The sequence below is a fragment of the Sciurus carolinensis genome, chromosome 9, assembly GCF_902686445.1.
Source record: "Sciurus carolinensis chromosome 9, mSciCar1.2, whole genome shotgun sequence".
NCBI classification, from domain to species: domain Eukaryota; kingdom Metazoa; phylum Chordata; class Mammalia; order Rodentia; family Sciuridae; genus Sciurus; species Sciurus carolinensis.
The window spans coordinates 86,201,276-86,345,454 of record NC_062221.1 but is presented as its reverse complement, the minus strand read 5'-3'; the positions used below and the strand labels follow the sequence as shown (position 1 = coordinate 86,345,454).

The 144,179-nt window shown below is 38.6% G+C and overlaps 1 pseudogene; it reads left to right on the top strand.

Annotated features, from left to right (window-relative positions):
- The first annotated feature begins 29,897 nt into the window (after nucleotides 1-29,897).
- LOC124993682 (serine/threonine-protein kinase PAK 2-like) lies at nucleotides 29,898-134,925 on the top strand (annotated as a pseudogene).
- The last annotated feature ends 9,254 nt before the right edge of the window (nucleotides 134,926-144,179 follow it).

The following is a 144,179-nucleotide window of genomic DNA, read 5'->3' as shown; positions in this document are numbered from 1 at the left end:
AAGAGATAATGGAACAGAGAGAATCCTGATATCCTGATTCCCTCAAGATAAGAGGAAGAAGCAGAGGCAGCAGGAAGTTGGGTAGAACATGGGGCAAGAAGAAGATGCCGCTTGATTTTGGTCTTATGCAGTATGAGGGCATTTGAGATCAGAATTGGAGCAGGAGTCTGAGGAGCCAGTGAGAGAGGCTCTTCTGGGTGCTTCAGTGCTGTTGGATTTTACTCATGCCTGATAGGGTTCCTTGTGTGGAGAGGAAGGAATTCAAATTTAATGCTCAGTTCTCAAAAAATTATTAATTATCATTCCTTTAAGTATTTTTCTATACCTTCCAGCTAACCAATATTTTTTATACTTTATAAACATCTAATCAAAAATTATGACTCTAAAATTAACAGTTTTATAAATTTTTAAAATATTCTTCTATTAATTTGTTTATATTTCTTTAGTATGGATTGAACCCACATGTGCTATGCTCTGAAGCTACGTCTCCAATTCTTATAATATTTTATTTTGAGGTAGGGTCTCACTAATTTCTGAAGGCTTTGCTAAATTGTTAAGGCTGTCCTTGAACTTTTGATCCTTCTACCTCAGCCTCCCAAGTTACTGAGAGTAAAGGCGTGTGCCACAGCATCTGAAAGTATAGTAGTTTCTTCTTTTTTTTCAATTTTTATTTATGAATTTCATTTCATTGTACACAAATGGAGTAGAAATTTTCATTTCTCTGGTTATACATGATGAAGAGTCACACAATTCTTGTACTCATACATGATGTAGGGTAATGATGTTTGTCTCATTCCACCACCTTTCCCTTCCACACCCTCTCCTCTCCTCTCATTTCCCTCTACACAATCCAATGTTCCTCCATTCTTCCCTTAAACTGCCCTGTCTCTGCTATACATCATCATCCACTTATCAGAGAAAACTTGTGACCTTTGTTTTTGTTTGATTGGCTTATTTAAAGCACTCTTTTATTTGGGGGACTGCCAGGCTAACCTGCAGCCTGCATTTTATTTTTAATTTAATTTTTCAGACTGCATTGTGACTCATTGTACACAATTGGGGTACAACTTTTCATTTCTATGGTTGTACACTATTTAGATTCACAGCATTCCTGTACATCATACCAAGACATAGGGTTATAATGTCTATCTCATTCTACTATCTCTCCATCCCCCATCCCTTCCTGCCCCACTGTCCTCTTCACAATCCAAAGTTCCTCCACACTTCTCTTGACTCCCTGCCATTCCCCCCACATTATGAATCATCATCCACCTACCAGAGAAAACATTTGGCATTTGAATTTTTGGGCTTGACTTGTATCACTTAGCATGTTATTCCCCAACTCCATTCACCAGCTAATTCCAAAATTTTATTCTTCTTTATAGCTAAATAATATTCCGCTATGTATATATACCACAGTCTATTTATCCATTCATCAATTGAAGGAAATTTGGGTTGGTTGCACAATCTAGATATTGTGAATTGAGCAGCTGTGAATATGGATGTGGGTGCATCTTGGTAACCAATGCTCCTGAGCTTGGGGTGAGACTCATCATGGTCTGAGAGGATGAGGGGACAAGGCTGATGAATAAAGACAGAGGAAGGAGAAAGTGGAATAAGGGACAGAAAAGCCAGTCAGTGTCCAGGGGAGGACTTTTCCTTTGAGTGTGACCTTTATTCCTTTTTGTATTGAAGACCTTCAGTGCAGATTTCCCTGGGCCATGTGATTTTTGAGTAGGAAAATATAATTGGTCATCCCTGCTACCACTTCCCTCCCTGATAGTGAAATTCAATGAAGGGACATTTTAGAACAATTTGAGGGTTAAGAAAGTGAAGTGGGAGGAGGTAGAGACACCATCTTTCACTCAGTTTAGCAGCACAGGAAGATTTTATAAGGCAGGGGAACAGGTGTGGTCAGTGGAGACACAGAAGCATGTGGCAGAGGGAGGTAAAAGGTGATGTGAGAGCCCCAAGGAGGCAGGAGAGGTGTGCTCTGTTAGCACTCATGTGGGGAGAGCTGCTCACAAGTGGGTTGAGGGAGATCACACTTCCTAGGAATATTGGAAGGCAGGAGGCCCTGGGTCTCTCTTGGTCTTCCCTGTCTTTGGAGTCTTGCCACAGGCCTGTGTTGAGGTCCAGGCTTAACTGACCAACTTTAGGGAGATGGTCTTGCCCATTCCTGCTGGTTCTGAGCTCCTCATCCCATCCCCATCTCCCTCTAGCGTGACAATGCGTTTGACCAATGCTGGACCAGAAACTGGTATACCACCCTTTGGGCAGCACTCGGACCCAAGTGAGTTGGTAAAACAGGGGCTTAAGTGAGGACCCTGGGGCTGGTGGGGGGAGGTGAGGCTGAGTCTTCTTCCCTGATCCCTTACCCAGCTCCCAGGCCCTGACACTCATTGATTGTTTCCTTTGGGGTTTCTCCAAGGAATCTGGGATCTCTGGGAATTTCACCATTCCTCGCTTTTGTAGGTTCTTGCCCCAAGAAATGGGGTAGAGGAAACTGCAGTCTGGATGAGGCTCCTGCATGAGAGCCCTGGGCTCTGTGCTTTCCAAGCTGAGAGATGAGGAAGGTCAGTCAAGGAGGGTATTGATTCCTTGCATTTGACCTGTCACTCCCCAGATACATGTCCAAAGCCAGGTTTTTCCAGAGAGAGGAGGAAACTTAGTGGGATCCAGTGGAGGCCCTCTGGTCAGCAATCAACACCATGCACCAACACACAACCTTCTTGGACCCAAGTCTTCATCACAGGGCACCCCAGGGAGTGGTGAGGCTGCAACCTTACAGGAGGTGAGGAAATCCAGAATACAAAGCAGCAATTTAAGATGATTGAGCATAATGACATATACCTATAGTCCCAGCAGGTCAGGAGACTGAGGCAGGAGGATCATAATTTGCATCCAGCCTAGGAAGTTTAGCAAGATCCTGCCTCAAAATTAAATGGGCTGGGAATGTAGCTCAGTGGACTAATGTCCCTGGGTTGAATCCCCAGTACTGCCAAAAAATAAAAAAAAGATAAACTCTAGGCTTGGTGTCACATGCATTTTTTTCCAACTACTCTGTAGACTGTGGCATAAGCATCACTTCAGTCCATGAGTTTGAGACAAGCCTGCATTAAATAGTGACACCTTATGTCTCGAAAAACAGAACTAGAAAAAAACAAACAAACAACAACAAAAAGTACAACAACTTGTGAATCCAGGCAGCATGGCTCACACCTGTAATCCCAGAGACTCAAGAGGCTGAGGTAGGAGGATCAAATTTGAGGCAGGAATTGGGATCTTACCAAGACTCTTGTCTCCAATTTTGTAAAAATACGGGGGGCACTGGAGATTCAGTTCAGGAGTAAAAGCCCCTGTATTCAATCCCAAGGAAAGGGGATGGAGAAGGAAACCAAGGAATTTGACTCCATAATATTAAAATTTTGGGACTTGAGGTATAATTTGTTATAGTGGTTAGAATGTGCTTAGCAAGCTAGAGGACTTGGGTTCAATCCCCAGCACCAAAACAAGAATAAAAACAACAACAAAAAAATTTTAAATTATTTATGTATATATACTAAGCAACAAATGAAAATGTTAGTTTAGTGTGTATACCTTTTGACCCAGAAATGTAACGTTTAGCAAGTGTGTCCTAGGGAAACAATAGCATAGATTAAGGGCTTTGTCCCTTTATTTAGATAGCAAAAGGGAGCTAAAAATCAACTTATAGGTGATTGGTAGAAAAATGCTTAAAGTATGGCATGACCGTTTAATGGACTGCTAGATCATTTTGAATGGATTTAGGTGGAAACCTGTAATGTACGGCTGGGCACAGTGGAGCAGACTGTGAATAGCTATTTGAGAATGGCATAGCATAGAAGTTTACAGCTGGTTCTCTAGTCACATAAACTCCCTAAGAAACTTAGTTCTAGTCTGTGCTGGTTAGGTGTCCTGAGGGTACTGACTTTATCTCTCTAAGCTTCATTTGTAGAGAAGAGATACTATCTTTTGTTGCTGTTGAACCCAGGGCCTCCACGTGCGAGGCAAGTCAATTTCATTGTAGGATTATAATACATAGAAACATTGATTTGGGGCTGGGTATATAGTTCATTGTGGAGCACTTTTCTAGGATATGTGAAAACCTGTGATCGAAACATGGCATTTCAAAAAGAATAAAAAAGCAAAGCAAAACCCCATGCATTTAGTTGGGCATGGTGGAACACACCTGTAATCCCAGCAAGTCAGGAGACTGAGTTAGGAGAATTGCAAGTTTTCAGGCAAGCTCAGCAATTTAGTTTAGATCCTTAAATCCAAAGGGACTGGGGAGTTAGGTCAATGGTAAGATGCCCCTGGATTCAAACCCCCTAACTCAAAGAACAAATAAATATATAAAGTGTTTTTGAATCATATGATTGAGTATGATCTTGGAATCTGTCTGATTTTGCTCCAAAATTTGTTTTTAAAGTATACTACCAAAGCTCTTTCCTCTATTTGTTGAGATCAAATGAACATCTTGAATTTTCAATATTACTAAGCTCTAGAAATTGTTCTGAAAATTTAGAAAGAATTAGTGGAATTTAGAATAATAAGTTTTTAAAATTTGTGATGAATTTCATTTTAACAACTAAATTAAGTTCAAAATGGATTGAATAAGAATAATAATTGAAATTACATTAATATTTTGAACATGGTAATAGATGTCATATATTGAATAATTAAGAATGAATGAATAATACCTATATAGAGAGGCAAGTATCACAATCCAGACGAATTGATTAATTAATTAATTCATTTATTTGATTATTTATGTTACTGGGGCCTGAACCCAGAGGCACCTTACCACTGTGATGCTTCCTCAGACAGTTTACAGGCATGTGCCACCATGCCCAGCCAGGTATATTGCAAATAAATAAAGCAAATTGCAGAGAAATAGAGAAACTTCATCATTAAAACTATAGAAAAGATCATGTAAAGGATGCACATGGAGCACAGGATGAACACCAGATACAGGTTACCATGGGTGGAGGAAGAATGCCATAGGAAAGGGCGTACCCTGATCCTTGGGATTATTTGAAGTTCTGTTTCTTCAGCAGGGCTCTGTATTCCTTAGTGTATGTTATTCCTTATCTTTTTTCCCAATATTTTTGTAGGTTTAATATATCTCAAGTAAAAGTTTTGGCCACAAGAATTTCCTACCCTTTTCCTTTCCTGGTTTTGTTTTTAAGAATCTAAATTCTGGGGATCCCTCTCTTGTGGAAGCCCTACTTCCTCTCTGTTGAAAGAAAGAAATAAACTGTCATTTTACTCTTCAAACAAAGACTCTACATCTTAAGTGTTATTTGATCCTATTTGAGTTGTGAGAAGGGTAAGGTCTTTAGATATTATAAATGACAGTGATTTATAAACGTTAACTCTGAGTGGTCTTTTCCCCCAAGGCTTTCTGTTGAGTTTTTGCTTCTATTGATGGGTCTCTGGGAAAGAAGGTACCAACATTTTTGTATTTCCAGATATTATATCAACTTTCTGTTTAGGAGAAAAACTAGATAAACCTAACCATGAACAATAGAAATATATTTTTAAAGTTGTATATGTTGTAGGAATTCATCTATATAATTTTATTGTCATTCTAACCTTAGGGTGAACAAAAAAGGAATTGTGTCATGAACGAGCAAATATTAAAAAAAATTTTCCCATGATGCCGTAAAAGGAGGATGAGTTCCTGGCACTGCACTGATCCTAGAGTGGTAAATCCACTTCAAATCAATCTGACAAATTTAGGGTGTGTGTGGTGTAAAATTAGTGTGTATGGAAAAATACTTCTTTTTTGTCAGTTGTGGTCTCACTACATATAACATGTGTTATTATAAATTATTACCTTCGTTGGTGTTGGTTACTTTCAAAGAAAATGATCAAAACCATTGTTTTTATTCAATTCTATTTGCATTATAGTTTTCCATCAAATGGATGAAATTAAAGAAGGAGCCAAGGAAGGAACCGATACTTAATGAAATCTGGGTAATGAAGAAATTGAGGCATCCAAATATAGTACATTAAATAGACAGGTAAATATGTTTGAGGTTCTTTTAAACACTGGGATAACAATGTGGAAATTTGTAATCTCATGGTTTTATGGAGGCTGGCTGATTCAAAGTGTCAATATTGAGAAGTAAACTTAAGGGAGAAAGAGGAGAGGTGAAAATAGCATATTCCAAGTGAGATGGTGCTTTTGTGACAAGGAAATTACTTGATAAGTGAGAGAAGGTAGCTAAATGAAGGACATTCCTGATGGTGTGAATATTCATTTCAAATGATCAGAAGCAGAAACATTAAGGAATGGTCAACTGAGATTCATGTCTTAACCAGAGAGGTGACTAGCACACAATTCTGAAACATTTAGGTCAGTTTTATTTCAAATGTTGTTCTTCATGGGCAAATTGTATATGTCTATCAAAAGATTCTGTAGGCTGAGTGCAGTGATGCATACCTGTAATCCCAGTGACTGGGAAGGCTGAGGCAAAAGGATCATGAATTCAAAGCCAGCTTAAACAAGAAAGCAAGGTGCTAAGCAAATCAGGGAGACCCTGTCTCTAAATGAAATTCAAAGTGGAGCTGGAGATGTTTCTCAGTGTTCCAGTTCCCCCGAGTTCAATCTCTGGTATGTGCCCTGCTCAAACAAAACTCATGTAGCTTAGAAATTGATATTTACAAACAATAAAAGACAGAATAGAAAATAAGCATATTATTCCATATTTTTAAAACGTGTTCATATTTATGAACAAAAATTGGCCAGTAAATAATGATACTACTGGTTGTATTAAAAGGTATTATGTTATTTTCTTCCACATATAAATTTGTTTAGGATGGAGAAATAATAATATGTTTTGAGATTTTAGCTCTAATTATGGGGACTGAATTCATAGATATAGACTTTTCAGGTACATTTTTCTTGTTTTAAAATAATATTTTATGTCATCATAGAATGCTGGTTAAGACAAGCCATAGGATTCGGAATCCATAGAACTTGAATTCAAATGCTGATTCTTTCACTTATGTGACCTTAGATGAGCTACTTAACTTTGAAGACTTTATCCCTGTATCTGCAAAAGAAGACGAATAATTATGTGATAGGGTAATTGTGGTTGGGAAACTCTTATGTATACTCCTTAACAATTTTTATGGGCAAACTATGACATAAAAATCATAATGAATATCACAATGACCCCTGAATACTTGTTTGTGCTGTTACATAATAACTTCCTAGTTTTCTTGTTTGGTCTCCAACTAACACTTCTCTAGTGTTCTTCTTATGGTGTTTACTGTTTGAACTCTTGAACATGGAGTGTCACATGTTTAGAAAAGTAAACATTTGAATATGTTTTTCATGGTCTAATTTTAGTTACCTGTTAGGAGATGATTTGTTTGTAGTCATGGAGTACCTTTCTGGTGAGCCACTTACTGATGTCGTCACAGAAACATGTATGGAGGAAGCACAGATTACTGCTGTGTGCAGAGATACATTTTCTTTATTTTGGATAAGGTAGGGTGATGTGTGGGTAGCAAGAGATGAATAAAGGAAAGTTTTGTGCACAGGCCATTTTTATTGTACACATTCTCTGCAAGGTAACTGATCTTGTGTTTTTCAAATGAGAGTTTGAGTGCTTTATGTGTAGGATACCTTGGACATGTGGAATAGACCCTTATTTATTTTTTTGTGGTACTGGGAATTGAAAGCAGACGCTCTCTATCACTGAGCTACATCCCCAGCCCTTTTTATCTTTTTCTATTTGAGACAGACTCTGAAGTTGCCTAGGCTGGTCTAGAACTTGTAATCCTCCTACTTTACCTGTATTGGAGCTGGGTTTACAAGCATGCCTGTTTAAGGCCTTTGAAGAACTAAATTCACAGGCCAGTCTCATTGTAGACACCCCAATAGTTTACCATCCAGACAGGGCAAATTGAGAATAAATGGGGTGCTATTAAAATATGCCACACAGTCAGGTGAGGTGGTACATGCCTGTAATCCCAGTGACTCAGGAGGCTGAGGCAGTAGGATCACAAGTTCAAGACCTGACTCAGAAACTTAGCAAGACCCTAAACAACTTAGTGAGATTCTATCTCAAAATAAATATTAAAAATTTTTGTTGCTGTAGGTTTGTGATAAAATCTCTCCGAGGTACACTCCTAGTATCCCTTCCTTCACCCCACCTTCACTCCCCCTTCAAAATTGGAAACTAGAACTATCATAAACAATACAAGACACATTTATTAATTTGATATCACTGTGTCTGCTTCTGGCTCTATTGAGCTCACTGAAGGTGAAGAAATTGGTTGTTTCCTCATATTTTTTAATGAATATCTCCATGTACTGTTTGCTTATGTTAGAATTTTCGAATTGTCCAAGTCTTAGTCAGTGTTTCATCTGTCTGTCTGTCTAACTTTTTTCTATATAGAAGACTCAAGTTAATGGTTTGCTTATTGTCATGAAACGTGATACGACTTGTCTTATGTCACAGGGATCACTGTCATAAATGACAAAAGTAGAAAATTTATGAGAGACTATTCTATAATACATATTGAATTATAAAATTTGTGTAATACCTAGTGAATTATTTTTATTAAGCCAACATTCTTCGAAAATATAATTCTGAGTTGTGTTCCAACTCATGATTAAAGGACGAAATAAAAACTCTTTCTTAGTTCTGAATAGTATGTCCCTTAACAAAATACATTTGATCCCTTAAAACATAATCAAAATTTTACAAGAATTTTTCTGTTTTTTCTTAATTTGTATTCCTCATTTTTTTTCATAGTTGATATAAAATCAGTTTTAGGAATTGTTCTAATGGCATTTACTTGTGTCTTCTTTGATATGCCAAAATATTTACATTGTGACAAGTTTATTTCTACTTCTTTGACCAGCAGTTTTCTGTAAATCTGATTAAATGCCTGGTTAAAATTAATATGATGATATCATTTATATCTTTTTTCTTTGTATTACAGCATAATATTTTGAATGAGATTTTCAGTAGTTAGAAATAATGTGCACTTTGTTGTTCTACTCTGATGGTAATAAGAATAAAAATACAGCTACCTTATCCCAAATATATCATTTATCCTTTAGTTTATATTCAGAAAAGGTAGGGTAAAGAACAACGTAAAATTTCATCTTATTTTCATATTTAAGGAAGGGAAAAATTTATTCTTACATTTTTAATAAAAATGTTTAGTTGTAAATGGACACAGTAATATCATTCCATCTATTTATCTTTAATTGTGGTGTTTTATTGTTTGTTTTTTGTTTTGTTAGCTTCATTTATTGGCATCAGACCTAGGGTCTCAAACATGCTAGGCAAGTGCTCTACCACTGAGCTCTACCCCTAGCATATTTTTTCATTAGTAGTGTCAGTTTGTGAATATAGGTTGACATAAAATCTGAACACAACGAGACCAATCTCGTGAATACGTGCTTCTCTCAGGAGTTCACGTTAGTTAAACTTTTTAGTCTCTCAGGTTTCATGAGGAAATTAGTAACTGCAAGTATATTCTCTAGTGTTGAAGTAATTTCTAAAGAATTTAATCTCATTTATCATTAACTGTGTAATATTAGATATCTAAACCTGAAAAGGCCTAGAAGTTATATGGACTCATCCATCATTTTATAAGAGACCACTGAAGACTGAGTTTTAAAAATCCTTGGCACAGTCTGGGAATGTAACTCAGTGGTAGAATATTTGCCTACCATACACAATGCCCTGGGTTTGAGACTCAGCACTGAAAACAGTAGAAAGAAAGAAAGATTGAAAGAAAGAAAGAAAGAAAGAGAATCAGTGATGATATTATTGAGCTGGGCAACTGGCAGATATGTGCAGACTTAGCTGCTCAGGACACACAAGGATCATTTGAGGCCATTCTGGCCAACACAGAAAGGTCTCATCTAAAAAAACAAACAAACAAAAAAAATCACTGGGATAAAAAGACTAAGAAAGGGATTATCTTAAAATTTCTCTAGATTGTTCAGCATCTGAACTGCAGCCTCTGAACATCAAGGTCGAGAAAAGAGGAAAGCAAGGCCACTACTCTGAGAAAGGTGCATAACTTATAGTGTTCAAGTCCATTCTCAAACAGAGTAGACTTTGAACAAGTAAATACTCAAGCAGTTGAGGTGAAGAACTTCACCCATCGTCCCATCTCTGTTGTGACCCCCACATAATTACTAAATAAAGAAATATAAACCAAAACCAGAGAACATCACCTTACACCTTATGTCAGATAATAATCAGTTCTGCTGAGAATGTGGAAAAATTGGAATTCTGGACCAGGCTCAATGGTGCACACCTCTAATCCCAGGGACTTGGGAGGCTGAGGTAGGAAGATTGCAAGTTTGAAGTGAAAGAAAGAAGGCTGTGGATGTAGATTAGAGGTAAACACTCCTGAGTTCAATTCCTAGTACTACAAAAATAAAAATGAAAAATAGAAGATTGGAACCCTATTTATTGCTGGTGGGAATTTAAAATATTGCACTGCTTTAGAAACAATGACAGTTCCTTAGAAAGTTATTATTCAGTTAACACATGACCTAGCTATTTCACTACTAGGTATATATCCAAGTGAATGAAAAGCATATGTCCATGGAGTTGGAGAGGTATCTCAATGGTACAGTGCCCAGTGTGCACAAGGCCCTGGGTTCAATCCATAACACTGCCAAAAGGAAAAAGGCAGCTATAGCACATGTGCACACAAAACTTGCATCAAGTGTCCATAGCAGTATTATGTAGAAGAGCAAAAAGTGGCAACCACCCAATTTGCTGTCACTGATAAACAGTGGACTATTATTTGGCTGTAAAAGGGATGGAGGTACTGATGAGTGTATAATATTGACCCTTGAATATATTAGGCTAAGCAAAAAAAGACCAGAAAGAGGGGAAATGGGATTTGGATATTTTTTCCTGAATGCTTTTTGTCCCATTGCCAAAGATTCCAGTTCAAGTAAGCAGTTATAATACTTTTCAGGTGATTAATTAAGAATACTTTTTAGAACAGTTTTCCAAAGCCTCTAATGTCATACATTCATTAGCCAATATTAAATGTTGTACTTGACTTGTGCTAGGCAGTGTTGAAGTTGCTGTATAGAGAACCAACAAAAATTTCTGCTGTTGAAGGACATACATTCTGTTGGAAGAGGAGAAATTGTAAGAAAAATACAAATAATTCTTTAGGAATGGACAATTGTTTACCTTTGATATTTTAAAATTTGTTCTAATGAGTTATACATGAGGGTAGAAAGCATGCTCAATTCAAAATTGTTTAAAAATAGAAGCCAACTGAGATGCCCTTACACAGAGGACTGGGTAAAGCAATGGATGCTTTAAATGCTCTTCCTGGTAAGGAGAGAGAGAGTGAGAGAGAGAAAGTCAGTCAGGGGTTTATTTTTAAAAGGGTGCTTCTGGAGGGCTTCACTGAGGTGACATGTGGACACGGGATGTAAGAGAGTGATGCTTATTTACCTAGAGAAGAGTATTTCCTGGTGCATTCAAAGATCTTTAAGTATTTCAGCAGAGTCACAGTGCATTTAGCAAAAAATGTGCAAGAAGTTCATCAGGGAAATGTGGCACTGTGTAGTGCTTTGTGAGGATTCTGACTTTTTATCTGAGATGGGAATTCTGACTTTAAATCTAATATGGGAAAGTTCCATTGGGAAAGTTCCATACCATTGGAAAGTTCTTAGAAGAGGCATGAAATGGTCTCACTTCAATTTTAAGAGGCATACACTGGTCATTTGTTGAGAAGAAATTCTCAAGGAAGGCTAAGGCAGAAGCAGGAAGACCAATTAGGCAGCTGTTGTAATAAAAGTCAGACAAGAAATGACAGTGATGTAGACCTGGATGGTATAAAGGAGATGATAAAAAAAATCATTAGATTCTGGATGTATTTTGAAAGGAGAGTCTTTATAAAAGAAGCATTGTGGATAGTTCCAGGAGATTATCCTAAGCAAGGTGAAGGATGAAATTGAAGTTTGCCTTAGTTGATACAGGAAGGACTGCAGGAGGAGTGGAGGGGTTGGGAGGTTAGTTGTGAGGTCAGTGGACAACATGTTAATGTATTTAGACATGTTAAGGTTAGGACACCTAGTGAGATGGTCAAGTGGATATGTTGATGAGAGTGTGGGGTATGCAGGTCTGTGATCCAGGTTAGAGGTATAGACTTGAGGCTCCTGAGCTACAGATATTTTCTAAAGTTGTAAGACAAGATGAGGACACAAGGTCAAGTGGGTATAGACAGACAAAAAGATAGCTGGCCCCCTGACACAGGTTCATATCTAAGAGTCGAAGCAGACCAGCAAGGAGACTAAGAAGGAATAACTGGAAAATAAAACAAATAAAACTAGATAAAGACATGCCCTGAAATCCACAGGCAAAAATGAGGGAGAGATCAACTTGAGAGAAACTACAGTTATTTCAATTAAGATGAAGACTGAGCCTTGATTAATTTAGATGTAAACATGATGAATGAGGATGTCTGCTTCCTATCAAAATAAAGTAACATGGACCAGATTTACCTTTCTTGCCTGAACATCCCATAGAAATCAGATTATATGAATCAGTGGTTTTCTAGACACTGTGTCAGACAATGAATGAAGGATAGCGATGTTTGAAAGTGAGTAACAACTGAAGTGAACCCTGCAACTGCCCCCGTTTCCAGGCCATGTAGAGATTCTGATTATTTCTAAATGGGTATAGAATTCAAAGTTCAAAATATACAATGTAATTACCTATTATCAGAACAGAAAAGGCATCATTACAAACAGAAAGTACCTGAGAAATTAAAGAGATCATATGCTGCTGCAATTTACATCTTCCATTGTGGAATGAAGATCAAATCAGAAACCGGGAAGAAAAGAATTAGTAAATGAGTTGAAGACCAAACTAAGGAAATTTCCTAAAATATGGTTCAGAAAGACAAAATTATTCAGAATACTAAATATGGTACTAATTATCATACAAAAGATTATATAACATGGTAGACAAATGTTATTAAAAGTACCAAATTCAAGGAGGAAAAGATCATAAAATAGAATAATCAGAGCTTCCAGTACGAATTAGGCAAAAGGATCATAAAATTAAAGTACATTATCTTCAAGCTGAACTGATAAAATAATTCATAACTTAGCAAATGAAGTTGAAAGTAAATTATAAATAAGAAAAAAAGTCTTAAAAACAGATAGGGAGTACTCTCCAAAAAATATCATTAATGGAAACCTGACAGCAGTGGATGAATATTTTTAAGTTATAACGCAATAGTGCCAGAAATATAGGATTACTGCTTTCTAATAGTCTTGACAAATAAGTATAATAAAGAATAAGGTGGACTGCAGGAGTGTTTATGTTAGAGTGTGTGCATAGATCAATACTCAGCACCTCAATGAAAATCAAAGAAACCAAAAAGACATGGACAAAATCAAGCCATTTCAGAAAAACATGTTAAAGAAGGTGGCACCAAAAATTTGTCATGAAGGAATACCACCTCTGGATCTGATTCTCCCTTGGGAGAAGTCTGTGTCTGTCCTATCCTTTAAATCAAACTGTGTTCCCAGAAAAGAAATTCATTATGAGACTTCAGAGAATGTACTGTAGATACAAATAAAATGAAATTTCAAAGGGAAATTCACATATAAGAAGAAGATGTATCTGTAGAACAGGTAAATATTTAAAGATTAGTTAGCTAAAAATAGTAATATTTTATTTGGATATAAAAATGATAAAACAAAAATACTCTGTAACTAAGCATCGAAGATGATAACATCATTATTGGAGATGAACTTTCCTTAAATCTTTGGAGGAGTAGTATGGAAGTAACAAATGCATTATAATTTAAGGGGATAAACACAAACAGATTAGATGAAATACAGAATATTTGAAATTCTAATAGGAGAACTGGAGAAGAAGAAGACAGTTTTGTTATTGTGATTTTTACAAATTTGTTTATGTTTTGGGTCAAACTTGTGTCATTTGAAAACAATGTCACCTAGTCTATGATTTGTCTTTATCTCTATATTATCTTTCTCTGCTCTCTTTCTCTATGAGGTGGCTGGATAGTAATTCTTGAAGTCAGGTAATATCAGTCCTCCAAATTTGTTCTTCTCAATGTTGCATTGTTTATTATGAGTCTTTTGTGTTTTCATATGGACTTTAGAATCACTTTGTCAGTATCCACAATATAACTTACTAAGAATTTATTTGGGATTGCATTGAGTCTGTAAGTTAAATTGAGAATAACTGAGATCTTGAAAAGATTGAGTCTTCCTCTCCATGAAGATGGAACATCTCCCCAGTTATTTAGTTCTTGTTTGATTTTGTTTATCAGATTTTGTTATTCTATTTTAGATCTTATATAGACTTTGTTAGGTTTATATCTAAGTATTTCATTTTGAGTGTGCTAATATAAATGGAATTGTGTTTTAATTCTTATGTGGAGTTCAGGGTGAGAAAACTTGTGAGCATAAGTGCTGTGGAATGATGGAAATAATGGGTGAATTAGTCGTAAAACTAGTTTGCTTTGAAATCTTGGCATCTTTGAGAAGACAACAGGATCAAAGTAAAGGCAAAGGTTTTAGTTTTGGTATAATAATAAGATGAAAAATGCCATGATTTTGGTGACTGTTGTTTTGAACTATTCATTGTAATAGTCTAACTTTTCATCTAAAATGCCCATAAAAGCATGGTTGGATTTTTCATTTATGTTTCATTTTTATTACACTAATGTAAATTACTTGTGTTATTATGCTCTCACTCTCTAGTTCTTATGCTGTATACTGCTAATTAGGTGAATTTGTGAACTTAAGGAGTAGATCGACTCCATCAAATGCACTTGAGGCATTGAGAACAGAAACTGACCATTTGATTTGTCAGTAGGAAAGCCACATCTGACCCTTGTCAAAGCATTTTTGAAAGAGTGGGTGGTGGAGTCAGGAAGTGAAACTGAAGAAGCATTAAATAGTAGTTTGTGCAAGGAAAAGATACATAAAAGCCTCTTAGCTGTGAAGACCCCAGTAAAATAGAAACCTGTAGCAGGGGGACCATGAGGGATTCCATGATGTGATTTTATTTATTTATTTTGGTACTAGGGATTAAACCCAGGGGCACTTAAACACTGAACTATATGTTTTCTCTTTAGGGACATTTCATTATGAGCTTCTGATGGTCAGCGAACCTGTCTGTCATCAAATGGTTCTTCCAAATCTTTTGGCAGCACCACAAGCAGAATTAATATATGGCAAAGAACCTGGAGAATTCAGACTTAGAGATGTGACTGATCTCTCCTGCCACTATGAACTTCCAAATGTGATAACCCAGGGGGAAATAGAGACCTACTTGTGGTATATTTCTCTGCTCTGTGGGCCCAAGGAATCTCTGGAGGGTAAGGAGGGGATCTATGGTTGTTAGGTGCTTAACACCAATTTCCTGGAGGAGTTTACAGAAGGGATGAATTGAAAATGCCTCACTTTTGCAGTCAGGGAGTACTCAGGGAGAACAAAAACAACAATGGGGAGATACCATATGGCCTTTAAAGACTTACTGTTTGATGAAAGGGAACCCAAGCATTTCTTCATGAACCACTCCATGTAAAATGTCCCTGTCTCAATGACTTCTTTGGAGTGGGGAGGGTACTGCTCAGGAGAAATGAGTTTCGGAGAATGCAGTTTGGTACTTTAGGAGGTGTTGGAACACTGGGGTTTTGCACAGAGACTTATCATAGACCAGACACCTCAGGATACCACATAAGGTCAGTCAGGGCAGGATTCATGGGACAAAACTTTGTGGTTCACTGGGGAATGGCCCTAGCCAGAATCTTAAAGTTGTTTCAACCCATTATCCACCTCCAGACATCCAAAGGTAGACCAAGACTAAGGGCACCATGTTCTCATTGCTGACATGCTCCAAGCCTCTGGGACAGTAAGACATGGCTTTGGCAGAACCAACTTACCTGAACTGCAGGACTGGAGATTAGGAATCACCTAGGTCATGAATCTGCTCAGCCAAGTCTTATAGAATTATAACCTGCTCTAACTGCATTTTTTAGTTTATGGGTGCCCATGATTGCTTCCACAAAGAACAAAAGCGAATCTCAGTAACTAGTGGGGTGTGGAGGATCTAATCCTGGTGATCATCCCTATAAAGCCTCTTCTGAAATCAGTCTTAGAAATCAGGATCGGGTCCCCTTCTCCCAAATGTTAAAGATTAAACTCCCAAGAAGAGTTCCCTCCAAACTTCTGAGGGAAGAGCAAAACGTATTATGTAAAAATAGAACAAAGAGCTTGAGAGACAGTATGTGTGAGAGAGTTCTCCAGAGAGGAGGGGTTCCAAGCTGATATCCAAGGTGTGGGGGTGTCCTGCACCTTTTATAGATTTCTGGTTTCCTCTTTTCTCATGTCCCTATTCTCCTTTCCTGCCTCTATGGGTAAAAAGGTAGGGATAACTCTCCCTAGTTTCCATATTTGCCCATAAAGACAGGAAGAGAGCTAACCAGTGTGTACTCATTAAAAATGCTTTACTGGATTTCCAATTCTCCCAGCACCATTTGTTGAAGAGGCTATCTTTTCTCCATTGCATATTTTTGGCCCCTTTGTCTAATATGAGAAAATTGTATTTATTTGGGTTTGTGTCTGTGTCCTCTGTTCTGTACCATTGATCTACCTTTCTATTTTGGTACCAATACCATGCCGTTTTTGTTACTATTGCTTTGTAGTAGAGTTGAAGATCTGGTATTGCGATACCCCCTGCTTCACTCTTTCTGCTAAGGATTGCTTTAGCTATTCTGGGTTTCTTATTCTTCCAGATGAATTTCATAATTGCTTGCTCTATTTCTGTAAGGTTACGTCATTGGGATTTTAATTGGAATTGCATTGAATCTTTATAGTGCTTTTGGTAGTATGGCCATTTGACAATATTAATTCTTCCTATCCAAGAACATGGGAGATCTTTCCATCTTCTAAGGTTTTCTTTAATTTCTTTCTTTAGTGTTCTGTAGTTCTCATTGTAGAGGTCTTTCACCTCTTTTGTGAGATTGATTCCCAATTATTTTATTTTTTTCGAGGCTATTGTGAATGGGGTAGTTTTCCTAATTATGCAACAGAATGAAAATAAACCCATATCTCTCAACATGCACGAAACTAAACTCAAAATGGATTTCTTTGGTCTGTCTAATTGCTCTGACTAGAGTTTCAAGGACGATATTGAAAATAAGTGGTGAAAGAGGGCATCCCTGCCTTGTTCCATATCTCTCACCATGCACGAAACTAAACTCAAAATGGATGAAGGATCTAGGAATCAGACCAGAGAGCTTGCATCTTATAGAAGAAAAAGTAGGTCCAGAGCTTCAACATGTTGGCTTAGGACCAGACTTCCTCAACAGGACTCCCATAGCACAAGAAATAAAAGCAAGAATTAATAACTGGGATAGATTCAAACTAAAAAGCTTTCTCTCAGCAAAGGAAACTATCAGCAATGTGAAGAAAGAGCTTACAGAGTGGGAGAAAATCTTTGCCAATCATACTTCAGATAGAGCACTAATCTCCAGAATCTATAAAGAACTCAAAAAACTCTACACCAAGAATGCAAATAATCCAATCGACAAATGGGCTAAGGAAATGAATAGACACTTCACAGAAGAAGATCTACAAGCAATCAATAAACATATGGAAAAATGTTCAACATCTCTAGTAATAAGAGAAATGCAAATCAAAACCACCCTAAGATTCCATCTCACCCCAATTAGAATGGCGATTATCAAGAATACCAGCAAGAACAGGTGTTGGCGAGGATGTGGGGAGAAAGGTACACTCATACATTGCTGGTGGGCTGCAAATTAGTGCAGCCACTCTGGAAAGCAGTGTGGAGACTCCTTAGAAAACTTGGAATGGAACCACCATTTGACCCAGCTATCCCACTCCTTGGCCTGTACCCAAAGGACTTAAAATCAGCATACTACAGAGATACAGCCACATCAATGTTCATAGCTGCTCAGTTCACAATAGCCAGATTGTGGAACCAACCTAGATGCCCTTCAATTGATGAATGGATAAAGAAACTGTGGTATATATATACAATGGAATATTACTCAGCCATAAAGAATGATAAAATTATGGCATTTGCAGGCAAATGGAAGAAATTGGAGAATATCATGCTAAGTGAGATAAGCCAATTTCAAAAAACCAAAGGATGAATGATATCGCTGATAAGTGGATGATGATACATAATGGGGCGTGGGAGGGGTTAGTGTTAGGGTTAGAGTTAGGGTTAGGGACGGGGGCAAGAATGGAAGAAGGAAGGACTGTATAGAGGGAAAAGAGGGATGGAGGGGTGGGGGGAAAGGAAAAAATAACAGAATGAATCAAACAACATTACCCTAGGTAAATTTATGATTACACAAATGGTATGCCTTTACGGCAGGTACAAACAGAGAAACAACATAAACAACATACATCCATTTGTTTACAATAAAAAAAAATGCTTTACTGGGAGGAGCAATTCCTGGGTTCAGGAAACCTTGGCAAGTGGTTGGAGGAGGGGGAAGTGCTCTGGAGATATTAGCATTTTATTTCCTTTTGGATCCACTGCATCTTCCTGACTCAATCATTCATTTTGTACAGTTCTGGCCTTTTGCCCCAATCTCAATGGCACCAGCCCTGATCTACTTTAATCTGTTTAATTTTATTGGTCAGGCTTGGTGGCACATGTCTGTAGTCCTTGACGGTTGGGTGTCTGTGACAGGAGGATCGCAAGTTCAAAGCCAGGTTCTGCAACATAGTGCAACCTGCCTCAAAATACAAAGTATTGGGGATGTAGCTCAGTGCCCCTGGTTTCAATCTCCACTCCAAGAAAAAAGGCAGAGTTGGGGGCTGGATATGTGGACACTGGACATCTATGCAGATGCTCCATCTCAACAGATGCGTATCAGTCAGTCAGTGGTAGCAGTTCTATAGTGAAATTGGTGTCACCTGGACCACAGGCCTCTGTAATCTCTGTGAGAGAATGTCACAAGTATTTGGTCATTTTCAGCTCATATTGGGAAGGGAAAATGGTTTCTGCCCCTCATGAAGACTTATAGTGGGAGGAATCCACCAAACAGAGGGTTTCAGGTGCTCTGACAACACAATGACACCTCACAGTGTAATAAAAACCCAGTTATTTTTTCATAGTATGAAGCTCAAGGGGAGGCAGTTGACAATAAGACAGGGGCTCAGGTTGTGTCTGGCTAGCATGACTTGTTGCCTACAAGGTCCCAGGTGGCATCCCAGCCAGCAGTCTAGCTTCAAGACAGAAAGAAGGGGGACAGAGCTCCACTAACTGCATCATCTTCCCTTTTATTGAAAAGATGCAAGCTTTTGTAGAAGTCGTCAGTAGACATTTGCAAAGGACTCATCAACCAGAATTGTGTCAGAAAGCCTACCCTGGAAATGAGGGAAACTGGGAAGAGATTTACTTGGAGAGGAAGGAGAAGGCTACCTCATTCCCTCAATTGGAACTGTGTTACAACAAAAAGGAAGAAGTGGAGACAGGATAAGCAAGAAGCACAGTCTGCTTTCATTAGCTCTAGGTCTAAATGGGTGTTAATGATCACCCACGTTCTGCCCACCATATTTTATGGTCTCTGTATTAGCCTGCTTTCTCTTCCTCTAAAAAAAAAAAAAAAAATACCCAAAATAGATACTTTATCAAGAGATGAATTAAATTTAGGTCAGTGTCCAGGATTTGTGATTAACCTTTTGTGAGGATCATCACAACATTGTGAATGGCATTATGGTGGGAGGAAATGCATGAGTAGAGACTGCACGGACAGAAAACTGGGGAGGGACCTGTATTGAACTTTTCAGACAACTAACTCTCACGGGAACAAATGAGGCCCAGGTGAAGTGCACTAGTTCCCTCTGTGGCCTCATCACCAGTGACTGAATTACCTCACACTAGGCCCCACCTCTTGCAGGTCCTAACACGTCAGTCAACATTTCCACACTGAGGACCAAGCCTCCAGTCTTTTGGGGGACAAACCACATCCACATCATCACAAGCTCCAAAAAGGCAACATATAAGAGCAGGATGTCCCAGTATTCAACATGTGTATATTTCAGGATGTGGGAAGGTTGCTCTCAGAAGTCACTGGAAGCATCTAGAGCCCACATTCCAGAGCCTCTGTGATGTTACACTTGTCATATTTATGGCTCTCAGAGTTACAACCCAGAATAGAGGTCTGTGGCTCTCATTTGTTGGAGACAAGGCAGGCATCACCTTGCCACACTGAAATGTTTTAATGCCTCACCCCAAACAGGAAGGAGATCTTCCTGGCTTTTTCAAACTCTATGGATGCCCATGAAGATCTCTGGAGTAATCATATTAAGTGGCAATTATTTGCTCTACCCGTGAGTCTCCAATGCATGCTATCAAATTTCCCTCAAAGAGATGGAGGGAAAAATTGACATTGATTGTGCAGAGGCAGGATCAGTAGGAAAAAGAAGTATATATAGAGTTGGGAGCTCAGAGATCTAGAGTGTCTGAAACATTAAGGAAACTGTGGGTGTCTGCTATTGCTGGTGACATTTGGTAGATAGTCTGGATATTTAGATGTGTCCTAGAGGTGAGTCCTCTCACAGGTGAGGCAGGCCTTAAGGGGAACTCTGTGTTGCCCCAGACTAGAACTGAGTCTGGCTTTGGTTTCAGAGGCAGATGGCTGGCCCAGAAGTGAGACTGGGTGTTTCCACTGGCAAGGGACCTGCTCTTCATGGCGTCAATTTACACCCTGGTTACCCTGAATTTTTCTGACTCAGAAATCCTTCATCATGGTAAGTCCTCAGAACCCTGGGAGAAAGAGATGGCACTTCATGGGCTGATGTCGGCAGGGCTCATTCTACAGTGGTCACCACACCTGTGGCCTCAGGATCCCTTCTCTCCATGTCATCATCAATTAGGCCCTGGCACTTCATTTCCCAAGCCTCTGAGGTGTGAGAAACAGAATCCTGGAGGTTTTCCAGTTGCTTTAGAAGGGAGGACGGGGCAGGCTGATAAGAGGGTCCAGCAGGCTCTTCCAAACCACACAGTTCACTCATCCTTCCCATTTGACACTCCAGTGCAAGCACTGAGCACTTGTCCAGACGATGGACTACATATAGAGCTCTTCTGACTTGACAGTACCTTCTCTTTGACTGCCCGCGCATCGGAGTGGTCACCTTGTTCACAGACAGACCAGAATTCCACTGCTACCTCCTACCTGCTTCTTGTTTGCAATTTATGCTATGGGGCTTCCCAGAGCAGCAGAGGGATGGAGGGGATTCCTTCTACTTCCCAAAACTCTTCCCATGACAGGTTCCTTGGAGCAGGATCCCTTGAACCCCTATGTCACATGACTGAATGGCAGGGCCCATGATATGACATGGTGCAAACACTTTGGCTTCCACCACCCACCTCGTGCCTTCCACTGCTCTTCCTGTAATATCTGTGTGGAAGTGAGTCCTCTTCCCTCTCCAATCTCCATCACTCTTGGTCCTTTACATATGTGATGACCTTTGTATCTGCACCTGTCCTGAGAACCTGGCCTTACTTGCACAGATGCTGACATGCAAACGGCACCATATGTGTGCTGGACCTCGTGGAGTCAGGGGCAGGAGAGCAGTGATTGTCTCATCCCCTGTCTTGCTTCTACGACACACCTAGACCTTTAGACTGGTGCTGCCCTGATCTGGGCCTCTTTGCCTGTCCACATCTGGGTGTCCAGGTATGAGGATTTCCTGGGTTCTGAGTGCTCTTCTGTCCTGTGCACACACTGGATGGGTTTACAAGTGCAGAACGCAGCTGCGTAGAGGTGTTCTTTTCATTTTATCCAGTATCTGAGAAAATAGTCCCAGAGTTATTCTATATCCTGCTCAAAGTGATACCAAGCAGGTCTTGACTCTGAGGTCTTGCTGATGACAGGTGACCTGAGGAAACATGAAGTCTTAACTGTGCTTTAACTATGTAAATGCCATTTTTTTCCCTAGAGGTGGGAGCCCTTGTGTTGGGACAAGGACAGGCAGGCTACAGGGCAGGGTTGGGGGACGTCTCAGGATTTGGGGGTGATGGAGTCCAGACCAGATGGACCCTGAGTCCTGCTTCGTCTCCTCTAGGAGTTTAACCAGCACTGCAGGTGGCTGAACAACTGCTTGGGTCACAGGAACATCAGGAGTTTCCTGCTCTTCCTCCTCTCTTTGAGTCTGTACTTGGGAACCTCGCTGGTGGTTTGTGTTGCTTTCCTGGGTGGTTTTCCATAGGAGACTCACACCTTTCCCCCTGGATACGGCCATGGTGTATCCACACACTCCCAAGTGCTCACACTGGAAGAGCAGGGGTGGTGGGAGGGTGGGAGAGGGTAACCGAGGGCAGGCTAACGGAGTGGGGCTTGAGCAGTCACTTGGTAGGACATGTGAAGGACATCAAGAAGGTCAGAGAGGTCCGGATGAGAGTCAGGGTAGGATGGACTGTAAACAAAAGAATGGAGCAGAGCCACAGAGAGGGATAAAAAAGCTTGAAAAGGAACAGGCATCAGGACAGCGCAAGGGAGAGAGGTCACCTTGGGTGTACTGGACTAACAATCCAGAACAGGGAGGAAATGGGTAGGCAGGGCTAGTTGGAGCAGGACCAGAGAGGAAGGGATTGAGTCAAAAGGCTGGGCCAGGGCGGAACTGTCCAGTGCCTTGGCTCCTTAAACCTAGCACAGCTTTGTAGTGACTGTACCCGCCTTTGGCCTCCTGTTGCAGCTCATCCTGCAGCTGGTCATCTAGGTCCTGGCAGTGAACACTGCCAGGCGCCCCTATGAAGGCCAGGTAAGTGGAAGCAAATGCTTTGTGCTGTGAGGAGGCATCTTTCTCCCCTGCCACTAGGCACTTTCTGTGCTTTCTCCACTGCCCTTGGCTCTGATGGTGCTCATGAGTCCTTCCAGACCCACCTCTTAAGATGCAGCTCAGATCTTCCTCCCCCTGGAGCTCTGAGGTCATTCTCCTTCCTGGGTGCATTGCATGGAGAGTCTACTGTATGTTAGGCTGCATGTTATTTGAGGGACTGATATAGAGGTATGTCCATCTTTCACCTGTGTTGATAAGCAACCTGAAATCAGAAATCGCTGGCAAACACCCAGGAACTTGCTGAGATTGGTGTTGCAGACTGGAAGAAATTGAGAGTTTGAGGGGGACTGAATGGTAGAGTTAGACATGACACTCCATGTGTTCTAGGTGTGATTCTGGAGAGAAAGAATCCAGGAGGGTTTTTTTTCACAGATGCACAGTTTGTAAAAATGCACACACACCTGAAAGTAGGATGTTAAGAGAATGATGAGGAAAGGTCTGTAATTCAAGCACTGGGTGGTATGGGCAATGAGGTGAACCCATGGGCATCAAGATTAGAAAGCCCCAGAAATTCAAGCATGGAATTTACTTGGGAAGAAGTGGAAACTTGGGAGCTATGGTAGAACTGTTTTAGGAATTCTTTTATTGAGGAATAATGTACAAACAGTAAGATTCACCTGAGTTAGTCTAATGTTAGGGAATTTGACAAATGGACACTGTCGTAGATTCTCCACCATGATCAAGGTTAGACCACTTTCTCTACCCCAGAAGAGCCTTTCATCATTTGTTGTCAGTTTCTCTCCCTAAGTCCTTGTGGTTTTTCTCTTTCCAGAATTATGTAGGAATGAGAACAGTCTGTGTATATGTATGTATGAAAACAGTGAATGTTACCAAAAAGTGGCTGCTTCTGTAACTGCCATTCCTTCTTTTGGTCATCTACATGTGTTTTGTCTCATCTAAAATCCAAGCAACCCCACCCTTAACGTCCTAGGTGTCCACTCCACCTGTGGTACCCTCTATGCCTTATTCCCTGAAGGAGCTGATCTGCTCACCAGCTCCATCCTTCATTCCCTGGCCCACAGCAGCACAGACTCTGCCCTGGCTGTCATGATGGGGCTCTCATCATTGGGCAAAGCCAGCAGACATCCTTTAGACTGCTCTTTCTGCACAGGACACAGCCTCTGCAACCAGAAGTAGCTGAAATAGCCCTCTTGTATGTCTTAGAACTTAAAGCTCAGGGCTTCTTCTCTGCATGAACCTGGGTGCTGTGGGCTGGGTTGCCTGCATGGTTTCCATGATCCCCTCTCTCTGCACTTCCCTGGTCACTCCACATGGTGCTCAGGTCCTCGTGTTGCAGATGCACTCACCACACTGAAAGTAGGCTGGCCCTGCTGTTTGCAGTGTGCTTCAACCCCCAGTGCAGTGACTGGGCTTTATTTATTTGCTACTGGTATGGAACCCAGGGGCACTTTACCACTGAGCTACATCCCCAGGCCCTTCAGCTTCTTATTTTGAAACAGGGTCTCACCAAGTTGCTGAGGCTGGTCTTCAACTTGTGATCCTCCTGCCTCAGTGTCCCGACTTGCTGGGATTACAGGTGGGTGCTGCCATGACCCATTGACTGAGGCGATTTTGATGCCCTGAACTATTTCTGGCTGGGGTGTATCTGAGTGGTCAGGCACGTGCTTCGAATGTGCCAGGCCTAAGGTTCTTCAATCCCCAGCATTCAAAGAAAATATATCTGAATAAATGAGTGAACCAAAAAACAAAAGAATCATCATTTCTGATAGAAGATAAGCGATAAAGGAACAGAGAGAATCCTGATGCCCTGATTCCCCCAACATAAGAGGAAGAAGCAGAGGCAGCAGGAAGTTGGGTAGAACATGGGGCAAGAAGAAGATGCCACTTGATTTTGGTCCTATGCAGTATGAGGGCATTTGAGGCACAGAATTAGAGCAGGAGTCCGAGGAGAGGAGCCAGTGAGAGAGGCTGGTCTGGGTGCTTCAGTGCTGTTGAATTCTACTCATGCCTGATAGGGTTCCTTGTGTGGAGAGGAAGGAATTCACATTTAGTGCTCAGTTCTCAAAAAGTTATTAATTATCATTCCTTTAAGCATTTTTATACCTTCTGTCCATCCAATATTTTATATATTTTATATACATCTAATCAAAAATTATGTCTATAAAAGTAACAATTTTGTAAATTTTTAAAAATATTCTGCTATTAACTTATTAGTTTATTTTTTTCTTTAGTAGGTATTGAACCCAGGGGTGCTTTACACTGAAGCTACATCCGCATTCCTTATGATATTTGGTTTTGAAGTAGGGACTTACTCAATTATTGAAGGCCTTGCTAAATTGTTAAGGCTGTCCTTGAACTTCTGATCCTCCCACCTCAGCCTCCCAAGTCACTTAGATTAAAGGTATGTGCCATCGCAACTGGAAGTATACTAGTTTCTTCTTTTTTTTAATTTTTTTTTTTTGTATTTTGATTCATTGTACACAAAGGTAGTACAAATTTTCATTTCTCTGGTTGTACATGATGTAGAGTCACACCATTCTTGTACTCATACATGGATATAGGGTAATGATGTTTGTCTCATTCCACCACCTTTCCCTTCCACACCTCTCCCTCCCCTCATTTCCCACTTCACAATCCAATGCGTCCCCATTCTTCCCTTAAACTGCCCTGACCCTGCTATGTATCATAATCCACTTAACGGAGAATACATGTGACTTTTGGTTTTTTGGGATTGGCTTATTTAAAGCACACTTCTTTATTATGGGGGTTGGTGGGCTAGAATTCAGCCTGCATTTTTTTTTAATTTTTGTTTTTACAGAGTGCATTGTTATTCATTGTATTCATTTGGGGTACAACTTTTAATTTCTGTGGTTGTACACAATGTAGACTCACACCATTCCTGTAATCATACAAAGACAGACATAGGGTTATAATGTCTATCTCAGTCTACTCTCTTTCCTTCCCCCACCCCTCCTGCCCCATTTTCCTCTTCACCATCCAAATTTCCTCCATACTTCTCTTGCCCCACAACACTCCACCCCTCATTATGTATCATCATCCACCTATTGAAGAAAACATTCAACCTTTGGGTTTGGGACTTGGCTATACACTTAGCATGATATTCTCCAACCCCATCCATTTACCATCAAAGGTCATAATTTTATTTTTCTTTATGGCTAAGTAATATTCCACTGTGTATATATACTACAGTTTCTTTATTCATTTATCAATTAAACGACACCTGTGTTGGTAGCACAATCTACCTAATGTGAATTGAGCAGCTATGAACATTGTTCTGGTTGCATCTTGATAGCTAAAGATATTGAGGTTGTGTCAAGACTCATCCCAGTCTGAGAAAAGGAGAGAATAAGGCTAAAGAATAAAAACAGAGAAAAGAGAAAGTGGAATGAGAGAGAGGAGAAGCAAGTCAGTGTCCAGGGGAGGACTTGACTTTGAGTGTGAGCTTTACTGTTTTGTGTATTGAAGGCCTTCAATGCAGATTTCCCTGGTCCATGTGATTTTCGAGTAGGAAAATATAATCGGGCATCCCTGCTGTCACTTCCCTCCATGATAGTGAAATTCAATGAAGGGACATTTTAGAAAAAATAGGTAAGAAAGTGAAGTGGGAGCAGGTGGAGACACCATCTTTGGATCTGTTTAGCAGCATAAGGAAGATTTTATAAGGTATCTGGAAGGACGAGGCAGGAGGACAGATGTGGTCAGTGGAGACACAGAAGAATGTGGCAGAGGGAGGTAAAAGGTGATGAGAGAGCCCCAAGGAGGCAGGAGAGGTGTGCTCTGTTAGCACTCATCTGGGGAGAGCTGCTCACAAGTGGGTCCTAGGAATGCTGGAAGGCAGGAGATTCTGGGTCTCTCTTGGGCTCCCCTGTCCTTGGAGTCTTGCCTCAGTCCTGTGTTGAGGCCCCGGCTGAACTGACCAACTTAGGGAGGGTCCCTGGGAGATGGCCTTGCCTAATCCTGCTGGTTCTGAGCTCCTCATGCCATCCCCATCTCCCTCTAGCACGACGACCTGTTTGACCAGGGCTGGGCCAGGAACTGGTATACCACCTCTGTGCACCACTCTGACCCATGTGAGTTGGTGAACCAGGGGCTTATGTGGGAACCCTGGGGCTGGTCAGGAGGGTTGAAGCTGGGCTTCTTCCCTGGTCCCTACCCCAGCTCCCAGACCCTGACACACATTAATCCTTTCCTTTGGGGTTTTCTCCATGGAAATCTGGGGGTCTTTGGGAATTTCACTGTTTCTTGCTTTTGTAGGTTCTTGCCCCAAGATGTGGGGCACAGGAAACTGCAGACTGGATGAAGCTCCTGCAAGAGCGTCCTGGGCTGTCTGCTTTCCAAGCTGAGGTACAACAAAAAGTAGACAACTCTAGAAGCCAGGCAGCATGGCTCACACCTGTAATCACAGAGACTCCAGAGGTTGAGGTAGGAGGATCACAAAGTTGAGACAGGCATTGGGATCCAGCAAGACCATTGTCTCCTACATTGTCAAGAATGGGCCTGGCACTGGTGATGCAGCTCAGTGGTAAAGCCCCATGGATTCAATCCCGAGGACAGGGGAAGGGGAAGGAAACCAAGCAATTTGACTCCATGATATTAAAATTTGGGGTCATGAGGTATAATTTGTTGTAGTGGTTAGCATGTACTTAGCAAGCTGGAGGCCCTGGGTTCAACACCCAGCACCAAAATAAGAATAAAAACACAAAATTAAAAGAACTCTTTATGTATATGTACCAAACAACAAATGAAAATGTTAGTTTTATGTGTATACCATTTAAGTGAGAAATGTAAATTTTAGCAAGTGTGTCCTAGGGAAACATAGACTAGCACAGATTTAGGGACTTTGTCCCATTATTTAGATAGCAAAAAGAAGCTAAAATTCAACTTAAGGGTGATTAGTAGGAAATTGCTTAAAATATGGCATGACCATTTAATGGACTAGTAGATCATTTTGAGTGGATTTAGGGGTAAAACTGTAATGTTTCACTAGGCACAGCAGAGCAGAGTGTGAATAGCTATTTCTTATTTTGGAGGTGGCATAGTATAGAAGTTAACAGCAGGTTAACTGAATATGTTTTATGACTACAGGTTTCTATTTTGAAACCTATTCAGTTAACCTTGACTGATGTGCACAGCCCTTGGTTCTATCCCTAGCACCAAATAATAATAATAATAATAATAATAATAATAATACCCACTTGAATATTATGCCTTTTATTTTGCCTTAAGGCAGAAAGAAAAATTATTTTCTTATACTAATATTTGCTTCAGTTAACATGTAGTGAGCTGGGCATGGTGGCACATGAGTATAATCACAGCCATTTAGAAGACTGAGGCAGAGGTCTTCAGGTTTAAGGTCAGTCTGGGTCATTTAGTGAGACCCTCTCTCAAAATAAAATATGAACATGGTTGGGGAGACAGTTCAGGGGGAGCATGCCCCTGGATTCAACCTGCAGTACTACCCAAAAACAGTGAAGGCTAATTAACATTCATCTTGTTTGTCATGGCAGTGGGAACATATTTATTATGTATTGATAGGGAAGTCAGTCCCTTTGGGAGCCCTTCTTTCCTATAAGCTAAATCTAACAGCAGATGACCATGGAGATAGTTTGAAACCTCATCAAAGGAGGTTTGTACATATTTGTCCAAACCTATAGATTTTTAAAATAGAAACGTTTAGTCATAAAATATATTCCAAGAAAAAACACTTTTTCCTTCTCCCTTTGATTTCATTAAGTATTGGTGGCCTGAATCAAGCTTTATAAATAATTTCAACAGAACCAAGAAGCGGGTAAAAATAGTGTCTGATTAGAAGGCTACAGTAAGTATACTTATAAAGAACAATATGACCTAGAGACCTCATGGAAAAAAAACATTATAAATGATTTGTCCAAAGCATTTACATGTTCTACATTGATTTGTTCTTGATTCCTTAGTACTGTGAAATATAAAACTGCTTTGACTGTGGTATCCTATAGATGTTTATATGAAATAGTCCTTATCTTAGGAGGGCTGCTGCTTTGAAAATATCAACTAGGATAGGAGTTGTGACTATTCATTTGTGAACTTATTTATCACATCCCGTATCTTTGGTCCTTAGTATCTTGACTTGAACCTTAGTAGCTAAGTTGAGATTAAGTACCTACATAAGATTATTTGAGTTTCCTTCATATGTCCTATCTTCTTTTCTCATTAGTAAGTGCAAATTTAATGTGATTCTGATGTTTGGACTTAATGGTATAAGCATTTAAGTTCTGATTTTAAATCCCACCTCCTAATTACCATTTCTTGGTGATAGGTTTGAACATTCAAAAATAAATATATGATTAGCTATTATTAGAGTCATCTATAGAGTAGTAAGTGGTTTCCTAAATATATTAAAAGAAGATACAGTGGAATAGCCAGAAAAGCCCTTTAGGATCAGTCATTTGGATATCATTCATTTCTTATGACTAATTGTAAGGAGTTTCATAACTTAGCACTAGTGTGTAACACATGCAGGGGAGTAGAAAAGTAGAGTGAAGAGTTTTCCAGGAGTCACCAAGTTCCTGTATATTTTGGTACTGGGAAGGAACCCAGGGGTGCTTCGCCACTGAGCTATCCCCCAGCCCTTTGTCTTTTTTGTTTTGAGACAGGGTCTCACTGGGTTTCCAAGAGTGGTGTCAAGCTTGTGATTCTTTGGCTTCAGCTGGTGAACAATTGGGATAATAGGCATGTGCCACCTACCCTGGTGGAATTGTCATTAAGAAATCCCTGAAGTCTCAGGCTGACTAGAAGAACTGTTTGCTTGGAAATGTCATGATATTTGAGAAAATGAGTAGTTAGGTGTCCTAACTTCATGGAGAGTATGTGTCTTCTTGTTTCTGATATCGTTTGCTTTTGCAAAGTTTGTTCAGTGTTTTCTTTGAACCAAATTGTTATTGAAACTTGATATGTTTGGAAACCACTGTTTTCAAATCAGTAGAGTTTACTAAAAAGGAATTATGATAGCAAAATTAATTTTTTAGAAATGTTTGACTGTGCTTTCAATGTTATTTTGTTCAAAATAGGAACTATTGTGACCATAGGTGACCCTATGAGAAAATATACAGGATTTGAAAGAATTGGAGAAGGGTAAGTGTTTATAATCATATTCCTAATATTCACTACTTATGGGTATTCAGCATTATCTCTCTTTTCCCCTGAGATTGAGCACTCACTGTAATCTGTGAGTGGTACCCTGGAGGGTTTGTGTAAATATATAAAGCAATTATTAAAAATCCCTACTCATTAGCAATGACTGTTCATCACTTTTTCTTCTTCAACCTTTTTTTAATCATAGATGGTAAGGGATTCTGAGATGGAAAAATTGCCCATAACATATTTAAAAGTCAATTTCATTGTAGGATTATAATCTATAAAAACATTGATTTGTGGCTGGGTATATTGTTGAGTGTGGAGCACTTGCCTAGGATATGTGAGGTCCTATGTTCCCTCCCTGACTTTTCACAAAGAAAAACAAAGCAAAGCAGAACCCCTTGCAGTTAGCTGGGCATGGCAGAACACACCTGTAGTCCCAGCAAGTCAGGAGCTGAGTTAGGAGAATTGCAAGTTTTCAGGCAGCCTCAGCAATTTAGTTTAGATCCTTAAATCAAAAGGGACTGGGGAGTTAGGTCAGTGGGAAGGTGCCAAGGGTTTCAATCCACACTACGAAAAAAAAAAAAAACAAAAAACAAATATATAAAATGTTTTTGAATCATATTATTGAGTATGATCTTTGAGTCTGTCTGATTTTGCTCCATAATTTGATTTCAAAGTTCACTAACTTATCTCTTTCCTCTATTCCTTGAAATCAAATGAGTATCTTGATTTCCTAATGTTAATAATCTCTAGAAAATGTTCTGTGGATTTAGAAAGAATTAGTGGATTTTAGAATGAGAATTTCTGAAACTTCCTAATGAGTTTCATTTTGACAAATTCAGTTCAGCACAGACTGAATAATAATAATAAATTGAAACTTACCTGAATATTTTGAACATGGTAATAGATGTTATATATTGAATAATTTAGACTGAATGAATAATACCTACACAGAGAGACGGGTATTACAAACCCAGGTGAATTCCTTTATTTCTTTATGAATTCATTGTTTATTTATTTCATTATTTAAGTTACAGGAGACTGAACCCTGAGGCACTTGACCACTGAGCTATGTCCTCAGATCTCCTACAGTCTTATGCCACCATCCCCAGCCAGGCATATAGCCTATTCACAAAGAAAATTTCAGAAAAAAATACTAGAAACTGAAACTTCATAGTTCAAAGTAGAGAACGGTGCATGTGAACGATGCACATGAAACACAGGATGAACGCCAGATACAGGTTACCCTTGGGTGGAGGAAGAATGTCATAGGAAAGGGCGTACCTGGAATTCTCGGGCTTATTTGCAGTTCTGTTTCTTCAGCAAATCTCTGTATTCATGAGCGTATGTTACTCTTTCTTTTATCTTTTTTCCCTATAATTTTTTAGGTCTGAAATATTTCAAGTAAAGGTTTTGGTCACAAGGATTGCCTCCTGTTTTTCTTTCCTGGTTTTCTTTTGAAGATTCTAAATGCTGGGGATCCCTCTCTTGTGGAAGCCCCACTTCCTCTCTGTCTAAAGAAAGAAAGAAACTGTCATTTTACTCTTCAAACAAAGACTCTACATCTGAAGTGTTATTTGATCCTTTTTCAGTTGTGAGAAGTGTAAAGTCTCTGGATAGTATAAATGGTAGTGATTTATAAACATTAACTCTGATTGTGTCTTTCTCCCCTAGGCTATCTGGTACAGTTTTCACTGCTGTGGATGTGTCTATGGGAAAGAAGGTAGCAACTTTTGTATACTTCCAGTTATTAGATTAGCTTTCTGTTTAGGAGAAAAACTAGATAAAGCTAACCAAGAGCAATAGAAATGTGTTTTTAAACTTGGATATGATGTAGGAATTCATTTAAATAATTTTATAGCCATTCTCACCATAGGGGGAACAAAGAAGGAATTATGTCATGAACAAGCAAGTATTAAAAAATATTTTCCAAGGTTGCAGTAAAAGGAGGCTGGCAGTGGATTGAACCTAGATTGGTTAATCCACTGCAGATCAATCTGAAAATATTTAGGGTGTGTGTAGTGTAAAAATAGTCAGTGTGTATGTAAAAGTACTCCTTTTTTTTGTCAGTTATGGTATCACTACATATAACGTGTTACTATTAATTATTAACTAGTTGATGTTTGTTACCTTTTAAAAGAATGAGGGAAACCATTGTTTTTATTCAATTCTATTTCCATTATAGTTTGCCATAAAGTGGATACAATTAAATAAGGAGCTAAGAAAGGATCTGGTCCTTAATGAATTATTCATAATGAAGAACCTGAGACATCGAAATACAGTACAATACATAGACAGGTAAATATGTGTGAGGTTCTTTTAAGCACTGGGATAAAAATGTGGAAATTCATAATCTCTTAGATTGATGGAGGCTGGTTACTTCACAATGTCAATATTGGAGAAGTAAACTTAAGGGAGAAAGAGGAGAGGTGAAAATAGATTTTTGCAAGTGAGATGTTGCTTTTGTGATGAGGACATTACTTGGTAAGTGAGAAGGCAGCTAATTGCAGGACATTGCTGATGGTGTGAATATTCATTTCAAATGATCAGAAGCAGAAACATTAAGGAATTGTCAACTGGGATTTATGTCTTAACCCAGAGAGGTGACTAGCATACAATTCTGAACCTTTTAGGAGAGTTTTTATTTCAATGCTGTTTTTCATGAAAAAATTGTATATGTGTATCAAATTTCATGTCGGCTGTGTGCAGTGGCTCATGCCTGTAATCCCAGGGGCTGGGAAACCTCAGGCAAGAGGATCATGAATTCAAAGCCAGCCTTGGCAAAAAAGCAAGGTGCTAAGCAAGTCAGGGAGATCTTGTCTCTTAATAAAATTCAAAATAGAGCTGGGGATGTTTCTCAGTGTTCAAATGCCCCCTAGTCAGTCCCCAGTATGTGCCCCTCCTCAAACCAAAAATTCATGTAATTTAGAAATTGATCTTTACAACGAACAAAACACAGAATGGAAAACTAAGTATGTTATTCAATTCTTTAAAAAACTCTTCATATTTCTGAATGAATGTTGAGTAGTAAAAAATGATACTAGTGGTTTTATTAGGGTGTTACAGGAGATTTTCTTCCACATATAAATTTGTTTAGGATGGAGAAATGATAAACTATTATGATACTTTAGCCCTAATTCTGGGATCTGCATTCATAGAAATAACCTTTCAAGTATATTTTTCTTCCTTTCAAATATTTCAAGTCAGCATAGAATGGTGGTTAAGATAAGCCATAGGATTTGGAATCCATAGAACTTGACTTCAGATGCTGATTCTGTCACTTATTATGTGACCTCATATGAGCTAACTAACATCTCCAGCCTCTGTCAGCATATCTGCAAAAGAAGATCAATAATTCCCATGTGATAGGGTTATTTTGGATGGGAAAGTCTTATTTCTACACGTTGACAATTATTATGGGAAAACTGTGACATAAAAATCATAATGAATATCCGAATGACCCCTGAGTACTTGTTTGTGCTGTTACATAGTAACTTTCCAGTTTTCTTCTTAGGTCTCCAACTATCAGTTCTCCAGTGTTCTTCTTATGGTGCTTAACATTTGAACTGTTGAACATAGAGTGCCACATATTTAGAAAACTTAAAATGTGAATATGTTTTTCATGGTCTATTTGTAGTTACCTGTTAGTAGATGATTTGTTTGTAGTCATGGAGTACCTTTCTGGTGGGCCACTTACTGATGTCGATCACAGAAACATGTATGTATGAAGCACAGATTGCTGCTGTGTGCAGAGAGGTACATTTGCTCTATTTTGGATAAAGTAGGGTGATGTGTGAGCAATAGATGAATGGAGGAAAGGTTTTCTGAACAGTCAATTTTATCATACACATTTTCTGCAAGGAATTCCATATTGTTTTCTCTCATATGCCATTTCCAGCATTTCATGTGTAGGATAACTTGGGAATGAAGAATAGGCCTTTTTTTGTGAGTGTGTTAATGGGAATTGAAACCAGGTGCTCTCTGCCACTGAGCTACATTCCCAGTCCTTTTTATCTTCATCTTTTTTTTTATTCTAAGGCAATCTCCAACTTTGCCTAGGCTGAACTGGAATTTTTAATCCTCCTACCCCCCTGTGAGTTGGGACTGTGATTACAAGCATGCCTGGTTAAGGCCTTTGAATAATTAAATTCACAGGTTAATCTCATTGTAGACACCACAATAGTTTACCATCCAGACAGGGAAAATGGAGAATCAATGGGGTGCTGTTAAAAACATGCCCATCAGCCAGGTGTGGTGGTACATGCTTATAATCCCAGTGACTCAGGAGTTTGAGGAAGGAGGATCACCATGTCAAGGCCAGCCTCAACAACTTATCAAGGGCCTAAGCAACTTAGTAAGACCCTATCTCCAAAGAAAAAATAAAAAGGGCTGGAGGTGTAGTCAGTGGTAAAATCTCTCTTAGATATATCCCCATTACCCTCTCCTCACCCCCCATCCTCTCCCCCTCCCCAAATGGAAACTAGAACTAAAATGGACAATCTAAGACATATGTTTAACTTTAATATGATTCTATCTGATTCTGGCTTCATTGAGCTCACTGAAGTTGAAAAAATTGGTTGTTTATATTTTTTAATGAATTCTTGATGTATTGTTTGCTTATGTTAGTAGAATTTTCCTAATTGCTCAAGTCTTAACTAACAACAAGTGTTTCATCTGTGTGTCTTTAACTTTTCTACAAAGAAGACTTTATATGGTCTGCTTATTGTCATGGAACCTGACAGGACTTTTCCTGAAGTCACAGGGATCATTGTCATGAATGACAAAATTAGAAAAATTTATGAGAGACAGTTCTATAATACATAGTGAATTATAAAATTTGTGTAATATGTAGTGAATTATTTTCATTAAGGCAACATTCTGAAAAAATATAATTATGAGATGTGTTCCACAAAATGGTTAAAGAAGAAATCAGGACTCTTTCATAGTTCTGCATATTATATCCCTTAACAAATGTTGTTTGACACCCTAAAAACTAATCAAAATTTTACAAGAATTTATCTATTTACTCTTTATTTGTTTTTCAAATTTTTCATAGTTGATATGAAATCAGTTTTAGGAATTGTTCTAATGACATTTACTTATGTCTTCTTTGAAGTTCCAAAATATTTAAATGCTGACGAGATTATTTCTGCTTCTTTGTACCAGTGATTTTCTGTGACTTTATTCTTTTCAAGAATCTTAGTAAAGACCTGGTAAAAATGATATGATGATACCATTTATATGTTCTTTTTTCCTTGTATTACAGTAGAATATTTTGAATGAGATTTTTAGGAGTTAGAAATAATGAGCAGAGTTTATTTTTCTACTCTGATATTAATAAGAATAAAAATACAGCTAACTTTTCCCAAATTTATCATTTATCCTTTTAGTTTACATTCAGAGACCATAGGGGACAGAAAAATTTAAAAACTCATCTTATATTTGTATTTACGGAAGGGAAGAATTTTTCTTACTTTTTTTTATTTTTACAGAGTGCATATTGATTGATTGTACACAAATGGGGTACATCATTTCGTTTCTATGTTTGTGCATGATGTAGATTCATACTATTTGTGTAATCATAGATGTACATAGGGTAATGACTTCTGTCTCATTGCACCATTTTACATACCCACTCCCTCTCATTTCCCACTGCATAACGTTCCTCCATTTTTCTCTACCTTGCAACCCCTCACCCCCAATATATATCATCTTCCACTTATCATGGAAGACATTTGGCTTTTGGTTTTTTGGGATTGGCTTATTTCACTTAGCATGATATTTTCCAATTCCATCTATTTATCTGCAAATGCCATAATATTATTGGTCTTTATGGATGAATAATATTCCACTGTGTATATATACCACAGGTTCTTCATCCATTCATCTGTTGAAGGGCATCTAGGTTGGTTCCACAATGTACCTCTTATGAACTGAACTGCTAAAAGCATTGATGTGGCTGGGTTACTGTAGTATGCTAATGATAAGTCCTTTGGGTACAAACCGAGGATTTGGATAAATCAGTTCAAAGGTGGGTCCATCCCAAGTTTCCTGAGGATTCTCCACACTACTTTCCAGAGTGGCTGCACCAATTTGCAACTCCACCAGCATTATAAAAGTTTGCCTTTTTCCCCATATCCACACCAACATCTAATATTGTTTGTGTTCTTGATAATAACCATTGTAATTGGAGTAAGATGAAATCTTAGAGTTGTTTCAATTTGCATTTCTCTAATTACTAGGGATGTTGAACACTTTTTCATGTTTATTAATTGCTTCTATATCTTCTTCCGTAAATGTCTGTCCAGTTCCTTGGCCCATTTATTGATTGGGTTCTTTGTATTTTTGGCGTAATGTTTTGTAAGTTCTTTATAAGTTTTGGAGATTAGTGGTGTATCTGAAGTTCATGTGGAAATGATTTTCTCCCACTCAGTAGGCTCTCTTTTCATGTCATTGATTGAATCCCTTGCTGAGAAAAAGCTTTTTAGTTTGAGTCCATTCTATTTATTGATTCTTGCTTTGATTTCTTGTGCTTTGGGAGTCTTGTTAACGAAGTCTGATCCTAAGGCAACATGATGAATATTCAGATTGTTTTCTATTTGGTGCATGGTCTCTGGTCTAATTGCTAAGTCCTCGATCCATTTTGAGTTGAGTTTTGTGCAGGGTGAGAAATAGAGTTTTAATTTAGTTTTACTGCATATGGATTTCCATTTTTCCCAGCACCATTTGTTGAACAGGCTATCTTTTCTCCATTGAATGTTTTTGACTCCTTTGTCTAGTATGAAGTAACTGTATTCATGTGGGTTTGTCTCTGTGTCTTCTCTTCCATACCGTTGGTCTGCCTGTCTATTTTGGTGCCAATAAAATGCCATTTATTTTTATTGCTCTGTAGTGTAGTTTAAGTTCTGGTATTGTGATACCTCCTGCTTCATTGTTCCTGCTCAGGATTGTTTTGGCTATTCGAGATTTCTTATTCTTCCAGATGAAGTTCATGATTGCTTTCTATTTCTATGAGGAATTTCATTGTGATTTTAATTGGAATTTTATTGAATCTCCATAGCGCCTTTGGTAGAATGGCCACTTTGATCGAGATTAAGTCTGCCTATCCAGGAACATGGGAGATATTTAATCTTCTAAGGTTTTCTTCAAATTCTTCCTTTAGTGTTCTACAGTTTTCATTGTAGAGCTCTTTCACCTCTTTTTTTAGATTGATTGACAAGCATTTTTTTCTGAAGCTATTGTGATACATCTTTGTCTGGTTTTGGTATTAGAGTGACACTAGCTTCATAGAATGAGTTTGGAAGGGTTCCCTCTATTGTATTCTCTGCAATACTTTGAGGAGTACTCGTATTAGTTCTTCTTTAAAGGTCTTGTAGAATTCGGCTGAGAATCCATCTGCTGCTAGCCTTTACTTGGTTGGTAGAATTTGATGACTTCTTCTAATTCAGTGCTTGCAATTGATGTGTTTAAATTGTGTACGTCTTCATGACTCAGTTTGGGAGGATCGTAAATCTCTAAAAATTTGTCAGTGTCTTTGATATTTTTTATTTTACATTATAATATTTCAAATGAGATTCTTATTAGTTAGAAATAATGTGCAGACTTTGTTGTTCTACCCTAATGGTAATAAGAATAAAATACAACTAACTATTTCCAAATGTACCATCATCCTTTTAGTTCATATTCAGAAACCACTGGGAAAAGAAAATTTTAAAATTTCATCGTCTTTTTGTTGTTAAGGAAGGGAAGAATTTATTCTTACTTTCTTTCAAAAAATGTTTTCTGTTGTAAGTGGAGACAAGGACATCATTCCATGTATTTACTTTTAATTGTGGTGGTTTTCTGTGTGACTGTTTCTTTTGTTCGTTTCAGGTCTGGGGATCAGGCCTAGAATCTCACATATGCTAGGCAAGTTCTTTACTAATGAGCACTACCACTAACATACTATTTCATTAGTGATGCCAGATTGTGCATATAGGTTAACATAAAATCTACCAGAGAAGAAATGAAGAGGACATTGGTTCATCACCTTGACAATTCCCTGAATGCAACCAGACCACCCTCATTAATACCTGCTTCTCTCAGGGGCTCATATGTTTAGACTTCTGAGTACCTTAGGGTTCAAGTGCAAATAACTGCAAGTTTATTCTCAACTGTTGAAGTATTTTCTAAAGAATTTATGCTTATTTATCAAGTACTGTGTGCTGTTAGGCATTTAAACCTGAAAAGCCTAGAGGTTGTATGGACTCATCCATCATTTTATAAGAGAGTACTGAAGACTAAGTTTAAAAATCCATGGCACAGACTGGGGCTGTAACTCAGTTGTAGACCATTTGTGTAGCATACACATTGCCCTGGATTTGATCCCCACCTTGGAATTGGCAGATGTCTGCAGTCTCAGCCATTCTGGCCAACACAGAAAGGCCTCACCTAAAACAAACAAACAAAAAAGTCACTAGGAAAAAAAGTCCTGATGAGAGATTATCTAATAAGGTCTCCAGATGAGATCAGAGTATGGCAGGGATATTGCTACTAATTAAGATATTATATTTTCAGCACTTTGCATTTGAGAGGAGATTTTTCTTTATAAATGTTCAGTGTTGCAGGGGTTTAGGTGAGGGCTAGAGGTAGTGCTCAAGCCATAAGTACTACTGTAACTACTCTGGGAACTAGGTATTGGGACTTTTCAGGAATGTTCATTGATATGCGTTTTCTTTTGTTCAGTGCTTACAGGCATTGGAGTTTTTACATGCTAATCATGTGATTCACAGAGACATCAAAAGTGACAATGTCCTTTTGGGAATGGATGGATCAGTGAAAATTAGTGAGTAACAAGTGAAGAAAAGCATTTACTTTTTTGCACTTTCCTCTCTTTTTAATGTAAAATCTTTTCTGTTAACATTTTTCAAAATTAATATAAGGAAGGGAAAGAATCAAGTGGTAAAGGCCATGGACTGGGAACTAGACTGGGTTTAAACAGCAGATTTGCTACTCTTTGCTGAATAATGGTGGGCAAGTTAATCTCTTTGTGTCTCTTTTCCCATTTATTTACTTAGGAGGATAATAGTACCAACTTCAGAATATTAAGGAGTTTAAAGATGAAAATGTCAAAAAACAATGCCTGAGACTCTCATAGCATTGATGCTATTTTGAAGAGACTAATTTGAATTTGTTCCTGCCATCTGTTGGACTAGTTTTTCTGATTGTACTCTTCATCAATATCTGAGATTTGTACAGTATAGCCTCAACAAGGAGAAGGCTATATGACCATGATGTCAGAGATGACAAGGAACATATCCCACTTTTCAAAGTTTTTTCTCCTTGAGACACAGTAGAGTCATGAAAATCATCCTGAACTTCTTCGCTGTGTTCATAATCTCTGAATTCCTGCCCTGCCCTCTGTAGGTCTCAAGTACAACTATGAAACTACAACCTCTAATGGTTATTCCATCAGGTCCTCAAAATATAAGATTGTATCTTTGAATTATCTTAGTGGGAAAGTTGGAAGTAGATAATCACACCCATTATTGGATAATTTTTTGTGATGACTTGGACTTTACTATGTAAATGAACTTAGGTGAATTAACTAAAACTATATATGCCTTGTTTTCCCGTAATTGACAATGAGAATAATTGCAATAGTAAGCAGGGCCTGGAATTGTTGCTCAGTGGTAGAGAGCTTGCCTGGCATGGGTGAGGCGTGGGTTCAATCCTCACCCCTGCATATAAAAAAAATAGACAAAATAAAACATCCTTTGACAACTAAAGATATTTAAAAAAATAGAGAGCATAACTTGAGCTGGGCACAGTGTGGCATGCCTATAATCCCAGTGATTTTGGAGCCTGAAGCAGGAGGATCACAAGTTCAAAGCCAGCCTCAGCAACTTAGTGAAGCCCTAAGCAACTTAGTGAGACCCTATCTGAAAATATATACAGTGGTCAAGCAATCGTGGGTTCCATCCCTGGAAAAACGCCCCCCACAAAAAAAAATAAAAAAACTGTATGTGAGGCTGAGGTTAAAGATCATGGTAAAGCACTTACCTATTATGCAAAAGACCCTGGAATTAATTTACCTCTAACACACACACACACACACACACACACACACACACACACACACAGACCCACCCATACACACACACACAGAAATGAATAAATTCAAAAGAAATCACCCATGTTTGGCTTGCCGGCACACCCCTATAATTTCCGCAACACTGGAGGATGAGGCAGGGGATTGAAAGTTCAAAGCCAGCTTCAGCAACATAGCAAGGTCCTAAATCAGCTTACTCAGACCCTTTCTATAAATAAAATAATTTTAAAAGTCTGGAGATGTGGTTCAATGTGTAAGTGTCAATTCAAAGAAAATGTAAATTTCCCACAACCTGTAGGAAAAAAATTACCTATTTCTCTTATTTATTTATTTATTTTTTTTGCGGTGCTGGGGATAACTTATTTCTTATAGTTATTATGAGGATTAGATATTTTTACAAGGTACTTGGAATGGTACTGGGGTTTTATAAACATGCATTTCATTATAATCATTATTTTTCCTAACATTAGTCTTCTCATATTCACCCTTATAAACTACTGCATTTATGCAACACAATTAGTAAAAGTATATTCTTTGCAACATGGTACAGAAAAACTAAAAATATGTTAAATGTCAAACAATAAAAGAATGGTACTTTGGTATATTTATACACTCTAATATCATTTTTAAATGAGGCACATAAATGTACTAATATGGAAGAATCTCTGAAAAAAATACCTTACAAAATATCCTAGTTAGGTAAAAGCAATCAAGCAGTTCATAGCTATTATTCATTCCTATGTAAATACAAAAGAGGCTGAAGGTTATGGACCTGATGTCAGTAGTTCATAAGTGATTGAATGGCTTTAACAGTAGAAGGGAAGACCGTAAATACACATCCTGACTCTGCACAAAATCAATCTCAAGTACTAATGTAGGTTTTCTATTCCTCAGTTATACTTGAGATAGTTGGAGTAGATTAATGGTGGTAAGTACCTTGACAGTGCACCTGCATTTAAATATGTTTTTTCTCTTCTAAGCTCTCTGCTAAATTGTATGCTTAATCATACTAGTTTCTCTTTATTTTCTTCTAAAGATGTTTCAATGTCTTGAACTTTGGCTGTTCACTGCATTTTGGTTTGGTGTCCACCTTTGGTGATTTTTCCCTGCTTTTTGGATCTCTTTTAGTCTTAATATAACATTTTGAATAAAATATATTCTTCAGGATAAAAACCCTCCTAATAATTTGCTCTTTATTGTAGGAAGGAAAAGCAAAATTGGAAGTATGTAACATCATCAATATATATTAATCCTAGTATGGATTAGTTTATTATTAAATTCTTTTAAAAAAAAAAAAAAAAAAAGCACCTAATAGTCAAAATGTAATTATGTCATCTGTGGTGAGCTCTCTTATAAAACCATTCCTAGAACTATTAACTCTAGATATTTCATTTTTGTATCTTAGCCGACTTTGGGTTCTGTGCTCACATCACCCTGAGCGGAATAAACACACTTCTGTGCTTGGAACACCTTGCTGGATGGCACCAGAAGTGGTTAGAGGGAAAAGTTATGGCCCTAAAGTGGATATCTGGTCTCTGGGTATCATGGCTATTGAGATGGTCCAAGGAGAGCCTCCATACTTCCGGGAAGGTCCCTCAAGGGTAAGATCAATTTAATGCCAACTTTTCCTTAAGATGTTGATTGAACTTCCTTCTGTTGTTCATTGATCAAGAATTTATAATCAAAACTTAAGAAAACCTAATCTGCCCATATTTTGAATCTACACACCAAATTACTTTTTATTTATAAAGCTGAATGTATAGGCTAAAGAGTGTAGATTTTTATTAGTAAGCAGTACGGTTTCTTGGTAGGAGTAAATGGAAGAATAGTCTCAACTTTGCACATAGTTGTTGTACCCTAGTTGGATACCTTTGTTTTAAAATAAGTTGGTTAGTTGTCAATGGATCTTTCATTTTATTTATTTTATGTTGCTGGGTATGGAACCCAGGACCTGGCACATGCCAGGCAAGCATGTCCCACTTCTCCACACCTCCAGCCATAGATGCTTTTACTACAAAGTTAGAGGTACCTTTCCTACACATCTTTGTGCCCTAGATATGGAAATCATGTTATCAACTTCCATCTTCAGCCTCTGAAAATTAATGTCCAGAACAGAGGAAAGCATGATGACACCTCTAAGAAAGGTATATAACTGACACATTTCATGTCCATTCTCAAACAGAGTAGACTTTAAACAAATATAAATACTCTAGCTGTTGAGGTGAAGAACTTTGCCCATCATCCCACCTGTGTTGTGACCCCACATCATTAATTATTAAGGAAATATAAACCAAAACCAGAGAACACCACTTTACACCTCATGTCAGACAACAATCAGTGCTGGTGAGAATGTGGGACAATGGGAATTGTTGGCCAGGTTCAGTGGTGCACACCTGTAATCCCAGGGACTCAGGAGGCTGAGGTAGGAGGATTGAAAGTTTTAAGGCAGCCTGGGGATCCTCACTAAACTCCTTCTCAAAATAAAAAAAAAAAAAAAAGGCAGGCTATGGATGTACTTTTTAGAAGAACACTTCTAAGAACAACTCCTAGTACTACAAAAATAAAATTAAAAAAGACAAGATTGGAACTCTCATATACTGCTGGTGGGAATATAAATAAGTGCTTTAGAAACAATTTGACAGTCCTTATGAATGTTAATATTCAGTTACCTCATGACCTAGCAATTTCACTAGCAGGGTATATATTTAAGAGAATGTAAAGCATATGTCCATGGAGTGGGAGAAGTAGCTCAGTGGTTCAGTGCCCAGCATGCACATTGCCCTGTGTTCCATCCACAACACCTTGAAAAGGAAAAAGGTAGCAATAGCATATATGCACACAAAACTTGCACAAACTGTTCATAGCAGTATTATAGAGAAGAGCAAAAAGTGTCAACCACCCCATTAGCAGTCATTTGATGAACTGTGGAATATTATTTGGCCATAACAGGGAAGGAGGTTGTGATGAGTGTGTAACATTGACCCTTGAAAGTATTAGGCTCAGCAAAACAAAGGCCAGACAACAGAGGAAATGGGATTTGGATATTCTTTCCTGAATGCTTTTTACCCCACTGCCAAAGATTCCAGTTCATGTAAGCACCTATAATACTTTTCAGGTGATTTCAAAACAAGTTTCAAAAACCTCTAGTTTCATATAATCATTAAGTCAATATTAAATTTTGTACCTGCCTTGTGCTAGGCAGTATTTAATTTGCTGTCTAGAGAACCAACAAAAATTCCTGCTGTTGTAGTACCTATATTCTATTGGAAGGAGAGAAACAATAAGGTAAATTAGCATAATTCATTAAGAATCAACTCTTTCTTTTACCTTTGATTTTTAGTTTGTTCTGATGAGTTTTACATGAGGGTAGAATGCATGCTCGATACACATTAGTTAAACTCAGGAATCAACAGAGATGCCCTTACACAGATGAATGGATAAAGCAATGGACTCTTTAAGAGCTCTGCCAAGTAAATGGGGAGAGAGAGAGAGTCAGGCATGGGTTTCCTTGTAAAAGCATGCATTTGTAGTGCTTCACTGAGGAGAAATGTGGACACAGGATGTAAGAACATGATGCTTATTTACCTAGAGAAGATCATGCCAAGGAGAAGATGGAACAATTACAAAACCCCTGAACCAGGAATGTTCTAGGTGCATTCGAAGATCTTTAAGGATTTCAGCATAGTTACAGTGCACTGAGCAAACAATACACATAAGGTGGTCAGGGAAATGAGGCATTGTGTAGTGCTTTGTGAGCATTCTGAATTTTATCTCAGATGGAAATTCTGGCTTTTACTCTATATATGGAGAAACCATTGGAGTGTTCTGAGTAGAGGCATGAAATGGTCTCACTTAAATTTTAAGAGGCACACATAGTTACTTTGTTAAGGAGAATTTCTCAAGGAAGTCAAAGGGAGAAGCAGGAAGACCAGTTAGGCAACTGTTGTAATAAGTCAGGTCAGAAATAACAGTAATATAGATCAGAATGGAATCATGGAGATGATACAAAAAAATCATCAGATTCTGCATGTATTTTGACAGGAGAGTCTATGTAAAAGAAGAGTTGTGATTTTTTCCAAGAGTTTAGAGTAAGCAAGGTGAAGGGTGAAATGGAAGTTTCCTTAGTTGAGATGGAAAAGAGTGCAGAAGAGAGGAGATGTTTGGCGGTTGTTTGTGAGGTTAGTGGACAATATTTTGATGTATTTAGACATGTTAAGATTAGGACACCTACTGAGATGGTCAAGTGGATATGTTGATAGGGTGTGGGTTATGCAGGTGTGGGATCCAGGTGATTGATAGAAACTTGAGGCTCCTTAGCTACAGATATTTCCTAAAGCTGCAAGGCAGGATGAGGACACAAGCCCAAGTGGGTATAGACAGACAAAAAGAGAGCTGGCACCCTGACACAGGTCATATCTAAGGGTTGATGAATTAAACCTACAAGGAGTCTAAGAAGGAATGGTAGGAAATATAAGTAAAACTAGATAAATATATACCTTGAAATCCACAGACATAAAGTGAGGGAGAGATCTGCTTGGCAGACAGTACAGTTACTCCCATTAAGATGAAGACTGAACCTTGATCAATTTAGATGTAATTTTGGTGAAAACTTGATGAACAGGGACTTCATCTTATCGAAATCATGTAACAGGGACCAGATAAACACCCCTACCTGATCTTCTCCTAGAAACTACATTATATGAATCAGTGGTTTTCTAGAAACTGCAGAATACAATGAATGAAGGACAGTGATGTCTGAAAGTGAGTAGCAACTGAAGTCAATGCTACAACTGCCCTAAGTTTCCAGGCCTAGTTTCCAAATGGGGCATTGATGGAAAACCTGTGATAGGAGGAAAGCTGAAGCATCCCAAGCCCTGTGGATGGCCCCCCTTAAGCACTCAGCAAAGAATGGTGTGAAGAACCAATTGGTGAGAAGAACTCTGATGTATAATTATCTGATCAGGTAGGAAAGGACTGGGCTGAGGTACTGTTCAGTGGTAGAGTACGTGCCTAGCATGCACAAAACCCTCCGTTCAACCTCCATCACTAGAAACAAACCCCAGGACTGGGTGAGATGGTGCCCACGCTCGTCCCAGCCTGTTAGAAGTCTGAGGGATCATGTAGCTCAAGTCTGGGTAACATAGTTAGATCCCAAGCTCAGAGAAACTAGATGGGAAAGAGAAGCTCCTGCCACATGTGCAGACCCTGGGTTAGTACATGTTTCCATCAGCCACCATGGAAAACATAGCCTTTCACATATACTGAGTAGTAGACTCACAAGAGCCTTGTCTCCATGATGGGAGATTAATCACTCTTAAATTAAAAACTGTTTCAGTTTTACCTCACAAATATCAGAAATAAGACCCTAATAGCTTATATGTTAATCCCAGAACACACCTCAGTAATATTTATATGGCCACAACTACAGGCATGGTTATACTCAGGCCTCAGAAGAGGCTAGTCTTCAGCATCTTCTGCTGTCTCCAAGAGAAGTCTTGTTGTACCCCTGTGAAACAAGTTAAATCCCACATGTCATCAACTATCAGTAGATCCAGAATCTGACACAGATGTGCTGGTCATGTATGAGTTGGACTGTGCATTCCCAGGCTCAATGTGGAAAAGCACCTTGGCCTGCAGGTAGGGCAGTGGTCCAGGCATTGGTGAGAAAGGAATCCTACATGAGAAGGGTGAGTATTGTGCATCAGGTGCTCTCAAGATACCAGGAATCTAAGAAGATCCACGTATATCAGAGCCTGTCCAGAAGATGAAGGGCCATGACCCAAAACAAAGCAGATTCTCATGAAACACACCCACAAGATGAAGGCAGACAAGACATGTGAGAATCTTGCCTGACCTGGCTGAGGCACAGGCATGTGAAACAGGGAAAAACAAAAGATATGTTAAGATCACCTCGAGGGGAAGAAATGAAGAGGAGATCATCAAGACTGTTCAAAGATGAAGAGAGCCAGAAAAACACTCTACCTCCTGTATGGCCTCCATGGTTATATAGGTCAGTCATTCAAAGAAAAGAAGCTTTGATCAGCCTGGAAAATATAAGAGAATATATATAGGAATCCCGAAGTGGCCAGGACTAACAAGCACCCAGATATCCAAAGTTTTGAGAGACAAAGGGGTAGGAAAACCAAGTTCATCTTGAGGAGCAATATTCAGCTGAAACAACCCAGAAGTGACACAGAAAAAAAAAATTAGCACACAAGGTCAGTAAAATAGTTTTTATAATTATGGTCCAAGTAATAAAGAGCCAGATATTTGGAAGATGTATTTTTAAAAGACCCAAATGTAAGTTAGTTTTGTGTTGTGATTTGGATATGAAGTGTCCCTGAAGAGCTCCTGTGTTAATGCAGGACTATTTGTAAGTGAAATGAGAGCATTGGGAGAGTCATCACCAGTCAGTCTCTCCTAGTTTGAATGCACTGGGTGGTACCAGTAGGAGTGTGGCTGGATGAGATGGGACCCTGGAGGCTGCCCTCCAAGGGCTCATTTTCCCTGTTCTCTGTTTTCCCGTTCTCCCACTCTGTGCTTTCTGGCCACCTTGAGCAGAACAGCAGTCCTCCTTCAAGCCCTCTCTCATGATGTTCTGTTTCACATTGAGCCCACAGCAATGGAATCCGCGTACTATGGACTAAGCCTCTGACACTGTGAGCCAAATACCTGTTCCTCTAAGCTTTGTCATCAGGCATTTTGTCCCTTTGACACAAAACTGACTAGCACATTATGGAAACTATAATATTTGTGGTTGGATTAGTGATAGATTATCTTAGCAATAGAAATGAGTCACATTGAAATAGAAAGATAGAGGGAAAATAAATTTAAATGCAATACAACCAGTGAGCTGGGAGACAGTTTCAAGTATTTTAGTAAATGTGGAATGAAGTTCTGAAAGAAAAAAATCAACCCCGAAATCTACCTTTCAAAAGCTAAACAACAGATTTCTCAAATATATGAAAGTTGAATGCACTTCTAACTATATGGATAAATATATGAATTTTGTTATGTGATATCTTTAAAAGTTAAAATTAGATTCATGAAAATAATAAAGGTGAAGACAGGAGATATGCATTTGTAAAATGACAATGAATCTTCAGGGCCAACTGAAGAACCCTAGAGGTTTTGTCCTGTGTCACAGGATGTATCACTTGATGATAGAAGGGAAGAGTATGGGCATTGAAAGATGCATATATTAAATGGCAAATTTGAGAGCTGTGACTAAAAGCTACGGATTAATAAAAAACAAAAAAGGGGGAAATCCTGGGCTGGAAATTTCACAGTAGTGTAGATTTACATAGTGTGCAAGGACATAAATTCAACCAGTAGCCCCCCCCAAATAAATCATTAAATGAAAAAGCCATGCTACAATGTGTACAAATATCAAAACATCACATTGTACCCTATAAATATATATGATTATTAGTACTCAATTAAAAATACACTTTACATTTTAAAAAGAGGCCAGATCAAGGGAGATATATCTTATGGGGTAACTGAAAGTATAGCTTAACCAAGCAGATGCAATTTGATCATCAATACACAGTTGTAAGGAATTATACCTCGAAATTTAAAATAAATATTTCAATTCATGCTGATAAAAATAATTGAATAAATCCATTTGGGAAATGAGACAGAACAATCACCCATGATGAGGAATTCTAACATTTCTGTGGATACTCCACCCTGCTGGAAGTAGAGGATAACTCAGGTATGGACTGAATAGAGTGACTTCTAGTGAACAGAGTATGGAAATGGAAGAGATGCTTCCCAGTGGAAATACTTATCAAGACATTGGTCAGGTGAAAAGGTCAACCTGAGCAGTCATAAATCATGTTGCTAGTATGTCCCCTTCATATGATGCAATGAAAAGAGTAGTGTTGACAGTCATGGTGGCCAAGCTAGTGAAGACAAGAGGGTCACAATTTGGAGGCGAGACTCCACAATGTAGTGATACCCTGTCTCAAAGTTTAAAATGAAAAGGACAGGGGCTGTAACTCAGTGGGAGAGCACTCCTGGGATCAATCGCCAGTACTACAAGAGAAGAAAAGGAAAGTAAAGAAAGTGGCACTGTTAATCCTGCGACCTTCCTCTCAAAAGCCCATAATTGTGAGATAACCATACCAAAGTCAGACGCATTGTATTGGAGGGGTATCCTACAAAGGATTATGTAGTACCTGACTGGGGCTCCTCAAAACTCTCTACAGTCACCAAAATCAAGGGAAGTCTGAGAAATCCCAACAGTCAAGAGGCAGCTAAGGAGACATGACAACTGAGTGCATGTGTCTTAGGACAGGAATGGAGAGTAGGAGAGTGAGTGGAGTAGGGAGATGTAGTGTGACTGCTGAAGGCACCAGAGCCCATATGAGGTTAGTGGATGTCAATGGTAAGTGATGCCACCCATTGGAGATAAGTGGTGCTTATCCACTACATTGAGCTGATGGATACAGGAAAGAAGTCCACACTTGTAAGCACATCTTAGCCAGATAAATGCTGTCAAGTGAGTGGGAGAGGGTCATGGAAGGGACATGTGAAAGGAACGATGAACTCTGAAAGTCCTATGGGATTTTAGGTCCCAGTGGAGTCAGAGGATTGCTGACCTTGGAGTACTGGGAGTACAAAAGATAGGAGGTAGAGGCAAAAACACAGTAAGGGTGGTGGTTGCTGGCATCTGTCCAGGTAGAGGGAAGGACATAGTGTATAAGGTGAGAAAGGCAAGCCCTGAGAGCATGAGAGCAGAGGACAATGAACTGCAGCAGGCATCTGTGCAGCTATTGATGTAGCCACCAATCAGGACAGGAGTAATGTGAGAGGTAACAATGCAAAGAGCTGTGATCCCAAAGGAGTGAGGAGGGAATGATCTGGGGTTTAATAAGCATTGAAAACAAGGAAAGGTAGATTTGTCTTCAAAAGACTGCATATTAGAGAAAAAGAACAGTGAAGACTTCAGAGAGCAATGAGAAGCCAAAATGACACTTGCTTTATCTCTAGACCTAGAGTTGGGTGAGAAGAAATGTTGCCCCTGAAAGCACAGCTAGTGAAAGTAAGGAGCATCTTCAGAGTCATATGGGCATTAGGGTGGAAATACTGGGGGAGAACTGGGAGTCCTGGGATGCTTATGATCATTAACATAAATAAAAGTAAGAGTAAAGTGTGTCAGATGTCAAGGTGCATAGGAGATTGGGGGCAGGAGAGGGGACCTCTTGGTGGTTGGGGTGATAATAGTGAGCTTGAGTATTTTATGGACTCCCAACCTTATCCCTTCTGGTGGAGGTAGGGGTTTCCAACAGTCTTGAGATCTTAATCTGAAATTAATTTCTGTCTGAGGCTTGATGTCTTAGAATAAAATTAATGCAGGATAAAATCTAGGTGACCTTGGGTTTCACAGTGTCTTTAGGTTTTAAGGACCATCCATGAAGGAATATATTGGTCTTCTTCAAATTTCAATCTTGTTAGGCTGAGGTTGTAGCACAGTAGTAGAGTGTTTGAGTAGCATTCATGAATCCCCAGTGCTCAATCCTCAGCACCACAGAAAAATAACAAAATGAATTTATATATAGAAGTATATATACACATATATATTATTTGTGAGAAGTCTACTGTACAGAAATGCAGGATATCAAGAATAAGAAAATGAGTGTCTAATATGGTAACAGCATAGGATTTTAAATCAGGTAGGTATTTGGAAAATACATTTTCAGGGCTCTCTAGTTGTGTCTTCAATAATTAAGGAAGTCAGTGAGATTTATTAAAGTGTTCCTCCTGTCTCACATGGCAACTCAGCGATGGTCTGTGTTGTCTGCTTCATTTCCAAACTTAAATTTTTACTATAAAAGAGTCAATTAATTAGAAATTATTTCATATGTAGAAATTTAAGGATAATAATAAAAACTTAAAGAATACAAAGATTTTCTGAAGAGGGGTTGTTTCAATTATGAAAACACCTATATTTTAAGTCACTGTTCAATCTAGCCACTTTAGTATCTGTTACTAGGAATGATGAAGCTGGCATATAGCTTATTTAGCAAGAGAGTTTCAGCAAATCCAACTGTTTTGAAATATTACTTTTAAATAGATTGGGAATGTTTAATAGGATTGTACACATTTATAGAAAGATTGACCTCCCTGTTGTTTTTATTTTTATGTACCATAGGTGGTGTTTTTATACTTGTTGCTGATTTTGTTTTCTTAAGCAAGATGCATTGCATTCATTGTTCAACACAGAAAAGATGATCTTGCCCCGCCTGGTGGGACACACCTGTAATCTCAGCTTCTGGAGAGGCAGAGGCAGGAAGATCTCAAGTTAGAGACCAGCCTGGGCAACGTAGAGATACCCTATCTCAATGTAAATTAAAGAGAGGGCTGGGGTACAGCTCAGTGTTAGAGCACTTACTTGCCTATAGCATGCCTGGTTGAATTCTTTGAGAACCCACTAAAATTAGAGAGTGCAAGCGAGAGAGCAAAGGAAGTGAAGGAGAGTGGTCACAAATTCCAAAAGGGTAGCAATAATCACTACCTAACTTTAGTAATTAGTGATTCTCTTTGAAGAATTAAGGTGGGCTGTTGATGTTCACTGATAGATTGCTTGCCCAGTATGCAGAGACCCTGGATTTGATGCTAGCAACACACACACACACACACACACACACACACACACACACACAATAAATAAAAATAAAAAAACAAAAGAATTCCATAATTTGATAGAATACATTATAACTTTGTTGAGCTACATTAAGACTTTCAGGACTACATGATGCAATGGTTGCACACCTGTAATCATGGTGACTCAGGAGGCCAAAGAAGGAAGATCACAAGTTGGAATCAGCCTCAATAATTTGGTGAGACACATCTCAAAAATAAATAAAAAAATGGGATATAGCTCACTGATAAAGCAACCCTGCCATCGTCCCCACATTCCCGACTCCCCCTTCCATTACCCCAAAAAGAAGGTCACAGATGATGTTCTATTTTTAGACCTTTAGAACCCATAAGAAGAAACGGAATACCAGAACTCCCAATAGTAGGAATAATTTCCACAGTATTTCACCATTTCTTAACTGTATGTTTACAAGAGGATGTGGAGAAAAGAGGATCAGCCACAGCATTGTTACAGGTAAATTTGGAAGGGATGTCACTTTGGAAAATGTTGAATTTTTTTGAATAACCAACAGAAAGTTTTCATAGTGTTAATAACACTTCGTTATTCATTGATAACTACGAATAATGCAGCTCCTACATTAATATTGTGGGCTGGGGTTGTGGCTAGGTGGTAGAGCGCTTGCTAGCATATGTGAGGCCCTTGGTTTGACTCTCAGCACCACATAAAAGTAAAATAAGGTATTGTGTCCACCTATAACATATATATATATATATATGTATGTAAAAGTTTAATATACTTGTACTGTTTTATATTATGATATTATATTCATTGAATTTTGGTATGAGTGTATTTATGAGCTATTTTACTGTTGATGTTTGGAAATTAGGAAAATTAAGCAACTGTCTGTTCAACTATGGAAGTTATGTACTGATTAGGAGTGGTTTGGGCACTTATTAACATATGTATTTTTTAAGAAATTTGTATTCATAAGTAGACGTCAGGGCTTAGTTGAAAGGAAATGTTTTGTTTCTCTATTGATAACCTTCCTGCTCTTCTCTCTCCCCTTCTCCTGATAGCACCCCTTTCTGAAACTGGCCAAACCATTATCTACATTGACAACACTGATCCTGGTAGCTAAGAAAGAAAAGAGGAGTCACCATTAACATCACTGTCTTGGTTCATGTTCTTTTTTCCATTTTCTAACATGAAAATGTTTCTTAACTTTAATAAAGTGATTCTTGTTGTAAAAGACGTGTGACATGAAAATTGCCATTTCAACATGTTAAGTTGACATCCCAGTGACATTAATTACTCAAAATATTGTACAACCTTCTCTTCCAGAACAGTTTTGTCACTCCAAGCAGAAGCTCTGCCACCATAAAGGAATAACTCCCATTCCTCCTCCTCCAGTCCCTGGCTGCCACTAATTATTATTCCTCTTTTATTTGTTCTAATTAGTTATACATGACAATAGAATGCACTTTGACACATTATATGTAAATGGAGTATAACTTCTCATGTTTCTGGTTCTACATGATGTACATCATATCCATCATGTAGTCCCACATGCACATAGGGTGGTAATGTCTGAACCATTCAACTATCCTTCCTATCCCCATAAGACTGCCCCTCCTTTCAATCCCTTGGCCTAAACTAAAGAAACTCTATACTTTGCTAGCCACCCCTGTTATTGTGAATTCACATCCACATTTCAGAGAAGAGTTTTCACTTTTTGTTTAGTGGATTGACTTATTTCTCTTGGCATGATATTCTCCAGCTCCATCCAATTACTGGTAAACTCATTATTTCATTCCTCTTTAAGACTCAGTAATATTCTATTGTGTATATATACCACATTTCTTTATGCATTCATCTGTTGAAGAGCACTGAGGTTAATTCCATATTGTAGTTTTTATGAGTTGAGAAGCTATAAGCATTGATATGGCTGCATCACACTACTTTGCTGATTTTAAGTACTTTGGGTGTAGACTAAGGAGTGGGATAATTGGCGAAATGGTGTTTCCATTCCAAGTTTTTGAAGGACTCTCCGTACTGCTTTCCATAATGGTTGCAGCAATTTGCAGTCCCACCAGCAATGTATGATTGTCCCTTTGCCCTACATCCTCACCAACATTTATTCTTGCTTGTATTCTTGACAATTACCTGTCTGAATGGATGAGATGAATTCTTAGAGTAATTTTGATTTGCAATTTTCTAATGCCTAGAGATTTGGAATCATCTTTTCATATATTTGTTGATGGATTGTTTTTCTTTTGTGTGAAATATCTGTTCAGTTCCTTAGCCCATTTATTGATTGGCTTATTTGGTTTATTGGTGTTAAGTTTTTTGAGTTATTTATATGTTCCAGAGATTAATACTCTGTGGTGCAGATGGCAAAGATTTCCTTACTTTCTGTAGGCTCTCTCTTCACATTATTGATTGTTTCCTTTGCTGAGTAGAAGCTTTTTAGTTAGAATCCATGCTGCTGGTTGATTCTTGATTTTACTTCTGCTTTTTGAGTCTTGTGAAGGAAGTCCAATCCTAAGCCAAGATGGTGAAGATTTGGACCTACTTTTTCTTTTACTTGAAGGACCTCTATTCTAATTCATATATCATTGATCCACATTGAGTTGAGTTTGTGCATGGTGAGAGAGGGGATAATTTTCATTTCATTACATATAAATTTTCAATTTCCCCAGCACCATTTATTGAATTGGGTATGTTTTCTCCACTGAATAGTTTTTGAACTTTTGTCTTGTATGAATCAAGTGTATTTATGCACATATGACTCTGTGTCTTTTATTTTGTACCTTTGGTTTTCATGTCTGTTTTATTGTCAACACTATGCTGTTTTTGTTAGTACAGCTCTGTAATATAATTAAAGGTCTGGTATTGTGATGCCTCCTGCTTCACATTTCTTGCTAAGAATTGCTTTGTTTATTCTGGATTTCTTAATTTTTCCACTGAATTTTACAACAGATTTAGATCTCAAAGACTCTGATATTTAAATTACCAGACTAAGCATGTAATGATTAGTAGTAAATGGCTATAGAATTCAAAGTTCAAAATACACAATGTAATTACATATTATTGGCACTGAACAGGCATAATTACAAATTGAAGCCAGAAAGTACCTGGGAAATTCAAGATAACATATTGTGCTGCAATTTAAATCCTCTTGTGTGGAATGAAGATCAAATCAGAAAGACAAGGAAAGAATTAGGAAATGAATTGAAGACCAAACAAATGAAACTTCCTACAATGTGTTTCAAAAAGTCAATATTATTCAGAGAATTAAATATGGTACTGAGGATAATATAGAAACATATCAAACATGGTATAGTGATGCTATTAAAAGTAACAAATTCAAACATGAGAAGGCCATAGAATAAAACAAGCAAAAATTTTCAGTATTAATAGGCAAGAAGATTATAAAATTAAAGGATATCTTCCAGTTGAACTGATAAAAGTCATACCTCAGCAAATCAAGTTGAAACTATATGAGAAGAAAGACTCTTAAAAGCAGCTACAGATAAAAAGCAGCATATTTCAAACACAGCAACAGGAGTAATCCCAAAAGACTATCAATAATGAAAACCAGAAGGCAGTAGACTAATATTTTTAAGTTAAAAAGCATGAGTGCCAGAAATATGAGATTCTTGTTTTTTTTTTTTTATTTTATTGACCTCTAAGTATAATAAAGATTAAGTTGGACTGCAGAAGTGTTAGGTGTATGCCTAGTTCAACACCCAGCACCTCAAGAGAAAAACAAAGAAATCAAAAGAATGAGGAGAAAAAAATAAGCCATTTCAGAAAAACATGTTAAAGCCTGTGTCACAAAAATATGTCATTAAGTGATACCAGCTCTGGACTCACTTCCCTCAGGTGAAGTCTTTGGTTTGAAGATCCGTCCAGTAGTGAGAGAGGGAAGTTCAATCCACCAGGTATTATTGTTTCTCATCTATTTGATTCTTGCATCTGAGAAAGTTTTGTTTGATGTACACAGAGGACCCCTTATGCAGTATGGAATGACTTTTTGTCCCTTTTATTGGGTCTTCTTTTTCATCCAATCTGTCAGTCTATATCTTTTGATTAAGGAGTGGAGGTAATTAACATTCAAGGCTATTGTTGAGATATAAGTTGTATTTCTGCTCATTTCAGTTTATTTCTGGTTTTTAATTTGAATAAGTTTCTCCTTCCTTCATAATTCTTTGTTGTACATTTTTCCTTTGCTCCTTTTCATTTGTTTTTTCCATTTCATCCTCATGGAATATTTTGTTGACAATGTTCTATAGTGCAGAAATTCTACATGTGAATTCTTTTAACTTTTGTTTAATCATGGAAGATTTTTATTTCATTTTCATGTCTGAAGTTTAATTTTGCCAGATACAAAGTCGTTGCTCATCATGTTTTCTTTTTTGTTTTCACATCTTGTGTTGTATTATTACAGTACTACTATCTTTGAATGTCTAGGTTGAGAAATGACCTGAGTTTTCAATGGGTTTCCTTCTATACATAATGCAATTTTTATCTCTCATGGTCTTTAAGATTCTCTCCTCATACTGTTAGTCATTCTCCTTATAATGTGCCTTGATGTGGGGCTGCTGTAGTTTTGTACATTTGGTGTCCTGCAAGACTCCTGTGTTTGATTTTCCATTTCATTCTTTAGGTTTCAGCAATTTTTTGAGATGATTTCATTGAAAAGTTTGTGCATCCTTTGGATTAACTTCTATGTCCTCATCTATCCTGTTAAATCCTAAGTTGGATCTTTTCACCTTATCTGATATTTCTTGGGAGTTCTGTTCATGGTCTCTCAACATCTTCTCTCCATGTTCAACTTGATTTTCAGGATGAAAACTTTTGTTTTCATTGCCTAAGAATCTGTCTTCCTAGTACTCTAGTCTGTTTGTCATGCTTTCCAATAAATTTTTAATTTGGTTTATTGATTGCATCATTCCAAGGATTACTGCTTGAATATTTTTCAGAATCACTATCTCTTTATTGAAGTGATCTTTCATTTCCTATCTCTTCTGTCTAATGTCACTCCTTAAGTTTTCCTTTGCCTGGCTGATCAGTTTTACTATGTACATTCTTATCTCCTTCTCTGATATAGCTTCCACTGTGGAATTAGTGGTTCTATTACTGGAGCATCTTGGTTTATTTAGGATAATTTGTTCCTTATTTTTCCTGGTGTGTGGGTGTCAATCAATCCTTCAGCACGGATCTGAGGCATTAGAGCTTCTACCTTGAGACACATGTTCCTCACCTTGAATGGAGAGACAAATAATAGCCTCAAACAATGCAAACAATATCCAACCTCAAACTAAATTATCTCCTGAGGAGGTGTTTACAGTTTTGTCACAGTAAACAAAAATGCTACAGTTATTTCCTACAATAAAAATGTAAGTATGCTAGGTGGTTTATATTTTTGAAGGGTGGAAAGGGGAGATCAGAAGTAGTATAAGATGTGATGATTAAGATTAAGGAGAAGATAGAAGTGAAAATTAAAGAAGAGTAGAAGAGGGAGCAAGAGTTTAGCTGTAAGCAAGAGAAAAAAGAGAGATCGAGAAAAACATAATTAAAATAAAAAATATATACAATGAAAGAGAAATATGCTAATCAGACATCCTAGTCATCAATAAAGTGATCTATAAAAAAATAGATATTTTCAATATTGGTGGAAATGTGAAGAGGAAAGAAAAGATGTGAAAATAAATCTCTATGAAAAGTTGGGGAATTTTTTCTATTGGAGATCAAAAGATCCTGAGCTTCCCTTCTCAACACCATGTAGTGTGATGTTTGCTTCCCTCAGACTGTGTTTGCTAGTGTTAAGAGAGTTAATCCTGCAGTTGGAACTCCTGTAGGTGGGATTTAGTCCAAGGTTGGCTCCAGTCAGTTTGCTGAAAGCCAATTGTTCTGGAATATCAGCATATTGACAGCAATTGCTGGGCCATGCTGGAAGGCTAAACCCCAGGGACCTTCTTGTTTTCCACACATGTAAGGTAGAAGCAAATAATCAGTTCACTACATTTCTTGCAGAACCTGATTCCTTTTCTCAGGTTCTTTCTCCTGTGTAAAACTTTCTCGAGGCTTAATTGTTTCTTAATCACTTATGCCCACTCTCTGTCATGCAGCAGGGGTTTGCCAGGCTACTATATTGAACCTGACTTGGGTCTCTCAGAAACTGGCTTCCTCAGAGGTCGGTGCCATCACTGGTTGGTCATAGTCACAGAGCGAGCTGACAGGCGAGTCAGGCTGCTTGTATAGCTGAGGTAGCAAGCAGGCACCCAACCCGCCTGCCTTGCAGAGCGGGCCAGCAGGTAGCCAACCCTCCCAACCACCAGGCCAAATAGAGATGCCACCACTGAACAACCCCGCCCAACCACCACACCGAGGTTTGTCACCATCACGAAGTTAGCCAAAGGCTTCTTTATAGGCTGGTGCAGGCATTTTGAATTACTCCTGAGGGCATGGCCATCATCATTGGAAGGGCAATTCTCTTCCTGAGACACCTACAGGAGGCTAGAAGACCTTTGACAAGACCAGGAGCCAAGAAGAGGAGGTATTGAGAGACTCGGGACCAACTCAGAGCCACCAGGAAATATACCCCACGTGAAGGCCACCACCTGTAGAAGGCCAGCTTCCTAGTGGAGCACTGCAGTATCAAGATCCTCCCAGAATGCAGGCTACTGAAGGCAAAGTGATCAGTCATTGGAAATCTACAGAGACAATATTAGTCAATAGAGGAAATCTGCAATATCCCAGAGTTTCATTGCTAGAGGGGTAGACACCAGAAAGATATGGGAAAACAAGGGAAGAAAATGTTCCAAACAAACCTAATTGGTATAGCAATAATATCCAATGACAGCATGGCACTAGAAATGTCAGAAAGGAGGTTCAGCATGTACATAATCAAAACCGTCAGGGAAGCAAACAAGGAGATGAAAGAGCAAATGCAGGCATTGAAGGATTAGATGAAAGGACAAATGCAGGCATTGAATGATCGCTCCAATCGACAGTTAAAACAGCAAACACAGGAAGCAAAAATTCATTTTAATGATTTAGAGATGTTGAAAAAAAAAAAACAAACAGAAATCCTTGAAATGAAGGAAACAATAAAACAAATTAAAAACTCCATCGAAAGCATATCCAATAGGATAGAACACCTGGAAGAAAGAACCTCAGATATTGAAGAAAAAATATTTAATCTTGAAAACTAAGTTGACCGAACAGAGAAGACGGTAAGAAACCATGGACAGAATCTACAAGAACTATGGAATATCAGGACAAGACCAAATTTAAGATCTGTCAGTATTTAGGAAGGCACAGAGAAACAAACCAAAGGAATAAACAATTTATTTAATGAAATATTATCAGAAAATTTCCCAAATCTGAAGAACTCAATGGAAAATCAAATACAAGAGGCTTATAGGACTCCAAATAGACAACATTACAATAGACCCACACCAAGTCATATTATAATGAAAGTACCTAACATACAAAATAAAGACAGAGTTTTAAAGGCTGTGAGAGAAAATAATCAAATTACATTCAGCAGGAAACCAATATGGATATCAGAAGATTTTTCAATCCAGACCCTAAAAGCTACAAGGGCCTGGAACAACATTTTTCAAGCTATGAAAGAAAATGGATGCCAACCAAGAATCTTATAACCAGCAAAACGTGCCTACAGATTTGATGATGAAATAAAATCCTTCCATGATAAACAAAAACTAAAATAATTTACAAATAGAAATCTGGAGCTACAGAACATTCTCAGCAAAATATTCCATGAGGAAGAGATGAAAAACAATGATGTAAATCAATACAGGGAGGATCCAAGATGGCGGCCTAGAGGGAGACTGCACCCCCAGTTGCTCCAGAACCCAGGAGTTAAGAAGGGGAGGCATTGAGAGACTCGGACTGAAATAGAGCCACAGGTGAGTCTGCCCACTGGGTAAAGCTCGGCCCGGGTGGCAGGCCCAGAAAGAGGTGGCTTATCGGAGCCGGGCAGGGCAGCTAGAGTCATCCACAGACAGCCCTGCGCACTCCGGCGGTGGGCCCCGCCCACACAGCCAGCTTCTCCAGGTTCTCGGAACGGAACTGACCCGCTAGTGAGAGCCTTTCTGACCAGAACAAGCTCCGAGTCCTGGAGCCACTGCAGCGCAGTGTACTCCGACAACGAACCAGCGGAGAGCCTCGATCTGCAAGCAGCCTCTGGGATCAGAGCAGGGCAGCCAGAGACCTCTTCAGGCAGCTCTGCCCACTCTGGCTACAGGCTCTCTTCACGGGGCGATCCAAGATGGCGGCCTAGAGGGAGACTGCACCCCCAGTCGCTCCAGAACCCAGGAGTTAAGAAGGGGAGGCATTGAGAGACTCGGACTGAAATAGAGCCACGGGTGAGTCTGCCCACTGGGTAAAGCTCGGCCCGGGTGGCAGACCCAGATAGAGGTGGCTTATTGGAGCCGGGCAGGGCAGCTAGAGTCTTCCCAAGGTAGCCTTCCACACTCCGGCAGTGGGCTCCTCCCACACGGCCAGCTGCACGGTGCAGGCCCACAGTGAGAGCATTTCCGCACAGAGCCAGTTCCAAACTGTGGAACCAGTAGGGGGCTAGGGGCAAGTTTTCTTCGGATGAGCTGCTTTATCAGATTCCTCCAAGACATCAGGCTACTGAAGGCTGGGAGGTGATACACTGGAAATCTACCGGGACACTATAAGCCAATAGCGGAAAACTGCAATATCTTAGGGTCCCACTGACAACTGACCAATATGAGAAAACAAGGGAAGAAAATGTCCCAAACAAACCTAGATACTACATCAATAAAACCCAATGACAACACAGCAGAAGAAATGTCAGAAAGGGAGTTCAGAATGTACGTAATTAAAACGATCAGGGAAGCTAATGAGGAGATGAAAGAGCAAATGCAGGCATTGAAGGAGGAGATGAAAGAGCAAATGCAGGCATTAAATGATCGCACCAATCAACAGTTAAAAGACCAAATACGGGAAGCAAGAGATCATTTCAATAAAGAGTTAGAGATACTGAAAAAAAACCAAACTGAAATCCTTGAAATGAAGGAAACAATAAACCAAGTTAAAAACTCCATAGAAAGCATAACCAATAGGATAGAACACCTGGAAGACAGAACCTCAGACATTGAAGACAAAATATTTAACCTTGAAAACAAAGTTGAACAAACAGAGAAGATGGTAAGAAATCATGAACAGAATCTCCAAGAACTATGGGATATCATGAAAAGGCCAAATTTGAGAATTATTGGGATTGAGGAAGGCTTAGAGAAACAAACCAAAGGAATGAACAATCTATTCAATGAAATAATAACAGAAAATTTCCCAAATCTGAAGAATGAAATGGAAAATCAAGTCCAAGAGGCTTATAGAACTCCAAACATACAAAATTACAACAGACCCACACCAAGGCACATTATTATGAAAATACCTAACATACAAAATAAAGACAGAATTTTAAAGGCCGCGAGAGAAAAGAATCAAATTACATTCAGAGGGAAACCAATAAGAATATCAGCAGATTTTTCAATCCAGACCCTAAAAGCTAGAAGGGCCTGGAACAACATATACCAAGCCCTGAAAGAAAATGGATGCCAACCAAGAATCTTATACCCAGCAAAACTTACCTTCAAATTTGACGATGAAATAAGATCCTTCCATGATAAACAAAAGCTGAAGGAATTTACAAAAAGAAAGCCAGCATTACAGAACATTCTCAGCAAAATATTCCATGAGGAAGAGATGAAAAACAACGATGCAAATCAGCAACAGGAGGCGCTAGCCTAAAGGAATAGCCAAATAAAGGAGAAACCAAATCATGTCAAAAACAAATATGAGTCAATTGACTGGGAATACAAATCATATCACAATAATAACCCTGAATGTTAATGGCCTGAATTCATCAATCAAAAGACACAGACTGGCAGATTGCATTAAAAAGAAAAATCCAACAATATGCTGCCTGCAAGAGACTCATCCCATAGAAAGAGACACCCATAGACTAAAGGTGAAAGGATGGGGAAAAACATACCATGCACACGGACACAGCAAAAAAGCTGGAGTATCCATCCTCATCTCAGATAATGTGGACTTCAAACCAAAACTAGTCAGAAGGGATAAAGAAGGACATTACATGCTGCTTAAGGGAAGCATAAATCAGCAAGACATAACAATCATAAATATCTATGCCCCGAACATTGGCTCATCCACGTACGTCAAACAAATCCTTCTCAATTCCAGAAATCAAATAGACCACAACACAATAATACTAGGCGATTTTAACACACCTCTCTCACCACTGGAGAGATCGTCCAAACAAAAATTGAATAAAGAAACTATAGATCTCAACAACACAATCAGCAATTTAGACTTAACGGACATATATAGAATATACCATCCAACAAAGAATGAATACACTTTCTTCTCAGCAGCACATGGATCCTTCTCTAAAATAGACCATATTTTATGCCACAAAGCTACTGTTAGTAAATACAAGAAGATAGAGATACTACCTTGTACTCTATCAGATCATAATGGATTGAAATTAGAAATAAATGACAGAATAAAAAACAGAAACTTCTCCAATACCTGGAGACTAAATAATACACTATTATATGATGAATGGATAACAGAAGACATCAGGAGGGAAATAAAAAAATTCTTAGAAGTAAACGAGAACAAAGACACATCATATCAAAATCTCTGGGACACTATGAAAGCAGTACTTAGAGGAAGATTTATTTCATGGGGTGCATTCAAAAAAAGAAGTAGAAATCAACAAATAAACGACTTAACACTACAGATCAAAGCACTAGAAAAAGAAGAGCAGACCAATACCAAAAGTAGTAGAAGACAGGAAATAGTTAAAATCAGAGTCGAAATCAACAAAATCGAAACAAAAGAAACAATCGGAAAAATTAACAAAATAAATAGTTGGTTCTTTGAAAAAATAAATAAAATAGATAAACCCTTAGCCACACTAACAAAGAGAAAGAGGGAGAAAACTCAAATTACTAAAATTCGGAATGAACAAGGAAACATCACAACAGACACGAGTGAAATACAAAACATAATTAGAAGCTATTTCGAAAATCTATACTCCAACAAAACAGAAAACCTCGAAGACATCAACAAATTTCTAGAGACATATGAACTACCTAAACTGAACGAGGAGGACATACACAACTTAAATAAACCAATTTCAAGCAATGAAATAGAAGAGGTCATCAAAAGCCTACCAACAAAGAAAAGTCCAGGACCAGATGGGTTCAGCCGAGTTCTACAAAACCTTTAAAGAAGAGCTCATTCCAATACTCCTCAAACTATTCCATGAAATAGAAGAGGAAGGAACCCTCCCAAACTCATTCTACGAAGCCAATATCACCCTGATACCTAAACCAGACAGAGACACATCGAGGAAAGAAAATTTCAGACCAATATCCTTAATGAACATCGATGCAAAAATTCTCAACAAAATTTTAGCAAATCGCATACAAATATATATTAAAAAGATAGTGCACCACGATCAAGTGGGTTTTATCCCAGGGATGCAAGATTGGTTCAACATTCGGAAATCAATAAATGTCATTCACCATATCAACAGACTTAAAGTTAAGAATCACATGATTATTTCAATAGATGCAGAAAAAGCATTTGATAAAATACAGCATCCCTTCATGCTCAAAACACTAGAAAAAATTGGGGTAGTGGGAACATTCCTAAACATTATAAAGGCAATCTACGCTAAGCCCATGGCTAATATCATTCTAAATGGTGAAAAACTGAAAGTGTTCCCCCTAAAAACTGGAACAAGGCAGGGATGCCCTCTTTCACCGCTTCTATTCAACATCGTCCTTGAGACTCTAGCCAGAGCAATCAGACAAACCAAAGAAATTAAAGGGATACGAATAGGAAAAGAAGAACTCAAACTATCCCTGTTCGCTGATGACATGATTATATATTTAGAGGAACCTGGAAATTCCACCAGAAAACTTTTAGAACTCATAAGTGAATTCAGTAAAGTAGCAGGTTACAAGATCAATGCTCATAAATCCAATGCATTTTTATACATAAGTGATGAATCTTCAGAAAGAGAAATTAGGAAAACTACCCCATTCACAATAGCATCGAAAAAAATAAAATACTTGGGAATCAATCTCACAAAAGAGGTGAAAGACCTCTACAATGAGAACTACAGAACACTAAAGAAAGAAATTCAAGAAAACCTTAGAAGATGGAAAGATCTCCCATGTTCCTGGATAGGCAGAATTAATATCGTCAAAATGGCTATACTACCTAAAGTGCTATACAGATTCAATGCAATTCCACTTAAAATCCCAATGATGTACCTTGCAGAAGTAGAGCAAGCAATTATGAAATTCATCTGGAAGAATAAAAAACCTAGAATAGCTAAAGCAATCCTCAGTAGCAAGAGTGAAGCAGGGGGTATTGCAATACCAGATCTTCAACTCTACTACAAAGCAATAGTAACAAAAACGGCATGGTATTGGTACCAAAATAGACAGGTAGATCAATGGTACAGAATAGAGGACATGGACACAAACCCAAATAAATACAATTTTCTCATACTAGACAAAGGTTCCAACAATATGCAATGGAGAAAAGATAGCCTCTTCAACAAATGGTGCTGGGAAAACTGGAAAACCATATGCAATAGAATGAAATTAAACCCCTATGTCTCACCCTACACAAAACTCAACTCAAAATGGATCAAGGACCTCGGAATCAGACCAGAGACCCTGCATCTTATAGAAGAAAAAGTAGGTCCAAATCTTCAACTTGTTGGCGGAGGATCAGACTTCCTTAACAGGACTCCCATAGCACAAGAAATAAAAGCAAGAATCAACAACTGGGATAGATTCAAACTTAAAAGCTTTCTCTCAGCAAAGGAAACTATCAGAAATGTGAAGAGAGAGCCTACAGAGTGGGAGAATATCTTTGCCAACCATACCTCAGATAGAGCGTTAATTTCCAGAATCTATAAAGAACTCAAAAAACTCTACACGAAGAATACAAATAATCCAATCAACAAATGGGCTAAGGAAATGAACAGACACTTCACAGAAGAAGATGTACAAGTAATCAACAGATATATGAAAAAATGTTCAACATCCCTAGAAATAAGGGAAATGCAAATCAAAACTACCCTAAGATTTCATCTCACCCCAATTAGAATGGCGATTATCAAGAATACAAGCAACAATAGGTGTTGGCGAGGATGTGGTGAAAAAGGAACACTCATACGTTGCTGGTGGGGTTGCAAATTAGTGCAGCCACTCTGGAAAGCAGCGTGGAGATTCCTCAGAAAGCTTGGAATGGAAACACCATTTGACCCAGCTATCCCACTCCTTGGCCTATACCCAAAGGACTTAAAATCAGCATACTACAGAGATACAGCCACATCAATGTTCATTGCTGCTCAATTCACCATAGCCAGATTGTGGAACCAACCTAGATGCCCTTCAGTTGATGAATGGATAAAGAAACTGTGGCATATTTATACAATGGATTATTACTCCGCAATGAAGAATGATAAAATTATGGCATTTGTAGGCAAATGGTCGAAATTGGAGAATATCATGCTAAGTGAGATAAGCCAATCTCAAAAAACTAAAGGACGAATGATCTCGCTGATAAGCAGATGAGGACATATAATGGGGGGTGGGAGGGGCTAGCATTAGGTTTAGGGTTAGGTTTAGAGTTAGGCTAAGGAGAGCGGTAAGAATGAAGGAAAGAAGGACTGTGTAGAGGGAAAAGAGGGGTGGGAGGGGTGGGGGGGAGGGGAAAAATATAATAAACATCATTACCCTATGTAAACGTAAAAAAATAAATAAATAAATAAAATAAAATAAAATAAAATAAAATAAAACTGAAAAAAAAATAAATAAAAAACTGTGGATATATCTAGAAAAAAAAAATCAATACAGGGAGGAACTACCCTAAAGGAAACACCAAATAAAGGAGAAATCAAGTAGTGTCAAAAAAAAAAATGAGCCAAATGATCAGGAATACAAATCATATGTTAATAATAACTATGAATGTTAATGGCCTGAAATCATCAATTAAAAGAAATAGTTTGGGAGATTGGATTAATAAGAAAGATCCAACAATTTGCTGCCTGCAAGAGATTCATCTCATTGAAAGAGATTCCCACAGACTAAAGGTGAAAGGATGGGGAAAAACATAGGATGCACATTGACTCAGCGAAAAAGCTGGAGTATCCACCCTCATATCAGATAATGTGGACTTCAAGACAAAGTTAGTCAGAAGGGATAAAGAAGGACATTTCATACTGCTTAAGGGAAGCACAAATCAGCAAGACATAACAATCATAAATATCTGTGCCCCAAACAGTGGCTCATCCATATATGTCAAACAAATCCTTTTCAATGCCACAAATCAAATAGACCACAACACAACAATACCGGGTGATTTTAACACACCTCTCTTACCACTGGACTGATCCTCCAAGCAAAAATTAATCAAAAAAATCATAGATCCCAAAAACACAATCAATAATTTAGACTTAACAGACATATAAAGAATATACCATCCAACAAATAGCAAATACACTTTTTTCCCAGAAGCACATGGATCCTTCTCTAAAATACACCATATATTATGCCACAAAGCTACTGTTAGCAAATACAAGAAGATAGAGACACTACCTTGTATTCTATCATATCATAATGGATTGAAGTTAGAAATAAATGAAAGAGTAAAAAACAGAAACTACTCCAACACCTGGAGATTAAATAATATGCTATTGTATGATGAATGGATAACAGAAGATATCAGGAAGGAAATTAAAAAATTCTTAGAGGTAAAGGTGAACAAAGAAACAACATATCAAAGTATCTGGGACACTATGAGGGCAGTACTTAGAGGAAAACTTATTTCATTTAGTGCATTCAATAAAAGAAGAAAAGTCAACAAATAAATGAACTAATACTACAGGTCAAAGTCCTAGAAAAACAAGAACAGAGCAACACCAAAAGTAGTAGAAGACAGGAAATAGTTAAAATCAGAGCTGAAATCAATGAAAGTGAAACAAAAGAAACAATAAAAAAAATTGACAAAAGAAATGGTTGGTTCTTTGAAAAAGTAAACAAAATTGATAAACCCTTAGCCACACTAACAAAGAGAAGAAGAGAGAAAATCCAAATTACTAAAATGCAGAATGAACAATAAATATCACAACAGAAACAATTGAAATACAAATCATAAGTAGAAGCTATTTTGAAAACCTATACTCCAACAAAGTACAAAATCTTGAAGATATCAACAGGTTTCTGGAGACATATGAATTACCTAAACTGAACAAGGAGGACATACACAATTTAATTAGATCAATTTCAAGTAATGAAATAGAAGAAGTCATCAAAAGCCTATCAACAAAGAAAAGTACATGACCAGATGCGTTCTCAGGTGAGTTCTACAAAACCTTTAAAGAAGAGCTCATTCCAATACTTGTCAAAGTATTTCATGAAATAGAAGAGGAGGGAACACTCCCAAACTCATTCTATGAAGCCAGTATCACCCTGATACCTAAACCAGAGAGAGACATCGAGGAAAGAAAATTTCACACCAATATCCTTAATGAACATTGATGTAAAAAATCTCAACAAAATCTTAGCTAATTGCATGAAAAAATATATTAAAAAGATAGGACACCACGATCAAGTGAGTTTTATCCCAGGGATGCAAGGTTGGTTCAACATCCGGAAATCAATAAATGTAATTCACCATATCAATAGACTTAAAGTCAAGAACCACATGATTATTGTGATAGATGCAGAAAAAGCATTTGATAAAATATAGCATCCCTTCATGCTCAAAACAATAGAAAAAATAGGGAAAGTGGGAACATTCCTTAACACTGTATAGGCCATCTATGCTAAGCCCATGGCCAATATCATTCTAAATGGTGAAAAACTGAAAGCATTCCCCCTAAAAACTGGAACAAGGCAGGGATGACCTCTTTCACCCCTTCTATTCAACATTGTCCTTGAAAATCTAGCAAGAGCAATTAGACCCAGGAAATTAAAGGAAAACAAATAGTAAAAGAAGAACTCAAACTATCCCTATTTGCTGATGACATGATTATATATTTAGAGGAATCAGAAAATTTTATCAGAAAACATTTAGAATTCATAAGTGAATTCAGTAAAGTAGCAGGATATAAGATTACTGCTCACAAATCCAATGCATTTTTATACATAAGTGATGAATCTTCAGAAAGAGAAGTTAGGAAAACTACCCCATTCACAATAGCATCAAAAAAAAAATAAAATACTTGGGAATCAATCAAAGAGGTGAAAGTTCTCTCCAAGGAGAACTACAGAACACTAAAGAAAGGAATTAAAGAAAAACTTAGAAGATGGAAAGATCTCCCATGTTCTTGGATAGGCAGAACTAATATTGTCAAAATGGCCATACTACCAAAATTGCTATACAGATTCAATGCAATTCCAATTAAAATTCCAATGATGTACCTTACAGAAATAGAGCAAGCAATCATGAATTTCATCTCAAGACCAGACTGTCAACTCTACTACAAAGCAATAGTAACAAAAACGGCATGGCATTGGCACCAAAATAGACAGGTAGATCAATGGTACAGAATAGAGGACATGGACACAAACCCAAATAAATACAATTTTCTCATACTAGACAAAGGTTCCAACAATATGCAATGGAGAAAAGATAGCCTCTTCAACAAATGGTGCTGGGAAAACTGGAAAACCATATGCAATAGAATGAAATTAAACCCCTATGTCTCACCCTACACAAAACTCAACTCAAAATGGATCAAGGACCTCGGAATCAGACCAGAGACCCTGCATCTTATAGAAGAAAAAGTAGGTCCAAATCTTCAACTTGTTGGCGGAGGATCAGACTTCCTTAACAGGACTCCCATAGCACAAGAAATAAAAGCAAGAATCAATAACTGGGATAGATTCAAACTAAATAGTTTTCTATCAGCAAAGGACACTATCAGTAATGAAAAGAGAGAGCCTACAGAGTGGGAGAAAATCTTTGCCACTCATACTTCAGAAACAGCACTAATTTCCAGAATATATAAAGAACTCAAAAAACTTTACACCAAGAATACAAATAACCGAATCAACAAATGAGCTAAGGAAATGAACAGACACTTCACAGAAGAAGATCTACAAGCCATCGACAGATAGATGAAAAAATGTTCAACATCTCTACTAATAAGATAAATGCAAATCAAAACTACCCTAAGATTCCATCTCACCCCAAACAGAATGGCGATTATCAAGAATACAAGCAACATTAGGTGTTGGAGAGGATGTGGGGAAAAAGGGACACTCATACATTGCTGGTGCGGATGCAAAGAAGTGCAGCCACTCTGGAAATCAGTGTGGAGATTCCTTAGAAAACTTGGAATGGAACCACCATTTGACCCAGCTATCCCACTCCTTGGCCTATACCCAAAGGACTTAAAATCAGCATACTACAGAGATACAGCCACATCAATGTTCATTGCTGCTCAATTCACCATAGCCAGATTGTAGACCCAACCTAGATGCCATTCAATTGATGAATGGATACACAAACTGTGGTATATATATATACCATGGATTATTGCTCAGCCATAAAGAATAATAAAATTATTATTTTATAATTGCAGGCAAATGGATGCAGTTGGAGAATTTCATGCTAAGTGAGATAAGCCAATCTCATAAAACCAAAGGACGAATGATCTCACTGATAAGCAGATGATGACACATATAGGGAGTGGGAAGGGGGCAGGAATGGAGGAAGGAGGGACTTTATAGAGGGTTAAGGTTGGGGGGCAATAACAGAATGAATCAAAAACTATTATCCTAGGTAAATGCATGATTACACAAATGGTATGCCTCTACTTCATGTACAAACAGAAAAATAAGATGTATCCCATTTGTTTACAATAAAAATGAATTAAAAAAAAAAGAAATTAACTTCCGCAGATGCACTGGGGATCATGCTCAGGCTGCAAAATGGTTCCTTCTTTTGCCCTCTGCAACCTGTTGGGAGAGATGGAGCTTTTTGTTTCCTGCACAAGATGTTGTGCAGTGGCCCAGGCAGTGTCTTTGGTCTCTAAACCTGCATATCCAGACATGCCACAGTCCTCCCCAATATGCAGGTTACTTTGAATCCCTTATCAATTTACTGTGTTCACAGAGTTAGTATTTTGGCTTGTGCCAATGTTTGCTGCTGTAGCGTCCATAGCTGTGACACTGGGATTTCCTTCCCTATTATATTTAATCTCTGAGTCTCCAATATCTTTTGAGTATACAGTATTAAATTCCAGCAAACACTCCTCCTAATTTTTACACATTCACTGCCTTGCAGAGAAGCAGCCTGTCTACCTTTCTAGGTTTAATGCCACTGAGCATCTAGGGAAGTGATCTCCCTATTCCAACACATTTTCTCAGCCCTCTATTTCTTATAAAAAATTAGGAATTTATTCAGTGAGATTGTGAATTCAAAATTCTCTGTGGTTTTGATTTCTTTTGTTGTCTTTATTTTACCCTCACTCTTGAAGTTACACAACAAATGATTGTATAACCATTTAATATATTGTTATAAATGAAAGAAGGTAAATGAAAGTTTCAAGGTGACCACAATGATAATATCTGTATAAGTAAGACAAAAGAAAATGAGAGAAGAATGAAGGCATGACACTACAAAAAATCAATGCAAAATCAATGAAGAAATCCAGAGAGCAAAAAAAAAAAAAAAAAAAAAAAAACTACCAAATAGAGCACAATTAGCTCAATGGAAACTGTATATACTACCCTATCCATAATTACATTAAGGGAAATGATTTAAACATCCCAATGCAAATACATAGAGTGATTAACTGGAAAAAATAATGAAAGAAGATTTCTCAACATGATATCTACAAGAAATTCAATTTATATTGAAGGACACACAGAATGAAAGGTTGGGAAAATATTTCATGGAAATAGTAAAAATAAGCAAGCAGGGTGATCACATGTGCATTTTATAAAATAGAATTTAAATTAACAACTGTGAAAAGAGTCAAAGAAGGACATTATACAATGATAAATGGGTCAATCAATAGGACAAATGGAAAAAATTATCCATATATATGCATCCAAAATCAGAGCATGAGAATACATAAGGAAAGCATTGAGAGAACTGAAGGGAGAATAGTAACACATTAGTAACTTTAATTACTGGGAAGAAGAAAGATCTTAAATAATCAGCCTACTTTAGACCTTGATGTAATTTGGATTCTGCATGTTTCCCTAAGATCCACATGGTAAAGGCAGGGTTCACAGTGTGATACTACTGGAGGATATGGGGATCTGTAATGGGTGAGTCTCAGTGGGGGGTGACTTTGAATGAGGGGGGTGGTGGAACTCCAGCCCCTGCCTCTTTTTTCACTCCCAACTATGAGGTGAGCAGTTTTGCTCCTGCATGCACTTACATCATGAGTTCCTTTCTCACCAAAGGTTGAAAGTAATATGGTCAATTATTGCAAGAAACCCCAAAACTGAGTTAAAATAAACCTTCTTTCATTATGAGTTATCTCAGATTCTTATTATACAAAAGGAAATCTGACTCACATACTCCTTCTGGAACTCAAGAAACAAACAAAAAGAACAACAAAAGAAATACAAAAGCAGACAATAAAAAAAAAAAGCGCAAAGTTAACAGAAGGAAGAAAATAAATAAATTAGAACCTGGGGGGGAACAGATAATATTAAAAAAATTTGATTTTTTTTATTCTGTTAAAAATATTATCACATTTGAGAACTTTGAACTGGATTAACTAAGTGCCTCAGTCTGTGCTTCTATAATAATATATTTCAAAATTGGTCATTTATACTCTATAGTGAGTAGTAGATTGAGAACAGAGATTAATATCTTATAGTTCTGGAAGAATGAAGATCAAGGTGCCAACCCTTGTGTCATATGAGTGCTGCTTTTTGCTTCCAAAGTGGAATCTTGCTTTGTCTTTATGAGGTGAAAGGCAGATAAACAAGAGAATGCTTTCTTCAGCCTTGAAGCCTTTTAAAAGTGTGCTCATCCCAGAAGCCACAGTGCTTTCTTTTCCCACTAGTTTTTATTGGTGCTTTGCAGACCCACATAAGGATGGGATTTGTTGTTACATTTGTACATGCACACAATATAACAATATAATTTGGACAAAGTCACTGCACATCACATCACTCTCCCCTCCTTGACTCCTTTCCTCCCCCTGTCTCTTTCCTCTATTCTGCTGATTTCCCTTTGATTTTCATTAGATTTCCAGCCCTCCTTACACTTTTGCCATTTTTCTTCCTAGTTTCCTCTGTGAAAGCAAACATGATATTTGACCTTCTTGGTTTGGTTTATTTTGCTTAATATACTGACTTCAAGTTCCATCCATACTTACTGCGAATAACATAAATTCAATTTTTCAATTTTCCTTATGGTTGAATAAAACTCTATTGTGTATATACCATATTTTCCTTATGCATTCATCTGTTGATGGACACCTAGGCTGGTTTCATTGTTGGGGTATGATGAATTGTGCTGTGAAAAATATGGATATGCACTTATACCTATAGTATGATGACTTTAATTCTTGAGGAGAAATCCCAAGGAGAGATATATAGCTCGACCTTATGGTGGTTCCATGCCTAGTCTTTTGAGGAAACACCATACTGATTTCCATAGTGGTTGTACTGATTGCAGTCCCACCAAGAGTGTAAAAGTGTTCTTTTCTTCTCCATTTTCTGTCTACAATTTATTAAGGGTTGCATTTTTGATGAGTGCCATTCTGACTGTGTGAGGTAAAATCTCACTGAAGTTTTGATTTGCACATCCTTAATTGAAAATGATACTGAATATTTTTTCATATATTTGTTGGCTGCTGGTACTTCTTATTTTGAAAAATGTGTGTTTAATTTATATTTTTATTTGTTTTTTGAATGATTTTTTTTCGATGTTGGGTTTTGTTGTTTTCGTTCTTTATCTATAGTATCCTCTCAAAAGGAATAGCTAGAGAAGAGTTTCTCCCATTCTATCTGCAGGTTCTATCTTCAAATTCCTACTTGCTTCCTTTGCACTGAAGATGATTTTTCACTTAATTCCATCTTCTTGAATTACTCTTGACATTTTTTGCAGCACTTTCAGCTGGTATTGTGCATGTTTTTGCCCCATTTCTAAATATTGTTCATAGGAGATTAAGTTACACCATGAATCATTAAGGGAAGAGTATCATTCGAGCTATATACCATCCCATCCTTTATCCCCAACTTTCATGTCCTTACATAAAATGCATTCATTTTATTCTAGTATCCCCAAAATCTTTTGACTCCTTTCACCATAAGAAATATGAATTCAAGTCATATCATCTTCATCTTATGTGAATCATACTCAATGTATGACAAGATCTGAAGGCCATTTCCCTCCAGGTATGAGACTATGAAATCAAGAGTTATGTGCTTCTCTAACACAATGGTACTACAGACATGTGATAGACATTCCCTTTGCAATGGAGAGCTAAGGCAAGAGGAAGTATCAGATCCATTAATCTAAACCCTGACAAGAAAATCTGCATAAGTTTAAGCTTGAGAATAAGTTTTTAGACTCTTAACCTGCCTTCTGGACACTGGAAAGTGGGTTGGTTCCTCCAAATTTCAGAACCTGCTGTGCTTTTGTCCATGCTGGGTACAGCACTGATTATAGGTTTCCTAGGTTGAAATCACGTGCCTTGGGCTCTCCTAGGCAGGGGCTACAAGCAGGTGGCTCTATAGTTCTAGGATCTCTGGATAAGATCTATTTCCATGGTTCCACTAAGCATTGCCCTAATGGAGTCTCTCTGTTTATAAACCCATAATCCCATGGTTATTAGCGTAGTGGGGACTATTTACACATATCAGCCTCTGTGGAAAATCTCTGCCCTGGGACCAAAGCTCTTTGAAACTTATTTTAAAAAATGTAGGATGGGTATCCATGTCTGTTCCTCCCTTCCATATTTCTGCCTGCAGATTTAGTTCAATACATATGTTTCTCAAGATTATACCTATAGATTTGGTAGCAGAGTCCTTAATAATACCTAAGCCTGTTTGGGCTATGGCAGGGCTGGCATAGTAGTCTTGCATTAGAATACAGAAAGAAAAAGTTTGAAGCAGTGCTAATAAGTGAGGTCCTGAACACCAAGAACTTGTGGATCTTCTAGAACCCTTCCTTGAACCTGTTATATCTTAATGCTCTGGGACTGTGGTGGAATTGACATCCTTCAAGATCTCAGAAAAGCCTTCTGGGTCATTCTCACATTATCTTGAGGAATAGCTTCTGGTTTCCTTCTGTCCATATTAATCTCTTTATCAAAACATTGCTTAGCCACACCCTTGATATTATCTTCCCTAATATACCTTTTATATTGTGTTATGATGGCATCAACTCATTAATTTTCCAAATCTTTAAAATCTGTTTCACTGTTGATTATAAATAACACCTTTATGTAGTTTCTCTGTGTAAGCATTTATGAGAAACCATGTACCACATTTGAAATTTGCTTAGTTTCCCCTCCAGTCTCTGACTTCCACAGTTCATTGTTTTCTTCTGATTTGCTCTAAATAATTATACATGACAGTATAATGCATTTAGACATATCATTCATAAATAGAGTATAATTTCTCATTTTTTGGATGGACATCATGTAGGATGACATGGGTTATGTAGTCATACATGCACAAGGGTAATAATGTCAGATTCATTCTACATTCATTCTTATCACCATACCCTTCCCCTCCCTTCACTCCCTCTACCGTTTCCAAAGTAGTTCTATTCTTCCATAGCCTTAAACCTTATTGTGAATTAGCATGCACATATCAGAGAAAATATATGGCCTTTGATTTTCTGGTCTTGAACATCCAACAATCCAGTTTTACCTGTCTTGAGTTAGAAGTACTGGGTGGTAATTTTAATTTATATCTTTGTACTTATCTTACCCCTTACATTTACCTTGTGTCAGTGTTAGTACTGAGAGTGAGCCTTACATCTTTTTTGATTTAACTTTTTTATTAATTAAATTTTTACTTAGTTTAATTACTTGTACATGACAGTAGAATGCATTTACACGTTTTGATATTGATTATGGCCTATTATCTCAAATTAACCAAGTTTGTCATATACTGAAAGTTCTACTTTTTCACAGATTAACTGAAAACTGTTATAAACATTCAAGGAAGAATAAAATATTAGGAAGAGTTGAACATATTGATTTTGTAGAGTAGCTCTTATCCGTAAAACATATTTTTATAATTCCATATATTTACACTTTAGTTTGAAGAACATCAACTTGGCGGCATACTCAGATTCCAGGATTTGGCATCCCCTGTGACTTAACTTTGGTGAGGGTCATCACAACATTGTGAATGGCATCATGGTGGCAGGAAATGCATGAGGAGGAAGCTTGCATGGCCAGAAAAGTGGGTATAGACCAGTCTTGCTTTTTTATAACCACTGACTCTCACAGAAACAAATGAGGCCAGGTGAAGTACATTACTCCCTTCCTATGGTCTCATCCCTTAGTGTGACTGAATTACCTCACACTAGGCCCTACCTCTTACAGGTCCTACCACCTCAACATTGCCACACTGAGGACCAAGCCTCCGGTCCTTGGGGAAAAAACACATCCACGTCATCACAAGCTCCAATAGCCAGCATTGTCAGAGCAGCATGTCGGAGTCTACAACATGTGTGTAGGTGGGGATGGGGGAAGGTTGCTGTCAGACGTCACTGGAAGCAGGTGGAGCCCACATTCCAGAGCCTCTGTGATGTTACCCTTGCCATAGTCATGGCACTCAGGGTGTCAACCCAGAAGAACGATCAGTTGCACTCATTTGTTTGAGAAAAGCAGGCGTCACCATGTCAGACTCAAGTGTTTACAGGTCCCCACCACAAACATGAATGAGACGTCTGTGGCTTTTTGAAATCTTATGGGCTTCAATGAATATGGTTGCAGTCATCATTTTAAATGACCTGTATTTCATATATCCATGAGTCTCAAATGCATGCTATCAGGTTTCCCTCAAAGGGCTTCAGGGAAAAATTGAAACTCATAGTACAGAGGAAGGGAAGGGGAGAGAGAGGGTCAGTAGGAAAAAGAAAGCTATATATAGTTAGCAGCTCAAGATCTAGAGTGGCTGAGGCATTAAGGAAACCATAGGTGTCTGGTAATGCTGGTGACATTTGGTCTATAGCCGGGATATTCAGGTGTGTCCTTAACTTTTGTGAGTACTCTCACAGGTGAGACAGACCTCTTGGGGAACTCCAGTTTGCCCCAGACTAGAACAGAGTCTGGCTTTGGTTTCAGATGTAAGTGTCTGACCCAGAAGGGAGACTGGAGCTTTCCACTGGCAAACAGCCTGCTCTTCGTGGTAATAATGTACATGTTGGTTACCCTGAATTTTTCCAACCCGGGAATCCCCCATCATTGTAAGTCCTCAGAAACCGGGGAGAAAGAGATGGCACTTCATGGTCTGATGCCTACGGGGCTCATTCTACAGTGGCCAGCACACCTGTGGCCTCAGGATGCCTTCTCTCCATGTCATCATCAATTAGGCCCCGGCACTTCATTTCCAAAGCCTCTGAGCTATGAGAAAACAGAATCCCAATCTTCATGTAATAGCTGTGTGGCAGTGAGTACTCCTCCTCCTTGTCCACTCTTGGTACCTTACATATGCTCCTGAGAGGCTGGTCTTGCTTGCACAGGTGCTGACATGCAAAAGGCACACATGTGTGCTGGGCCTCATGGAGTCAGGGACAGGAGAGCAGTGCCTGTCCAACCCCTGGCTTGCTGACATTCATACCAAGAATTTTACACTGGCTGCTGTCCTGTTCTGGGCATCTTTACCTGTTCTCCTCTGGGTGTCCAAGTAGGAGGGTTTCCTGGGTTCTGAGTGGCTTCTCTCCTGTGCACAGGCTGCTTGGGTTTACGAATGCAGAAGGTGGCTTGGTAAAGTTGTTCTTTTCTTTCTTATCCAATATCTGAGAAAACAGTCTCAGATGATTCTATGTCCTGATCCAAGTGACACCAGGCAGGTATTGTCTCTGAGATCTTGCTGATATCAGGTGACCTGAGCAGCCATGGAGTCCTAAATTGCTTTAATTAAGGAAATGCAAGTTCTCCCTGGAGGTGGTATCCCCTGTTATGGGTCAATGGCAGAGGTCCTAGAGTGCCTGGTTGGATTTGGGGGTGATGGAGTCCAGACCAGATAGACCCTCAGTCCTGCTTCCTCTCCCCTAGAAGTCTTACCAGTACTGTAGGTGAGTTAACAACTGCATGGGTCACAACACTGACAAAAGAAAAAAGGGAAAAATAGCATATATGCACACAAACTTACACCAAGTGTCCACAGCATTATTTTGGAGGAGAGCAAAAAGTGGCATCCACCCAATTAGCTGTCATTTGATGAACAGTAGAATATTAATTGGCTGTAACAGGGAAGGAGGTACTGATGAGTGTATAACATTGGCCCTTGAAAGTATTAGACTAAGAAAAAAGGCCAGCAACAGAGGAAAATGGATTTAGATATTTTTTTCCTGAATACTTTTTGCCCCATTGCCAAAGATTCCAGTTCAAGTAATCAATTGTAATAGTTTTCAGGTGATTAATTTATAATTTTCAGAACAATTTCCCAAAACCTGTAGTTTCTTGTATTCATTAAGCCAATATTAAATTTTGTACCTGCCTTGTGCTAGGCAGTATTTAAGTTGCTGCCCAGAGAACCAACAAAAATTCCTGCTGTTGTAGGACACAGATTCTATTGGAAGAGGAGAAACAATAAGGTAAATATGAATAATTCATTAGGAATTGATTCTTTCCTTTACTGTTGATATTTTAAAATTTGTTCTAATGAGTTTACATGAGGGTATAATGCATGCTCCATTCAAGATTACTAAACAAAGGAGCCAACAGAAATTGCCTTACACAGATGAATAGATAAAGCAGTGGATGCTTTAAATAATCTTCCTGGTAAGTAGAGAGAGAGAGAGAGACAGAGAGAGAGAGAGAGAGAGAGAGAGAATGAGTCAGAGGATTACTGATTGCTTTTAAAAGGGTACATTTGGAGATCTTCACTGAGGTGACATTTGGACATAAGATGTAAGAGAGACATGCTTATTTACTTAGAGAAGAAAATTTCGTAGTACACTGAAAGATCTTCAAGGGTTTCAGCATAGTTACAGTGCACTGAGCAAACAATGTGCAGTAAGTTCATCGGGAAATGTGGTGCTATGTAATGCCTTGTGAGGATTCTAACTTTTTATCTAAGATGGGAATTCTGACTTTTACTGTAATAATCTTGGCACATTTGAGAAGACAATAGGACCAAAGTAAAGATAAAGATATTTGGTAAAATAATAATAAGATGAAAAATGCCATGATTTTGGTGACTGTTGTTTTGAAGTATTCATTGTAATAGTTACACTTTCCATCTAAAGTGCCCATAAATGCATGGCTGCATTATTTATTTAAGTGTTATCTTTATTACACTAATAAAAATTACATGTGTGATTATTCTCTCATTCTCTAGCTCTTATGCTCTATACTGCTATGTCAGTCATTTTGTGGACTTAAGGAGTAGATCAATGCTATCAAGTGCTCTTGAGGCATTAAGTTGAGAAAAGACATTGATCATTTGATTTTTCAGTAGGAAAGTCATATACAACCGTGTCAAAGTAGTTTTGATGGAATGGGAGGTGGAGATAGGAAGTGAAACTGAAGAAGTGTTAAGTAGAAGATACATAAAAGTCACTTAACTGAAGACCACAAAAAAATACAAGCTTATAGCACCTGGACCATGTGGGATTCCAGGTGGTGGTTTTATTCATTTATTTTGGAACTAGGGATAAAACCAAGGGGCACATAAACACTGAGCAATGTCACCAGATCTTTTGCTATTTTTATTTAGAGACAAGGTTTGGCTAAGTTGCTTACAACCTCATTAAATGAGGCTTTTTTTTTTCCTGAAATTTTTTTTAATTGTAAACAAATGGGATACATGTTTTTTCTCTGTTTGTACATAAATCAAGGCATACCATTTGTGTAATCATAAATTTACATAGGGTAATGTTGTTTGATTCATTCTGTTATGTTTTTCCCTCCCCCCCCTCTTTTCCCTCGATACAGTCCTTCCTTCCTCCATTCTTACCACCCTCCTTAACCCTAAACCTAAACCTAACCCTAACCTTAACGCTAACCCCTCCCATCCCCCATTATATGTCCTCATCTGCTTATCGGAGAGATCATTAGTCCTTTAGATTTTTGAGATTGGCTTATCTCACTTAGCATGTTATTTTCCAATTTCATCCATTTGCCTACAAATGCCATAACTTTATCATTCTTTATGGGGGAGTAATACTCCATTGTATATATATATGCCACAGTTTCTTTATCAATTCATCAATTGAAGGGCATCAATGTTGGTTCCACAATCTGCCTATGGTGAATTGAGCAGCTATGAACATTGATGTGGCTGTATCTCTGTAGTATGCTGATTTTAAGTCCTTTGGGTATAGGCCAAGGTGTGGAAGAGCTGGGTCAAATGGTGGTTCCATTCCAAGCTTTCTGAGGAATCTCCATACTGCTTTCCAGAGTGGCTGCACTAACTTGCAACCCCATCAGCAATGTATGAGTGTTCCTTTTTCCCCACATCCTCGCCAACACCTACTGTTGCTTGTGTTCTTGAAAATTGCCATTCTAATTGGGGTGAGATGGAATCCTAGGGTAGTTTTGATTAGCATTCTCTTATTACTAGAAATGTTGAACATTTTTTCATATATCTGTTGATTGTTTGTATATATTCTTCTGTGAAGTGTCTGTTCATTTTGTTAGCCCATTTGTTGATTGGATTATTTGTATAGTTGGTGTAGAGTTTTTTGAGTTCTTTATAGATTCTGGAGATTAGCGCTCTATCTGAAGTATGAGTGGCAAAGATATTCTCCCACTCTCTAGGCTCTCTCTTCACATTACTGATAATTTCCTTTCCTGAGAGAAAGCTTTTTAGTTTGAATCTATCCCAGTTATTGACTCTTGCTTTTATTTCTTCTGCTATGGGAATCGTGTTAAGGAACTTTGATCCTAAACCAGCAAGTTGAAGATTTGGACCTACTTTTTCTTCTATAAGATGCAGGGTCTTTGGTCTGATTTCAAGGTCCTCGATCCATTTTGAGTTGAGTTTTGTGCAGGGTGAGAGATAGGGGTTTAATTTCATTCTGTTGCATATGGTTTTCCAGTTTCTCCAGCACCATTTGTTGAAGAGTCTATATTTTCTCCATTGTATATTTTTGGAACCTTTGTCTAGTATGAGAAAATTGTATTTATTTGGGTTTGTGTCCATGTCCTCTATTCTGTACCATTGATCTACCTGTCTATTTTGCTGCCAATACCATGCCGTTTTTGTTACTATTGCTTTGTAATAGAGTTGAAGATCTGATATTGCAATACCTCCTGCTTTGCTCTTTCTACTGAGGATTCCTTTAGCTACTCTGGGTTTTTTATTCTTCCAGATAAATTTCATAATTGCTTGCTCTATTTCTGTAAGGTACATCATTGGGATTTTAATTGGAATTGCATTGAATCTGTATAGCACTTTTGGTAGTATGGCCACTTTGACAATATGAATTCTTCCTATCCAGGAACATGGGAGATCTTTCCATCTTCTAAGGTTTTCTTTAATTTCTTTCTTTAGTGTTCTGTAGTTCTCATTGTAGAGGTCTTTCACCTCTTTTGTGAGATTGATTCCCAAGTATTTTATTTTTTTCGAAGCTATTGTGAATGGGGTAGTTTTCCTGATTTCTCTTTCTGAAGATTCATCGCTTATGTATAAAAATGCCTTAGATTTATGTGCATTGATCTTATATCCCGCTACTTTACTGAATTCACTTATGAGATCTAAAAGTTTTCTGGTGGAATTTCCTGGTTCCTCTAAATATACAATCATACCATCAGCCAATAGGGATAGTTTGAGTTCTTCTTTTCCTATTCGTATCCCTTTAATTTCTTTGGTCTGTCTAATTGCTCTGGCTAGAGTTTCAAGGACGATATTGAATAGAAGTGGTGAAAGAGGGCATCCCTGCCTTGTTCCAGTTTTTAGAGGGAATGCTTTCAGTTTTTCACCATTTAGAATGATATTGGCCATGTGCTTAGCATAGATGGTCTTTACAATGTTAAGGAATGTTCCCACTATCCCTATTTTTTCTAGTGTTTTGAGCATGAAGGGGTGCTGTATTTTATCAAATGCTTTTTCTGCATCTATCGAAATACTCATGTGATTCTTGACTTTAAGTCTATTGATATGGTGAATGACATTTATTGATTTCCTGATGTTGAACCAACCTTGCATCCCTGGGATGAAACCCACTTGATCATGGTGCACTATCTTTTTAATATGTTTTGTATGCGATTTGCTAAAATTTTGTTGAGAATTTTTGCGTCAATGTTCATTAAGGATATTGGTCTGAAATTTTCTTTCCTCGATGTGTCTCTGTCTGGTTTAGGTATCAGGGTAATATTGGATTCATAGAATGAGTATGGGAGTGTTCCCTCCTCTTCTATTTTATGGAATACTTTGAGAAGTATTGGAATGAGCTCTTCTTTAAAGGTTTTGTAGAACTCGGCTGAGAACCCATCTGGTCCCGGACTTTTCTTTGTTGGTAGGCTTTTGATGACTTCTTCTATTTCATTACTTGAAATTGGTCTATTTAAATTGTGTATGTCCTCCTCGTTCAGTTTAGGCAATTCATATGTCTCTAGAAACCTGTTGATGTCTTCGAAATTTTCTATTTTGTTGGAGTATAGGTTTTCAAAATAGCTTCTAATTATGTTTTGTATTTCAATTGTGTCTGTTGTGATATTTCCTTGTTCATTCCGAATTTTGGTGATTTGGGTTTTCTCTCGTCTTCTCTTCGTTAGTGTGGCTAAAGATTTATCAATTTTATTATTTCTTCGAAGAACCAACTATTTATTTTGTCAATTTTTTGTATTGTTTCTTTTGTTTCTATTTCGTTGATTTCAGCTCTGAGTTTAACTATTTACTGTCTTCTACTACTTTCTGTGTTGATCTGTTCTTCTTTTTCTAGGGCTTTGAGCTGTAGTGTTAGGTCGTTTATTTTTTGAGTTTTACTTCTTTTATTAAATGTGCTCCATGAAATAAATCTTCCTCTAAGTACTGCTTTCATAGTGTCCCAGAGATTTTGATATGATATTTCTTTGTTCTCGTTTACCTCTAAGAATTTTTTAATTTCCTTCCTAATATCTTCTGTTATCCATTCATCATATAATAGCATATTGTTTAATCTCCAGGTGTTGGAGTAGTTTCTGTTTTTTACTCTTTCATTTATTTCTAACTTCAATCCATTATGATCTAATAGAATACAAGGTAGTATCTCTATCTTCTTGTATTTGCTGACATTAACTTTGTGGCATAATATATGGTCTATTTTAGAGAAGGATCGATGTGCTGCTGAGAAGAAAGTGTATTCGCTCTTGGTTGGATGGTATATTCTATAAATGTCTTTTAGGTCTAAATTATTGATTGTGTTATTGAGATCTATGGTTTCTTTGTTCAATTTTTGTTTGGAAGATCTGTCCAGTGGTGAGAGAAGCGTGTAAAAATCACCTAGTATTATTGTGTTATGGTCTATTTGGTTTCTAAAATTGAGAAGGATTTGTTTAACATACATGGATGAGCCACTGTTTGGGGCATAGATGTTTATGATTGTTATATCTTGCTGATTTATGCTTCCCTTAAGCAGTATGAAATGTCCTTCTTTATCCGTTCTGACTAACATTGGCTTGAAGTCCACATTATCTGAAATGAGGATGGATACTCCAGCTTTTTTGCTGAGTCCACATGCATGGTATGCTTTTCCCCATCCTTTCACCTTTAGTCTATGGGTATCTCTTTCTATGAGGTGAGTCTCTTGCAGGCAACATATTGTTGGATCTTTCTTTTTAATCCAATGTGCCAGTCTATGTCTTTTGATTGATGAATTCAGGCCATTAACATTCAGGGTTATTATTGAGATATGATTTGTATTCCCGATCATTTGGTTCATATTTAAAATTTTATTTATTTATTTATTTATTTTTGACACATCTTGGTTCCTCCTTTATTTGACAGTTCCTTTAGGGTAATTCCTCCCTTTGCTGATATGCTTCTTTTTTTTTTAATCTCTTCCTCATGAAATATTTTGCTGAGAATGTTCTGTAATGCTGGCTTTCTTTTTGTAAATTCTTTTAGCTTTTCTTTATCATGGAATGATTTTATTTCATCGACAAATTTGAAGGTAAGTTTTGCTGGGTATAAATTCTTGGTGGCATCCATTTTCTTTCAGAGCTTGAAAAATGTTGTTCCAGGCCCTTCTAGCTTTTAGGGTCTGGATTGAAAAATCTGCTGATATCCGTATTGGTTTCCCAGTGAATGTAATTTGGTTCTTTTCTCTCACAGCCTTTAAAATTCTGTCTTTATTTTGTATGTTAGGTATTTTCATTATAATGTGCCTTGGTGTGGGTCTGTTGCAATTTTGTGTATTTGGAGTCCTATAAGCCTCTTGGACTTGATTTTCCATTTCATTTCAGATTTGGGAAATTTTCTGATATTATTTCATTGAATAGATTATTCATTCCTTTGGTTTGTTTCTCTAAGCCTTCCTCAATCCCAATAATTCTGAAATTTGGCCTTTTCATGATATCCCATAGTTCTTGCAGATTCTGTTCATGATTTCTTACCATCTTTTCTGTTTGGCCAACTTTGCTTTCAAGATTAAATAATTTGTCTTCAATGTTTGAGGTTCTGTCTTCCAGGTGTTCTATCCTATTGGTTATGCTTTCTATGGAGTTTTTAACTTGGTTTATTGTTTCCTTCATTTCAAGGATTTCAGTTTGGTTTTTTTTCAGTATCTCTAACTCTTTATTGAAATGATCTCTTGCTTCCCGTATTTGGTCTTTTAACTGTTGATTGGTGCGATCATTTAATGCCTGCATTTGCTCTTTCATCTCCTCCTTCAATGCCTGCATTTGCTCTTTCATCTCCTCATTAGCTTCCCTGATCGTTTTAATTACGTACATTCTGAACTCCCTTTCTGACATTTCTTCTGCTGTGCTGTCATTGGGTTTTATTGATGTAGTATCTAGGTTTGTTTGGGACATTTTCTTCCCTTGTTTTCTCATATTGGTCAGCTGTCAGTGGGACCCTGAGATATTGCAGATTTCCGCTACTGGCTTATAGTGTTCCGGTAGATTTCCAGTGTATCCCTCCCAGCCTTCAGTAGCCTGATGTCTTGGAGGAATCTGATAAAGCAGCTCATCCGAAGAAAACTGCCCCTAGCCCCCTACTGGTTCCACGGTTTGGAACTGGCTCTGTGCGGAAATGCTCTCACTGTGGGCCTGCACCGTGCAGCTGGCCGTGTGGGAGGAGCCCACTGCCGGAGTGTGGAAGGCTACCTTGGGAAGACTCTAGCTGCCCTGCCCGGCTCCGATAAACCACCTCTATCTGGGTCTGCCACCCGGGCCGAGCTTTACCCAGTGGGCAGACTCACCCGTGGCTCTATTTCAGTCCGAGTCTCTCAATGCCTCCCCTTCTTAACTCCTGGGTTCTGGAGCGACTGGGGGTGCAGTCTCCCTCTAGGCCGCCATCTTGGATCGCCCCGTGAAGAGAGCCTGTAGCCAGAGTGGGCAGAGCCGCCTGAAGAGGTCTCTGGCTGCCCTGCTCTGATCCCAGAGGCTGCTTGCGGATCGAGGCTCTCCGCTGGTTCGTTGTCGGAGTACGCTGCGCTGCAGTGGCTCCAGGACTCGGAGCTTGTTCTGGTCAGAAAGGCTCTCACTAGTGGGCCAGTTCCGTTCCGAGAACCTGGAGAAGCTGGCTGTGTGGGCGGGGCCCACCGCCGGAGTGCGCAGGGCTGCCTGTGGATGACTCTAGCTGCCCTGCCAGGCTCCGATAAGCCACCTCTTTCTGGGCCTGCCACCCGGGCCGAGCTTTACCCAGTGGGCAGACTCACCTGTGGCTCTATTTCAGTCCGAGTCTCTCAATGACTCCCCTTCTTAACTCCTGGGTTCTGGAGCAACTGGGGGCATTTTCTTCCCTTGTTTTATCATATTGTTCAGGAATCAGTGGGTCATTAAGATATTGCAGATTTCCTCTATCGACTTATAATGTCCTTGACGATTGCTAGTATATCCCCTCTTATCCTTCAGTAGCCTGAAGTCTTGGAGGAAGTTGATAATGCGGAGCTCCACGAAGAAGCTGCCTCTCTAGGGGTGGTGACCCTCAGGTGGCGTATATTCCCTGCTAGTGGGCAGAGGTGCCTCCACTTGTTGACCAATGGTCATCCAACAGGGAACTAGGCTGCGGTCTGAGGCAAGTCTTGTTTGTGCCTGTGTCTCTGGTTTTACCGTCCCTGTGGGAAAACCTCACCCGGCAGGGAAGACTCACTCGGTGGGGACATCTTGCTGATCAGTTCCCCTCCTAGAGGTTCCCCTAAATCTACAACTACCACCTGGGCTGGGCTGTCTTCCTCTGCAACATTCCCAGGGGCCCGGACCTACCTCCTGGGCCTGGGAGCCTCACCCTTCCCAGGCGAGTCTCCTTAGGCTGCCTCTCCCAGAGACTCTGCCTGCAGTCCTGGAACCTCGCTCTGCCCCTAGGCGTGTGTCTGTGCGGCTTTTCCAGCAAGAAGCCACCTAGCTCCTGGGACCCTGCTCTGCACCTAATCACCTGGCTATGCAGTCCCTCCTCTGAGCTGCCACCTGGAGCCACGTACAATAGCTCCAATACCCAGAGACCCGCTACACACCTCCTCCTCTGGAAAGCGGCCGGGTTTCTGACGCAGTCACTAGGAGCCCAAGCAATTCACTTCCCGTCTCCTCCTCCCACCAACCGCCCGTAGCCCTAGGCAGTCACTCCATGTTCAAGTGAACCGCCCTGTTCCTCCTCCTCCTCCTCGGGGTAGCCCCCCGGGTGTTCAGGAGTGGTGACTCCGAGACCAAGTGACCCACCACACTCCTCCTCCAGGCAGGTCACCAGTTTTCAGGAGCGGTCGCTTTTAGTCCAATCAACTCACCACTCGCCTCCTCCTCTGGCAACCACCTTTGACTCTGATGCAGTCACTCCTAGACCACGCGACCCGCTGCGCTCCTCCTCTTCCTCCGGGCATCCTCCCTGTGTTCAGGAGCGCTCGCTCTGAGTTCATACAGCTCGCCACGCAGCTCCTCCTCTGGCAACCGCCTGTGGCTCTGATGCAGTCACACCTAGACCAAGCAACCCGCCGTGCTTCTCCTCTTCTTCCAGGCAGCCCCCCGGTGTTCAGAAGTGGTCGTTCTGTGTCTAAACAGCTCGCCACGCAGCTCCTCCTCAGGCAGACGCCCGGAGCCCCAGTGGTTGCTCCGAGTCCAAGCGCTGTGCTGAGCCGCCTCCTCTACGATGATCCCAGTTGTCTGTGTTTACCGCTCCTGTGGGGGGAGGGGCGTCTCGCCAAGCAACTCTACTTCACAAAGTTCCCTGCATTCCGGGGCTACCACCCCATCCGGGACGCCTCCCCAATGGGAGAGACTCATCCAGCGGCTTTGTGTTGGTCCCAAGTCTCTCACTATCTCCTCTTTTGAATCTTGCATCCTGGAGCAACGTGAAATGCAGCCACCCCCTAGTTCGCCATCTTGGAACTCCCCCTCGTAATTTTTGAACGTTCAGCCCCCTTGCAGAGAAGCTGTCTACCTTTCTTGGTTTAATGCCGTGGAGCATCCAGGGAAGTGATGTCTCTTTCCAACACCTTGTCTCACCCCTCTACTTCGTATAAAAATGTGGTAATTCAATCAGCAAGACAGTGAATTCAAAATTCTCTGTGGTTTTGATTGCTTTTAATTGTCTTTATTTTACCCTCACTCTTGAATTTACAAAACAAAATGAGTGTATACCCATTTAAAAAAATTGTTACAAATGTAATAAGCTAAATGAAAGTGACATGGTGACCATGAAGATAATGTCTGTAGAAGACACACAAAAGAAAATGAGAGAATAATCCAGGAATGTCACTACAAAAAAAAATCAATGAAAAATTAATGAAAATTACCACACACAGAGAAAAAGAAAAAAAAAATGCAACCAGATAGAGAAACAGTTGAATAAAGTCTTCTCAATTGCACATGGAACACTCTCTAGGACAGATATACCTATATATCTATTTGTGTCACTGAATAAGAATAAACTTAGAAGATTGAAATCACACCAAGTATATATTGTCCAGTTCTAATGGAATGAAATTAGAAAGTAATGGTAGAAGGAAAACTGGAAATTTTTCTAGTAGGTGAAAATGAAACCATACAGTCTCTAACAAGCAATGAATCAAAGAAGAAATCAAAGGGAAATCATAAAATATCACCAGATGAATTAAAATGAAAATACAATGTACCCAATCTTATTGGCTACAGCAAAAGGGGTATTAAAATGGAAGCTTATACTGATTATTACCTGTATTAGAAAAGAAGAAAGATCTTAAATAATCAGACTAATTTTAGACCTTGATGTAATTAGGTTCTTGTATGTTTCCCAAAGGTCCATATGATAAAGGAGGTTTCCCGGTTTGATACTACAGGGTATATGGGAACCTGTCATGGGGGTGTCTTAGTGGGGGTGACTTTGAATGAGGAGGGTTGTGGGACTCCAGCCCCTGCCTCTTCTTTCACTCCAGCTATGAGGTGAACAGTTTTGCTCCTGCATACACTTCCATCATGAGTTCCTTTCTCACCACAGGTTGAAAGTAACATGGTCAATCATGACAAGAAACTCCAAAACTGAGTTAAGCCTTCTTTCATTTTGAGTTATCTCAGATTCTTAGTATAGAAATGAAAATCTGACTCACATAATCCGTCTGGAACTCAAGAAACAAACAAAAACAACATCAAAAGAAACTTAAAAACAAATAATAAAAAACAAAATACACCAAAGTTACAAGAAGGATGAAAATAAATAAAATTAGATCAGGGAAAAAAAACATATAACAGGAAAAAATTATTGATTTATATTTGGCCCTTTAAAAATATTATCACATTTGAAAATTTTGAATTGGTTTAACTAAGTGACTCAGTCTGTGCTTCTATAACAATATATTTCAAAATTGGTCATTTATACTCTATAGTGAGTAGTAGATTGAGAACAGAAATTAATATCTTACAGTTCTGGAGGAATCAAGATCAAGGTGCCAACACTGGTTTCATGTGAGTGCATCCAAAGTGGCATCTTGCTGTGTCCTTATGAGGTGCAAGGCAGAAAAACAAGACAATGCTTTCTACAGCCCTGCAGCCTTTTATGAGACTGCTCATCCCAGAAATCCTGGTGCTTTATTTCCCCACTAGATTTTATTGGTGCTTTGTAGACCCACATAAGGATGGGATTTGTTGTTACATTTGTACATGCTCACAATATAGTACATGCACACAATATAACAATAAAATTTGGACAAAGTCACTGCACATCACATCACTCTACCCTCCTTTGCTCTTTTCCACCCCCTGGTCCCTTCACTGTATTATGCTGATCTCCCTTTGATTTTCATTAGATTCCCAGACCTCCCTACACTTCTGCCTTTTTTCTTCCTAGCTTTCTCTGTGAAAACAAACACAACATTTGACCTTCTTGGTTTGGTATATTTTGCTTAGTATGCTGATTTAAAGTTCCATCCATATTTACTGCAAATAACATAAATTTCATTTTTTCAATTTTTGTAATGGCTGAATAAAACTCTATTGTGTATATACCACATTTTCCTTAAGCATTCATCTGTTGATGGACACCTAGGCTGGTTTCTGTGTTTGGCTATGATGAAATGCGATGCTATATACATGGCTATGCAATTATCCCTATAGTATGATGACTTTAATTCTTGAGGATAAATCCCAAAGAGTTATATATAGCTGGATCATATGGTGGTTCCATGCCTAGTCTTTTGAGGGAACTCCATACTGATTTCCCTAGTGGTTATACTGATTGCAGTTGCACCAACATTGTAAAAATGTGCTTTTCTTCTCGATATACTGTTTACAATTTATTATGGTTTGCATTTTTGATGAGTACCATTCTGACTGTGTGATGTTTCGATTTGCCCATCCCTAACCGATAATGACATTGAATATTTTTTCATATATTTATTGACTATTGGTATTTCTTCTTTTGATGTTTGGTTTTGTTGTTTTAGTTCCTTTCTATGTTAGTCCTCTCATAAGGAATAGCTAGAAAAGAATTTCTCCCATTCTGTAGGTTCTATCTTCATATTTTTACTTGCTTCATTGCTCTGAAGATGATTTTTCACTTGATGCCATCTTCTTGAATAACTCTTGACATTTTTTGCAGCACTTTCAGCTGGTATATTTTTGCCCCATTTCTAAATATTGTTCATAGGAGATTAAGGTACACCATGAATCCTTAAGGGAACAGCATCTTTCCAGAATATACCATCCGTTCCTTTCTCGCCAACTTTCATGTCTTTATATAAAATGCATTCATTTTATTCCATTAGCCTCAAAAACTTTTGAGTCCTTTCACCTTAAGAAGTCTGAATTCAAAGTCATATCATCTTCATCTTATGTGAATCAGACTCAATGTATGATCTGTTCTGAGGGCCTTTTCCCTCCAGGTATGAGACTATGAAATCAAGAGTTATGTGCTTCTCATCACAATGGTAGTACAGGAATATGATAAACATTCCCTTTCCAAAGGAGTGATAAGGCAAGAAGAAAGTATCAGATCCAATAATCCAAAACGTGACAGGAAAATCAGCATTAAAGTTTAAGCTTGAGAATAAGTTTTTAGATCCTTTAACCCACCTTCTAGACACTGGGATGCGGGTTGGTTCCTCCAAATTTCAGGACATGCTGTCCTTATGTCTATGTTGGCTACGTCACTGATTATAGTTTTCCTAGGTTGAAGTCACCTGCCTTGGGCTCTCCCAGGCTGTGTTTACATGCTTCTGGCTCTATAGGTCTAAGGTCTCTGGATATGACTTATTTCCATGGTTCCACTAAGCATTTCCCTAATGGAATCTCTCTATGGTGTTAATAAACCTGTAACCCGCCTGGACTTTACCCTAGTGGAGACTTTGTACACAGCTCAGCCTCTGTGGAAATTCTCTGCCTATGTGCCAAAGCCCTTTGAAACATATTTTAAAAAATATAGGATGGGTATTCGTGTCTGTACCCATCTTCCATCCTTGTGCTGGCAGATTTAGTCCTATACCTAAGTTTCTGAGGATGATTACCTATTTTTTTGTAGTAGAGTCCTGAATAATACCCAAGACTGCGTGGGCTATGGCAGGGCTAGCATAGTAGCATTGCATTAGAATACAGAGAGAAGAGATCTGAGGCAGTGCCAGTCAGTGAAGCACTGCACACCAAGTATTCATGAATCTTCTAGAACTTTCCTTGAACCTGTTATGTCTTAACGTTCTGGGACAGTGGTGGAGTTGCTATCATTAAAGGTCTCAGAAAAGTCTCAGGGTCATTCTCCCATTATCTTGATGAATAGCTTCTGGTTTCCTTCTGTCCATATTAATCTGTTTAGAAATCATTGCTTAGCCACACCCATGATATTCTTTCCCTAATATAACTTTTATACTGTTCTATAATGGGGTCTCCCTGATAATTTCCCAAAACATTTTAGACTGCTTCACTGTTGATTATAAATATCATCTTTAAGTAGTTTCATTGTGTAAGCAATTAAGAGAAATCATGTACCACATTTGAAATTTGCTTACTTCCTCCTCCAGCCTCTGTCTTCCACCGTTCATTGTTCTTCTTCTGATTTGTTCTAGTTATACATGGCAGTATAATGCATTTAGATATATCACACATAGAGTGTAATTTCTCATTTCTTTTGGGTGGACATCATGTAGGATGACATGATTTAGGTAGTCATACATGTACAATGGTAATAATGTCAGATTTATTCTACAATCATTCCTATCACCATACCCTTCCCCTCTTTCACTCCCTCTACCTATTCCAGTGTAGCTCTATCCTTCCATAGACTTAAACTTTATTGTGAATTGCCATGCACATATCAGACAAAATTACAAGGTCTTTGATTTTTATGGTCTTGAACATCCAAAAATCCAGTTTTACCTGTCTTGAGTTAGAAGTACTGGGTGGTAAATTTGATTTCTGTCTCTGTACTTATATTACCCCTTCTATTTAATTGGGGTCAGTGTTAGTACTGAGAGTGAGCCTTACATCACTTTTGTCTTCAATTTTTTTTAATTAATTTTTTCTTTGCCTTAATTAGTTGTACATGATAGTAGAATGCATATATACATTTTGATATCGATTATGGCCTATTATCTCAAATTAACTCAGATTGTCATATTGAAAGTTCTACTTTTTCACAGATTAACTGAAAACTGTTAACAATTTCAAGGAAAATATAAAATAATATAATCAAGAGTAGGACATATTGAGTTTGTAGAGTAGCTGTTATCCATGAAACATATTTTTTATAACTCTATAAATTTACACTTTAATTTGAGGAACATTAACTTGGTGGCATACTCAGATTCCAGGATTTGTCATCCCCTGTGACTGAATTTTGATGAGGGTCATCACAACATTGTGAATGGCATCATGGTAGCAGGAAATTCATGAGTTAGAGCTTGCATGACCAGAAAACTGGTGACAGACTGGTCTTGGTCTTTTTATAACAACTAACTCTCACAGGAAAAAATGAGGCCCAGCTGAAGTACATTACTCCCTTCCTGTGGTCTCATCCCTTAGTGTGACTGAATTACCTCACACTAGGCTCCACCTCTTACACATCCTATCACCTCAACATTGCCACACTGAGGACCAAGCCTCCAGTCCTTGGGGATAAAACCACATCCACATCATCACAAGCTCCAAATAGCCAACATTGTCAGCAGCATGTCAGAGTCTACAACATGTGTGTAGGTGGGGATGGGGGAAGGTTGCTGTCAGACGTCACTGGAAGCAGCTGGAGCCCACATTCCAGAGCCTCTGTGATGTTACACTTGCCATAGTCATGGCCTCAGGGTGTCAACCCAGAAGAGAGATCAGTGGTGCTCATTTGTTTGAGAAAATGCAGGTGTCACCATGTCAGACTCAAGTGTTCACATGCCCCCACCCCAAACATGAATGAGATGTCTGTGGCTTTTTGAAATCCTATGGGCCTCAATGAATATGGCTGCAGTCATCATTTTAAATGACCTGCATTTCATATATCCATGAGTCTCCAATGCACACTATCAGGTTTCCCTCAAAGTGATTGAGGGAAAAATTGACACTGATAGTGCAGAGGCAGGGAAGGGGAGAGAGAGTGTCAGAAGGAAAAAGAAGTATATTAGTTAGGAGCTCAGAGATCTAGAGTGGCTGAAGCATTGAGGAAACTGTGGGTGGCTCGTAATGCTGGTGACATTTGGTGGATAGCCTGGATATTTAGATGTGTCCTTCAGGTGAGTCTTCTCGCAGGTGTGGCAGGCCTCATGAGGAACTCTGGGTTGCCCCAGTACAACTGAATCTGACTGTGGTTTCAGAGGCAGATGGCTAGCCCAGAATCAAAACCTTTGTTCTCCAGTTGCAATGCACCTCCTCTTCGGGGTGACAATTTACACCGTGGTTACCCTGAATTTTTCTGACACAGGAATCCTCCATCATGGTGAGTTCTCAAACCTTGGGAGAAAGAGATGGCACTTCATGGGCTGATGTCTACAGGGCTCATTCTACAGTGGTCACCACCCCTGTGGCCTCAGGATCCTTTCTCTCCATGTCATCATTAATTAGACCCTGGCATTTCATTTCCCAAGCCTCTGACGTGTGAGAAAACAGAATCCTGAGGTTTTCCAGTTGCTTTAGGAAAAAGGATGGGGCAGGCTGGCAAGAGAGACCAGCAGGCTCTTCCAAACCCCACAGTTCATTCATCCTTCCCATTTGACACTCCATTGCAAGCACTGAGCAGTTTTCCAGAGGGTAGAGTCAATATGCAGCTCTTCTGGCTTGACAGTGCCTTCTCTTTGCCTGCCTGCCCATCTGAGAAGTCTGCTTCTTCAATAGAGCCTGACTGGAATTCCACTGCCTACCTCCGACCTACTTCTTGTTTGCAACTGATGCTATTTGGTTGTTGTGAGCAGCAGAGCGATGGAGTCCTCCTTCACTTCCCAAATCTCTTCTGGAGCCAGGTTCCTTGGAGCAGGACCCCTAGACCCCCTATGTTGCACCGCTGAATGGCAGGGCACATGAAATGATCTGGTGTAAATACTGTGGCTTCCACCACCCACCTCACACCTTCCACTGTTCTTCCTGTAACATCTGTGTGGAAGTGACTACTCCTCCACCCAGTCCACTCTCAGCCACTCTTGGTCCCTTACATATGCCATGGCCTCTGTGTCTGCACCTGTCCTGAGAGGCTGGCCTTACTTGAACAGGTGCTGATATGCAAAAGGCACCACATGTGTGCTGGGCCTGGTGGAGTCAGGGGCAGGGGAGCAGTGCCTATCCCAGCTGCTGGGTTGCAGTTACTACATGCCAAAACCTTTAGACTGGCTGCTGTCCTGTTCTGGGGATCTTTGCCTGTCATCTTCTGGGTGTCCACGTTGGAGGGTTTCCCATGTTCTGAGTGCTCTTCTCTCCTGTGCACATCCTTCATGGGTTTACAAGTACAGAAAGCTGGTTGAGCAAAAGTGTTCTTTTCATCCTTTTCCAGTATCTCAGAAAACAGTCCCCAGAGATATTCTATATCCTGCTCAAAGTGACACCAGGCAGGTCTTGTCTCTAAGAGCTTGTTAATGTCAGGTGACCTGAGCAGCCATGAAGTCCTAACTCTACTTTAACTATGGAAATGCCAGTTTCTCCCTGGGGGTTGGAGCCGTTGTGTTGGGACAAGGGCAGGTGGCCCAGAAGTCCCCTTTGTGGGAGGCTTAAGGATTTGGGGCTGATGAATTCCAGACCCGATAGACCCTCTGTCCGGCTTCCTCTCCCCTAGAAGTCTTACCTGCACTGCATGTGACTGAACAACTGCGTGGGCCCCAGGAATATCCAGAGTTTCCTGCACCCGCTCCTCTCTCTGTTGCTGTCCCTGGGCACCATACTGGCAAGCTGTGTGCTTTTCCTGGTCCATAGGAGACTCACACACTTGTCACTGCACAAGGCCATGGCGTACCCTCACAGTGCCAAGTGCCCACACTGGAAGAGCAGGGGTGATGGGAGGGTGGGTGAGGGTAACCGAAGATAGGGCCGACTGGGCGGGGCGTCAGCCCCACTTGAAGGACCTGGGAAAGACATGATGAAGGCCAGAGAGGTCCAGGTGAGAGGCAGGGTAGGATGGACTGTGAGTAAAGAATGGAGCAGGGCCACAGAGAGTGATAATGAACGTTGAAAATGGACAGTCCGCGAGGACAGCGTGGTGGAGAGAGGTCACCTTGGGTGCACTGGATTAACAGTCTAGTCCAGGGTGGAAGATGGGTGGGCGGGACCAACTACGGCCGGACCAGGGAGTTAGGAGTAGAATCGAAAGGCAGGGACAGGGTGGAACTGTCCAGTGCCTTGGCTCCTTAACCCTAGCCCAGCTTTGTATTGGCTGTACCCGCCTTTGGCTTCCTGCTGCCGCTCATCCTGCAGCTGGTCATTCACATCGTGGCAGTGATTACCCCTAGGCGCCCCTACAAAGGCCAGGTAAGCAGAACCAATTGCTTGTGCTTGAGGAGGCTTCTTTCTCCCCTGCCACCAGGCACTTTCTGTGCTTTCTCCACTGCCCTTGACCCTGATGGTGCTCATGAGTCCTTCCAGACCCACCTCGTAAGATGCAGCTCAGAACTTTCCTCCCCCTGGACCTCTGAGGCCATTCTCCTTCCTAGGTGCTTTGTATGGAGAGCCTACAGTGTGCTAGGCTGCATGTTATTGAGGGATGGAAATAGAGGTACCTCCATCTTGCACCTGTGTTGATAAGCAACCTTCAATCAGAAAACGCTGGCAGACACCCAGGAACTCTCTGAGAGTGGCATAGGAGACTGAAATAACTGAGAGTTTGACGAGGTCCACAGTGTAGAGTAGGACGTGCCACTCTGTTTGTTCTAGGTGTGATTTTGTAGAGAAAGAAGCCAGGAGGGCCTTGTTTGTGAGACATACTGTTTGCAAATAGGCACGGAAACCTGAAAGTAGGGTGTTAATTGGATGATGAGAAAAAGGCCTCCATTCAAGCACAGGGTGGCATGGGCAATGAGGTGAAACCGTGAGGGTCAAGATTAGAAAGCCCCAGAAATTCAAGCATGGAATTTTCTTGGGAATAAGTGGAAACCTAGGAACTATGGTAGAACTTTTTTATGAAGTCGTTTATTGAGGAATAATGTACAAACATTAGGATTCACCCAATTTAGGCTACAGTTAGGGAATTTGACAAGCAGACACTGTCGTGTATTCTCCACCATGATCGAGGTTAGACCACTTTTTCTAACCCAGAAGAGCCTTTCATCGTTTGTTTGCAGTTTCTCTCCCTAAGTCCTTGTGGTTTTTCTTTCTGGAATCATGTAGGAATGAGAACAGTCTGTGTGTATGTATGTATGAGAACAGTGTATGGTACCAAAAAGTGGCTGCTTCTGTTACTACCATTCCATCTTTTGGTCAACTACACATGCTTGTGTCCCATCTCAAATCCAAGTGACCCACACCCTTAATGTCCTAGGTATCAACTCCATCTGTTGTACCCTCTATGCCTTATTCCCTGATGGAGCTGATCCTGCTCACCTGGTCCATCCTCATTCCCTGGCCCACATCAGCACAGAATCTGCCCTGGCTGTCATGGTGGTGTTCTCATCATTGGGAAAAACCAGCAGACATCTTCCAGACTGCTCTTTCTGCACAGGACACAGCCTCTGCAACCAGAAGTAACCGAAATCCTCTCTTGCATGTCTTAGTGCTTAACGCTCTGGGCTCCATCTCTGCATGAACCTGGGTGCTGTGGGCTGGGTTTCCTGCATGGTTTCCATGATCCCCTCTCTCTGCACTTCCCTGGCCACTCCACATGGTGCTCAGGTCCTCATGTTGAAGATGCACTAACGACACTGAAAGTAGGCTGTTCCTGCTGTTTGCAGTGTGCTTCAACCCCCAGTGCAGTGACTGGGCTTTATTTATTTGCTACTGGTATGGAACCCAGGTGCAATTTACCACTGAGCTACATCCCCAGGTCCTTCATGTTCTTATTTTGAAACAGCATCTCACTAAGTTGCTGAGGCTGCCTTGAACCTGTGATTCTCCCTGTCTCAGTGTCCTGAGTTGCTGGGATTTCAGGTGGGTGCCATCATGCCCCATTTGAATGAGGCAGTTTTGATGCCCAAACTGTTTCTGGCTGGGCTCTAACTGAGTGGTGAAGCATGTTCTTAGTATGTGCAAGGCCCTTGGATCTTCTATCACCAGCACACAAAGAAAAGAAATGAGTGAATTAAGAACAAAAGAATCATCATTTCTGATAGAAGAAAAGAGATAAAGGAACAGAGAGAATCCTGATGCCCTGATTCCCCAAGATAAGAGGAAGAAGGAGAGGCAGCAGGAAGTTGGGTAGAAGATGGGGCAAGAAGAAGATGCTACTTGATTTTAGTTCTGTGCAGTATGAGTGCATGTGAGGCACAGAATTAGAGCAGGAGTCTGAGGAGAGGGGCCATGGAGAGAGGCTGGTCTGGGTGCTTCAGTGCTGTTGGATTCTACTCATGCCTGATAGGGATTCATGTGTGGAGAGGAAGGAATTCAAATTGACTGCTCAGTTTTCAAAAAGTTTTTCATTATCATTTCTTTAAGCATTTTTATACCTTCTGTCCAACCATTTTATATGTTTTATACACATCTAATCACAATTTATGTCTATAAAATTAACAGTTTGTAATTTTTTAAACATATTCTGCTTTTAATTAGTTTATTTTTTCTTTAGTAGGGATTGAACCCAGGGGGACTTTACACTGAAGCGACATCCCTATTCCTTTTGATATTGGTTTTGAGGTAGGGTCTCACTAACTTATCGATGGCCTTTCTAAATTGTTAAGGCTGTCGTTGAACTTGTGTTCTTCATACCTGAGCCTCCCAAGTTACTGAGAGTAAAGGCGTGTGCCACTACTCCTGTAAGTATAGTAGTTTCTTCTTTTTTTTTAATTTTTATTTATGGATTTAAATTTGTCATACACAAATGGAGTACAAATTTTCATTTCTCTGGTTGTACATGATGTAGGGTCACAGTATTCATGTAATCATACATGGATATAGGCAATGGTGTTTCTCTCCTTCCACCACCTTTCCCTTCCACACCTTCTCCCTTCCCTCCTTTCCCTCTTCAGAGTCCAATGATCCTCCATTCTTTCCTTCAACTGTCCTGTCCCTGCTGTGTATCATCATCCACTTATCAGAGAAAACATGTGATGTTTTGTTCCGTGGGGTTGGCTTATTTAAAGCACTTTTTTGAGCAGAGGACGCAGGCTAACCTACAGCCTGCATTTCATTTTTATTTTAATTTTTACACACTGCATTTTGACTCATTGTACACAATTGGGGTACAACTTTTCATTTCTATGGTTGTACACTGTTTAGATTCTCACCATTCCTGTAAATCATACCAAGACCCAGGGTTATAATGTCTATCTCAGTCTACTATCTATCCTTCCCCCACCTCTTTCTGCCCCATTTTCCTCTTCACTATTCAAAGTTCCTCCATACTTCTCTTGCCTCCCCACCATTCCCCCATCCCATTATGTATCATCATCCACCTATCAGAGAAAACATTCGGGCTTTGTATATTTGGGCTTCCCTCTTATCACTTAGCATGATATTCCTCAACTCCATCCATTTACCAGGTAATGCCTACATTTTATTCTTCTTTATAGCTAAATAATATTCCACTGTTCATATGTACCACAGTTTCTTTATCCATTCATCAACTGAAGGGCATCTGGGTTGGTTGCACACTCTAGCTATTGTGATTTGAGCAGCTATGAACATTGATGTGGTTGCATCTTGGTAGTTAAAGATCTTGAGGTTGGGGCGAGACTCATCCTGGTATGAAAGGATGAGGGGACGAGGCTGATGAATAAAGATGGAGGAAGGAGAAAGTAGAATAAGGGACAGGAAAAGCCACTCAGTGTCCAGGGGAGGACTTGTCTGTTGAGTGTGGCAGGTTAAAAGAAATACAGAATATTTGAAAATCTAGTAGGAGAACTGGAGAAGAAGAAGACAGTTTTCTTATTCTAATTTTTTACAAATTTGTTGTATATTTTGTGTCAAACTCATGTCATTTGAAAATAATGTCATCCAGGCTATGATTTGTCTTTTTCTCTGTATCATCTTTTTCTGCTCTCTCTGGATGATGTGGATGGATAATAATTCCTGAAGTCAAGTGGTATTAGTCTTCCAAATTTGTTCTTCTCAATGTTGCATTGTTTATTATGAGTCCTTTGTGTTTTCATACAGACTTTAGAATCACTTTGTCAATATCCACAATATAACTTACTAAGAACTTATTTGGGATTGCATTGAGTCTATAAGTTACATTGAGAATAACTAAGATCTTGAAAAGATTGTGTTTTCCTCTCCATGACAATTGAACATCTCCCCAGATATTTAGTTCTTGTTTGATTTTGTTGATCAGATTTTGTTTTTCTATTATAGATCTTATATAGACTTTGTTAGGTTTATACTAAGTATTTCATTTTGAGTGTGCTAAAATGAATGGAATTGTGTTTTAATTTTTATGTGGAGTTCAGGGTGAGAAAAAAGTGAGCATAAATGCTGTGCAATGACAGAAATAATGGGTGACTTGGTCTTAAAACTGGCTTCACTCTCTTCTATGCCAGTGCCCTTGACCAGTTTGTTTTGAAATCTTGGCATCTTTGAGAGGAAAACAGGATCAAAGTAAAGGCAAAGGCTTTAGGTTTTGGTATAATAATAATAAGATGAAAAATGCCATGTTTTTGGTGACTGTGGTTTTGAACTATCCATTGTAATAGTTTAACTTTTCATCTAAAATGCCCATAAATACATGGTTGCATTATTCATTGAAGTGTTCTCTTTATTACACTAACGTAAATTACATGTGTTATTATGCTCTTACTTTCTAGTTCTTATGCTGTATACTGCTAAGTCAGTGAATTTTTGGACTTAAGGAGTAGATCGACTCCATCAAATCTCTTGAGGAACTGAGAACAGAAATTGACGATTTGATTTGTCAGTAGGAAAGCCACATCTGACCCTTGTCAAAGCAGTTTTGAAGGAGTTGGTGGTGGAGTGAGGAACTGAAACTGAAGAAGTGTTAAATAGTAGTTTCTGGAGGAAAAGATACATAAAAGCCACTTAGCTGTGAAAACCACAATAAAATACAAGCCTGTAACAGGTGCACCATGAGGGATTCCAGGAGGTGATTTTATTTAACCACTGAGCTACATCGCCAGACTTTTTCTTATTTATTTAGAGGTGGGATCTGGCTAAGTTGTTTACAGCCTCACCAAATTGCTGAGGCTAACTTTGAACTTGTGATCTTCCTGCCTCACCTCCTAAATTGGTGGGATTACAGGCATATGCCACCATGCCCTCCTACTTGTATTGTTGTTTCCTTTAGTGGAAATGAAAAGAACACAATATTTTTACTGATCCTGTAGAGAGAGAAATATGGGTCCTGTGGATATTCAGATTCAAACTTCTGCAATTCTGAACTCATCTTAATCCTACGTCATTCTCCTCACAGGAGAACATCCTACCAGTACTCCTAAATCTGCCTGTCTTGATACCATCATCAAATTAATTTCTGGAACTTTTACCCTTATTACTTAAATCAAAATCATCCTAAATTTAGTGTATTATGTTGCCTCCAGGTGTTAGTATAGTTTCTATTTTTATTTTATCATTGATATCTAAATTAACTTCATTATGATCTGATAGAATTCAGGGTAATACCTCCATTCCTTTTGTTTTTACTGAGTTGCTTTGTGGCATAAGATATGGTCTATTTTAGAGAAGGATCCCTGTGATGCCAAGAAGAAACTATATTTTCTCATTGATGGATGAAAAATTCTATATACACCTGTTAACTTGAAATTATTGATTGTATTATTTAGATCTTAACTTTCTGCATTTAGCATTTGTTTGTTAAATCTCTCCAGTATTGAGAGGGGTTTGTTAAATCCACCCAGTTCATATTCTCTCTGTATGACAGTCCAGACCAAAATAATCATATTTCCCAGCTAGATTAAAACAACCTCGTCTCCCAGCTAAACTGAAACCACCTTGTCTCCCAGCTAAACTGAGGGCACGATGATCTGCCAGACTTTAACCTTCAGAACAAACACGTTACTAGATTTTCTGAGAAACCACCCCCACCATGAACTCCAGTGTTTCACAGTGAGAAACTTTTGTTATTATTAAGGGGCAAAGAAATCAAATTGTAGTTAATATTTAGTTTATTCTAATTAACGTAATGGCAGACTACACTCTTTCTCAGATTCTCAAAGAATTAGACTAAACATAGGAATAGCACAATTTATATTTATGACTAACGTAAATGTTTTTATTATGTAAAGTATCTCTAGAAGCAACTATTAAAACTAGGAAAGCAACAAAGGCTAAACACCACATCCAAGCTCAGAGGAATGCCTCTTTGTCCATCTACTATTACAGTAAAGTAATCACAGTCTCCTTTAAACTAAAGCACAGCCACAATTGTTTATTTTCATATATTTTACCTATGTATTACTTCTAAAATTTTATTGTGCACTATATTGTGTCCCAATACCGTAAAACCTTCCCAATGTTTTTTCCAATAAGTTTCTAATAATATATTGATTATTAATATTAAAAAGCAACTACACATAGAGACATGCCATGCCTTTGACTCCCAAGGGGGAGGATGATCAACAGAACCGTGTCAAGTGTTGGATCCTCTAATCCAACAGACCTTGTCAAGTGTCAGAGGGGCAGGAAATAGACACAGCACTTCATGTAGCATTTGTTTGGAAGATTCATCCAGTAATGAGAGGGGTATGTTAAATCCACCCAGTGTTCTTGTTTGTCATCTATTTGATACTTGAAACTGAGAATATATGTTTGATGTAGATAGATGATCCCTTATGAAGTATGGAATGTCCTTTTTGTTCCTTTTGATTAACTTTGGCACAAAGTTCACTGTGTCTTAGATGAGGATAGAAACCCCTGCTCGTTTACACAATACATATGAGTGATATATTTTTTCCATGATCTTCCCTTCAGTCTATGGATTTATTTGCCTATGAAGTGAGTCGCTTGGAGACAGTATATTGTTGGCTCTATTTTTTTCTTCCAATCTGTCATTCAATGTCTTTTGATTGATGAGTTTAGCCATTAACATTCAAGGTTATTATTGAGATACAACTTGTATTTCTGCTCATTTTGGTTTATTTCTGTTTTTTAATTTAACTTAATTTTTCCTTTCCTTGATAATTCCTTTAGTGTCATTCTTTACTTTGTTGGTTTTCACTTTTTTCTTTTTCATTTCATCTTCATGGAATATTTTGTTGGCAATGTTGTATAGTGCAGGATTTCTAGTTGTGAATGCTTCTAACTTTTTTTTTATTCATGGAAGATTTTTATTTAATCTTCAAATCTAAAGTTTAATTTTGCTGGATACAAAATTCTTGCTTACCATTTATTTCTTTTTATTCAGAACTTGACATATAACATTCCAAGTCCAACAAGATTTGATGGTCTGGGTTGATATATGAGCTGAAGTTAGTATTGGTTTCCACAATACGTAATTTAATTGTTTTCTCATGGCCTTTAAGATTCTATCCTTATTCCGTATATTACTCAATCTCATTGTAAAGTACCTTGATGTGGGTCAGCTACAGTTTAGTACATTTGGTGTCCTGCAAGCCTCCTCTATTTAATTTTCCTTTTCATTTTTTTGGTTTCAGTAGTGTTCTGATATGATTTCATGAAAAGTTTGTGCATTCCTTTAGTTTTTATCTCTATGTCCTCATCTATCCGGTTAAATATTAAATTTGGTCTTTTCAGTTATCTCGTATTTCTTGGAAATTCTGTTCATGGTCTCTCAACATCTTCTCTCCATGGTCAACTTGCTTTTCAAGATGATAACTTTTGTATTCATTGCCTAAAAATCTGTCTTCCACGTGTTCTAGACTGTTGGTCATGCTTTCCATTGAATTTTTAATTTGCTTAATTGATTGCATCATTTCAAGGGTTACTGCTTGATTATTTTTCAGATTCTCTATGTCTTTATTGACATGATCTTTGTTTCCTGTGATTTCTGTGTAATGTCACTGCTTAAGTTGTCCTTTCCCTGGCAGATCAGTTTTAGTAACTCCTTCTCTGATAGAGCTTCCACTGTGGAATTAGTGATTTCTATTACTGGAGAATCTTGGTTTGTTTGGGACAATTTGTTTCTTATTTTTCATGTTGTTTGGGTGTCTACACACCCAGCAATATGGATCTGAGGTAGTAGACTTTTTACCTTCAAACATATGTTCTTACCATAAAGGGAGAGAAAATAATAACCTCATATAAAGCAAACATACAAACTCTTTGCTTTTTTCCTGGTTACTTAGTCCCACCTCTCTCATGCAGCACGGATTTTCCAGTCTAGGTTTTGGGCCTGAATCAGGTCTGTTAGAAATTGGCTTATTTAGCTGCTGTGGGGACCACGTTCAGGCTGCAAAATGGTTCCTTCCTTTACCCTGTGCACACTGTTGGGATAGATGCAGATTTTGTTTCCTGCACAAGATATTGTACAGCAGCGCAGGCAGTGTCTTTGGTCTCTAAATTCTCCATGCCACAGTCCTCCCCATATGCAGTTTACTTTGAATCCCTTATCAATTTACCCTGTTCATGGAGTTGCTATTCTGGCATGTGCCTATGGTTGCTGCTGTAGCTTCTATAGCTGTGACACTGGGAATTCCTTCCCTAATATATTTGATCGACTGAGTTTCTAATTTCTTTGAGTATACAGTATTAAATTCGAGCAAAGACCATCTAAATTTTTATTCATTCATCCAACTCACAGAGACAACATCTGTCTGCTTTTATTGGTTAATGTCATGAAGCATTAGTAAATTTTACCCTATCCATAATTACATTAAGTGGAAATGAATTAAACATCCAATCCAAATACTTAAAGTGGATGACTGGATAAAACATAAGAAAAACAAGATTCCTCAAAATAATATCTACAGGAAATTCAATTTATAATTAAGTACAAACAGAATGTAAGGATGGGAAAATATTTCATGTACACAGTAACCATAAGCCATGGTAGTCATATGTACATCTGATAAAATAGAAATCCAATTAACAACTGTGAAAAGAGTCAAAGAAGGACATTATATAATGATAAATGGTTCAATTAATTGGGCACATGAAAAAACTTATCAATGTGCATGCACTCAATAACAGAGTATTCGAATGCATAAACCATTGAAAGAACTGAAAAGATAAATAGTAACATTAATAATTTTATTTACTTGGACTTTAATATTCCACTTTCAATAAGGAGATAACATAGAGACAGAAGATCATTAAAGATACAGAGTTCTAGAATAACACTGCAGATTAAATGGACCTAAGAAACATACATGGCACTTTCCAACCATCAACAGTCGAATACAGTCTTCTCAAGTGCACATGGGACACTCTGTAACAGATGTATCTATATATCTAATCAGTTACTGAGTAAGAATAAATGTAGAAGATTGAGATAACACCAAGTATATATTTTTCAATTCTAATGCAACTAAACTTGACAGTAATGGTAGAAGGAAAACTGGAAATTTTTCCAATAGGCGAAAATGAAACCACACAGTTGAACAAGCAATGGATCAAAAAGAAATCAAAGGGGCATGAGAAAATACCATCAGGTGGATAAAAATGAAAGTACAACATACCCAGTCTTATTGACTGAAGCAAGAGGGGTACAAAAATGGAAGCTTATAGTGACTAATCCCTGTACTTCAAAAGAAGAAAGATCTTAAATAACCAACCAAACTTTAGACCTTGATGTAATTTAGATACTTCGTGTTTCCCCAAGGTCTATATGGTAAAACCAGGGTTCCCAGTCTGATACTACTGTGGGATGTGGGAACCTATAATGGGTGTGTCTTAGTGGGGGGTGACTTGTATGAGAAAGGTGGTGGGACTCCGGCACCTGCCTATTCTGTCTTTCACTCCCAGCTATGAGGTGAGCAGTTTTCCTCCTGCAGGTATTTCCATCATGAGTTCCTTTCTCACCACAGCTTGAAAGTAACATAATCAACAGGAACCTCCAAAACTGAGTCACAATAAGCCTCTTCTCATTATGAGTTATCTAAGATTCTTATTATAGAAAAGGAAATCACATACTCTCTCAGGAAGTTGAGAAACAAACAAAAAGAACAACAAAAGAAACATAAAAACAGATAATAAAAAAAATAAATTTAATCAAAGGAAGAAAATAAATAAAATTTGATCAGGGAAAAAATAAAATAAATAATAGGAAAAAATATTGATTTTCTTTGGTTCTTTAAAAAGGTTATCACAATTGAAAACTTTTGGCTGGATTAACTAAGTGCCTCAGTTGGTGTTGCTTTAACAACATATTTCAGAATAGGTCATTTATGCACTATAGTGAGTAGTAGATTGAGAACAGAAATAAATGTATAACAGTTCTAGAGGAATCAAGATCAAGGTGCCAACACTGGTGTCACATGAGTGCTGCATTTTGCTTCAAGAGTGGCATCTGCTCTGTCCTTCTGAGGTGCAAGGCAAAGAAACAAGAGAGGACTTTCTTCAGCCCTGAAGCCTTTTAGAAGGGTGCTCATCCCAGAAGCCACAGTGCTGCATTTCCCCACGATTTTTTATTGGTGCTTTGCAGACCTACATAAGGATGGGATTTGTTGTTCCATTGTACGTGCACACAATAAAACAATATAATTTGGACAAGGTCACTGCACATCACATCACTCTACCCTCCTTTGCCCTTTTCTACTCCCTGATCTCTTTCCTCTGTTCTGCTGATGTCCCTTTGATTTTCATTAGGTTTCCTGCCCTCCCCGTACTTTTCTTTGCCTTTTTTCTTCTGGCTTCTAATGTGAGAACAAACACATGAATTTTGACCTTCTGGGTTTGGCTTATTTTGCTAAATATAATGATACCAAGATCCATCCATATTTACTGGAAAAGGCATAAATTTCATTTTTTAAATTTTCTTTATGGATGAATAAAACCCTAATGTGTATATACCACATTTTCCTTATCCATTCCTCTGTTGATGGACACCTGGGCTGGTTTCATTGTTTGGCTATGATGAATTGTGCTGCTATAAACATGGATATGCATTTATCCCTACAGTATGATGATTGTAATCTTTTAGGATATATCCCAAGAGGAAATATATAACTGGATCATATGGTGGTTCTATGCCTAAACTTTTGAGGAAACTCCATACTGATTTCCACAGTGGTCCTACTAATTGCAGTCCCACCAAGAGAGTAAAAATGTTCTTTACTTCTCCAGATTCTCTCTACATTTTATTATGATTTGCATTCTTGATGACTGCCATTCTATGTGAGATAAAATCTCAGTGAAGTTTTGGTTTGCATATCCCATATTGCTAATGACATTGAATATTTTTTCATATATTTGTTGGCTATTTGTATTTCTTCTTTAAAAAATGTCTGTTTTATTCATTTGTTTATTTGTTATTTGGGTGGTTTCATTTTTGATGTTGTGTTTTGTTGTTTTGGTTCCTTATATTAGTTCTTTGAAAAGGAATAGCTAGAAATGACTTTCTGTAACTTCTCTCTTCAAATTAGTAATTGCTTCCTTCATTCTGAAGAAGATTTTTAACTTGATGACATCTTCTTGAATAACTCTTTACATTATTTCCTGAGCTTTCAGCTGCTATTGAGCAAGTTTTTGAACCATTTCTAAATATTCTTGCATAGTACATTAGATTTCCACATGAATTCTTAAGGGAACACCATCATATGAGCTATATAGCTCCCACCCTTTATCCCAAACTTTCATGTCCTTACATAAAATGCATTCATTTTATTCTAGTAGCCCAAATATTTTTGACACCTTTCAACATAAAAAGTCTGAATCTAAAGTCATATCATCTGCATCTTATGTGAATGAGGCTCAATGTATGAATCTTCTTGAGGACAATATCCCTTCAGGTATGAGGCTATGAAATCAAGTTTTATGTGCTTACAAAGCACAATGGTAGTACAGGCCTGTGATAGACATTCCTTTTCCAATAGGCAGATAGACAATTAGAAAGTATCAGATTCTATGATCCAAAACCTGACAGGAAAATCAGCATTAAAGTTTAAGGTTTGAGAATAACTATTTGAACTTTGTAACACACCTTCTACACACTGGAATGGGGGTTGGTTCCCCCAAATTTCAGGACATCATGTCCCTGTCTTTTCTGGGTAGAGCACTGACTATACCTTCCTAAGTTGAAATCATGTGCCTGGAGCTCTCCCAGGTTGGGGTTTCATGCTGGTGACTCTATAGCTCTGGGACCTCTGGGTAAGCCCTGTTTCCATGGTTCCACTAAGCCTTGCCCTAATGGAACCTCACTATGGTGTTTTTAAACCCATAACCACCCAGATCATTAGCCTAGTGGGGACTCTGTACACAGCCCAGCCTCTGTGGAAATTCTCTGCCCAAGTTGAAGGGTCTTTCAGATGTTATTTTAAAAATCCCCAATGAAGGATCCTTGTCTCTACACCTCTTCCATGCTTGTGCCTGCAAATTTAGCCTATAAATATGTGTCTCAGGATTACAACGTATATATTTGATAGCAGTGTACTGAATAATACCTAAGCCTGCTTGGGCTATGGCAGGACTGACATAATAGCATTGCATTAGAATACAGAGAGAAGAGATTTGAGGCAGTACCCTTCCTCGAACCTGTTCTTGACTTAAATTTCTGGGAATGTGGTGAAGTTGATATCCTTAAAGATCTCAGAATATCCTTCAGGGTCATTGTCCCATTATCTTGATGAATATTTTCTGGTTTCCTTCTGTTCATAAAAATCTCCTTATCAATCATTACTCAGCCACACCCTTGATATTCTCTCCCTAATATAACTTCCTTTTTCTTTATAATGACTCCAGGCTGATAGTATTCCAAATCTTTAAAAACTGCTTCACCGTTTGTTATAAATTTCAACTTTAATCAGATTCTCTTTGTAAGAAATTAAAAAAATTTGGAGCACATTTAAAATTTGCTTAGTTAACCTCTTTGAGCCCCTGGCTTCCACCATTCATTGATTTTCTTCTGATTTGTTCTAAATAGTTATACATGACACTAGAATGAATTTTGACATGTCATTCATAGTTAGAGTATAATTTCTCATTCTTCTGGTTGGACATCATGTTGCATGACATGGGTTATGTAGTCGTCACACATGTACAAGGGTAATAATGTCAGATTCATTCTACAATCATTCCTATCACTATAACCTTCCCCTTCCTTCACTCACTCTACCTATACCAAAATAGCTCTATCCTTTCAAAGACTTCACCCTTATTGTGAATTAGCATCCACATATCAGAGAAAACATATGGCATTTCATTTTCTGATATTAAATATGCATCAATCAAGTTTTACCTGTCTTGAGGTAGAAATACTGCTTTGTAACTTTAACTTTGAACTTATCTTACCCCTTCTATTTAATTGGGGTCAGTGTTAGTACTGAGAATGAGCCTTACATCTTTCATTTCCTTGGCTTTTTTAAAAAATTATACTTTTACTCTTTTTATGTATTTCTACATGAAACTAGAATGCATTTATACATTTTGATATCAATTATTGTCTGTTATCTCAAATTAACTCAGATTGTTATATTGAAAGTTCTAATTTTGTCAAGGAGCAACAGAAAACAGTTAAAAGTTTCAAGGAAAATGTAAAATGTTATTAGCAAGATTAGAACATATTGAGTTTATATAGTAGTTGTTATCCATGAAACATAAATTTTATAATTCCATATCTTTACATCACACTTCAGTTTGAAGAACATCAGCTTGGTGAAATGGTCTTCTCAACCATGTATTTAAATGATTTCTGTACTTAAAACATTAATACATCTATACCATGAATCCAGTAATAGCACCACAATTACACTGATGTTCTTTTCTTCAACAACATTAGCTTTTAAAGAAATTCAGAATCTAGTGTAGTATAATATTCCCATACACAGTGGTTCTTTACCAGAGTTGTACATACCACTTTCCTTAAGACTAGTTTCTCAAAATGATAAAACTTAGGACTGGTGTGTTGAATCAGTGCTAGAGCACATCCCTAGCATGTGTGCTCTCCTGGGTTTGATCCCCAGGACCACATAAATAAATTAATAAAGGAATAAATAAATAAATGATATAATGGTATCTTGGCTATCTTCAACAAAAAAAAATTAAAAAATTAACCAACACAAGAAATTGGTTTATATCAGTACATTAATATTTGACCTTTGGAAAACTCCTTAAATAACATTAACTGATTATGATAATTTTATATAACCAAGTTGATTATATGCAAGTTTTTTGAAAATTAAGTTCTACAAACTTCTGCAAATTACCTAGACATTCTACAACTATTTACTTTACCACAAAAAAGACTTTCTCATACAGAAACACTTCTTTTTTCTTCTACTTTCAATAATAAAATATATTTCATTACCTAAAGCATTTTCTTGTTGTCCCCTTTAAATATTCGTATTCCAAAGAAATATTTAAAAATTTTCTGAATTTATATAAATTACCTTAAGAACTTTAAAAATGAAATGTATTTGATTTTCTATTTAGCATTTGAGGGTTTGGCATTATAACTTTGCAATTTACTCAGATGTCTTGGGTAACAAACACATTTATGATTAATCCCATTGATGTTAAACCTAAATCCGTTTTAACTATAAATACCAAGATACCAGACAAGTGTAGTAAACAGTATTAGCCTTCTCTCCCTATTGATGAGAAATACTAGAAGCAATGGATATTACATTGTAGATATTTTATACAAACCAACACTCTGTTACTTGTCTGACTTCTTAGAAAAACTTATGAGTTAGTAATTTTAAAGACATCTTTCCTACCATCTGTTTACACAATTTAAACTGAATTTTTCTTTTAGTCAGATGAACTGAATTGTATTTGGATTCTTTTTTCTTCTAACACGTGATACATGAGCACTCCGCTATATATAGATCAATTTTGATATGTGTACATAATACATGAACAAGGTCATATATGTAGATTCTACACCCTAATAGACAGGTGTGCACACCTAAATAAAACAACCAGGAAACAGAGATCTTGTAGCTTTTTGTAGAAGAGCACCAGAGATATGAGGGAATGCAACAGATGTTTATTAATACTTCTATAAAATTTAACCTGTTAGAAAGTGCAAGCCTATCAGATTTTTACATTATGATTTAAATTTTGGGCAGACCTGTCCAGTTGTAAATGCCACATATAAAGTTTGACAGCCTGACTGGACACTGAAATCAAGGATTCAGATACCCATTTGTTCTCAATGGCTATCAGATGATTTAATCCGCACCTCACCTTGTCTATGTTCTTCTTAGAACATTGTGAAGAGATTTTCCAATGTATTTGAGAGCCAATCCTTCAACAATTGACCTCTGTACAAAGAAAGTGAGCCAAAACACCTACAGTTGAAGAAAGTAGGATTGATCAGAAAAATGTTTTAATTTAGGCATACAGGATCAAATGTGAATTCACCATACAAGCATGAGCTCGAAAATAAAGGGGGGGGAAAAAAAAGAAAAAAACAGGAATTCCAAAAAGTGACACAGCCATAGTTACCAGAGAAAGGGAGCATGAAGATCATCTTCTTCAGATCAGAGTGCACATTTGGTTCAGAATAGAGTCAGCCCATATATCTGAAACTATGAGAGTCCTGAAATCCTTAGGTAAAGATTCCCAAGGTAAAGAGGCCTATATATATGAGATCATTCCATTTTTCCTTCTTCTACAGTATTGTTTAGGAGGAACATTTTACAAAGCCAGGGTAACAGAACATAGAAGCAGATAAGATAGCCAGTCATTTAGGTTCTACAATGACTTGAATTTGAAAGTGACACCTTTTTGTGTCTTTAGGTCTCACACCAGTCCTCTGCAAGCCTTGTATGTTTTGCCATTTATTGAAGTTCTGTCAACCTTGGAAAGATGGAGATCTGGAAGTAGGTAAGAAATAAGAGAACCTATGCCCTGAGTTGAGAGAAAAATGCCTCCTATATAGGGCACTATAACCATTTGTTTTTCTGTTGTAAAATTAGTCCCTTAACATATGGTTCTTTGGTTTATGTCTGCCCAGGAGACCAGTTTTCATTCCCCCAGTTGGTCCTCAGGCCAGATTGGATGCAGAAAATTATGAAAGATCTCTTTTTCCCAACTGCAATGAAGTCATTTCCCAGGACTGGCAGCAGAAGAAATGAGGCATTTTTGAGAATCTAGTTTCCAGAGCCTCTGGTGGTCAGCAGTTTCCATCCCTCTTTTACGAGGACAAGGATCTCCTCTGAACAACATGAAAATCTCAATTTATTTTTTGTACATATATATAGGCTAGTGTTGGAACATAACTGTTGAGAGAGAAGTTACCATCTGAGTATAAGAAAACAGAACTCATGCATCCATGCCAGAGAAAACTCTATTTTTTCCTTCAGGGACATCTCCCTATGAGTTTCTGATGGCCAGCAAACCTGTCTGTCATCACATGGTTCTGCCAAATCTTTTGGTGGCACCATTGGCAGAATGAATATATGGCAAAGATCCTGGAGAATTCAAACTTAGAGAGGTGACTGACCTCTCCTGCCACTATGAACTTCCAAGTGTGATAACCCAGGGGGAAATAGAGACCTACTTGTGTTATATTTCTTGGCCCTTTGTGTCAAAGGAATCTGTGGAGTGTAAGGAGGAGATCTATGGTTTTTAGATGCTTAACACCCTTTTCCTGAAGAAGTTTACAGAAGGGGTGAATTGAAAATGTCATACTTTTGCAGTAAAGAAACTTGGGGAGCACAAAAACAACAATGAGGAGATACCTTAAGACTTGTAAAGATTTACTCTTTGATGAAAGGGAACCCAAGCATTTCTTCCTGAACCACTCCATGTAAAATGTCCCTGTCTCAATGACTTCATGGGAGAGGTGAGGGTTCTGCTCAGGAGGAATGAGTCCGGGAGAATGCAGTTTGGTTCCTTAGTAGGTGGTGGATCACTGGGATTTTGCACAGAGACTTATCACAGACTAGACACCTCAGGATACCACATAAGGTCAGTCAGGCCAGGATTCAAGTGAGAAACCTTTGAGGTTCATGGGGAATGGCCCTAGCTAGAATCTTAAGTTGTTTCAACCTGTTGTCCACCTGCAAACATTCAAAGGTAGACCAAGATTAAGGGCACCGTGTTCTGATTCCTGACATGCTCCAAGCCTATAGGACAGTGAGTCACGGCTTTGGCAGAACCAACTCACTGACATGCAGGATTGGTGTTTAGGAGTCACCTAGGTCATGAGTCTGCTCTGCAAGTCTTACACAATGATGGCCTGCTTTAACTGCATTTATTTAGCTTATGGGTACCCATTATTGTTCTTCCTAAAGAACAAAAGGCAAAACTCGGTAACTTGTTGGGTGTGGAGGATCTAATCCTGGTGATCATTCCTATATAGCTTCATCTGAAATTGGTCTTAGAAATCAGGATCAGGTCCCCCTCTCCCAAATGTTGAAGATTAAACATCCATGAAATACTGAGGAAAGAGCAAGAAGTATTATGTAAAAATAGAAAAAAGAACTTGAGAGACAGTATGTGTGAGAGAGTTCTTCAGGGAGGAGGGATTCCAAGCTGATGTCCAAGGGGTGGGGGTGTCCTGCACATTTTATAGATTTCTGGTTGCCTCTTTTCTCATGTCCATGTTCTCCTTTCCTTCCTACATGGGTAAAAAGATAGGGATACCTCTCCCTAGTTTCCATATCTGCCCATAAAGACAGGAAGAGAGCTAACCAGTGGGTTCTCATTAAAAATGCTTTACTGGGAGGAGCAATTCCTGGCGTCAGGAAACCTTGGCAATAGGTTGGAGGAGGGGGAAGTGTTCTGGAGATATTAGCATTTTATTTCCTTTTGGATCCATCCACATCTTCCTGACCCAATCATTCATTTTGAACATGACTGGCCTTTTGCCCCAATCTCAATGGCAACAGCCCTCATGTGTTTTTCATCTGTTTAATTTTCTTGGCCAGGCTTGGTGGCACATGACTATAGTCATTGACAGTTGGGTGTCTCTGACAGGAAGATTACCAGTTCAAAGCCAGGTTCTGCAACATAATGTAACCTGCCTCAAAATAAAAAGTAATGGGGATGTAGCTCAGTAGCCCTGGTTTCAGTCTCCACTCCAAAAAAAGGCAGGGGTGGGGGCTGGACATATGGACACTGGACATCTATGCAGTTGCTCCATCTCAGCAGAGGCTTATCAGTCAGTTGATGGTAGCAGTTCTATAGTGAAATTGGTGTCACCTGAACCACAGGCCTCCTTAATCTCTGTGAGAGATGTCACAAGTATTTGGTCATTTTCAGCTCTTATTGGGAAGAGAAAAAGATTTCTGTCCCTCACGAAGACTTATGGTGAGAAGAATCCACCAAACAGACAGTTTCAGACCCTGTGACAACACTATGACACCTGTCAGTGTAATAAAAATCCAGCTAATTTTTCATAGTATGAAGCTCAGGGGGAGGCAGTTGAGGGATAAGACAGGGGTTCAGGTTGTGTTTGCCTAGCATGATTTGTTGCCTAGAAGTCCCAGGTGGCATCCCAGCCAGCAGTCTATCTTCAAGACAGAAAGAAGGTGGACAGAGTTCCGCCAAGTGCATCATCTTCCCTTTTATTGAAAAGATGCAAGCTTTTGTAGAAATTATCAGTAGGCATTTGCATACGACTCATCAACCAGAATTGTGTCAGAAAACCTACCCTGGAAATGAGGGAAACTGGGAAGAGTTTTACTTGGAGAGGAAGGAGAAGGCTACCTCCTTCACCCATCTGGAATTCTGTTACAACAAAAAGGAGGAAGTGTAGAGAGGATAAGCAAGAAGCACAGTCTGCTTTCATTAGCTCTAGGCCTAAATGGGTGATAATGATCACCCAACTTCAGCCCACCATATTATATGGTCTCTGTATTAGTCTTCTTTCTCTTCCTCTGATAAAATACCACAAAATGGATACTTTATCAAGAGATGAATTAACTTTAGGTCAGTGTCCAGGATTTGTGATTAACCTTTTGTGAGGATCATAACAACATTGTGAATGGCATTATGGTGGGAGGAAATGCATGAGGTAGAGATTACATGAACAGAAAACTGGGGAGGGACCTGTATGGCACTTTTTATGACAACTGACTCACAAGAAGAAATGAGGCCCAGGTGAAGTACATTACTCCCTTCCTATGGCCTCATCCCCAGTGACTGAATTACCTCACGCTAGGCCCCGCCTCTTACAGGTTCTAACACATCAACATTGCCACACTGAGGACTAAGCCTCCAGTCTTTTAGGGGACCAACCACATCCACATCATCACAAGCTCGAAACAGGCAACATTGTAAGAGCAGAATGTCACAGTATACAATATGTGTGTAGGTGGGGATGTGGGAAGTTTGCTCTCAGATGCCACTGGAAGCAGCTAGAGCCCACTTTCCAGAGCCTCTGTGATGTTACACTGGTCATATTTATGGCACTCAGAGTTACAACCCAGAATAGAGGTCTGTGGCTCTCATTTGTTGCAGACAAGGCAGGTATCACCACGCCACACTCAAATATTTTAATGTCCCACCCAAAACAGGAAGGAGATGTTCCTTCTACGGCCATCATGAATATCTCTGCAGTAATCATATTAAGTGGCATGCATTTTCTGTACCCGTGAGTCTCCAATGCATGCTATCAAGTTTCCCTCAAAGTTTTCTCAAAGAGATGGAGGGAAAAATTGACATTGAGTGTGCAGAGGTAGGATCAGTAGGAAAAAGAAATATATATACAGTTAGGATCTCAGAGATTGAGAGTGGCTGATGCATTAAGGAAACCGTGAGTGCCTCGTAATGCTGGTGACATTTGATGGATAGCCTGGATATTTAGATATGTCCTTGAGATGAGTCCTCTCACAGGTGAGGCAGGCCTCAAGGGTAACTCTGGGTTGCCCCGGACTAGAATTGAGTCTGACTTTGGTTTCAGAGGCAGATGGCTGGCCCAGAAGGGAGACTGGGGGTTTCCACTGGAAAAGGACCAGATCTTTGTGGTAACAATAGACACCCTGGTTACCCTGAATTTTTCCAACCCAGGAATCCTCCATCATGGTAAGTCCTCAGAACCCTGGGAGAAAGAGATGGCACTTCATGGGCTGATGTGGACAGGGCTCATTTTACAGTGGTCACCACACCTGTGGTCTCAGGATCTCTTCTCTCCACATCATCATCAATTAGGCCCTGACACTTCATTTCCCAAGTCTCTGAGGAGTAAGAAAACAGAATCCTGGAGGTTTTCCAGTTGCTTTAGAAGGGAGGATGGGGCAGGCTGACAAGAGAGCCCAGCAGGCTCTTCCAAACCACACAGTTCACTCATCCTTCCCATTTGACACTCCATTGCAAGTACTGAACATTTATCCAGAGGTTGGAGTCCATATAGAGCTCTTCTGGCTGACCATGACTTCTCTTTGGCTGCCTGCCAATCTGAGTGGTCAGCTTGTTTAACAGAAACTGACCAAAATTCCACTACCTACCTCCTAACTGCTGCTTGTTGCAACTGATGTTATGGGGCTGCCATGAGCAGATCTTCCCAGATCTCTTCGTATGCCAGGTTCCTTGGAGCAGGACCAGGAAACCCACTATATCGCGTGGCTGAATGGAAGTACCCATGAGGTGACCTGGTGTCCGCACTGTGGCTTCCACCGCCCACCCCGCACCTTACACTGCGCATCCTGTAACATCTGCGTGGAAGTGAGTACTCCTACCACCTGTCCACTCACCACCCCTTCAGGGGCACCTGGCCAGGACTAGGAACCTCACATCAACAATGGGCCAGGGGTCAGTGAGTCCCTCTTGCTGTACTGCAGAAAGTGCTTCTTGGCCACTCTTGGTCCCTTACATATGCCATGGCCTCTGTGTCTGCACCTGTCCTGAGAGGCAGGCCTTGCTTGCACAGGTGCTGACATAGAAAAGGCACCACATGTTTGCTGGGCCTGGTGGAGTCAGGGGCATGAGATCAGAGCCTGTCCCATCCCCTGTCTTGCTCATACTACATATCTAGTCCTTTAGACTGGCTGCTGCCCTGTCATGGGCTATTTGCCTGTCCACCTCTTGGTGTACAATTAGGAGGATTTCCTGGGTTTTGAGTGCTATTCTTTCCTGTGCACACACTGCTTGTGTTTACAAGTGCAGAAGGCAACTGCATAAAGATGTTCTTTCTATTTTATCCACTATCTGAGAAAATATTCTCAGAGATATTCTATATGATGCTCAAAGTGACACCCAGCAGGTCTTGTCTCAGAGAGCTTGATAATGACAGGTGACCTGAAGAGACATAGAGTCCTAACTCTGCTTTAACTATGTAAATTCCAGTTTATCCCTAGAGGTGGGAGCCCTTGTGTTGGCACAAGGGCAGGCAGTCTACCGGGCAGGGTTGGGGAAGGCCTCAGGATTTGGGGTGATGGAGTCCAGAGCAGATAGATTCTCAGTCCTGCTCCTCTCCCCTAGAAGTCTTACTATCACTGCAGGTGGCTGAACAATGATGTGGTCCACAGGAACATCAGGAATTTCCTGCTCCTCCTCCTCTCTTTGCGTCTGTACTTGGGAACCGTGCAGGTGGGTTGTGTGATTTTCTAGGTTCATGGGGGACTCACACCTTTCTCTCTCGACAAGGCCATGGCGTATCCACACGCTCCCAAGTGCACACACTGTAAGAGCAGGGGTGGTGGGAGGGTGGGGGAGAGTAACCGAGGGTGGGGCTGACAGAGTGGGGCTTGAGCAGTCACTTGGTAGGACCTGTGAAGGACATGTTGAAGGCCAGAGGGGTCCAAGTGAGAGGCAGGGTAGGATGGACTGTAGAGTAAAGAATGGAGCAGGGCCACGGAGAAAGACAACGAATCTTGAAAAGGATCAGACGCCAGGACAGTGCACTGGAGTGAAGTCACCTTGGGTGTACTGGACTAACAGTCCAGGCCAGGGAGGAGGATGGGTAGGCAGGGCTAATTGGGGTGGAACCAGGGAGGGAGGGTACTAGTCAAAAGGCGGGGCCAGGGTGGATCTGTCCAGTGCCTTGGCTCCTTAACCCTCACACAGCTTCATATTGGCTGTACCTCACTTTGGCCTCCTGCTGCCGCTCATCATGCAGCTGTCCATCCAGATCATGGTAGTGAGCACCGACAGGCGCCCTATGAAAGCCAGGTAAGTCGAACCAAATGCTTGTTCTGTGAGGAGGCATCTTTCACCCCTGCCACTAGGCACTTTCTGTGCTTTCTCCACTGCCCTTGGCTCTGATGGTGCTCATGAGTCCTTCCAGACCTACCTCTTAAGATGCAGCTCAGATCTTCCTCCCTCTGGTCCTCTGAGGCCATTCTCCTTCCTGGCTGCATTGCATGGAGAGCCTACTGTATGCTAGGCTGCATGTTATTTGAGGGATGGATATAGAGGTACATCCATCTTGCTTATGTTGATAAGCAACTTTCAATCAGAAATCACTGGGGAACACCCAGGAATTTGCTGAGATTGGAGTCCCAGACTGGAAGGAACTGAGAGTTTGAGGATGACTTAGCTGTAGAGTTGGACATGACACTTTGTGTATCCTAAGTGAGATTTTGGAGAGAAAGAAGCCAGGAGGGCTTTGTGTGTAAGAGGCACAGTTTGCAAAAATGCACAGAAACATGAAAGTAGGGTGTTAAGAGAATGATGAGGCAAGGGCTGTATTTCAAGCAATGGGTGGCATGGGCAATGAGGTTGAACCTGTGAGGGTCGAGATTAGAAAGGCCCAGAAATTCAAGCATGGAATTTACATGGGAAGAACTGGAAACCTGGGAGCCATGGTAGAACTGTTGAATGAAGTCATTTTTTGACGAATAATTTAGAAACAGTAAGATTCACCCGATTTAGGGAATTTGACAAATGGATACTGTCATATATTCTCCATCATGATCAAGGTTAAACCACTTTCTCTAACCCAGAAAAGCCTTTCATCATTTTTTGTCAGTTTCTCTCCCTAAGTCCTTGTGGTTTTTCTCTTTCCGGAATCATGTAGGAATGAGAACAGTCTGTCTGTATGTTTGTATGAAAACAGTGAATGGTACCAGAACGTGGTGCTGTTACTATCATTCCATCTTTTGGTCATCTTCACATGTTCATGTCTCATCTTAAATCCCTGCAACCCCCACCCTTCACATCCTCAGTGTCCACTCCACCTGTTGTACCCTCTATGCCTTATTCCCTGGTGGAGCTTATCCTGCTCACCAGATCCATCCTTCATTCTCTGGTCCACATCAGCACAGACTCTGCCCTGGCTGTCATGACAGGGCTCTCATCATTGGGCAAAGCCAGCAGACATCCTTCAGACTGCTCTTTCTGCCCAGGACCCAGCCTCTGCAACCAGAAGTAGCTGAAATAGTCTGCTTGCATGTCTTAGCGCTTAACACTCAGGGCTTCTCTTCTGCATGTACCTGGGTGCTGTGGACTGGGTTGCCTGACTTTCCCAAGATCCCCTCTCTCTGCACTGGCCTAAGCACTCCATGGTGCTCAGTGTCTAGTTTTGCAGTTGCCGTCACCACGCAAAATGTAGGCCAGCCTGCTGTTTGCAGTGTGCTTCATCTCCTAGTGCAGTGACTGGGCTTTATTTCTTTGCTACTGGGTATTAAACCCAGAGGCACTTTACCACTGAGCTACATTCCAAGGCCTTCAGCTTCTTATTTTGAAGCAGGGTCTCACTATTTTGGTGAGCTGGTCTTGAAATTGTGATCCTCATTCCTCAGTGTCCCGAGTTGCTGGGATTACAGGTTGGCATTGCCATGAACCATTGACTGACGTGATTTTGATGCTCTGAAGTATTTCTGACTGGGGTGTATCTGAGTGGTTAGGCATATACTTCGCATGTGCCAGGCCTAAGATTCTTCAATCCCCAGCATTCAAAGAAAATAAATCTGAATAAATGAGTGAACAAAAAAAAAAAAAAAAAAGAGAGAATTATCATTTCTGATAGAAGAAAAGTGATAAAGGAACAGAGAGAATCCTGATGCCCTGATTCCCCCAAGATAAGAGGAAGAAGGAGAGGCAGCAGGAAGTTGGGTAGAAGATGGGGCAAGAAGAAGATGCCACTTGATTTTGATCCTATGCAGTATGAGGCATTTGAGGCACAGAATTAGAGCAGGAGTCTGAGGAGAGGAGCCATGGAGAGAGGCTGGTGTGGGTGATTCAGTGCAGTTGGATTCTACTCATGCCTGATAGGGTTCCTTGTGCGGAGAGGAAGGAATTCACATTTACTGCTCAGTTCTCAAAAAATTATTAATTATCATTCCTTTAAATTTTTATACCTTCCATCCAACCAGTATTTTATGTTTTATACACATCTAATCAAAAATTATGTCCATAAAGTTAACAATTATGTATCTTTTTTAAAATATTCTGTTATTAACTAGTTTATTTTTTCTTTAGTAGGGATTGAACCCAGGGGTACTTTACACTGAAGCTACATCCCAATTCCTTATGATATTTGATTTTGAGGTAGGGTCTCACTAAGTTATCTATGGCCTTGCTAAATTGTTAAGGCTGTCCTTGAACTTGTGATCCTCTTCCCTCAGCCTCCCAAGTCACTGAGATTAAAGGCATGTGCAACTGCAACTGGAAGTATAGTAGTTTCTTCTTTTTTTAAGTTTTCATTTTTGTATTTTGATTCATTTTACACAAATGGGGTACAAATTTTCATTTCTCTGTTCCTATGTGATGTAGAGTCACACCATTCTTGTAATCATACCAAGACATAGGGTTATAATGTCTATCTCAGTCTACTATCTTTCCTTCCCAACCCCTCCTGCCTCATTTTACTCCTCACCATCCAAATTTCCTCCATAATTGTCTTGCCCCCCAACACTCCATCCCTCATTATGTATCATAATCCACCTATCAAAGAAAACATTCAGTCTTTGGGTTCTGGGATTTGGCTTATACACTTAGCATGATATTCCCCAACTTCATCCATTTACCAGTAAAGGTCATAATTTTATTCTTCTTTATGTCTAAGTAATATTCCACTGTGTATATATACCACAGGTTCATTATTCATTCATCAATTAAAGGGCTTCTGCGTTGGTAGCATAATCTAGCTATTGTGAACTGAGCAGCTATGAATTTGATGTGGTCGCATCTTGGTAGCTAAAGATCTTGAGGTTGGGGCAAGACTCATCCTGGTCTTAGAGGAGTGGAAGAGAATGCTGATGAATAATAACAGAGAAAAGAGAAGGTGGAATAAGGGAGAGGAGAAGCAAGTTAGTGTCCAGGATAGGACTTGACTTGAGTGTGACCTTTCCTGCTTTGTGTATTGAAGGCGTTCAGTCCAGATTTCCCTAGGCCATGAGATTTTTGAGACTGAAAATATAATTGGGCATCCCTGCTAAACACTTCCCTCCCTGATAGTGAAATTCAATGAAGGGACACTTTAGAAAAAATAGAGAGGTAAAAATGTGAAGTGAGAGCAGGTGGAGACACCATCTTTGGATCAGTTTAGCAGCACAAGGCAGATTTTAATAGGTATCTGGAAGGACAAGGCAGGAGGACAGGTGTGGTCAGTGGAGACACAGAAGCATGTGGCAGAGGGAGGTAAAAGGTGATGAGAGAGCCCTGAGGAGGCAGGAGAGGTGTGCTCTGTTAGCACTCATCTGTGGAGAGCTGCTCACAAGTGGGTCCTAGGAATGCTGGAAGGCAGGAGGCCCTGGGTCTCTCTTGGGCTCTCCTGTCCTTGCAGTCTTGCCACACGCATGTGCTAAGGTTCAGGCTAAACTGACCAACATAGGAAGGGTCCCTGGGAGATGGCCTTGCCCAGTCCTCCTGGTTCTGAGCTCCTCATCCCATCCTCGTCTCCCTCTAGCATGACAACCCATTTGACGAGGGCTGTGCCAGGAACTGGTTTACCACCCTCTGTGCACCACTCCAACCCATGTGAGTTGGTGAACCAGGGACTTAAGTGGGGACCCTGGGGCTGGTTGGGAGGTCTGAAGCTGGGTCTTCTTCCCTGGTCCCTACAACAGCTCCCAGGCCCTGACACACATTAATCCTTTCCTTTGGGGTTTTCTCCATGGAAATCAGGGTGTCTCTGGGAATTTCACTGTTTCTTGCTTTTGTAGGTTCTTGCCCCAAGATGTGGGGCACAGGAAACTGCAGACTGGATGAGGCTCCTGGATGAGAGCCCTGGGCTGTCTGCTTTCCAAACTGAGTTGTGCAACAAAAAGTAGAGAACTTGTGAAGCTGGGCAGCATGGCTCACACCTGTAATCATAGAGACTCAACAGGCTGAGGTAGGACGATCACAAAGTTGAGACAGGCATTGGGATCCAGCAAGACGGTTTTCTCCAATTTTGTCAATAATGGGCCTGGCACTGGTGATGCAGCTCAGTGGTAAAGCCCCATGGATTCAATCCCGAGGACAGGGGAAGGGGAAGGAAACCAAGCAATTTGACTCCATGATATTAAAATTTGGGGTCATGAGGTATAATTTGTTGTAGTGGTTAGCATGTGCTAAGCAAGCTGGAGGCCCTGGGTTCAACACCCAGCACCAAAATAAGAATAAAAACACAAAAATTAAGAAAACTCTTTATGTATATGTACCAAACTACAAATGAAAATGTTAGTTTTGTGTGTATCCCTTTTGAGCGAGTAATGTAACTTTTAGCAAGTGTGTCCTAGGGAAACAATAGAACAGCACAGATTAGGGACTTTGTCCCATTATTTAGATTGTAAAAAGAAGCTAAAAATCAACTTAAGGGTGATTAGTAGGAAATTGGTTAAAATATGGCATGACCATTTAATGGACTATTAGATCATTTTGAGTGGATTTAGGGGTAAAAACTGTCATGTATCACTGGGCACAGTGGAGCAGACTGTGAATAGCTATTTCTTGTTTAGGATGTGGCATAGTATAGAAGTTAACAGCAGGTTCTCTAGTCACATAAACTCCCTAAGAAACTTACTTCTAGTCTGTGCTGATTAAGTGTCCTGAGGGTCCTAACTTAGTCTCTCTAAGCTGCATTTGTAGAACAGAGATACTATATTTGTTGTTGTTGTTAGTGCTGGGAATTAAACCAAGGGCCTCCAAATACTAAGCAAGTGCTCTAACATGAGCCACATGCAGAGTCCAGGAAGAGTTGGTATCTTAACACAGTTGGTCATTTTCAGAAGTAAAGGAAATATGGGAGACATGTCTTTTGATTAGTGCTCTTCATTGTGTTTTGTTCTACTTCTGCTATAGTGAGATGATGGTGGGTGTGTTATCAGTGAGACATTGTCACCCTTGCAGGGCCTTTCTACTGCAGAAGGAGTCCATGTTTATCATCTGCAAGTGAAAACAAAATTTCACACATAACAACTTAAACTCTCCATAACATTACCTCCAAGAAATAACATTGGTATTAAGAAAGCCTCTTTCCTTGTTACTCATTTGAAATGGGGTCCATCTCCCATTGCTTCATCCCTCTCACTTTTTGTGGTTTTGGGGTTGAATTCGAGCAGTGCTCTGACACTGAGATGCATTCTCATCTCTTGAGAAAAATGTTGTAGTAAATTGAGGGGGCAGCCCTCCTGCCTCATCCAGAGTCAGTCAGATTACAGGCCTGTATCATCATACCTGGATCTCACGTGGGCCAGTGGTAGAGAAGACTGCTTTCTTATTTGAGGAGCTTCAATCAAGGTGGTGGGAACTAAATCTTACTACCATGTTGTTTAAATGCACTTTTATTATGTAATCTGTTCTTTCTGGGCACAGTGGTGCACGCCTCTAATCCCAGAGGCTGGGGAGACTCAGATGGGTGGTTGTGAGTTCAAAGTGGGTCTCCACAAATGTGAGGTCCTCAGTAATTCAGTGAAACTCTGTCACTAAATAAAATACAACATGGGACACAGTGGTCTAGTGTCATGTTTGGAGTGATACTATTAAAAATGTACCCACAAAAAAATTCTATCCTTTAAAATCATTTTGTCTAGTATTTTGAATTGTTATTTTTCTTTGGGCCTATTTTCCAATATAGACACAGGCTATAGTCAGATCAGTTTTCAGGTATGAAACAGGCTGGGCATGGTTGCCTGTGCCTGTCATCCTGTGACTCAGGAAGCTGAGGCAGGAGAAGTGCAAATTGAAAGCCAGTCTCAGCCAAAGGTAAGTGCTAAGCAACTCCACAACTCCTGTCTCTAAATAAAATCCTAAAACAGCTGGGGTTGTGCTTCTGTTATTGAGTGCCTGTGAGTTCAATACTTAGTACAAAAAAGAAAAAAAGAGTGAATTCTTAACCACTTATAAGGTCTGTTCCTAATTGTGAAGCCCCATATATTCATTTCCTGAAAGGTGAAGGTGGAATGGCATGGCTCTCCCGTGTTCTGTATTCATCTAAACACTACAGAAGAATCAGAGAAGCAAGCATCCTTTATCTAGTTTCTTGTACCCTAACTTTTGCTTTCAGCTTAAGTTTTTTCAGTTAGGAGCTACTCAATTGGGTAATGAACAAGAGGTTTTACACTTCTGTCCCTCTCCCCAAACTAACCCAGCACTCCATTCTCACTTTCCTGTTCATTCCCAAAGCAAATCTAGGAAAGTAAATCTCTAGAAAAGAAGATTAGTTAGTCGAATCCAAAATTATCTGCATTGTTTTGTTTCATATATTTTGATATTTATCTCTGAAAAGTGATTTTGTTAGAGCAATCAAACCACCACTCATTTCTGAATTTCTTTTTGTAAGGTTATGCCAGAGCAGTGGGCTTGATTGTTAGAGACATCCAATACCACAAAAGGAGGGCAAGGAAAGACTCCTGGATTTCTGCTGAATGTCTTAAAGTTCTGTGAGTCCAACAGAGTAAAGCAGAATTATCTCAACTTGTACTCCTCCTGGTAACACATCAGACAGTGGTAAAAGACTGAATCACACAGAAAGTTGTGAAGCACTGTGAGATAAAAAGACTATTTCTGGAAAAAAAAACTAAAGGCTAACTCATATTTATTGTCCCTTCTTTGTCTTGTAGAGATTCTGCTTTTTGTAAACTATTTGGGTGGTTCTTCAACATCATATGGAGTCTGAGGATTTCATTAATCTCATAGATTGCTTAGAAATGGAATTGGAAGTTTTTCAATATTTTCCCATTTTTTATACTTTATAATTAAACATGACAGTGGGATTTGCTGTTCTATTTACTTGGGTTTTTTTCTCTTCAATGATTTAAGTGATTTTCAGTTTAGACAGAAGAGGTGTGGATTTGTGAACATGTTTATGCTAGAAATATGTTCATTGTCAGTGGCCCAGAAGGAAGTTTTTCTATATAGATGCACAGACCTTGGTATAAAAAAGTTTTCTTCTCAATACGTGAAATCTGTCAAACATGTAAATACATAAAAATAAATATTAGAACTAAAAGGATTTATACCTCCTAATTAGAATATCATTGGGTAAGAAATGGTATATAATGGATTTTTAAAATAGTTCGTTTAAATCAGTATGAGAATTAAGTCCCCATTTTAGAGTTGGTAGAACCACCTCAGGAAGGTCTTTTGAGAGGTAGACTCTCCTTCCCCACACTGGTTCTTCTGCTTTCTCTTCCTTGCCTTGTGCTTGAAAGATGAAAAGATCATATCTCCTGTTTATCTCAGTGTAGATTTTGCCAATTACATCCCCAGGATGGCTGTTAGTTTCATTTAATAGGTTTCTCTGTCTCTGAAGACTTATATCTGGTTTTTAAAAATAATAAAATTAAATGAGAATCATTTGTAGTTTGAATCAATTATACTTAATGTTTAAATCATCACAGAAATAAAGGCTTTGTTCAAGGAAGAAGCAGAATTCTTTGCAAGTATTATCGATCTTGACCTTGTATATTTTATTCTGGTATACCCTTCAGAAAATGGCAAACTTTTACCTAGAACTTTTGGGTCCACTAATAAGTAAATTGCATTTTAGAAACAAATCACATTTCAAAAATTGTGGTTTTCCCAGTTGTCTTTTTGGTTGCTTGTTGTACCCCTGTTCCTAGGCAATTCTCTGGAGAAAGTGTCTTAAACAGTAAATGTTTTAATTTAATACAGATTGACTGGTATAGTTTCCATTACATTTTAACAAATTTATTGAAGTATAATTTTCATACAATAAAATTCACCCATTTTAATGATCAATTCAGGATTTTTAATGTATTTTGAGGACTCATTAACATTGGAGAGTTATTCACTGAGTCTTATATCAATTATTTTCTTTTACTGGCATTTTACTAAAGAAGTTATTCTACTTAAAATGAAATCATTTTCAGAAATTTCACTTGCTCTTCTTTTATATTATTTTTCTTTTTGTCATGTAAAAGTTTTCTTTCTTGAATTGTTTCAAGCATTCTTTCTCTTTCATATTCAGACAAGTACGTTTTCCCTTCTGGATCACCAGTAGAGTAAGTTAGTTTATTTCTCTTTGTTGTTCTACTAATTTAGGTTACCCAAGACAAATCTGCTTCTATTTTGTTTTCTAAAATAAATTTTGCCATCAAAGGTAAATAACTCTTTAATATATATGTAAATAGTGCTCATGAATATTTTTCACGTATCTTTATTTCATACACTTACTTTTCCTTATCTCTTAAAATCACCTTATCTCTTTAATTGATGATATTGTTACCAATAAGGTTTAAACATATAAACATTAGCTCATGAAATAATAACTTCTTAAAGTAGATTTAAAAACAAAGAAATGGTTACATTGTAACCTTTTAATCTTCCTTGCTCATGTGATGAACACAGCTGAACACCAAGGGACCAGAAACATCAGCTGCAGTGAGAGAGGAGGATGATGGGGATGAAGAGGCTGCACCTACTGTCATTGGCCCAGGACCACCTCATACAGATCAGTGAATGATTGACCCGTGACCCGGTGTGTGCATGTGTGCATGTCTGTTTCTACAAACAACTGTTTGTGTTTGACTTTCACCAATGATTTCAAAAATCCCTTGAGTTCAAGATATTTTATGAGTAATTAATTTGATAAAATTAAGATTTTTACCTAGAGAGTACTCATCATATATTTTGGAAAAATATTTGTAATTCTACTTTATAAATGAGAATACTTAACTCATTGGATTTTTCTTTCTATGTTGTGCCCTATTTTGTATTTTATTTTATGTTTTTTACATTTTTCTAGAAATCGTGATGTCATTCGAAAGATAGTTGATAGTGAACTTCCTCAGCAGCTAAGGGAGAATATTAGTAGGAATGACCTCAGATGGAGCCAGGGAGAGAGAACTACTGGAGGGACTTGCTGTGGACTCTGATGTGGTGGACACAGTGCAGGGCACAGGCAGAGCTCCAAGGACTGCCAGTGGAGGCTGATCTCCAAAGGGAGCACTGTGATTTTTTTATTCCTTACAACTGGCTCTTTATTTTTGTGTAAAATGTGAAAATCAATAATGTGTATTTCAACATCAAGATTTCTAATCTTTTGCATATTATCATATTAAAACATCATTTTAAAGTGTGCTAATTTTTAATATATTGTCATAGTCTTATTTTTCTTTTTTTCAATTTTAAGAATATTTTTAGTTGTAGATGGACACAATACCTTTATTTCATTATTTTTTTTTATGTGGTACTGAGGATTGAACTCAGTACCTCACATGTGCTACCTAAGCATTCTACAACTGAGCTACCACCCTAGTCACTGTTACATTATTTTACATCTGAACACACATACATTTTATCCATGGACATGCTATTTTTTCTACTTTTATTTTTTTTTGGATATAAGGGGAACCATGGATTGAAGCCAGGAGCACTAAAGCACTGAGCCACATTCCCAGTCACCTTTATTATTTTTATTTTGAGACTAGATCTTCCAAAGTTGCTTAGTACCTCAGTAATTTGCTGAGACTGTCTTTCAATGTGGAATTCTCCTGTCTCAGCGTCTAAAGCCCTTGGGATTACGGGCATGCACCACTGCACCCTGCTGCTAGTTATACTTCTAAATACATTCATGCTATGGCAAAGAATAATATTTCACCTTTTTTTCAACACATGTTTTTTGTACTCTGAAAATATTGCATTCTGTAGAACAATAAGAGAGACAACTTAGTTACCTCAGTAATGAACTATATCTCTGCAGATTTCCACAGGGTGTGTAAACGACCCCATTCCTGCACTTGTTGGTGATTCAGATGTTGACAGTGGTACCAAGTCTTCAGTCAAGCTGAAAAAGAAGACAAATTTGACAGATGAAGAGATTATGCAGAAACAAAGAAAGATATCCACATTTCACATTTTTCCTGAAATAACATTTCTTAAAACATTGGATCCAACTCTGACTATATAGTTCATTAACAGAGCACTTTCCTGGTGTGCAAGGACCTTGTTTCTAACTCCAGCACTTAAAAAAAAATACCCAGTTGAATTGTTATATGCCTTTTATTTTGCCTTAAGATAGAAAGAAAAACTATTTTCTTATAGGATTATTTGCTTCAGTTAACATTTAGTGAGCTGGGCATGGTGGCACATGAGTATACTCATAGCCATTTAGAAGACTGAGGCAGAGGGCTTCAAGTTTAAGGTCAGTCTGGGTCATTTAGTGAGACTCTCTCTCAAAATAAAATATAAACATGGCTAGAGAGATAGCTCAGGGGTAAAGTAACCCTGGATTCAACCTCCAGTTCTACACAAAAACAGTGAAGGTTAATGAATATTCTTCTTGTTTCTCATGGCAGTGGGAACATATTTATTATGTACTGATAGGAAAGTCAGTCCCTTTGGGAGCACTTCTTTCCTATAAACCAAATCTAAAAGCAGATAAGCATGGAGATATTTCGAAACCTCATCAAGGAGTTTTGTATATATTTGCCCAAACCTATAGCTTTTCAAAATAGAAACCTGTAGTCATGAAATATATTCCAAGGAGAAACACTTTCTTATTCTCCCTCTTATTTTATTAACAATCTGTGACCTGCATCAAGCTTTATAAGTAGAGTAAACGGATCCAGGAAGGGGGTAACTATGGTGTCTGATTAGAAGGCTATAGTAAGTATAGTTATATAGAACAATATGATTTAGAAGACTCTTGAAAAAACTTTATAGATGGCTTGTTGCAAGCACTTACATGTTCTACATTGTTTTGTTCTTGATTCCTTAATACTTTGAAATATAAAAAAAAACTTTTACCTTGGTTTCCTATAGATGTTTACATATAATAGTTCTTATCTTAGGAGTGCTACTGCTTTGAAAATATAAACTAGAATAATAGTTATGCTATTCATTTGTGACCTTTAATTTTCACATCCCCCATCTTTTGTCCTCAGTTTCTTGACTTGAACTTTAGAAGCTAAGTTGAAATTAAGTACCTACATAAAATTATTGGAGTTTATTATTGGAGTTTATTGATATGTCTCTGTCTTCTTTGATCCTGAGTGGGTGAAAATGAAATGTGAATTTCTTATTTTTGAACTTAATTGTCATAACCATTTAAGATAAGTTTTTAAATCCAATCTCCTAATTTTAACATTCTTGGTCAGGACTTTGAAGTTTCCTCAAATAGATATGTGATTAGTTCATATTAGAATCATCCATATAGTAGTAAGTGAGTTCCTAAATATATTAAAAGAAGATACACTGGAATAGTCAGAAAAGTCCTTTAGGATCATTCATTTAGATATGATTCATTTATTAAGACTGATCATAGGTAGTTTCATAACTTACCACTAGTGTGTAACAGGTGCAGTGGAGTACAAAATTAAAGTGAAGAGTTTTCCAGGAATTGCCAAGCTTTTATTTATTTTTGGTACTGGGGATGGAACCCAGGTATGCTTTACCACTAAGCTTTCACTCAGTCCTTTTTCTTTTTTGTTTTGAGACAGGGTCTCACTGAGTTTCCAAGATGGTGTTTCACTGAGCAAACAATACACATAATTTGGTCAGGGAAATGAGGCATTGTGTAGTGCTTTGTGAGGATTCTGAATTTTATCTAAGATGGAAATTCTGACTTTTACTGTATATATGGGGAAACCATTGGAATATTCTGAGTGGAGGCATGAAATGGTCTCACTTAAATTTTAAGAGGCACACACTGGTTACTTTGTTAAGAAGAATTTCTCAAGGAAGGCAAAGAGGAAGCAAGAAAACCAATTACGTAGTTCTTGCAGTAAGTCAGACCAGAAATAACAGTAATATAGATCAGGATGGAATCATAGAGATAATAAAAACAAAATTAGATTCTGCATGTATTTTGAAAGAAGAGACTATGTAACAGAAGAGTTGCAATTTTTCCAAGAGTTTAGCCTAAGCAAGTTGAAGAATGAAATGGATGTTTGCTTAGTTGAGATGGGAAGGAATGCAGAAGAATGGAGTAGTTTGGAGGGTAGTTGGGAGATTAGTAGACAATATTTTCATGTATTAAAACATGTTAAGATTAGGACACCTAGTGAGATGGTCAAGTGGAAATGTTGATGAGGGTGTGGGTTATGCAGCTGTGGGATCCAGGTGATTGATAGAAACTTGAGGCTCCTCAGTTACAGATATTTTCTAAAGCTGCAAGGCAAGATGAGGACACAAGCCCAAGTGGGTATAGACAGACAAAAAGAGAGCTGGCACCCTGACACAGGTCATATCTAAGAGTTGATGAATTAGACCTGCAAGGGGACTAAGAAGGAATGATAGGAAATATAAGTAAAACTAGATAAAGATATACCTTGAAATCCACAGACAAAGAGTGAGGGAGAGATTTGCTTGGCAGACACTACAGTTACTTCCATTAAGATGAAGACTGAGCCTTGATCAATTTAGATGTAATTTTGGTGAACACTTGGAATGGGGTCATCATCTTATCAAAATCATGTAACAGGGACCAGATAAACACCCCTACCTGATCTTCTCCTAGAAAATACATTATATGAATCAGTGGTTTTCTAGACATTGCAGAATACAATGAATGAAGGATAGTGATGTCTGAAAGTGAGTAGCAACTGAAATCAACCCTACAACTGCCCTGGTTTCCAGGCCTTGTACAGATAGATAGAAGCCAGATGGGGCATTGGAGGAAAAGTTGTGATAGGAGGAAAGCTGAAGCGTCCCAAGACCTGTGGAGGGCCCCCCCTTAAGCATTCAACAGAGAATGGTGTGAAGAACCAATTGGTGAGAAGAATTCTGATGTATAATTCTGATCAGGTTGGAAAGGACTGAGCTGAGGTGCAGTTCAGTGGTAGAGGACGTGCCTAGCATACACGAAACCCTCAGTTCAACCTCCATCACTAGAAACAAACCCCAGGACTGGGTGAGATGGTGCCCACCCTCATCCCAGCCTGTTGAAAGGCTGAGGGATCATGTAGCTCAAGTCTGGGTAACATAGTTAGACCCCCAGCTCAGAGAAACTAGATGGGAAAGAGAAGCGCCTGCCACATGTGCAGGCCCTGGGGTAGTGTCTGTTTCCATCAGCCACCATGGAAAACATAGTCTTTCACTTATACTGAGTAGAAGACTCACAAGAGCCTTGTCTCCATGATGGGAGATTAATCACCCTTAAATTAAAAATTGTTTCAGATTTACCTCACAAATATTATAAATAAGACCCTAATAGCTTATAAGTAAATCCCAGAACACACCTCAGTAATATTTATATGGCCACAACTATAGTGATGGTCATACTCAGGCATCACAAGAGACTAATCTTCAGCATCTTCTGCTGTCTCCAAGAGAAGTCTTGTTGTACCCCAGTGAAATCAGTTAAATCCCATATGTAATCAATTATCAGTAGAGCCAGCATCTGATAAGATGTGCTGGACATGTATGAGCTTGAGTTTGCATTCCCAGGCTGAATCTGGAAAAGCACCTTGGCCTGCAGGTAGGGCAGTTGTCCAGGCATCAGTGAGAAAGGAATCCTGCATGAGAAGGGTGAGTATTGTGCATCAGGTGCTCTCAAGACACCATGAATCTAAGAAGATCCACATGTATCAGAGCCTGTCTAGAAGATGAAGGAACATGGCCCAAAACAAAACATATTCTCATGGAACACCCACAAAATGAAGGCAGACAAGACATGTGAGAATCTTGCCTGACCTGGCTGAGGCACATGCATGTGAAACAGGGAAGAACACAAGATATGTTCAGATCACCTCGAGGGTAAGAAATGAAGAGGAGATCATCAAGACTGTTCAAAGATGAAGCGAGCCAGAAAAAAAAACTCTACATCCTGTATGGCCTCCAAAGTTATATAGGTCAGTCATTCAAAGAAAAGGTGCTTTGATCAGCCTGGAAAATATAAGAGAATATATATAGGAATCCAGAAGTGGCCAGGACTAACAAGCATCCAGATATCCAAAGTTTTAATAGACAGGCAAAGGGAGGAAAACCAATTTTATCATGAGGAGCAAATATTCAGTTGAAACAACCCAGAAGTAACACAGAAAAAAGAATTAGCAAACAAGGTCAGTAAATTAGTTTTTATAATTATGGTTCAAGTATTAAAGAGTCAGATATTTGGAAGACATATTTTGAAGAGACCCACATTTAACTTAATTTTGGGTTGTGGTTTGAAGTGTCCCTGAAGAGCTCCTGTGTTAATGCAGGACTATTTGTAAGTGAAATGAGAGCATTGGGAGAGTCATCACCAGTCAGTCTCTCCTTGTTTGAATGCACTGGGTGGTACCTGTAGGAGTGTGGCTGGATGAGATGGGACCCTGGAAGCTGCCCTCCAAGGGCTCATTTTCCCTGCTCCCTGTTTTCCATTTCTCCCCCACTGTGCTTTCTGGCCACCTGGAGCAGAACAGCACTCCTCCATCATGCCTTTTACCATGATATTCTGCTTCACCTTGAGACCACAGCAATGGAATCCGTGTACCATGGACTAAACCTCTGATACTGTGAGCCAAATAGCTGTTCCTCTAAGCTTTGTCCTCAGGCATTTTGTCCCTTTGACACAAAACTGACTAGCACATTATGGAAACTATAATATTTTTGGTTGGATTAGTGATAGATTATCGTAGCAATAGAAATGAGTCACATTGAAGCAGAAAGATAAAGGAAAAAATAATTTTAAATGCAATACAACCAGTGAGCTGGAAGACAGTTTAAAGTGTGTTAGTAAATGTGGAATGAAGTTCTGTATGAAAAAATCAACCCAGAAATCTACCTTACAAAAGCTAAATACAGGTTTCTCAAATATATGAAAGTGGAATATACTTTTAACTATGTGGATAAATATATAAATTTTTGTTATGTGAATATCTTTAAAGTTAAAAGTAGTTATATAAAAATAAAAACGGTGGAGACAGGAGATATGCATTTGTAAAATGACAAGAAAAGCTTCAGAGCCATGGGAAAAAACCTTGGGGTCTTGTCTTGTGTCACAGGGTGTATCACTTGAAGGTAGAAGGGTAGAGTATGGTCATTGAAAAATGAAAATTTAAATGGTAAATCTGAGAACTGTGACTAATAACTAAAGATTAATAAAAAAACAAAAATGGGGAAATGCTGGGCTTGAAATTTCACAGTGGTAGAGATTTCCCTATTATGTGTTTGTGTGTGAGGTCCTAAGTTTTACCACTAGCCCCCCAAAAAGTAAATCATACATATACATATATCAAAATTGTACACATTATACCCAATAAATAGATACAACTATTAGTACCCAATTAAAAATAAACTTTTAAATTTTAAAAAGAGGTTAGATGGAGGGAGGTATATCATAGGGGGCAACTGAGAGAGCAGCTAAACCAAAGCAGGGGCAATTTGAACAACAAAATAGAGTTGTAAGGAATAATAAAATGAATTTTAAAATAAATATTTGTAGTTCATGCTGATTAAAATGAATAAAAACTTTTGGTAGAAGAGACAGATCAATCACCCATGCTGAAGAATACTAAAAGCCTATGTGGATCATCCATCCTGCAGGAAGTAGAGGTTTACTCAATTATGGATAACATAGAGTGACTTCCAGTGAACACAATATGGAAAGGGAAGAGATGCTTCCCAGTGGGAACACTTAACAAGACTTTGTTCAGGTGATAAGGTCAACCTGATCAGTCATAAATCATGTTGCTAGTATGTCCCCAAATATGATGCAATGAAAAGAGTAGTGTTGCCAGTCATGGTGGCCAAGCTAGTGAAGACTAGAGGGTCACAATTTGGAGGCGAGACTCCACAATGTAGTGATACCCTGTCTCAAAGTTTAAAATGAAAAGGACAGGGGCTGTAACTCAGTGGGAGAGCACTCCTGGGATCAATCACCAGTACTACAAGAGAAGAAAAGGAAAGTAAAGAAAGTGGCACTGTTAATCCTGTGACCTTCCTCTCAAAAGCCCATAATTGTGAGATAACCATACAAAAGTCAGACACATTGTATTGGAGGGGTATCCTACAAAGAATTATGTAGGACCTGGATGGTGCTCCTCAAAACTCTCTATAGTCACCAAAATCAAGGGAAGCCTGAGAAATCCTAACAGCCAAGAGGCAGTTAAGGAGACATGACAACTGAGTGCATGTGTCTTAGGACAGGAATGGAGAGTAGGAGAGTGAGTGGAGTAGGGAGATGTAGTGTGACTGCTGAAGGCACGAGGAGCCCATATGAGGTTAGTGGATGTCAATGGTAAGTGATGCCAGTCATTGCAGATAAGTGGTGTTTATCCACTACCTTGAGCTGATGGATACAGGAAAGAAGTCCACACTTGTAAGCACATCTTAGCCAGATAAATGCTGTCAAGTGAGTGGGAGAGGGTCATGGAAGGGACATGTGAAAGGTTCAATGAACACTGAATGTCCTATGGGATTTTAGGTCCCAGTGGAGTGAGAGGATTGCTGACCTTGGAGTACTGGGAGTACAAAAGATAGGAGGTAGAGGCAAAAACATGGTAAGGGTGGTGGTTGCTGGTATCTGTTGTGGTAGTGCGAAGGACATAGTGTATAAGGTGAGAAAGGCAAGCCCTGAGAGCATGAGAGCAGAGGACAAGGAACTGAAGCAGGCTTCTGTGCAGCTATTGAAGTAGCCACCAATCAGGACAGGAGTAATGTGAGAGGTAACAGTGCAAAGAGTTGTGATCTCAAAGGAGTGAGGAGGGAATGACCTGGGGTTTAGTAAGCATTGAAAACAAGGAAAGGTAGATTTGTCTTCAAAAGACTGCATATTAGAGAAAAAGAAGAGTGAAGACTTCAGAGAGCAATGAGAAGCCAAAATGACACTTGCTTTATCTCTAGACCTAGAGTTGGGTGAGAAGAAATGTTGCCCCTGAATGCACAGCTGGTGAAAGTAAGGAGCATGTTCAGAGCCACTTGGGCATTAGGGTGGAAATACTGGGAGAAGACTGGGAGTCCTGGGCTGTTTATCATCATTAACATAAACAAAAGTAAAGAGTAAAGTGAGTCAGATGTCAAGGTGGGTAGGAGATTGGGGGCAGGGTTGAGGGGACTCTTGGTGGTCTCCCATCCTTACTCCTTCTGATGGAGGTGTAGCGATTTCCAATAGTGTTGAATTTTTAATCTGAAATTAATTTCTGTCTGAGGCTTGACGTCTTAGAATAAAATTAATGCAGGAGAAAATCTAGGTGACCTTGTGTTTCACAGTGTTTTTAGGTACAACACTGTTTTAAGGACCATCCATGAAAGAATACATTGGTCTTCTTAAAATTATAATCTTGTTAGGCTGAGTTTGTAACTCAGGGTAGGGTTTTTGCCTAGCATCCATGAATCTCCAGCACTCAATCATCACCACCACTGAAAAGAAACAAAATATATTCACATATAGAAATATATATACACATATTTATCATTTGTGATAAGTATACTATACAGTAATGCAAGATATTATTAATAAGAAAATTAGTGGTTAATATGGGAACAATATAGGATCCCCATTTTAAGATCAGGTAGGCATTTAGAGAATACATTTGCTAGGCTCTCTAGTTGTGTCTTCAATATTAGAGGAGGTCAGTGAGATTTATTAAAGTGTTCCTCCTGTCTCACATGGCAACTCAGAGATGGTCTGTATTGTCTGCTTTATTTCAAAACTTAAACTTCTACTATAAAATAGTCGATTAATTAGAAATATTTTCATAAGTAGAAATTTAAAGATAATAATAAAAAATTAAAGAATACAAAGATTTTCTGAAGAGGGGTTGTTTCAATTATGATAACACCCATATTTTAAGTCACTGTTCAATCTAGCCATTTTAGGATCTGTTATTAGGAATGATGAAGCTGGCGTATAGCTAATTTAGCAAGAGAGTTTCAGCAAATCAATTGTTTTGAAATATGACTTTTAAATAGCTTGGGAGTTTTTAACAAGATTGTGCACATTTATTGAAGGATTGACATCACTACTCTTTTTATTTTTATGTATCATAGGTGGTGTTTTTATACTTGTTGCTGATTTTGTTTTCGTAAGCAAGATGTATTGCATTCATTGTTCAACACACAAAAGATGATCTTGCCCTGCCTGGTGGCACACATCTGTAATCTCAGCTTCTGGAGAGGCAGAGGCAGGAAGATCTCAAATTAGAGACCTGCCTGGGGAAATTAGAGATACCCTATCTCAATGTAAATTAAAGAGAGGGCTGGGGTACAACTCAATGGTAGAGCACTTATTTGCCTATAGTATGCCTGGTTGAGTTCTTTAAGCACCCACTGAAAATAGAGAGAGAGTAAAGGAAGTGAAGGAGAGTGGTTACAAATTCCAAAATGGTAGAGATAATCATGACCTAACTTTAGTATTAGTGATTTTCTTTGGAGAATTAAGGTGGGCTGGAGATATTCACAGATAGAGTGCTTGCCCAGTATGCAAAGACCCTGTATTTGATCCCAGCACCACACACACAGACACACAGACACACACACACAAGAATTCCATAAACTTAATAAGAGTACATTATAACTTTGTTGAGCTACATTAAGACTGTCAGGAGTACCTTATGCAATGGTTGCACTCCTGTAATCATGGTGACTCAGAAGGCCAAAGAAGGAAGATCACAAGTTGGAATCAGCCTCAACCATTTTGTGAGACCCAGTATCAAAAATTAAAAAAAAAAAAGTGTTAGTGATGTAGCTCACTGTCATCTCCCCCACATTACCCACTCCCCCTGCCATTGCACCAAAAAGAGGGTCACAGATATGAAGTTCATTTTTAGACCTTAGAGCTCATAGCAAGAAATGGAACTGCAGAACTTCCGAATGTAGAGACAATTTCCCCAATATTTCACGATTTCTTAAATCCATGTTTGGAAATGGATGTGGAGAGAAAGGTATCAGCCACAAAACTTTTACAGGTAAATTTGGAAAAGATGTCATTTTGAAAAATATTGACCCTTTTTGAATAAGCAACAGAAAATTTTCATACTATTAATACTTCATTATTCATTGATCACTAGGATTAATGCAGCTACTTTAATAATTTGGACTGGGGTTGTGGCTTAGTATTAGAGCGCTTGCTAGCATATGTGAGGCCCTTGGTTTGATTCTCAGCACCACATAAAAGTAAAATAAGGTATTGTGTCCACCTATAACATATATATAATATATATATATATATACATAAAAGTTTAATATAGTTGTAGTATATTTTTTATATTATGAAATATTGTATTCATTCAATTTTGGAACGAGTGTATTTATGACCTATTTAATGGTTGATGTTTGGAAATTAGGAAAATTAAACAATTCTCAGTTCAACTAAGGAAGTTACCTGCAGATTAGGAGTGGTTTGGGCAGTATTACCATATGCATTTTTTAAGAAAATTGTACTCATAAGCCGTCTTCAGGGCTTAGTTGAAAGGAAATGTTTTGTTTCTCTATTGATAACCTTCCTGCTCTTCTCTCTCCCCTTTTCCTAATAGCACCCCTTCCTGAAACTGGCCAAACCATTATCTACATTGACACCACTGATCCTGGCAGCTAAGAAAGAAAAGAGGAGTCCCCATTAACATCACTGACATGGTTCATGTTCTTTTTTCCATTTTCTAACATGAAAATGTTTCTTAACTTTAATAAAGTGATTCTTGTTGTAAAAGACATGTGACATGAAAATTGCCATTTCAACCATGTTAAGTGGACATCCCAGTGGCATTAATTACACTCAAAATATTGTACAACCTTCTCTTCCAGAACAGTTTTGTCACTCCAACCAGAAGCTCTGCCACCATAAAGGAATAACTCCCATTCCTCCTCCTCCAGTCCCTGGCTGCCACTAATATTTATTCCTCTTACATTTGTTCTAGTTAGTTATACATGACAATAGAATGCACTTCAACACATCATATGTAAATGGAGTATAACTTCTCATGTTTCTGGTTCTACATGATGTACATCATATCCATCATGTAGTCCTACATGCACTTAGGGAGGTAATGTCTGAACCATTCGACTAGCCTTCCTATCCCCATAAGCCTGCCCCTCATTTCAATTCCTTTGCTTAAACCAAAGAAACTCTATACTTTGCTAGCCACCACTGTGATTGTGAATTCCTATCCACATATCAGGGAAAACATTAGACATTTTGTTTTGAGAATTAGCTTATTTCTCTTAGCATGCTATTCTCCAGGTCCATCCAGTTACTGGTAAAATGCATCATTTCATTCTTCTTTAAGGCTGAGTAATATTCTATTGTGTATATATACCACATTACTTTATGCATTCATCTGTTGAAGTACACTGAGGATAATTCCATAGTGTAGTTATTGTGAGTTGAGATGCTATAAGCATTGATGTGACTGCATCACTGTACTTAGCTGATTTTAAGTACTTTGGGTATAGACCAAGGTGTAGGATAACTGGGTGAAATTGTGTTTACATTCCAAGTTTTTGAAGGATTCTCCATACTCCTTTCCATAATGGTTACACCAATTTGCAGTCCCACCAGCAATGTATGAATGTCCCTTTTCCCTACATCCTCAACAACATTTATTCTTGCTTATATTCTTGGAAATTACTTGTCTAACTGGAATGAGATGAATTCTTAGAGTAGTTGGATTTGCATTTCTATAATTGCTAGAGATGTTGAACCATTTTTTTCATATATTTGTTGATGGATTGTTTATACTTTTCTGTGAAATACCTGTTCAGTTCCTTAGCCCATTTATTGATTGGCGTATTTGGTTTATTGGTGTTAACTTTTTGAGTTCTTTATATGTCCCAGAGTTTAATACTGTATCTCTCGTGCAGATGGCAAAGATTTCCTTACTTTCTGTAGCCTTTCTCTTCACACTATTGATTGTTTCCTTTGCTGAGAAGAAGCTTTTTAGAATCCATGCCGTTTGTTGATTCTTGATTTTATTCTTCTGCTTTTAGAGTCTTGTGAAGGAAGTCCCATCCTAAGCCAATATGGTGAACATTTGGGCCTACTTTTTCTTTTATTAGAAAGACCTCTATTCTAATACCTAAATCTTTGATCCACATTGAGTTGAATTTGTGCATGGTGAGAGAAGGGATGATTTTCACTTTTCTACATATGAAATTTCAATTTCCCCAGCACCATTTATTGAATTGGTAATGTTTTCTCCAGTGAATATGTTTAGCACTTTTGTCTAGTATGAATTAAGTGTATTTATGTGCATATGACTCTGTGTCTTCTATTCTGTACCATACTAGGTTTTCCTGTCTGTTTTAGTGTCAACACTATGCTGTTTTTGTTACTATAGATGTGTAATATAATTTAAGGTCTGGTATTGTGATGCCCCCTACTTCATATTTCTTGCTAAGAATTGCTTTGGCTATATTGTATCTCTTAATTTTTCACTGAATTTCACAACAGATTTAGATATCAAAGCCTCTCATATTTAAATTACCACACTAAGCATGTAATGATTAGTTGTAAATGGCTATAGAATTCAAAGTTCAAAATACACCATGTAATTACATAGTATCAGCACTGAACAGGCATAATTACAAAATGAAACCAGAAAGTACCTGGGAAATTAAACAGAACATATTCTGCTGCAATTTAAATCCTCTAGTGTGGAGTGAAGATCAAATCAGAAACAGAGAAGGAAAGAATTAGAAAATGAATTGAAGACCAAACAAATGAAACTTCCTAAAATGTGGTTCAGTAGTCAATATTATTCAGAGTACTAAATATGGTACTGAGGATAATATAAAAACATATAAAACATGGTAGACAGATACTATTAAAAATAACAAATTCAAACATGAGAAGTTCATAGAGTAAAACAAGCAAAACATCAGTATTAATAGAAAAGCAGATTATAAAATTAAAATACAATATCTTCCAATTGAACTGATAGAAGTCATACCTCATCAAATCAACTTGAAAGTATATGAGAAGAAAAAGTCTTAAAAGCATCTAGAGATAAAATGCAGAATATTTCAAAGCAGAGCAACAGGAGTAATCCCAAAAAAACTATCAATAATGAAAACCAGAAGGCAGTAGACTAATATTTTTAAGTTAAAAAGCATGAGTGCCAGAAATATGAGATTCCTATTTTTTTTTTTATTGTATTGACCTATAAGTATAATAAAGAATAAGTTGGACTGCAGGAGTGTTTGGGTGTGTTCAACACCCAGCACCTCAAAAGAAAAACAAAGAGATCAAAAGAATGAGAAGAAAAATCAAGCCATTTCAGAAAAACACATTAAAGACCATGTCACCAAAATATGTCATTAAGTGTTACCAGAAATCTTTGGTTGGAAGATCCGTCCAGTAGTGAGAAATGGATGTTCAATCCACCAGGTATTATTGTTTCTCATCTATTTGACTCTTTAATCTGAGAAAGTTTTGTTTGATGTACACAGAGGGCACCTTATACAGTATGGAACGACTCTTTATCCCTTTTATTGGTTCTTGTTTTTCATCCAATCTGTCAGTATATTTCATTTGATCGAGGAGTGTAGGCAATTAACATTCAAGGTTATTGTTGAGATATAAGGTGTATTTCTGGTCATTTTGTTTTTTTTCTGGTTTTTAATTTTAATTTGTTTTCCTTCCTTGATAATTCCTCTGGTGTAGTTCTTTTTCTTTGCTGGTTTTCACTTTTTTTTTTTTTTTTTTCCATTTCATTCTCATGGAATATTTTGTGGAGAATGTTCTATAGTGCAGATTTTCTACTTGTGAATTCTTTTAACTTTTGTTTTTCATGGAAGGTTTGTATTCCATTTTCAAATCTGAAGCTTAATTTTGCTGGATACAAAATCTTTGCTCATTATTTTTCTTTTTTTTTTCACATCTTGTGTTGATTATTACAGAACCTTCTGTCTTTGAATGTCTGGGTTGAGAAATGACCTGAGATTTCAATTGGTTTCCCCCTATATGTAATGTGATTTTTTTCTCTCATGGCCTTTCAGATTCTCTACTCATACTGTTAGTCATTCTCCTTATAATGTGCCTTGATGTGAGGCTGCTGTAGTTTTGTACATTTGGTGTCCTGCAAGCCACCTGTATTGGATTTTTCATTTCATTCTTTAGATTTCAGCAATTTTTTGATATAATTTCATTAAAAAGTTTGTGCATTCCTTTGCTTTTAACCTCTATGCCCTCAACTATCCAGGTAAATCTTAAGTTTGATCTTTTCACCTTAGCCCATATTACTTGGAAGTTCTTTCTGTTTATAGTCTCTCAACATCTTCTCCATGTTCAACTTGATTTTCAAGATGATATCTTTTGTCTTCATTACCTAAGAATCTGTCTTCCAAGTACTCTAGTCTGTTGGTCATGCTTTCTATTGAATTTTTAATTTGGTTTATTGATTGCATCTTTTCAAGGGTTACTGCTGGATTATTTTTCAAAAATCTCTATCTCTTTATTGAAGTGATCTTTCATTTCCTATCTCTTCTGTCTAATGTCATTCCTTAAATTGTCCTTTCCCTGGCAGATCAGTTTTACTATGTACATTCTTATCTCCTTCTCTGATATAGCTTCCACTGTGGAATTAGTCGTTCTATTATTGGAGCATCTTGGTTTCTTTAGGACAATTTTTTCCTCATTTTTTTCATTTTATTTGGGTGTCAAACAATTCAGCATTATGGATCTGAGGCAGTAGAGCTTCTACATTGATACACATGTTCCTCACCTTAAAGGAAGAGACAAATGATAACCTCAAGCAATGCAAATAATATCCAACCTCAAACTAAATTTTCTCCTGAGGAATTGTTTACAGTTTTGTCACAATAAACAAAAATGATATGTACCATTATTGCCTACCAGAAAAGTGTAAGATTGCTAGATGGTTTATTTTTTCAAAGGGTGGACAAGGGGAGAACAGAAGTAGTATAAGATGTGATGATTAAGAGTAAGGAGAAGATAGAAGTGAAAATTAAAGAAGAGTGGAAGAAAGAGCAAGAGTTTAGCTGTAAGCAGGAGAAAAAAAAGAGAATCGAGGAAAACATAATTGAGAGAAAAAATATGCACAATGAAAATGGAAATATACTAATCAGACATCCTAGTCATTAGTAAAGTGATCCATAATATTAATTATTTTCAATAATGGTGGAAATGTCAGGGGGGATGAAAAATGTGAAAATAAATATCTATGAAAAGTTGGGGAATTTTTTTTGGAGATCAAAAGATCCTCAACTCCCCTTTTCTCTGCAGCATATAGTGTGATGTTTGCTCCCCTCAGGGTCAGGATGCTAGGGTGAGTGGGTTAATCCTGGAGGTGGAACTCCTCGAGATGGGCTTTAGGCCTAGGTGGGCTCCAGTCAGTGTGCTGAAATCCAGTTATTCTGGAATATTTAAATCAGCATACCTCGAGCAATTGCTGGGCCATGCTGGAAGGCTGTACCCCAGGGACCTTCTTAGTTTCCATGCATGTGATGTAGGAGCAAATAATCAGTTCAATACATTACTTTCAATAGGGAGACCACATATAGACAGAAGATCATTAAAGATACAGAGGACTAGAATAACACTGTAGATTAAATGGACCTAAGAAACATACTTGGCACTTTCCACCCAACAACAGTAGAATATAGAGTCTCCTCAAGCGCACATGGAGCACTCTGCCACATAGATATATATCTACATATATAAGAAGTCACTGAATAAGTATAAACTAATTCAAGAGAATTGAAATCCCACCTAGTATATATTGTCCAATTCTAATGGAATGAAATCAGAAAATAATGATTGAAGGAAAACTGGAAATTTTTCCAATAGGCAAAAATGAAACCACACAGTCTTGAACAAGCAATGGATCAAAGAAGAAATCAAAGGGGAAACTAAAAAATATCATCAGATGAACATATTCAAAATAAAACATGCCAAATCTTACTGGATGTAGCAAATGAGGTATTAAAATGGAAGCTTACAGTGATTACTACTTGTATTAAAACAGAAGAAAGATCTGAAATAATCAGCCTAACTTTAGACCTTGATGTAATTTGGATTCTGCATGTTTCCCTAAGGTTCACATGGTAAAGGCAGGGTTCCCAGTGAGATACTACTGAGGAATATGGGAATCTGTTAACCGGTGTGTCTTAGTGGGAGGTGACTTTGAATAAGGAGTGTGGTGGGACTCCAGGCCCTGCCTATTCTGTCTTTCACTTCCAGCTATGAGGTGAGTAGTTTTGCTCCTGCATGCACTTCCATCATGAATTCCTTTCTCACCACAGGTTAAAGTAACAAGGTCAATTGTGGCAAGAAACTCCAAAACTGAGTTAAAATAAACCTTTTGTTATGAGTTATCTCAGATTCTTATTATAGAAAAGGAAATCTGACTCACACACACCTTCAGGAACTTGAGAAACAAACAAAAAGAACATTAAAAGAAACAAAAAAAGAAAAGAAAAAACAAATTAAGCCCAAAGTTAGCAGAAGGAAGAAAATAAAATTAGATCAGGGGAAAAAAAACAGGTAACAGAGCCTTTACTCTATGTACAAACAGAGAAACTAAAAAAAAAAAAAAAAAAAAAAAAAAAAAAAAAAAAAAAAAAAAAAAAAAACCCAAACAGGTAACAGAAAAATATTTTTGATTTTTTTTTGGTCCTATAAAACTATTATCACATTTGAAAACTTTGAACTGGATTAACTAAGTGCCTCAGCCTGTGCTTCTATAACAATTTATTTCCAAATTGGTCATTTATACTCTATAGTGTATAGTAGATTGAGAAGAGAAATTAATATCTTACAGTTCTGGAGGAATCAAGATCAAGGTCCAACACTGGTGTCATATGAGTGCTGCTTATTGCTTCTAACGTGGCATCTTGTTGTGTCTTTATGAGGTGCAAGGCAGATAAACAAGAGAGTGCTTCCTTCAGCCCTGAAGAAAGGGTGCTCATCCTTTTATAAGGGTGTTCATCCCGGAGGCCACAGTGGTGCATTTCCCCACAAGTTTTTTTTTTTTTTTTTTTTTAATTTAAAAGATTGTTTTATTTTACTTATACATTTTATAATCCACTTCTATAATTATGATTAAAAATCTTTTTAACTTGATGGGCATGCAATATCCCTTTTATTTGCACTCTATTGATTCTGTATGAACTTGATCTTGCCTTCCCCATATATATTTGTTATATATGTTTACTTTCTGTCAATTACAGTTATATCCTTTGACCTTTAGTCTTCATTGTTGCTTTTTTTAATTATTATTTTTATTTAGCTTTTAATTTTTTACAGACTACATTTTGATTCATTGTACACAAATGGCTTACATAATTTCGTTTCTATGGTTGTACACAATGTAGATTCATACCACTGGTGTAATCATACATGTACATAGGGTAATGATGTCTGTCTCATTCCACCATTTTTCATACCCCCCTCCCTCTCATTTTCTTCTACATATTCTAAAGTTCCCCCCATTATTCTCTCATTCCCCACCCCCACACCCATTATATATCATCCTCCATTTATCAGGGAAAACATTCGACCTTTGGTTTTTTGGGCTTGGCTTATTTCACTTAGCATGATATTTTCCAATTCCATCCCTTTATTTGAAAATGCCATAATATTATTCTTCTTTATGACTGAATAGTATTTTATTGTGTTTATATACCAGAGTTTCTTTATCCACTCATCTGTTGAAGGGCATCTAGTTTGTTTTCACAATCTAGCTATTGTGAACTGAGCTGCTGTAAACATTGATGTGGCTGTGTTACTGTACTTTGCTGATTTTAGGTCCTTTGGATTTAAACCGAGAAGTGGGATAACTGGGTTAAAAGGTGGGTCCATTCCAAGTTTTCTGAGGATTCTCCATACTGCTTTCCAGAGTGACTGCACCAATTTGCAACTCCACCAGCAAAGTAAAAGTGTGCCTTTTTCCCAACATCCACACCAACATCTATTATTGTTTTTGTTCTTGATAAAAGCCATTCTAATTGATGAAATCTTAGAGTTGTTTTAATTTGCATTTCTCTAATTTCTCTAATTACTAGAGATGTTGAACACTTTTTCATATATTTATTAATTGCCTGTGTGTCTTCTTCTGTAAAGTGTCTGTCCAGTTCCTTGGCCCATTTATTGATTGGGTTCTTTGTGTTTTTGTTGTAAAGTTTGTAAGTTCTTTGTAAACTTTGGAGATAAGTGCTCTACCTGAAGTGCGTGTGGAAAATATTTTCTCCCACTCTGTAGGCTCTCTCTTCACATTCTTAATTGTATCCTTTGCTGAGAAAAAGCTTTTAATTTGAGTCCATCCCATTTATTGATTCTTGCTTTGCTTTTTTGTGCTTTGGGAGTCTTATTGCGGAAGTCTGATCCTAAGTCAACATCATTAAGATTCGGGCCTACTGTGTCTTCTATTAGGTGCAGGGTCTCTGGTCTAATTCCTATGTCTTTGATTCATTTTGAGTTGAGTTTTGTGCATGGCAAGAGGTAAAGGTTTAATTTCATTTTACTGCACATGGATTTCCAGTTTTGCCAGCACCATTTGTTGAACAGGCTATCTTTTTCCATTGTATGTTTTTGGTTCCTCAATTTAGTATGAGGTGACTGTATTTATGTGATTTTGTCTCTGTGTCTTATATTCTGTACCACTGGTCTGCCTGTCTATTTTGGTGCCAATACCATGCTGATTTTGTTACTATTGCTCTGTAGTATAGTTTAATGACTGGTATTGTGATACCTCCTGTTTCACTTTTCCTATTCAGGATTGTTTTGGCTATTTGAGGTCTCCTTTTCTTCCAGATGAAATTCATGATTGCTTTCTCTATTTCTATGAGGAATGTCATTGGGAGTTTAATTAGAATTGCATTGAATCTGTATAGTGTCTTTGGTAGAATGGCCATTTTGATAATGTTAATTCTGCCTATCCAAGAACATGGGAGATCTTTCCATCTTCTAAGGTTTTCTTTAATTTCTTTCTTAATGTTCTGTAGTTTTCTTGTATAGGTCTTTGACCTCTTTTGTTAGATTAATTCCCAAGTATTTTATTTTTTTGAGGCTACTGTGAATGGAATGGTTTTCCTAATTTCTCTTTTAGAGGATTCATCACTTATGAATAGAAACACATTAGACTTATGCATATTGATTTTATATCCTCCTACTTTGCTGAATTCATTTATTAGTTCTAGAAGTTTTCTAGTAGAATTTTCTGGATCTTCTAAATATAGGATCATTTCATCAGCAAATAGTGACAGCTTTAGTGATTCTGTTCCTATTTGTATCTGTTGAATTTCTTTGGTCTAATTGCTCTGACAAGTTTTTACTGGTGCTTTGTTGTTCCACCTAACAATGGGATTTGTTGTTACACTTGTACATGCAAACAATATAACAATAAAATTTGGACAAAGTCACAGCACATCATATCACTCTCTGCTCCTTTGCTCTTTTCCTACCCCTGATCTCTTTCCTCTATTCTGCTGATCTCCCTTTGATTTTCATTAGATTTCCAGCCCTCCCTACACTTTTTCCTTTTTTCTTCCTAGCTTCCTCTGAGAAAGCAAACATGACATTTGACCTTCTGGGTTTGATTTATTTTGCTTATTATACTGATTTCAAGTTCCATCCATATTTACTGTAAATAACAAATTTCATTTTTTCAATTTTTTAATGACTTAATAAAACTCTATAGTGTGTATATACCACATTTTCCTTATCCATTCAACTGTTGATGGACACCTAGGCTGGTTTGTTTGGGTATGATGAATTTTGCTGCTATAAACATGGGTATGCAATTATCACTATAGTATGATGACTTTAATTCTTGAGGATAAATCCCAGGGAGTGATATATAGCTGGACCATAAGGTGGTTCCACGCCTAGTCTTTTGAGGAAACTCCATACTGATTTCCT